The sequence below is a fragment of the Temnothorax longispinosus genome, chromosome 8, assembly GCF_030848805.1.
Source record: "Temnothorax longispinosus isolate EJ_2023e chromosome 8, Tlon_JGU_v1, whole genome shotgun sequence".
In the NCBI taxonomy this organism is placed as follows: Eukaryota; Metazoa; Arthropoda; class Insecta; order Hymenoptera; family Formicidae; genus Temnothorax; species Temnothorax longispinosus.
In genome coordinates this window covers 10,489,607-10,633,785 of record NC_092365.1, presented here as the reverse complement: position 1 = coordinate 10,633,785, position 144,179 = coordinate 10,489,607, and the positions used below count along the sequence as shown (strand labels likewise).

Below are 144,179 nucleotides of genomic sequence, written 5' to 3'. Positions count from 1 at the left end.
CTCCTTGTCATCGTGGATTGCTTCACCAAATGGGTGGAAGCATTTCCTCTGAAAAATATAAGACCTAAGACTGTGGCGGAGGTCTTCGCCAATCAAGTTGTATCAAGATATGGGGTTCCTTTGGAGGTACATACGGATCAAGGGAGAAACGAATCGAAGTTGTTCGCAGAATTAATGAATCTTCTTGGAATCAAGAAAACGAGAACTACTCGCTTGCATCCTCAGTCAGACGGTCAGGTGGAGCGACAACATCAAACGATTATTAATTATCTGGCGAAATTTGTTTCCAAAAGTCAAAAGGATTGGGATCGATGGGTACCTATGTTCTTGTTGGCTTATAGGTCATCGAAACATGAGACGACTGGCGCTACTCCTGCGGAATTATGTTTTGCTCGTGATTTAAGATTACCTTTAGATTTGTTACAGGGAGGTCCTCCAAGGCTTCATGAAGGAGAGGGGCGGACGGAGGAGAGCTTTGTTAGAAATCTGAAAAAGAAGTTTGAGGAGATCCATTCTGGAGTGAAAGAGCGAATAGTTGCTAAATCTTCCCGGGTGAAGGCCTGGTATGATCGTGGAGCTAGGCGTATTCTTTTTCAGGAGGGGCAGAAGGTTTGGTTCTACAATCCTCGTAGAGCTAAAGGAAAAGCTCCAAAATTGCAGAGCAACTGGGAGGGGCCCTATTGCATAATAAAAAAATTGAGCGATGTGGTGTATTGCATCCAGAAGTCACCCAGGCATAGAAAAAAAATTGTTCATTCGGATAGGCTAGCTTTGTATTCTGAAAGAAAGTTAGAGGAGTAAAGGCTAGAGTAGAACGGAGCCCGGATCATTAATAAGTTTTGTGGCGAACAGATTTTGAATAAAATGTTTGTGAAAAAGTCTTAAATGTTTGATTTTTGTAATTTTTAACAGTTATTATGTTCTGTTTCTGTGCGTGACTGTTTGTTTTTAGAGTAGAATGGCGGTACGCAAAGGAAGGTCCTTGGACGTTCGATTATACGGCAGGACGTCGCTTGGACTCCCGATCGAAGAGGACCGTCCGCCCACAGTTTTTGACCCGTGGTTTTCCTGTGGGCCATAGGGCAAATGCCGGGCGGGGACTTGGGGAGCCCTGCGGGGCGTTGGGTCCACGGGAAGTTCCCCCCCCCTTGTCCGAAGACTTCGTGGGAGAGCGTTGGCGGCCGTCAAGAGGAGTACGACAAGTCGGAGAACCGGAGCTCGAGGATGAGACGGGGTGGACGGCCCTTCCTGAAGTCGGCTTAGGAGAGTCTGGCCAGCTTTCCCTGGAGGCCAATCGCGGGGAGGAGAGCGAGGAAGCTTAGTCCCCTTGCTCGTCTGGGCGCTGTCCTCCAGAAGATTGTCGGGACGACAATCTAAGAAGAGGGGGGCAGTGTTGCGCCCGAGCCGAGACGCCCGGTAGAAACCCGGAAAGCAGTCGCAAAGCGCTGCCTGACGACGTGCTTGACGACGGGCCTGTCGTTGTTTGTTGACAGATGTCGGCATTCAGATTCTCCGCCGGGTCTTTGAGCCGAACAGACGTGTTCACGAGCTGACTGTATATTATCTCATTTCCGCATTAAACGAGTTCCTTTCTTACTGAGAGTCTTTATTCCCGGCAACGGGATCGCGCGCCGCGTTCGCGAGTGTGTCTGTGTGTTGTGAGTGCAGCGAACGCGCGGTTGAGCGCAACAATATGTTACATGCACTATAGGTTGAAAATGGCGCCCATCGATAAGAATCCATTCCCTTCAGCGGACTCCCTCTCAATTAGGTGCCACGAATCGGGACCACTTTTGTTTCACGGAGTTCGACCTTCTTCTCTCTTACTTCGTGGTTCGAACTGTCGCCTCTGGAGTCCTGGCGCCACGTTCTCTAGGGAGTTTTCTCTCCACAACTATTTGCCGAACTATGTTAAGGGTCGGCAGGAGACACGGTGGAGACCTCTGTCGGGTTGGCTTAGCTGCGACTCGCTGCGAGTCCGTATTTTATTTATTATAAATTTTTAAGAGTAAAAATGCAAAATCGGGCTCTGTAGCTGACTGCATTATTATATAAAGAGTATATAAAAAAAAATTCACGAATCTATGTAACTTATTTTATGAGAAATCTTGTTATTACGAATCCGTAATTCGTAATAACAAGATTTCTCATAAAATAAATTACATAGATTCGTGAATTTTTTTTTATATATTCTTTATACACTCGTACAAAAAAAATAGGGAACACTTCATAAACCCTAAAAATTAGGCTATTTTCAAACTGCTGTAAATCGGCGAAAAATTATCGTAAAAAAAAATTTAAAAAAGCATTTTGAAGCTTGAAGTTTCAACTTTAACGCACTTTTGGTGAATTTTTAAAATTTTTTTATTTTCTTTGTTGTACGCCTTAAAAAAGAACACATTGTTTTGTTCCTTAAAATTAACTTATGTTTGACTACTTGAAACTCAATTAAAAATTTTTTTTCAAAAAAATTCAATTAACGTTTTATAAACTACATAATTTTACCTACAAAATGCTTTTTTTTAAATTTTCCTACGATTTTTTTTGACCGATTTACACGACTTTGAAGCAAAACCTGTATTTTTTAGAAAAAATGACGTAACTCGATGAAAAATCATCGTAAAACAAACAAAAAAAAAGCATTTTAAAGCTCAAAATGTCAGCTTTAACGTGGTATCGGTGACTAAAAAAAATTTTTTTGTCTTTCTTGTTTGGTGCTAAAATTAAAAATGTTGATTTATTCTTTAAAATTACCTTTTTATAACACTGCAGTTTGATAAAAAATTTTTTTTCACAAAATTCAATACAAATACCACAAACTGTAACATTTTACCTACAAAATGCTTTTTTGAAAATCTTCCTACGATTTTTTTTTACCGATTTACACAATGTTGAAGTTAACCCTTTTTTTCTTGAAAAATGACATTTACCGCCGACATTAGCATTAACCAATGTGCACCACGTGGAGGTTGTCGGTCAGATTTTGCACATCGTATGTGTGTGTGTGTGTGTGTGTGTGTGTCACAGCAGAGATAAGGACTCTGCAGCTCGTCATTTCTGCAGTATTTAAATGACAACCTCCACGTGGTGCACATTGGTTAATGCTAATGTCGGCGATAAATGTCATTTTTCAAGAAAAAAAGGGTTAACTTCAACATTGTGTAAATCGGTAAAAAAAATCGTAGGAAGATTTTCAAAAAAGCATTTTGTAGGTAAAATGTTACAGTTTGTGGTATTTGTATTGAATTTTGTGAAAAAAATTTTTTTATCAAACTGCAGAGTGTTAAAAATGTGCAATTTTAAGGAATAAATCAACATTTTTAATTTTAGCACCAAACAAGGAAGACAGAAAAATTTTTTATAGTCACCGATACCACGTTAAAGCTGACATTTTAAGCTTTAAAATGCTTTTTTTTTGTTTGTTCTACGATGATTTTTCATCGAGTTACGTCATTTTTTCTAAAAAATACAGGGTTTGCTTCAAAGTCGTGTAAATCGGTAAAAAAAAATCGTAGGAAGATTTTCAAAAAAGCATTTTGTAGGTAAAATGTTACAGTTTGTGGTATTTGTATTGAATTTTGTGAAAAAAATTTTTTTATCAAACTGCAGAGTGTTAAAAATGTGCAATTTTAAGGAATAAATCAACATTTTTAATTTTAGCACCAAACAAGGAAGACAGAAAAATTTTTTATAGTCACCGATACCACGTTAAAGCTGACATTTTAAGCTTTAAAATGCTTTTTTTTTTTTGTTTGTTCTACGATGATTTTTCATCGAGTTACGTCATTTTTTCTAAAAAATACAGGTTTTGCTTCAAAGTCGTGTAAATCGGTCAAAAAAAATCATAGGAAAATTTTAAAAAAGCATTTTGTAGGTAAAATTATGTAGTTTATGAAACGTTAATTGAATTTTGTAAAAAAAATTTTTTAATTGAGTTTCAAGTAGTCAAACATAAGTTAATTTTAAGGAACAAAACAATGTGTTTTTTTTTTAAGGCGTACAACAAAGAAAATAAAAAAATTTTAAAAATCCACCAAAAATGCGTTAAAGTTGAAACTTCAAGCTTCAAAATGCTTTTTTAAATTTTTTTTTACGATAATTTTTCGCCGACTTACAGCAGTTTGAAAATAGCCTAATTTTTAGAGTTTATGAAGTGTTCCCTATTTTTTTTGTACGAGTGTATAATAATGCAGTCATCAGCTACAGAGCCCGATTTTGCATTTTTGCTCTTAAAAATTTATAATAAATAAAATACGGAATAAAGTGCAGTTTAACGTGCACTTAGTGCATAAAGTGCACCTGAGTGCACCTGAGTTGGCCTGGGTCTCCTGCCGACCCTTAACTGCACATTCACCGTTCGTTCGGCTCACGCATTCAGTTCACGCTGTACTGAAATATACTTGTCGTACATTTACTCTGTTCTCTTTCCTTCTTCGATAGCCCTCACTGCGTATCCTCGTATCCCGCAATAAAAATTATGAGGAAAAATGTAACGCCTGTTCCATTAATTCATTGCTCACATTCGATTACGGGAAACCACTTCTCGAAGGCGTCCACGGCCCCTGCGAATTGGTTTTTCCTTTGAACGCTTATTCGTGCCATTTTTGGTTGCCCCGATTGCTCGTGTCACGAAATGCCCCGGCGTGATTTTTCCTTATTCATGATCCGTGACTTACAGATAAAAAAGAATACCATAAAATCTACTCATGCATTATGCTCATGCATTATGCTTAGTGAAGTCGAGTGACTGAACCGTACAACTTACCGTTTCGGATTTCTTATTATGTTATTCGGCAAGAAAACAAATTTTTGGGATTTGAAAAAATTTACTTTGAGCACTTGAAATCAAACTTTCTGTCACTGAGAGAGAAAAATGGTTGACACGCAAATGCCATTTCGTTGGTACCTAGAGGACACTAAGAAACATTTGTGATTGATATTACAGGTTTCTAGCAGTAAGCATTTTAAAGTTAGGCCCGCGACAAAATTTCAGCAGTGTCACGAATAGCCCCGGTCTCCCCTATTAATGAGAATTTGTGCAGAAGAGGCAACCTCGTCCAAATCTAATTGTATAATTCGATCTCCTTAATCTGTCTCTTTTTCTACGTGTTAAATAAAATAAAAAATTAATAATTATATTTATATAAATTAATAATTAAGTTAATTGGATGTTTTGGTTGGTCAACCATACTGCCGGCAGGGACCATCAATAAACGATCATCCCGGTTACAAATGTAACAAAAAAAAATTACATTGTACAATGGGGACCATTAATGAGTTCCGTTCTCGGTGTAGATGAGCGCACTATTTCTACCTTCTAGCCAATTGCGAGCCTAGAAATAGTGCACTCATCTACACCGAAAGGGACCCATTATTGCTCCCCATTGTACATTGCGTTGTAAGCGTATACGTCAACGACAGTAAATACATTCACGTGCCATAAAGATCCGACTAGTGCGACGTTAAAATACTTCTTGTGTTTATTTTAATATAAAAGAAACGATTGTACATAATATATTTACCGTCAGGATTGTAACGAGCTATTTTGTTACTTAAGATACAATCAGTCTCTTAATAAAGATTTATTTTGTGCAACAATTATCCGTCCACTTTCGTCACTTTTTCCTTATTTCAACTCGCTTTTTATATTTATATTTATGCCTTTGAATTTGTTTTAACATTGCCGTATTAAAGGCTATGAAAGTATTGATCGTTATTGCTTAACTGTACCTTAATACTCATGTTAAATATAACGCAGTCGATGGTCCAATGAGAGAATTTCTTTTTCGAAAACGTATTTCTCTCATTGGATCATCAGTATTACACACGATACGCGTGCCATATACCTGCTGCTAGTTGTAGTTTCTTAATATTTTTCTAAATATAAAATTAAGTTAGTTTTCTGTTAATTATTTTTTTATTTAAAGTATTGTGGAGTGTAAAATATAATGTATTCACTCTGTTCTGTGTTGCTTTAACTTAACTCCGCTCCGTGTATATTATACGTCCTTTTTACTAATAAATTTTGTATGTAACTTATAAACTATGACTGATTTATTACACACAAATGGTATAAATAATAATGACTCAGCGATGGTACTTCATATCACCGTCAATACTAAACAAATCGAAATTATATGCTGTAAATAAAATATTTTTCAATATTTAATTATTAAAAAATATTTCAGTTATAACATAATTTTGGTTTGTTTAGTATTAACGTTGATATTATGTACCATCGCTGACTCATTATTATTTGCCATTCTTGAGCTCTGGTTATTCTACCTGCCTGCCTGCATTGCGCCAGTATTGTTTGCCGACATTAAGATCCGTTGTTACCCAACGCGACGCTGAGACCAGTACTAAATAAGCCGTTGGTGCTACCAGTAATGCACCAATATCAGAAATCTGGCACCAGTACTGGTGCAGTACTAAGCCGATAATAAATCCTGTACTGGGGCAGGTGGTGCACCGGTATCAGAAATCTGGTAACCAGTATTGGCGCAGTACTAAGCCGATCATAAATCCTGTACTGGGGCAGTACCAGTAGACTGGGCCAGTACTGTCTGCCAGTATTGGGCCCAAGTTATCATCCGACACCGCGCCAGTAGTGTTGCCAGTACTACGCCAGTACCCGAACTGCGACAACCAGTACTGCCGCAGTATTGGGCCGATTGTAAAACCCTATATGGGGAGACTAAAAAAAATCAAAAACATTTATTTTTTTATCAATGTTTCTGTCATCAAAAACTTTTCCGAATTTTCCACAAATGTGTCTCAATGATACCTACAACATATTAAAACTTCATCAAAATCGGTTAAGCCGATCAAAAAATATGAATTATTTTCGAAATTTTTATTTTTATTTTTTACAGCAAAACGGTTCAATATTAACCCTTCGCCCGTAAACTGGGTCATAAATGGCACAAGCCGAAATTCAAAATAGAATACCGCCGAAATGAAAAAGGGGGGGGGCTTGCTTTTCCTCGTAAAAAAAGTAGGTAGTGGGGAGAACTCATGCCCAAAGTTTCGTTAGAATTCGCCAGTGTGTGCTTGACCAGCAGCGAGTCAAAGTGCGTCCAGTGCCACTATTGACCCAGTTTACGGACAGTGCCAGACTTTCGTGCAAGGAAGTAAAATTAATTTAACGTCATTTTCATATTACTACAGTTATTTTTAACTTATATAAGTGATATTTTTTGTGATTGTGTATATTATATATATATATACTAGGTGCGCAACTAAGTTTCCGGGTTTTTTTTATCAATAAAAAATGAAAAATTTCAAGAGAAATACAAAAAATGGCTTATTCAAAGTATCGTCCCTCGCTAACTATACATTTTCGCCATCTCTCTGGCAATACATGAATACCGCGACGATAAAACGACGCGTCTTTGGACCGAAACCATTTATCCAACCAATTTTGCACTTCTTCGAAATTGGTCAAGTGTAGCCCAGCCAAGCCATGCGCCATCGACCGGAACAAGTGATAATCGGAAGGCGCCAGGTCTGGCGAATATGGCGGGTGCGGTAGCAGATCCCATTTCAGCGTTTTGATGGTGTCCTGGACGATGGAACTGCGATGGCACGGAGCGTTGTCGTGCTGCAATATCACTCGTTCGTGTCTCGTGTACCATTCTGGCCGTTTTTCGAGCAATGCATGGTTTAAATTGGTCAGTTGTTGTCGGTAGCGATGCGCATTGACAGTTTCGCCCGGTTTCAGCAGCTCATAGTACACGATTCCTTTCTGGTCCCACCAAACGCAGAGCATTGTCTTCTTTCCAAAACGATTTGGTCGTGCCGTCGATGTTGATTTTTCACCAGGTGAAAGCCACGATTTTTTGCGTTTGGGATTCTCTAAATATATCCATTTCTCATCGCCAGTAACAATTCGATGAAGAAAACTCTTTCTTTCATGCCGCAAAAGCAAAATTTCGGAAGTGGCTCTTCGATTTTCCATCTGTCTCTCAGTCAACTCATGCGGCACCCATTTTCCTTCCTTTTGAATTTTTCCCATGGCATGTAAACGTTTGGAAATACCTTGGTGAGTCATGTTTAATGCCTCCGCAAGTTGATTTTGTGTTTGCGTATCATCTTCATCCAATAACGCTTGCAGATCGGCGTCCTCAATTGTTTTTGGTCTTCCGGAGCGCTCCTTGTCCTCAGTGTCGAAATCGCCACTTCTGAAGCGTTTAAACCAATCTTCACAGGTAGTTTTCGATGGTGCATGTTCGCCGTAGGCCTCCTCAAGCAAACGACGTGCTTCAACTGCATTTTTTTTTTAAGTTAAAACAGAAAAGCAAAGCTTCCCGCAAATGCTGTTTATTTGGCACAAAATTCGACATCTCCATTGTTAGAAAAAATATTTTTGCGTTGCGATATGTATTGGTATAACGACTGGTTATTGTTAACAGATGTCCAAGCTATAACTTCAGACAACTTCAAACATTTAAATCGAGTACATGTGTTATTGGTGCCATCTATGTGTGAAACCCGGAAACTTAGTTGCGCACCTAGTAACCTCAAAATGTGAGTGGATGAAAACACGTGTAAAAAGAAATTACATGTACTTTCAGAGTACAATGGATGATCAAGCGACAAATATCAGATATTATTTACGAGAAAGACGATTTTATATGATTTTTTAATAAAATAATGTAAAAATTACGCTAAAAATCTTATTTTTCTTTAACTCAAAAAACGCCATTTTCAATCCTCAGAATAATTATACTTTTTAAAAATGACCCATATACAGAATTTTTTTCTTGAAAGTACACATATTTAACTATAAAACCTCGTTGGAATTTTTTATTTTGATTTAAAATTCAATGAGATATGATTTTTTTTAATAAAAATGGATTTTTATCAATTTTTTGCATAAAGAATTATTTATAAACAATTTATTTTATAATGAATCGCTAAATAAACTTTGGGATTATAAAATAGGATAGTATACAAGTATTACAGAATTTTTTCAGATTTTTTGAACACTATTTACTAGGTCAAAATAACGACAGGACATTTACGACCCAGATTACGGACGATGCCAGTCAAATTATAGTTTACGGGCGAAGGGTTAAGGGCTAATATTTGAATAAATTATAAGTGACACTGATAGCAATTAAAGCAAAAAAATGAACATAATCCGTGTGGGGGCACATTGACCCTTCTTATCCGGTTACGACCTTTGTTTTAATTTATTAATATTGTTGCGTGCATGCCGCCCGGTATACCTTTCCGACACCGAGCTGAAGCGTGCAACGGAAAGTCGAATGTAGCCTGTCCTTAGTAACGAGCCAGTTATTGATTTTATTGATTTAATGTAACAGCTGATAGATTTGTTCTCGAGCTGCTGGACCGTGCGGACGTGGTCCACGCTCTCCTGTATCGCGACGTTATAATAAACATCGAGATTATTCTTGTTATAACTGCAGTGTTTCTGTTATTTCCGTGAGCGTCGGGAGTGTGAGCGTGTGTGAGTGAACGAACGACTCGGCGAGCGCAACATTTTGGGGGCTCGTCCGGGATAAAAAAAAAAAAAAAAAAACGAGCTGCGCTAATTAAGACGGAAATGGCTTCGACCGCTCCCACGAGAAAACGGCTACGATCAGCGACTCCACAATCGAACGCTCCGGAGACGGCGGAAGTGATTACGCTGCAGGCGGTGATGCAGGAGATCCGTGAGATGCGCGCGGAGCGCATGCAGAGGGAAACCGAGTTCGCGGCGATGATACAGCAGCGCGATGACGAGCTTCATCAAATGCAGGAGAGGATTTCAGAGCTAAGTCCCTCCAATAATTTTCTTTTGGGTGAAAACGCGAGCGGCGCGGTGCGAGTGACGGGCGCGGGTGTAGACGCGTCCGGAGATAGAATTCCTCGCGGCGTTAAACTAAAGCCCGATACGTACGACGGGACGGCGCCGTTACGCGAGTTTCTTTCACAATTCTCGCTAATTGCCGTTGCGAATGGATGGAGTGAAGCGGAAAAAGCGGTTGTCTTGGCGTCGTGTTTACGGGGAAAGGCGCGTTCATTACTTGATGCGTACGCCGATGGGATCGAATCTCTCTCTTACGCAGAGTTAAAGGCGAAATTGGAATTACGTTTCGGAGAAAGTGAACTCGCACAAAACTACTATCTTCAGTTCACAAATCGGAAACAGCGCCCGGGCGAGGATTTCGCAGCGTTGGGCGCGGATCTGGAGAGGCTTTCACAGAAAGCGTATCCAGAATGCTCTCACGAGGTTTGCGATAAAATTGCGAGCTCTCAATTTGTCGCCGCGTTGACCGACGGTTTTGTGAAGCGTACCCTTCAAGTCGAGGGAGTAACGTCGCTTCGAATAGCGATCGAGCGTTCGAAGACGCTCAGATTTATCAATCAAAATTGTTTTTCGGGAAAAAGAGACGCTACGCCGGGAGATTCTCATTCCGTCCAAAAAGAAGTTCCGGAAACAAAGAAATTTTCGAAGGGACAAAAGGGAAATGAGCGCCGAAAAACAAAGGAGTGTTGGGGATGTGGGGCAACCGGGCATTTCCGTTCAGAATGTCCCGCGCAGAAACAGGAAAACTAGCTTCTGTCGGGTTGATCGGGGCTGGCTCGACAGGCGAAGCCCGAGCTCCGGTTTACGCGCGCGGCAGAGCTAATATTGTGCGCCGTCTCGGAGGCGTGGGCGCGGACTCACGCAAACGTTGTTGTGTTAATGGATTTTTAGACAATAAATCTTGTATTTTTAGAATAGATACGGGCTCAGATGTGTCGGTTTTAAATTTAAGATTGGCGAATAATTTGAAGCAAGTTCCTCTTGATTTTTGTAATCTCAGATATCCTACCGGTGAGAGGGTGCCGGTAATTTCTCGCCTATTAGCCACGATTTTTTTGGGCAAATTTAATTTTGAGATGCCTTTTTATGTGGCAGACATTAGTGACGAATGTATTCTCGGGACAGATTTTCTTGAGAAAGCGGAAGTTTTGGATAAATTTTTAGAGAACACTCTCGGTTTGACGAAGAGTGTGGAAGTTGAGCACGGACTAATTTGTTCTCGAATTGAGGACTGTCCTGTTCTTCTTCCGATATTTGAGCAAGGATTCTCACATTTAAATCCTTTACAGAAACTTGTCTTTGCTGATTTCTTAAAAGAATTTTATCATGTCTTTTCCGAAAATATTATTGCCGGGAATTGTGATGTATTATGTCATACCATAGAATTGTGTGATTCTCGCCCTATTAAGCAGGTACCTCGCCGAATTCCCCTTCATCTACAAACGGAAGTAAATAAAATTTTGGAAGAGATGAAAGACCAAAAAGTAATTGAGGAATCAAGCAGCCCTTGGGTTTCTCCGGTTGTTTTAGTAAAAAAGAAGGATGGCTCTATACGGTTTTGTGTGGATTATCGAAAAGTAAATGCCGTAACAAAGAAAGATTCCTTCCCTCTTCCAAGGATTGACAATATTTTGGATTGTTTAGCGGGGAATTCGTGGTTTTGTACTCTTGATTTAAAGAGTGGATATTGGCAGGTAAGATTAGACCTCGAAAAAAAAACAGTGGTAGTATTATACCTTAAAAAAATCTAAGTAACAAGTGGTAGACGAAATCTTTGTATCTTAAAAAATCTCGAAAAAACCTAAACAGTAGTATCTTTACCTCAAAAAAAAAAAAAACAAAGTAGTAGTATTATACCTCGAAAAAACCTAAGTAACAAGTGGTGGACGTAATCTTTGTATCTCCAAAAATCTCGAAAAAACCTAAGCAGTATTATTTTTATTTCCAAAAAATTATTACTCAAGTGATACACATCACAAAATTACGTTACCTTATCAAAAAATGAGTCGCGCTTCAAGTGATCTATTATTACAATTACAAAAAAGAAATGATATCTCTTTTTAAATTACAGCGCCAATTACAGAGAACATATATTTTTCGAGATACAAAGATTACGTCTACCACTTGTTACTTAGGTTTTTTCGAGGTATAATATTACTACTGCTTTTCTTCGATTAGAATAAAAAATTGAATCATGAAGAATTACACAGAGGTAACAGTACAAAATACAAATATTTTATTAAAATATTTAAACCCAACAAGGGAATACAAGGTATTTAAATACAAAGTTTATATATGTATTTTAAAAGATTTAATCGCATCGCAAAGAATTACAGAGGTAACAGTACAAAAAATAAAAATATTTTATTAAAATACATAAATTTTCTTGTCAAAAAACTTGGCGCTGCTAGACCTCAAAATTTGGTCAGCCTGGTGTGTATGTGCGAACGAGTGGGTGTGGGCGATGTGTGTGTGTGTGTGTGTGTGTGTGTGTGTGTGTGTGTGTGTGTGTGTGTGTGTGTGTGACGGTGAATAATGCGGCTTATTACTAAGTATAGGATAAGTTAAGATAAGTTTAGATTTTTAAAGCGATTAGAATTAAGTATAGAATAAGTATAGAATAAGTAATATCTACATTTGTAAAAGGTCTCTCTCTCTCTCTCTCTCTCTCTCTCTCTCTCTCTCTCTCTCTCTCTCTCTCTAGCAGCGCCAAGTTTTTTGACAAGAAAAATTTATGTATTTTAATAAAATATTTTTATTTTTTGTACTGTTACCTCTGTAATTCTTTGCGATGCGATTAAATCTTTTAAAATACATATATAAACTTTGTTTTTAAATACCTTGTATTCCCTTGTTGGGTTTAAATATTTTAATAAAATATTTGTATTTTATACTTACCTCTGTGTAATTCTTCATGATTCAATTTTTTATTCTAATCGAAGAAAAGCAGTAGTAATATTATACCTCGAAAAAACCTAAGTAACAAGTGGTAGACGTAATCTTTATATCTCGAAAAATATATGTTCTCTGTAATTGGCGCTGTAATTTAAAAAGAGATATCATTTCTTTTTTGTAATTGTAATAATAGATCACTTGAAGCGCGACTCATTTTTTGATAAGGTAACGTAATTTTGTTATGTGTATCACTTGAGTAATAATTTTTTGGAAATAAAAATAATACTGCTTAGGTTTTTTCGAGATTTTTGGAGATACAAAGATTACGTCCACCACTTGTTACTTAGGTTTTTTCGAGGTATAATACTACTACTTTGTTTTTTTTTTTTTTTTTTTTTTTTTAGGTAAAGATACTACTGTTTAGGTTTTTTCGAGATTTTTCAAGATACAAAGATTTCGTCTACCACTTGTTACTTAGATTTTTTTAAGGTATAATACTACCACTGTTTTTTTTTCGAGGTAACAACATATACACTACTATGCGTGTACTTGGCGCCTTTCTTTACCTTTTTTTTAAAAAAGGTAATTTTGTACAGATATCACGCCTTTTTGTAGTATTACGCATTGTATAAACAATATGTACAGGGTGTTATTTCGAGGTATAATACTACCACTTTGTTTTTTTCGAGGTAACAACATAATACATATATACTACTATGCGTGTACTTGGCGCATTTTTTTACCTTTTTTTTTAAAAAGGTAATTTTGTACGGATATCACGCCTTTTTGTAGTGTCATATAAGACGTCGGCATTAGAAGTAGATAGAAGAAGAAGTATCTTAATAAAAAATTTTCACATTTGGACTTTGCGTCGCAATATCTCCGCTCGTAGGGCACGGAGCGGGATATTATAAGAGAAACCCCCCCCCCTAATTGGACCCCAAGCTATCGATCAAGCCTACTTACAACTTGATCCGTTCACTCGTTATTGAGATCTCAACATCTCGGGTACTCGCAACCCGTCGCGTCGCGTAAAAGAGTCACGGTCGGTCTCGCTCCGCGTGTACTTGGCGCGAGACACTACCGTGTCTCTTGATTCTGCCGCTAGGGAATTTGTCATTCGATTCTTATGAATCAAGCTTGAATTCGATGTCTAGGTGTCCCAGGTTGCCGATGACGAGGTTCACATATAGTGCGCTTCATAGTTTTCGGTATCCAGGTGTATTAATACCTTGAATTCGATGTCCACGTGTTCCAGGTTGCTGATGTCGGGTTCCAGATAGTGCGCTCTATAGTTTTCGGTGTCCAGGTATAATAATACATTAAATTCGATGTCTAGGTGTCCCACGTTTCCGATGACGAGGTCCACATAGTGCGCTCCGTAGTTTTCGGTGTCTACGTGTATTAATACCTCGAATTTGATATCTACGTTCAAATTTAAAGTTATAAATACACTTAGACACCAAAAACTACAAAGCGCACTATGTGGACCTCGTCATCGGCAACCTGGGACACGTAGACATTGAATTCGAGGTATTATTACATCTAGACACCGAAAACTACGGAGCGCGCTATCTGGACCTCGTCATCAGCAACTTGAGACACCTAGACATCAATTTCAAGATATTAATACACGTAGACACCGAAAACTACGGAGCGCACTATGTGGACCTCGTCATCGGCAACCTGGGACACGTAGACATCGAATTCAACGTATTATTACACCTGGACACCGAAAACTATGAAGCGCACTATCTGGACCTCGTCATCGGCAACCTGGGATACCTAGACATCGAATTCAAGCTTGAGGGTGCCGTCACATGCGGCGTAACTTGCGTAAGCGTAACTGCGGCGTAACTTGTGCCGACCAATCACATCATCTCATTTGAGTATCAACTTTCGTCTAGTTATTTTACGCTCTTTACGCTATTGTCATTACGCCAAATCCAATTTCTAGCGGAAGTAGCGGAACTAGCGATAGATAGTGCAGACTGGTGCAGGCTGGTGCAGGATTGTTACGCACAGGACGGATTGTTACGCACAAGAGAGAAGAATGAATACGGATCAATTAAAGGTAAGTTAATAAATAGTTTTGTATAGAATTTATTATAATTATTTATTATAATTTATTATATGAAAGCTGTGATAGCTGCATTTGGTCATATCCGATCCACTGTTCACGGCATGTCGATACGAGGTTATGATGGTTTTAAGATTTCAATGCCTTCTCTTTGGCTTTTTCATCCTAATGCATCATTATTCACATTGCATGCTTGCCTTTTAGCACAAATGTGGGTATTGCGGGAGACTGTTCAGCTTTACGAATTTTATCGAGCATGAATGCTTTAAGCATTATGTGGAGGATGAAGATCGCATTTGTGTGGATGAAAATTATGTTGTGACAATATGTACGTTTACTATATCCTTTTATTCTTCACGCACATTTTATTGTCTCATAACAAAAGAATTAAATTTATCTATTTGTTAAATAATCAAAGGCACTGCAAAGACTGCCGAAGGTCCTGCATGTAAAGATACTTTGGATGAACTCTTGATTGTAGCCCAGTAAAATGACAAAATTTTGAGGAAATAATACTGACTGGACTGAAACTTTGTAAACAGACTTGTTTTAGGGTACTATTCAACATATTAAAAGTCCCCACGTGTAGGCGCTACGTTGCGGGGAGGGGAGGGTCCAAAAGATTCCAAAAATCAGTTTTTTGCAAATAACTCGGAAAATATCGACTTTACAAAAATTTATGTAAATATAAAAATTGTAGCTTACAAAATTCCACACAATTTCGTTTTTTATTCAAATCTGTATGATCAAATGGAGCAGAGATAGAATTTTTTAAACACCGGTAGTTTTGCCTTGACTCGAGAGTCCATTTTCGAGATATCAGCGAAAAATGCGCGACGCGCGTACGCGTTAGCCTCTATTTGAGAGTCCATTTTCGAGATATTAGTGAAAAATGCGCGACGCGTGTACGGGTTTTTGTTGCGTCGCAAAACTACCGGTGTTTAAAAAATTTTATCTCTGCTCTATTTGGTCGTACAGACTTGAATAAAAAACGAAATTGTGCGGAATTTTGTAAGCTACAATTTTTATATTTACATAAATTTCCGTAAAGTTGATATTTTTTGAGTTATTTGCGAAAAACTGGTTTTTTTTTTATATTTTGGACCTTTTGGACCTTCCTCTGTCCGTAACGTAGCGTCTACACATGGGGACTTTTATATGTTAAATAATACCCTAAAACAAGCCTGTTTACAAAGTTTCAGCCCAGTCAGTATTAATTCCTTCAAATTTTAAAAATAATTTTATCTCTGCTCTACTTGGTCGTACAGACTTGAATAAAAAACGAAATTGTGCGGAATTTTGTAAGCTACAATTTTTATATCTACATAAATTTTCGTAAAGTTGATATTTTCCGAGTTATTTGCGAAAAACTGATTTTTGGGACCTTTTGGACCCTCCCCTCCCCGCAACGTAGCGTCTACACGTGGGGACTTTTAATATGTTAAATAGTACCCTAAAACAAGCCTGTTTACAAAGTTTCAGCCTAGTCAGTATTATTTCCTCGAAATCGACAAATTTCGAGTCATTTTACTGGGCTATTGGGGCTGTGAAGGAAAGGAGAGCACTTTACGACTATACTATACCTGCTTCTCAGAGAACAAATTTGCGTAAAAATGCGTTATGGTTAGAAGTATCCAATCTTTTAGGAGGTACTATATCTAAATTTATTTCTATCTCTATATCTCTATATGTTTTATCTTTTGTGAATACACATATAGATATTTTATACGTTATAAATCAATTATACATTACATGTGTATATGTTTGTTAGGTGCTCTTGGTCCAGAGGAAGCTAAAGCTCGCTGGAAGTATCTGCGAGATAATTATGCAAAAGCTCGCAAAAAGGCAAAAGCCTACATTCCCAGTGGATCGGCAGCTAAAATTAGTGGACTAAAGAAATCTAAATTTAGATTTTATGACCTCATGACATTCTTGAATGACTTTCTTGAAACACGGCAGTAAGTTCTTTCTCTTCAATATGCAAAATTATACCATTTTCTTAATTTGTCAAGTATATTGAGAATACAGCTTGTTTCATGTTCGACATACTCATATAGGATGCTGTATGTAAGTATATATAAATATATATATATATATATATATATTTATTTATTTATTTCAGGACTGTCAGTTCAATGCCAGACGTTATTGAAAGTCAAGTATATGCAACATCTATGCAATACGAGGACGATAGTGTTGCTTCATCTTCACAGTTCACCGATATTCCTTCTCAGACTGCTATCCATACTTCTCCAACGATGCAGACTCCCATTCGTGTTTCTCCAAAAACACCAATCTCGTTGTCAAAATGTCTCGTTTCTCCGCGAATCTCAACAGAAGACAGCGTCTCTCCAGAAATACCGCCAGCCCTCAGTAAAACTTCACCAATACCGGCCACAAATTCGAAAAGTTAGTAGTTTGTTTATATGTTTTTCCTCTCATTTTCTTTGACGATAATAGCTTTATAATAACAATAATAACGTATCGAAATATGTGTATCACAGCAATAACATTGCTGTCTTGTTTTCAGGACCATTGCAAACTGCTGACTACGATTTAGATAAACCCCCCCGGCAAACCGCTGCAAAGAAAGTAAGTTATCGCGATTTAGGGTGCTTTTCAATTAACGATACAAATATTATTCTGTCTTTATTGCTCTTTGGATATTGAACAAAGACAGAATGATACTTGTGTCAATTTGTGTTATCTACTAATAGGAAACATCGTTAATATGTCCAAAAATATCAGTTTAATACCTACGAATGAATTAGCGTACGGTTGTTGTCAATTAAAATTTACTTTATATAAATTCTACATTCTTGTTGAATGTAGAAATGTTTGTATTGCGTGTCTTTACGCGAACATATAACTCAGCTATATTAGTAAGCCCGGTTTATTCGTACGTTTATATTATGTTTTAGAGCAAAAGGGCGAAGATTTGCAAACAGCGTTGATAAAAGCGTTGAAAGAGGATGACTCAACAGTGGAGCCAGCGCAAACTACTGATCCGCTAGATGGATTTTTAATTCGATTGGGAGAAGGTATGCGAAGGTTGCCATATCGTGACAGAGCTCGCCTGGAAATACGATTTCTAACGTTGCTTGCAGAGACGGAAGATTCTTGTGAGAATAAAAAAGAATAATCGATGCGTTAATTGCAATATTAATTAAAAACGTTTCCTTTCATTTATTACAAATTAGTTTTACATACAGAGGCATTCATACATACATTACGTATACACACAGCGCACTCGCTCTTACTTGTAAGTCATCCGCGAAAACGCAATACGTTACAAAAAAATAATCGTTTCAACAGGTGGATGACAAATATAATAATTATAGTTATATAAGTATATAAGTTTTAGTTCAAAATTTTGTACTGGTTTACGCAAACATATGAAATAAAAAGTTTAACAATGGCATTGTATATTCTTAATGGCTGTATAATTTTTTCTTCAGATATTCTTAAAAAGTACGCTGTCTTATTTTATGTAGTTGCACAGTTCAGCACTCATTCGGAAGAAACGAAAACAATCGCCCAAGTCGCATTTCACAAGCTTCCCCTTGTTAATATCAAATTGGAATTATATCAGCATGTTTTACAACTTGAGAAAGTTAAGAAGCTTGGCTTCTGAGCAATACTTACGGAAGTCAACGTGTATATTAACGATAACATCTCTCGTTGGGAAATAGTAAAATCCTGCATAGTAAATGCTAGCATATCACCTGAGCAGCATGAATGTCTATTAATTAGCAATTGTTCTCGCTGTGGAAGTAAAAGCTTCAATGTGCAGAGAAAGCGTTAACAGCGTGAAAAACGTAGAAACTAACAATTTGTCATTTACGATTGGAAACTGTCATCTATGTGGTGCTAATGACTCATACAATTTTGAAAAATCGTTGAGGTATAATTGAAGGTATCAGACACTGGACGTATCCCTAACGTTTCGTCTCAATTTCGTAAAACGTCGATTTGTGCTCTGTTACAATAAAAAAGGAGAAAAAAGAAAGTAACAATGTAGTATAGTAGATAGTAATAGAATAATATACATATATAACTTGGGGGGCATTTGCAGTAAGTCGTGTGTCTTAAGTTCTCCGTACACTGAGCGAATTTTTATTTTCATTGTAGAAACTTTTTAGGAATACGAGTAGCGATGGTGGATGGAAAAGGTATGAAGTGGTTACCACAAAGGCGAGTATGAAGGCAAAATTGCACGTTCATCGTATTTTTATCCACGTTGGACCGCACTTGTACAAAAGAGAAAGCGATTTTTATGGATTTTTTCGATGCACACCAACAGTCGCCGCACTGTCCGTTTCTCCTAGCGTAAAACCGCCCATATTACTATTTGCTCACGGTTCGGTTTTACCATTATTCCGCGTCTGGTGCGGAAATTCTTGGTCGCCGGCATATTTGCCGAATAAAATCCTCGGCGCCAAACTAATTTACCATTAGGTTGTCTAAAATTTTTACGTATTAGACATTTTACGCTCTTATGCTCCTTTATATTTTGAATTGATTTGTATATAATGCAATAGTAGCTTAAAATTGTACACGATACTTTCGATTGAAAAAATCTGCTCGCGCGTTCGGATTGTCACGATATTCAAAATACTATCATCAAAAGACTGTTTAAATCAGCGTAAAAATATGTGAAAAAAGATAGTGAAACATAAAGAAATTGTTACCTGACAATATGCAATAGATTAAATGGCTGTGAAATGTTTTGATCTTCAATTTGAAATAATTATTATTAATCATAAATCTAGTATAATTTAGGAAGGGCAAATAATTTTTATTAATATAATTATAATATCAGATTATTAGAGGATAATGGAAATAATGGTGAAGATTATCAACAAGTAATTATTCATATTTTCGTCCAAAAAGTTACCAAATATACAATGATATATTAATGAATGCCATTAATTAAGAGGGATATTTTAAGGATGATTTCACTCGATTTAATCATTATTTTGTATACTTTTAATTAAATGGAATAATGTGAATAATTAACAAAAAATCAGATTCTACGCTTTGGTCATTAAAATGCTTTATTGTTTCTTATAACGATATTACTATGTGCCACGAGTATGAAACTAATTAGCGTTTTAATATTAGATATAATATAAATAACAGTTACAATTAGTGACTTATATCTAATACCTATCAAAATTTGTTTTATTATTTTTACGAATATATCGGCGATTACGCGTAAAAGGTTTTCACGCTCTAAGTGCAGTCTCATTCTCACGCCGATTTTACTCTACGACGTCGTTTAGCCGTCGATGAAATCTGACGTAACGAGGAAAGTTCGATAGGTTTTAAGTCAACAGCGAAAATAAGTTTACAGCCAAATACCAGGTAGGAAGGACGCATTAACGTTAGAGAGCGATAATAGGAAAAGTCTCTGACATTCGTGGGAAGTGCTTTGAGTTCTTCGGAGGACCTAATGTAGCGTCTTTTAAATTCAGAGTTATGTTTTGCAGTCCTTGTCGGAAAATTCTTGGTAGGTTCCTGATCGCAAGTTGCAAATTCTGATAGAGACTTGATCAAATTCTCGATTTTTCAATTAGAAATCGTCGAGTAGACCTTTTTCCCACTGCCAGGGTACTGCCCCGCTGTTTTCGAAATATGCAGCGAAATCGTCTCGATTTCTAGAGGCAATTCGGGCGTGGGCGTTAGTTCTGCCTGCGTCGTTCACTTCCTGTAATGCACCGTTTATCACGGCTCTCTCTTCGTTGAGCATGCCTATATAATGCCTTTCAGAGAGTGGCAATTTGTTTTCTTTTTGGATAATAAAATTATGCAAGCATATAGTCGCTTGAACAATTTTGACTGCAGTAGAAACAGATGCAATTATCGATCGACGATAAATTCGCCATTTTGCTACCAAAATGCCGAAAGCGCTTTCGATCATTCTTCGTGCTCGACTGAGACGGTAATTGAATATCTTTCTTTGACGGTTCAGATGTCCGCTTCGTGGATACGGTCGCATCATGTAACGAGTCAAAGCGAATGCCTCATCCGCTACTAACACAAACGGTAATGCGGGCCCAGAAGCCTCAATCGGTCTCGGTTCTGGCAAATTCATTTGGTTTCTTTCGAATCGTTGGCCAAAGTTTGAATGCGCGAAGATACCGCCATCGCTCTGTCTGCCTTCCGCACCAATGTCAACTAGTGTGAAACAGTAGTTGGCATCACAAACCGCTAGTAAACTGATGCTGTGATTTCCCTTGTAATTGTAGAACGTTGAGCCGCTGCGAGGAGGTGACTGAAATGGAAAATTACAATTTTTATCTCTTAAAGTAAATATAAAATACATTATCTTAACATCGACTCACCTGTATTACTACGTGCTTCCCATCTATCGCACCAATACAGTGCGGAAAATTCCACTTCGTCTCAAAATCATTCGCGATTTTCAACCAATTCTCTTCATTTATTTCAGGGAAAACTGATTCGTGGAGAGTATTCCATAATACTTCGCATGTCTCAGAAATAATTTTTGAGACAGTGCTTATTCCAATTCGAAAAGCATAAGCAGTTGAAGCCATAGTGTCCCCAGACGCTAAATAACGCAGGCATACTAAAAGCCGGGTACGGGCTGGTATTGGATCTCGGACGACACATTGTTTTTCAATGAATGGCCCAACAATGACCATTAACTCATCAAACATCTCTCTGGACATTCTAGTATAATTGTAGAACATTTCGTGGTCTTGAAATTCCATTTCTCTGACCAAATTTTCACTGGCACCCTGGAATAACCTTTGTCTTTCTCTGAATATCGGGCGCACCCATATTCTGTGACGAGCGTTTTCCTCTTGCAACACCATCAGTTTCCATATTACAAACAGTTTTAGTATACGACGTTTCCCAACTTTCCGTTGTTGACGCGTTTGTTTCATCTTCTTCCACTTTAGCCATCGTTTCCATATAACGATTAATATCAGGTCAGGATCTATTTGATTCAATTCCATCTTGTACATTAAATCAACTGTTTAATCTGGAGATCACACGGTATCCTCACTACTTTCCCACTCACGCAGAATACTGGGATTTGTCGGGGTATATCTAAATCGTAGTCAGCAGTTTGTAATGGTCCTGAAAATTAGACAGCAATGTTATTGCTGCAATACACATATTTCGATACGTTATTGTCGTTATTATAAATCATTCACCATTAAGTCCACATTAACAATAAATTTGTTCAACGTGATTCACGCTGGTTCGCTCTGTGACGGTGATTATCCCATTTTAGCATATCAGGCTGAAAGTATATATTACAATGAAAATATCTTACATGTAGAGTTCTTATTTTCACAAATTTAGAGCACATTCTCTTATATATATAAAATATAATTGTATAAATTATTTGAATAATAACATATTTTATATGTAAATCTTACATCATATGGCAATTTTCTTCATGTCATCTGGTGGAGGTTGAGATGAAAGAACACACATAACCTCCGAGTCTGGCATAACCAATTTCAAGTGCAGATGCAGAGAGAGAAGTTACGTCATTTTCTAGCCTGGGTTTACATGGAGCGTATTTCGCGCAATGCGTAAGTTGCGAGAACCAATCGCAAATCAGTTTTGTATTTCTGTTGAAGGATACAACGGTAACTCTGATCTCCAATTGGTTGTATTAGTTACGCATTGCGCGAAATACGCTCCATGTAAACCCAGGCTAGAAAATGACGTAACCTTGATGCATCATGGACGTAACTTCTCTTAAATCACTAGGATACGCAGGTTACGCTTTACGCAAGTTACGCCGCATGTAACGGCACCCTGATTCATAAGAATCGACTTAAAAATTCCCTAGCGGCACTTTCTGCCAAGCGTAGAGAACCTTCTTTTCCGTTGACTTAATATATATTATATCAAGCTTGATTCATAAGAATCGACTTAAAAATTCCCTAGCGGCACTTTCTGCCAAGCGTAGAGAACCTTCTTTTCCGTTGACTCAATATATATTATATATTACCTAATTTACCTAAATAGAAATCTTCCTCCTGACCGATAAGTCTATCGACCTAATTTCGAAATACGCGCGCGATATCGAAACTGGCGATACCTGCGCCGCCAGTGTCGAAAAAGTGAAAGTGACGTTCTCTGTTTGTTACATGTATGTTATAAAGAGCGGTCGACGTAGACGACGACGACGACGACGACGACGACGTATCTTAATAAAAAATTTTCACATTTGGACTTTGCGTCGCAATATCTCCGCTCGTAGGGCACGTAGCAGAATATTATGAGAGAAACCCCCCCCCTCCCTAATTGGACCCCAAGCTATCGATCAAGCCTACTTAGAACTTGATCCGTTCACTCGTTATAGAGATCTCAACATCTCGGGTACTCGCAACCCGTCGCGTCGCGTAAAAGAGTCACGGTCGGTCTCGCTCCGCGTGTACTTGGCGCGAGACACTACCGTGTCTCTTGATCCTAAGGATCGAGAAAAGACCGCTTTTTCTTGCGGAAACGGTTTGTGGCAATTCACGGTTATGCCTTTCGGTCTTTGCAACGCCCCTGCTACTTTTGAGCGACTTATGGAGAAAGTTTTGAAAGGATTAATTTCTAAGATTTGTTTTGTGTATTTAGATGATGTCATTGTTTTTGGAAAGAATTTTGAAGAAATAATGCGTAATTTAAAAGAAGTTTTTCTTCGCTTACAAAACGCTAATTTAAAAGTCAATCCTAAGAAGTGTGTATTTCTAAAAAGAGAAGTAAAGTACCTTGGACATGTAATATCTGCAAAGGGTGTTGCAACTGACCCAGATAAGATTTCTTCTGTTAAACATTGGCCGCTTCCGAAAACACGGAAGCATGTGCGAAGTTTTCTTGGTTTTTGCTCGTATTATAGGAGATTTGTCAAAGGTTTTTCTATTTTGGCTAAACCTTTGTACAAATTGACGGAAGAAAATAATAAATTTGTCTGGTCTTCCGAATGCCAAGAGGCATTTGAGAATTTAAAATGTGTTTTGACTTTTCCTCCTATTTTAGCTTTTCCTTCAGGTGAAGGACAGTTTATTTTAGACACCGATGCCTCAAATCATGGTATCGGGGCGGTGCTTTCTCAGTTTCAGGGAAAAGAAGAAAAGGTGATCGCTTATTTTAGCCGAGTGTTATATAAACAAATCCGAACGAAATTATTGCGTCACCCGACGTGAGTTATTGGCAGTGATAGACTCGGTGAAATCGTTTCATCACTATTTATATGGAAGGAAGTTTCTAGTGAGAACGGATCATGTTTCTTTACGATGGTTGATGTCTTTCCGGAATCTGGAAGGGCAATTGGCCAGATGGTTGGAGCGTCTGCAGCAGTACGATTTTGACGTCTGTTATCGGAGCGGAAAGGCTCATGGTAATGCGGATGGTTTGTCTAGACGTCCGTGTTTGGAGACGTCTTGTCGTTACTGTACAAAGATAGAGCTCAACGAAGGATCGAAAGAAGAGATTTGTGGACGTATAGTCTTCGCTGAGGAGAATCCTCAGGAATGGCGTTCCGCTCAACTTCAGGATCCGGTTGTTTCAAAAATAATTCAAGCCAAAGAGGCTGGTAGACGATTTGATTGGCAGGAAATTTCTCCTGGAGAGCCTTCTTTAAAAATTTATTGGACTCATTGGGAGATGTTGACAATAATTGATGGTGTTTTATATAAGAAATGGCTCTTCCCAAATTTACAGAAGAACATTCTTCAGATTATCGCGCCTAAACAAAGGATTCAAGAAATTCTGAACGAGGCCCATAATTCACCTTCTGGAGGACATTTTGGCATTAATAAAACGTTACAGAAGATTCGGAAACGTTTTTATTGGGCCACTTGTAAAAAGGATGTAGAAAGATGGTGCGCTACCTGCAAGATTTGCATTGCTAGGAAAGGTCCCATAGATAAGGGAAAATCTTCTTTGCAAATCTACAATGTAGGAGCTCCTTTTGAAAGGATACAAGTGGATATTTTAGGTCCCTTGCCTACTTCTACAGACGGAAATAAATATCTGCTGGTGGTAGTCGATAGCTTTACTAGATGGCCAGAAGCTATGCCTCTTAAAAATAAAAGAGCCAATACAGTGGCAAGATCTTTAGTAGATCAGGTATTTTCTCGACACGGAGTTCCTTTGGAGTTACATACGGACCAAGGGAGAAACTTTGAGTCCCGGCTTTTCCAAGAAATGACCTCTCTGATGGGGATAAGAAAAACTCGTACGACCCCTCTCCATCCACAATCAGATGGGCAGGTCGAGCGTCAGCATCGTACTATTTTAGATTATTTGGCAAAGTTCATTTGTGAAAGTCAAAAAGATTGGGATCGATGGATTCCTTTGTTTCTACTAGTTTTTCGTTCTTCAAAACACGAAACCACTGGAGTAACTCCGGCGGAGATGTATCTACCGCAGGATTTACGTTTACCTTTAGATCTTCTTAGAGGAAGTCCTCCTTCGTTAATAAGGGAGGAAGGCGGAGAGGTAGAATACATATCCAATTTAAGGAACAGATTGGATCTCATCCATCAGTTTGCTAGACATCATCTACAAATTAGATCCAAAAACGTTAAGTCCTGGTATGATCGACGTTCTAGACGAGTACTTTTCGAACCGGGACAAAAAGTCTGATGGTTATATAATCCTCAACAAATTGTATAAAAAGTAGTATAAAATTAAAATAAAGAAATGGAAATAAATATGTTATTAATAATTTCAATACTTGCTTTCTATTTCAGTAATATGGCGTGCTGACCAGCGGACTGCCTGGATTGGAGCGATAGTATCATCGATGGAAAAGACTAATTGAAATCTTCTCTGCATTAAATTTTCTAAATTCTGTGTATAATCCGCACAGATAATTCCACACTTAATGCACGTGGTTCCTTAATGTTTCTTAATTGGCCATTCATTTCGATTTCATTTAAGCCCAAACGTTTTCAATTGGATTTAAATCCGGAGATTTTGCTGGCCAACGAATTTGTTGAATGTCCGGATTTACTTCGAACCACGCTTGCATCAATCTAGAAGTATGAACGACACTATTGTCTTGCTATTTTCACAACCGAATACTGTTCTTCGGGATAGACGCGTCTAATGCCAGCTTTTAATACTTCTTGTAAGATTTCAACATATTCTTCGGCATCCATTCTTGATGATATCTCTACGAGATCTAATAATCCATTGGCCGTCATGCTTCCCCAAAAGCCTAATGTGATTCTCCCGCTATATCCTGATGAGAGAACGTATTTTGGATTTAAACGTTTTCCTTTTGATCGCCAGACACGATAACGTCCTTCTGTGGATGAGAAGACTTTTTCATCCATCCAAACAACAGCGTTCCATTCTTCTTGAGGTGTATTTAAATGTTCTCTTGCAAACTGCATTCTTTGTCTTTGATGTTCCGGCTTTAGTCCTATTTTCTATGCTGCAGGACGAGAGTGAACCTTTGCAGCATTTAATCGACATCTGATTGTTCTCACGGAAATATTTAAGTTCCTGTTCTGTAATACACTTTCAGCTGCACCAAATGGATTTTCATCCATAGCTTTTACAATTTCTTCATTTTCTTTCGGTGTTGTTTTTTGAGGAGCTCTGTTATTTTTTCGATGATCTTGGAGATTGTTCATTCCTCCTTCTTCGTACTTCGTGATCCACAACGCAAATATTCGACGACTGCATCCCACAATGCGGGCAATTTCTGCTTTATTATGGCCCGCTTCATGTAATCCAATTATTCTGACTCTATCTGCTTAATGTAAATATGTATAAAGTGTACAGAATAAAAAAATATAATGTTTAAATATATTAAAATTTTACGAAAGTTGTAACGACTCATTTCTAGAATAACAATAACGATAACAGGTTACTTTTTTAATAGATAACAAGTAACGGTAACGAGTTACTTTTCTCAATGAGAATAACGAGTTACGGTAACGATAAGTTACTTTTTTCAATAAATAATTTAGCTAGATACAGAAAATAATTTTGTTGCAAGATCAAAATAATTATAGTAGGTCCCTGGAGTATAATAATAATTTTCTAAAAAATTTTGAAATTTTAAAAATCAGTTTGAACGTTCTACGTAATTATTTTGATGGTGCAACAAAATATAATCAAATTATTTCCAGATTTGTATCTAGCTAAATTTTAAAATCTTCAGCAAAACCGTTCTTTTGGTGTTTTTGCAATGAGAATAACGAGTTACGGTAACGATAAGTTACTTTTTTGAATGAGTAACGAATAACGGCGAGTTACGGTAACGATGAGTTACTTCTTTCAATGAGTAACGAGTAACGGTAACGAGTTACTTCTTTTAAGAATAACGAGTTGTATACGGTAACGATAAGTTACTTTTTCAATGAGTAACGAATTACAGTAACGAGTTACTTTTCAAACGTAACTTTCCCTGATATTATATTATTAATTAATACACCCTAAGATTATATTATTAATGAATTATTTATTTATTTGAAATATATTATTATAAAATATTCTTAAAATATATGTTGGGACAACTTTTCCGAGTAATTAAGAGCTTCCGCACAAGACTTTCGTATAGTAATGTAGCGTAACGTAACGTAGATCAACGCACAAAAAACGTATAACACCTTAACCGATACGTTTCTCGTGCGCTGATCCACGTTACGTTACGCTGCATTACTATACAAGAATCTTGTGAGGATACCCTTACAGTCATGATGAACGAATATCTAGAGACGGAGCACGCGCTCTGAATATGCCCCGATACGCGTGCAATTTCAAGTGAGAAGGCATTCCTGTCCCCGTGTGTACATTCTTTACATGAAGCATAACAGTATTTGTGCTTAGCATAGATATATTCAATTTCGGGGGAGATGCGGTAGCCCCTCCCTCGCTTACGTGTGTTCTGTTTATACACACACAATTGAAGTATTAATATTTAAAAATTCATATTATATATTTTTAACTTTAACACTGTATATCTCGAAAACCAGAGCAGTTAGCTCTATAAGACCTATATAATTTTTTTGTTCAGCATTAAAAGTACTACTACCAGAAACCATCATCAAATTAAGGCGTCAGAGTTATCGGAATCTAACCTTATACATTCAGCTTTTGATAATTTTAAAAAAGTAGTTGCTTTTTAATATCAGTAAAAATGATATATTGACAGATCTAACAAAAAAGGTAATTAAACTAGTTCAGGAGTGTAGATTTCAGATAATAGTTATTATTAGATAATAATAGAATAAAGCAGAGTTTGTTTAATAATTTATCGGATTCCACAGGATTTCAAATAAATAATTCATTTTTCCAACAACAGCCGATATTTTTCATGTATAATTCAGTACATATTTTTAAAAATGTACGTAATAATTGGTTAAATCAGAAGGACGTAGATAAAATCTTTTTATTCCCTGATTTTAATAATATGAAAACAAATTGTAATAAGAGCGTGTGTGTAGTCAAAGAAGTTTACTTTTCTGATTTAAGAAAATTATATGTTATTGAAGCTAATTTACTCGTAAAAAAAAGCATGTAAATTAAATTATAAGTTACTTTATCCAACAAATTTAAAGAGGCAAAAAGTCATATTAGTAGACAACATTTTTCATGATTCTACTATTTCTGCTTTATTGACTGTTCCTACACAGCTGAATTTCTAATAATAATACATAAATGGTGGAATATTGTAAACAACAAAAGTACTTTAAAAGGTATAATAAAGATAAATGACTTATGTTTACAGACATAAATGATAAAAGATTTGAATTTTTTGATCAATTTCTTCAATGGCTAAATATTTGGAAAAATTTAAATTTAAATGGTGGTCATTTGACAAATGATATTATACATTCCAAGCATTGTATCAAACAACTTTTGTCCTAACTAATGTCATCGCCTTACAAAAATTAAAAGTTCCATATGTTTTGGTCGATATAGACAGATGTCTGTAGTTACAATGTAACAGTTATACAAGTTCTGGAAGCTGAAAAGAAGTTAAGGATTAAGAGTGTCTTGGGGATACACTCTGCTAGATACGGAATGGTAAAATACAATAAAGATATATTTAACTCAGATATTGAATTTGATAAAATTTCAGAACATTGTGAAACTGAAAATAAGCTTAACCATGTCATCTTAACTGAAGATTATTTAAGCATACAAACAGATAATTAATACAGTGCTTATTTACATTGCTGGTTATGCTACACATTTGTTCAAAACAACATGCATAAAATTTGTTCAAAACAACAATGTCAACAATGTAAAACTATTCTTCGCGAAAATAAAAGTTGTGCTATTAATGATGAATATTTTGATTATTTGCAACGAGGAGATCTTTCAGTTCCTACAGACATTATTTTAAATATCTGCAATCATGTAATAGCTTTGATGAGTTGCTTAATTAGTTTCGAAAAAATATGAAACTAAATTTTTACAACAAGCTTCACAAAAAGCTGTTTTAAAAATTTTGACTAGAAAAAGTATCACAGGAGATTCTTTTATAAACAAATTTTTGGAAGAAACATGCGGTTGTGGAAAAAAATACCAAAAATTTGCTGACTATGTTATTAACCCTTAAATGCCACACCTCAAGAATCTCGTAAGTTCACTGAGGGGTCTAAAAAACCCCAGCATGAAAAATGTCTCCTTACTCATTGATTTTTTGATCTTTAGTTATGACAATTTTTTTCAATGTTGTTCAGGGTCTAGAGAAGAGTATAAAATGCTAATATTGTTCAAATTTCAATTTCGACATAGTATAAAAAATTAAGTAAACTGAGTACTGCTAAGTGTACACACGGGTAGGTCAATCACTCAACTATCATCAATGGGAGCATGAGCTCCATTTTGCAAGAAAATTTGAAAACATTTTATTCTAAAGGGTCTGGGGTCCGCTGGACCCCACTCCCAGCGAGAAATGACCCATCGAATCGATGTCTAATCAACGTCGAAATCATGATTTCGACGGTCATTTAAGGGTTAATATAACTTATTGTAATATATTGCTAAACACAATTATTCTAAGCAAAAAAATGACATTATCGCTCAAAAGAAGTCAAATTATGAAGAAGGAAATAAATGTAAAATTGTTCGAAAATACCAAAATTATAAATAAATATAAATATTTATATAAATTTCGCTTTTATTAATCTCTTAATACAACCTAATTTATCAGGTAATTATTAACTTTTAAAAAGTAAATTGGTGTTATATCCCAAAACTGTATTCAAATTATCAGCCTTTGTTTCGGCGTCTGCTTGCGATGTTGTCAAATTTAACGGTACACGGTTTGTAACTAAACCGTTTGTAACTAAAGACGCTATGCAATCAAATATAAAAATTCAAAATACATATTCAATTTCACATATAACCAATAAACCACAACAATAAAAGAACAGTGATTCCGCAATCCCGCGGAATATCTTTCGTTGCAATCGATCGGTATATATATTGCATCGATGTTGAATCTTACTTACGAGTAACGATACCACCTAGCGGTGCTACTCGAAACTACACTTGACAGGAGCGTATGATACATCGGGTCTCGTAATCGCCCGTTAATTTTTCTAAACTTATTAACAATACTACACGATACAGTGATATATCCCGAGAAAAAATGGGTATAATATGGTCAGATGTAAAAATACATTATTATAGATATGAAAAGATATCTAATAACATATGTAATTTTATATGATCATGTGTAATCCATGCAGATCCGGGCGCGATATGATCTGATCTTTATATAAATCATATTTGGCTTGACCTTATTATATAAGAGAGCAGATCTGGTGGTCGAATATGATTATATAAAGATAAGATCATATCACGCGCTGTTTTAGACATTATATTAAGGCCATAAAGCCTTGTGTACACGATGCTAGAAATCGGTCCAAGTCCTCGATCGATTCAAGTTCTCGAATAGAAGTAGTTGTACTTTGATGATTCTAGATAGCGTTATATAGTGGAGGCAAATATTAGACCAAAAAAGTGCGTTATCTCGGAACCGGTTAAAACTACTCGGATTTAAACGTTTTTTTTTTTAATGTAGGTAATTAAAAACACTACAATGTTTATGGGTTAAAAATTGACGCTTTAATTTATTAAATAATTATTAAATAAAAATTTATTAAATAAACAATTAGCGTCAATTTTTAACCCATAAACATATTGTAGTAGTGTTTTTAATTACCTACATTAAAAAAAAAACGCTCAAAACCGAGTAGGTAGTTTTAACCGGTTCCGAGATAAAAACCTAATTTGCCTCCACTAATAGTCGAAAAATGTGGGGTCGAGAGCTGAGCCTAACCATTATCCTCTATTTGCTTCTAGAGCCGATGATAGGGCGCTAATTGTGTCTCATGGAATAGTGTACATATACAAGTAAGATATCACCGCATACTTGTCGCATATTTGATTTTAATACATATAATGCATGACGCTTGTATTTTCTTTTCCAGTGATCTTCTACAAAATCCGTTAATTGTAAAAAGATTGTGTAATCATAGTCATATAATGATTTTAGCATTTTTGACGTCACGTTTCATCACATTGAACCGTGGGTATTTTCCGCTGATGCAGACTTTACTATACGAATGAGCCGTATAAAAGTCAATTTGATTGATAAATAATGTTTATCCATCAAATTTCCCAGCTAATGTCGTGGAGTCATACGACCAAAATGGCGTGAGAGTACGGTTTTTCCTATTTTTTAGGAAAACGATTGACCACCAAACGATTCGGCGTCGAATGAGCCGTATAAAAGTCAATTTGATTGATAAATAATGATTATCCATCAAATTACCCAGCTAATGTCACGGAGTCACGACCAATGGCGTGAGAGTACGGTTTTTCCTATTTTTTAGGAAAACGATTGGCCACTAAACGTTTTAATGACGATATTTGTGACCACCAAACGATTCCGCGTCGAATGAGCCCTATCAAAGTCAATTTTAGTGATAAATATAATTTTTCCGACTATAATAATGGCACAGAGTGCACACGTCCGGCATTATGCGCATACGGTTTTTTCTATTTTCTAGGAAAACGGTTGACCACAAAACGTTTTAGGCTGCGGTCCACTTGACGCCACAAATGCTTCGAAGCATTCCTCTTCTCTTTTCTTTCAATGAAGAAAGAAGGAGAAGAAGGACGCTCCAAAGAATTTGTATCGTCAAGTGGACCGCAGCCTTTAATGACGATATTCGAACCCACCAAACGATTCCGCGTCGAATGAGCTAAAAAAAAGTTAAATTGGTTGAAAAATAAAAATTGTCCGGCTAACTTCACACCGGAAATTTTATTTTTATTTTACAGGAAAACGATTAACCACCAAACGATCGGACTAGACTACCAAAGACCACCAAACGACCACCAATCGATACCAATTAATGAAAGTTCGATACGTTGAAGTTGTCCGGCCAACTTCATAGAGGTCAGAATTTCCAACGTGACGGAAACTCTGGGAGCTTTCCAGCAAGCGACACAAATCGACACAAGTGTCGTTTTTGTTATTCATTGCCAAAAAAGAAAGATAGAATATTCGTATGTATTTGACCGGAAATGAATGTCCGGGAAAGAATCTACCATATGAAATCGCATACCGCATATTCATATCATATCTACCATATGAAACCATACCGCATGCGCATATGGCTTCTGCTTTCTGCTCATGGCTCCTGCAATTTTATGTGCTTCCACCTTTACACAGGCAATAGACACAGAAGGAGCTTTCCAGCAAGCGACACAAGTCGACACAAACGTCATTTTATCTATTCGTATGCATTTGACCGGAAATGAATGTCCGGGAAAGATTCGAATCTACCATATGAAATCGTTTGTATTTCGTATGAAGACTTTTGAAGTGCAATTGAAAAGGTTTGTGAGTTATTCGTTTAATTGTAATTAATTAATTATTTTTACACCATGCATTTAGCCGAAATAGATAAATATTAATATAAGTTTTTATACGGAATCGTTTGTATTTTGTATGAAGAGTTACGAAGTGTGATTAAAAAGGTTTGTGAGTCACCCAGATAATTTTAATTAAATATTTATAAACTCGGTAATTAGCCGAAATATAGATTTTTAGTTATTCATGTTAAAAGAAGAAGGCGCTAGTGTTTCCGAAGGTCCGTCTGCAATCAGAATTAATATGAACGATTTAAAAATTATTTTATACTAAAATAAATAAATATACAGGCTAATAAGCCTGTAGCTATGAGCGATAGTTGCTAATTAAGTTTGTAAAGATGTACCAGCTGTGCAGGGTGAAGAGCAGGTTATCTCAAACGCCCTGCCACAACCCAATTAAAAGAGACTCAAATGTCATTACCGCTGAGAAGTACTTTTTGCCATTTAAGTTAGCATGTCAGAGCAACCGGATTGTCCATTGCGTTCCACCTTGAATTTTTTTTACAGTCGTTTATTAGGATTGCCCTACTTTTAAATTGAGCGCTTTTAAATGTATTATTATTAAACTACCGATATCGACATATTATTAGTAATTTAATATTAAAACTTGACAGAGTGACGTAAACTAATTAGCTCATAGTATTATAACAAAGTATTATGCGTTCAAATTCTCGAAAGCTAATAGCTTCTTTACTATGCTCTCTCTTTATGTCGATCGATTCAGATAAAAATCTCCGAAGTCTTTCTTTCTCTCGCGATATTCCTAGAGTAAAACTGTACAAAAGCTCTACGAAATTGGCGATATTTTTCACGGATCTGGTTCGAGTCTCGGCTCTTGAGGAAGGTGCGCATGTAGAAAGAGTACGCCAACACAGTTTATCCTGCTAAATGGTTATCAATTCTCTATAAGTTCTGTATTGTACATAAATTATAGAATATCTAAACGTTTCTTTTTTTTTTTCGATGTCCTGTGACATTGTACAATAGAGTTACAAATAAAGATAAAGCCACACTTTACGTATAATCTGATTCAGTCTTTGCTAATGTTACATAATAACGTGCGAAAGAACTAACAGTTAGACTATTTAAGAGGCTATTTAAGAATTTTAATTGATACTGGAAGCATAAAACTGTTTAGCTAGCTTTACACAAGATATTGGTCTTCTTCTTTATGAAATCGTCAAATTATGATTATGATACATTTCTACATTATCACCAGCATCGAATCTAATCTTATTTATCGTGATACTCTTGAGAAACTGTTAATCCATTGTTTTAACTCGATCGCGGCGCAGAACTGCGTCCACCAATATTGTTCTTCTCCCTCCAATCGATTCCCGTAAAAGCTGTCTACATATTGAACAGTCGATACAACGACGGCGGATTAGTCTGAAATTAAGCACACGTTAACAATCACTCTTCTTGCTAAAATCACAATTTTCTTTTCAATCGCATACCTTGATTATGACATACCTGTAGACCAGCACGGGAGTCAGATCGTCGGCAGCAGGTATGCCTCTTTCCGATGCCATGGAGAAGAGATTCATGATGGTAGTCGCGCAACAAAATACACACTGCAACTTATCCCTAGGAGTCTTATACGCCGATATCATAGCCAATTCAGCCTGCGCCCATGACCAGGGGCATTCGTAATGATAAACTTTTGAAATGCGTAGGTCCCTGTGATTTGAAGTTACGACTTTTGCCAACTTATTGATATGACCGTGAAAAAGCTGGTCCCTATATACATCTCCATCTTCATTTAGATAGAGCGCATTGTGGTATACCCGTGCCATGACGGTTCTTTCCACCACGACTCTCGCCAAATCTAACTGGTTGGCGCTTGCCGCTGAAAGTAAGAAGTAAGTTCAGACGTCTCTGAGCACTCCGCTAAGATCAATTGCGAGATAAATAATTATATTCATGTACATTGCCAAATCGGATCGTTGTCCATTTCCACGTGGACCTTCCCTAGAAAATTATCCACGAGATCCTGTTTCTCGTCAGCTAGCGTAAGCTTTTTAAACTCTTCGCAGAAACGCAGGAGGAAAGCCTTCTTTTTTTCCAAAAATACCCTCACACAAACGGATACAAGATGATTATTGATAGCATCCCGATCGCACTTAACTCGCACGCATAATCTGAAAAATATTATTATTAAACGGTTAACATCTTACATTTAAACATCTTACATTTACTTATACATTACATACAAAGATGATATTTATATATAAACAGTACCTATCTAAGTGAGCTAATGTCGACAGCAATCCCTGACGACATCTGATTAAATATGCGATATAAGGAGATCGCTTTTGATAATCCTCTCGAAGTGATTTGAAGAGCTTTCTACATCCATCGTCATAAATAGACGCACGCAACGTAAAGTTTCATGAAGATGAGCTAGTTAGACTTAGCTAACTAAGACTTAGCTCAGCTTCAACAAATAAGCTTAACAACAAATAATAAGCTTAACAACAAAATAATAATAATAATAATAATAATAAGCTTATAATAATAATATTATAATAATAATATAATATAATAATATAATAATTATAATAATATATAATAATATTATAATAATATTATTATAATAATAATATTATAATTATAATATTATAATAATAAGCTTAACAACAAATTTTTTTTTCAGTTTTAAATTTTCCTGGTGAGCGTTTTGCCTCATTCTTAGTCGTATATAGTAAACTATTGCATAGGACAGGATTTCAGATGCATGTTCTTTACAGGGAAACGTGAAGGTGTAAGAATCAAGTACTTCATCGAGAGTTACATCGAAGAAAAAAAAAATTATCCAAATTGACTAATGAATAAGGTGCTTACGTAAGCGAAACGTAAGCACCTTATTCATTAGTCAATTATATGACAGTCATATATCGCTACGCAATATTACGTGCTTTGACCCTAACTCAATAATATCCTTCTTACTCAATAATATCATCTTTCTTACTTTGCAATACTTTCTTGCATGCAGCCAAACACTGTCCATTTCAACTTTGGAATACCTGTAAAAAATAAAATAAAATGGCAAAAATTGAAGGATTGATTTATATTTTCTCTCGTATGTACTTGATTTTAAAAACTGAAATACCTGCAAGAATTTTAAAAATAAAATAAAAAAAGATAAAATAAAAGAGTTGATTTTTATTCGTTATACTTACCTTGAATTGACAACCTGGAATACCCACAAAAATAAAAAAAAAGGATAAAAATAAACATATAAAAATATTTTTATTTGTTCTTAATTTTTAGAATAAAAACGTATTTATTTTATATTTATATTTATTTTTATATATTTATTTTTATTTATATTTATATTTATACATATTTTAATAATTTGTAGTCTTTAATTATTTAAAGCATTATTATTTATCACATTATTATTGTGAAAGAATTAAAAAAAAAAATTAAGGGCACGGAGATTCGAACCCATAATGTCGAGACTACGAAGTTGTCACAAAACCACTCCGCCAAATTTCATATGACAGATATCCCCCCCCGGCCTCCGGCGTCCCTTGCCACCGCGCGAACATCGATCGCAACGACTCTAGTGGCTATTAGATGACTTAAAAACAATTTCACTAAGCGACCTACCCCCACCACTGGAATTAGCGGTAGTCTCCAGTACGGGGATTCTCTAACTCCTTAACGACAGTTTCGGTATCGTTGCGCAGCTTTTTTATAATATATAATACCTGCGCAACGATACCGAAACTGTCGTTAAGGAGTTAGAGAATCCCCGCACAGACCTGTATGTAAGACCGTGTTCGGGAACACTAGCGCCTTCTTCTTTTAACATGAATAACTAAAAATCTATATTTCGGCTAATTACCGAGTTTATAAATATTTAATTAAAATTATCTGGGTGACTCACAAACCTTTTTAATCACACTTCATAACTCTTCATAGAAAATACAAACGATTCCGTATAAAAACTTTTATTAATTTATCTATTTCGGCTAAATGCATGGTGTAAAAATAATTAATTAATTACAATTAAACGAATGACTCACAAACCTTTTCAATTGCACTTCAAAAGTCTTCATACGAAATACAAACGATTTCATATGATAGATTCTTTCCCGGACATTTATTTCCGGTCAAATACATACGAATGCATAAGAGATTTGATTGGTCCATATGCATGTGCATAAGGAAATAGACCAATCCGTTTCTTTATGCATATGGTTATGCACTTATGCAAGTTTGTCTGGATAGACCTTAAGCCCATTCTACAATAGCCGTAAAAGTATGTTTTAAGACGTTAAGCAGTAAAAATTGACCAACTACAATCGATCATTCTTGGATTGTAAAAATCCCATTGGTCAATAGCTTACTGCTTACGTCTTAACGCATACTTTACGGCTATTGTAGAATGGGCTTTTAAGCGGGGAGCACACACTTCTGCACAACGCATAATGCGTAAGCATAAGAAAATTGATTGGTCCATACACATGTGCATAAGGAAATAGACCAATCAATTTTCTTATGCTTACGCATTATGCGTTGTGCAGAAGTGTGTGCTCCCCGCTTATTCTGCATTTATACATGATTTCTGATTTCTATTCCTTGTTCCTTTTGCCTGTTGCCTGACATTTGTGCAAGGGGCTTAAGGTTTGTTTGCGTCAAGGGTGCATCTCCATGGAGAAAGAAATAGCAGAACGGAATTAAAACGGAATTCCTTTGATTGGCTAAAGGTGAAATTTCATGGTCAGTGAAAAGCAGCAACAGATCGTACTGATTGGCTACAAAATAAATAAGTTCTAGAAACTCGAGAACTTCTCTATTTTGCAGCCAATCAGTACAATCTGCTGGTGCTTTTCACTGCCCATAAAATTTCACCTTAATATCTCATCTTGAGAGCCCCTACCTGGAGATTAGCCAATCAGAGTAATTCCGTTTTAATTCCGTTCCGCTATTTTTCTCTCCATAGGGATGCAGCCTAGTGCAGCCTAAACAGCACTATGAACAGCACTTCAGCAACCATCAGGTTTTCAGCAACAGTAACGCTTTTTTCTTTTTTTTTTTAAACTTTTAAAAGTAACTTGAATCCTCCGATAAGAAAAAACGTATACGCTGGAGAAGCTGCTTGAGGTAATTATTACACTGACTTAAGGTAATTATTAATGATGATACGCTTGAGACCGATTTATACCAATACAGACCTGTACATACAAGGAACGTTCCAGACATGATTATATTTTTGTTATAAATATCTAATACTTATTTGTGTGTGTAACTGTTATGGAAGATAAATTTTAAAACAGCGACATTTAAGCGCGTTTTCATACTTAAATCGTATTATAATAATATTCAAATTTTCTTCGAATAAGCAAATGTGAATTTTGAAGAGGTTAACTACAGACGAATTCTATCCGTTTATCTCTCAGTTGTATTTCTCTCAGTTGTATATTTCTTGCAGTTTATTTCTTACATATTCTATCTGATCGTTATCAATATACATCTAATTTGAATCTTTTTTAAGTACTTAGGAGAAACCTACAATAGACGAAATAAGCCGAGAGAGTACATAAAGCTATTTTAAGTATAACATTGAAACAATGCCTTCTCGAGATGATCACAGCCATGGACGGATAGCAAATTTTAAATTTAATAATAAACACGAAGTAAGTGTAAATCGAATTATTTTCTAATTTATATGACTTAAATGAAGGATTTACGATAATTAATATTTCTATTTTAATCTTATTTCATATTTGAGATACAATAGTATTTTGCATCTAGATGTCTTTTATGCTTTTTGTGTTGATTTTCCGTGTAACTTATATAAAGATTTTTCAATTATTTGATATAGATTGCTACATGTATATGAAACATTTTACATATTTGATGTATATGTATCTTAGGAGGCACGAATAAGAAGGAACGCATTATCGGTGGAACTACGAAAAGCTAAGAAAGATGATCAGTTGTCAAAACGACGTAATTTAGATACACAAGAACTAACAAATTTAGGAGATAAAGCTGCTCTTTCGCCCACTTCTGCTCTTTCTATAGATGAGATTGTAAATCACATAAACTTGCCAGATGAAACATCACAATTACTGGCGATTCAAACCTGTAGAAAATTATTAAGTCGAGAAAAAAACCCTCCTATAAATGATATGATAAAAGGTGGCATAGTACCACGCTGTATTGAGCTCTTAGATAGTGATCATAAGTACGTTTAAAAACCAATTAAATAATTGATTGATTTACGTTTTTATTTTTTTATTTTTTAACAAGATATAATTTTATTATTTCTATCCAGTATTCCTTTGCAATTTGAAGTAGCATGGGTATTGACTAACATAGCTTCGGGTACGTCTGAACAAACGCAGAACGTTGTGAAACATGGAGCGGTACCAAAATTAGTGAAGATGCTTAAGTCTGCGTCGCCTGTTGTTGCCGAACAAGCAGTATGGGCCTTGGGAAACATAGCCGGAGACGGACCATATGCACGCGATCTTGTTCTTGGACATGATGCTCTACCTCTTCTGCTGGATTTAATTAAACCTGATACCCCAGTAAGTGACATTGTATTTAACCTTTGTATTTAAAAATCTTTTGTTTACAATAATAAGTGAAACTTCATCAGTGTCTGAATACCACAGGTAAATAGAGAAATTTTTTTGCCATTTTTTTGGTCAAACTAAATTTTTTTGCCTAATAATATTTTTGTGTGAATTTATATATATTTTTCCATTCAGCAAACTGTGTGCCAATTATTTGTCGGTCTTGAAACACAGTCTCGTTAGAATAGTAAATTCACATAACTAAATCGATAATTTTTTAACTACATTCGTCTTGCTTGCTTTTACCTTGTCAGTATTGACACTTGGAAATAATAGTTTTGTTCGTTCATCTAAAATGCCTATTGCAAGCCAAATGGCAATTAGACAAAAATATTTTTAAAAGCAACTGCATTTAACAATAGCTGAATTGTTAATATTGGCAATAAATGAGAATTTTACAATATTACGTTATCTTTGTTGCAAGAAGATGAAGATGATATCGAACTATGTCGATATTGGTTTAAAACGCATTGTAATATTCTTAACAGTCTGTTTTCTTAATTAAGTTATAAGTAATTTAAAAAATATCTAAACTAAAAATAGAGTTATATACTGTATTAAAGATATATAACAGCATTGACAAATTGGGCTTATTAGTAAATTAGTAAATGTACAGGAGAGTATTAATAATAATTATTCATAAAGAAATAAAATTATAGAGAAAATGCAGAGTAATTCATTATATATAAAGGATCTTTATTATAAACATCGATGTAACAAAAACCTCAAATACGTTACCTGTTTGAGAGTTGTGATTAAAGTTAAAAAATATTTTCAACAAACTATTTCCTCATATTTCGTTCCTGATGTTTTGTTTCGTTTGATAATAGTTTGAGATCATAACTCTTCTCATTCATTGAATCAGTTATTTGGGATATGTTTATATTGAAATAAAATATTTTTTGGACTTGAATTTCTCTCTTTTTGTTCTTTGTTAGCATCAGAATTTGTGTTCGTCTTATTGTTAGTTGAAAACGCTTACACTTTCATTGCACTACGTCTTTTAAGAAAGCAAACATGAGCGAGTAACAATAATGTATTTGGAAAATTATATCTTTATCTGTAAATTATATCGTCATCTTTTTTCTAATAAGTAGACAATATTCCAATGTTTTCTGATAATAATGAAATACGCAGATAACATTCATGCGCAACATCGTATGGACCTTATCTAATTTATGTCGAAACAAGAATCCACCTCCACCCTTCGAATTGATCAGACCTGTTCTACCAGTATTTAATCGTCTGTTTAGTTATACGGATCAAGATGTGCTTGGTAAGAAACATTCACGTTTTATCGGTTATCGTTATTTTATATATTACATAATTTGTTTTGTATCTGAGATACTTTATGCAGCTATTTGTTCTAGCTGATACCTGCTGGGCACTTTCTTATCTCACCGATGGATCCAACGATAAAATACAAGCGGTATTGGAAATTGGCATTATACCAAAACTTGTACAGTTGCTGACATCACAGGAAGGAACTATTCTTACTCCAGCATTGCGTACAGTTGGAAACATAGTAACGGGTGACGATACTCAAACGGATGCTGTGATTCTCGCGGGAGGATTGACGCATCTTGGTGCCTTGTTGCGGTATCATCGCGCCAACATTGTAAAGGAAGCTGCTTGGGCAACCAGTAACATTATGGCTGGTAACACAGACCAAATCCAAAGTGCGATAAACGCTGGTCTGTTACCACCATTGATAGAAGTACTTCAGTTTGTAAGTTTGTTTATGCATACACGCAAGAATCAAAGATTTTTTTAAACTTTTTGATAGAGAATTTTGTAGATAAATATATCCATTTATTTTAGGGAGACTATAAGGCACAAAAGGAAGCTGCATGGGCTGTAACTAACTTAACAACGGGAGGAACGATTCAACATTTAACTGAATTAGTGGGAGCGGGTGTATTGCCACCTTTTTGTAATTTATTGGAGACAAAAGACTGGGGTGTTATTATTGTTGTCTTAGATGGCCTAACTAATATCTTACATGCTGCAGAAAAAATAGGACAAGTAGAAAGAGTTGCCATTATGATCGAAGAAGCTGGAGGATTAGATAAAATAGAAGCTCTTCAACATCATCAGAATGAACAAGTTTATCAGAAATCTATGGCTATACTTGATACGTACTTTTCTCAAAAGGTTTGTACATTTGTTTTATGTTCATAAAGTTGACTATATAGAAAAACTATTTTTCTCGTAGACAGTTTTATATTTTACCCAGATATAGACAAATGTATAATTTTAATAAAATTATTTTATCTGCACTAAATTGAGCGATGATAATCAAATTATTATTTTAATAAAGATACTTGCGTATTCTTCTTTCAACAAATAAAAAAAGTAATTTTTTTTAGGACGAAGAAGAGGTTCCTACTTCTAAAGTTAACGAGAATGCTGATGAACAGATTGAATTTAATATGACGGAAGATCCGCCGATAAATAAATTTAATTTTTGAATGAGCACGTCTTTGAATTTGGATTGAAGAATTGTGAATGAAAGAATTTATCAATATGAGACTTGATTATCAATTTGTTATAGTTCATAATGATGGCTGCCTACAATAAAAATTCGAGTGTCAGCAATATTTGTGACAAAAAATAATAGAAAAGAAAAAGCAACACGAATCTATTCAACTATAAACAATGATCTTATCTTTTTATATGTATTATAAGAATAAAATTATAATTAAGTGTTGAACACAATAATTTTGTTTTGATAATTGAGTCTCGCATCTTTTAAATGTTTCTAGATATATTTACGTGAAATCTCATTGTTACATTAGGCCTGTTCGTTTTCGCTGCACTTCTGAATTAGTGCAATAAATTAGAATAAAAGAAAATATATTTGTTTCTTTTTAACTTATTGCACTATATTGCACTAGTTCAGAAGTGCAGTGAAAACGAACAGACCTATTAACTGAAGAAAAAAAGCTTTTGATACTAATTATTTGATGTAATTTTTAGAAGTTACTGCAAACATTTTTCAAACTTATATATTTACAGGTTTCTTTGTTAAATCTCGTAACTGATAAGTACATTTTGTAATAGAAATAATTGAGTTTAGCTTTCTTTGTACTTTCGTTGAAAAAAAGATAACGCTACTTGATCATGTTTTATTCTTCCTTTTTTTATGCAGAAAATGATTAATCTATTAAATCTCAAGTTTTCTCTTGTATTTTTACTAATATTCAATCATTTCTTTACAGACTCATTTAAAACCGTTATTTTTAAATATTAGTTTCGATAATTTGTAGAATCGATTGTCACGATTAATAACTGATCTATTACTCTATATATTATGTATTATAAATTATGTATTATAAATTCTGTGTAAAAGGGCTCAGTATTATTTATTCCTTTATAGTTTTCTTTTTTAATAAAACGTACGTTGATATTCTTGCAAACTTTACGATTTTATTGTATTATCGCGAATAATACACCCAAAAAATTATCCGTTAGAAAAACCAATAAAAACTACGTCGAGTTCAAAATTTAATAGTTACTGCAAACATTTTTCGGCAATTATTTAGAAAAACCACGGGTTTCCGATTTTCCGTCATCATTTTGGGCGGACTATCGGCACGGAACAGGCCATGAGAATCTAGTAAAGTCTAGTTAATTTTGTCTTCCACGTTTTATGTACTGTCACCCTCAGTGAAACACAACATTTTCTATGCTGCTAGATTCGAAAGAAAGAAGTTAGGAAGCATTACTTTTGTACTGACTCTCGTATTTTTAATAATATATTTGTACAAAATTCATTACTATGATAGATATTCACTAAATTATACTTATGCAGCTTTCAAAATAATGCTTTAATTGCGGTGAATGAAAAAGCATACGTCCTATCTTTGATATATTATAAAAAAAAGTGATATAATAATTGCAGTGAGATTAATTAATTTAATTATTTTTTCTCTATTTTAAAGCTGTAAATGAAAAATTCGTCGTGTTGCTGATATTCTTTCCAATGTTCAAATCGCTCGTTATCGACCCAATATAAAATCGCTTTGGTCGTTGACCAAGAAATGATAAACAAACGCAGCTTTCTTTTTATCAAAGGTAATTTGAGTCGCGCGACTTCTCTGATGACAATCGTCCCGGCTTCTTGGCGGATCTCTCAGAAATATTGATCCAAACAACGTCGCTGCACAAATAATACAATGTTTTTAAAGTATCTTGGTGGTTTTTAAAGTATATCAATGCCCACATGTGGTAGTAGAACAATAAATTAACCCTTTGAGGACGAGAGCTTTCTAAAAAACTAATTTATGAATTAATTTGATTTTAACCTTCAAATTCTAAAATTTAAAATGTGAATTCAATATATAGTGGGTCAAATTTCAAAACAATTCAATTACCATAAAACTCGATTTACGGTGTTCTTGGAATCGCTAAATGTCAAACAAAATGAAACTGGAAACTTGGTATTAATTATATAGTTAGTAACGTTAAAAATTTCCTAAAATCAAATTTTGCAATAATCAGATTATTGCATAATCCGATTTTGAAATTTTGTTTGGACTCACCATTTTTAATTTTATTTCTTAATCTTAAATTCGAATAAAGCATTAGCGAATTATTCCAATAAGTCAGGTTACATATGAAAATCGAGCGAGCCTTTACACAAAATAAAGGAGAGTAGCAAATATAGCGCTCGCTCCTCAAAGGGTTAAGAATGTGACAAAAATGGGCAAGAGAAATATATGAATAAGAACAACTTTACCAAGCGTCTTAGCATCGAGTTCGTTATCTTGCGTATGACTTAATAACTCTTGCAAAAACGAGCTGATATAAAGAAAGACTGTTCTTCTAGTCTCGGGTAGCTGCATTACAATCTGTAAATGAGAAAAATATATAATCTGAATTTAATTGTACAAAAAAATATTACATATAGTAAAATGTCAGTTTCCGATTTGATTTACTTGTTTGCATTGTAAATAATTGGTTGCCGCAGATAGACAAACATTATGCAGATTATATGGTATCAAGGGTTCAGCGGTAGATTCTAAAAGTAGCAATAATGCCTCTGCTACCGAATGTACACCACCAGCTTGTATGTATAACGAGAATAATTAGTCAAGGACAACGATATGTATGTATATGTGCGTGCATGTATGTATATACACGCTTTCACGGGGTCATTAGGCCTCCTGTTTACAGCAGCTGTAACCGTACCCCATAACATGTGAAACAATAACAGCTACTCTCAGCTACTAAAGTAATTAAAGCACATTATTAAATTATTTATTATAACCTGATAACAATTTCATAAAATTTTATAATAAAAATGTTTATAATAAAAATGTTTAAATGTCAATATCTCTTAAACAAAGCATTTACGGGCATACCTCTAGAGGAAAATTTTTTCTTGTTTTGAGGTCCTAATTGAGGTTCATATTTTAAGTTAAGCGGGGAGCACACACTTCTGCACAACGCATAATGCGTAAGCATAATTAGAAAATTGATTGGTCCATACACATGTGCATAAGGAAATAGACCAATCAATTTTCTTATGCTTACGCATTATGCGTTGTGCAGAAGTGTGTGCTCCCCGCTTTAGGACATTTTTAACCTGAAACACCGTGTATATGTATATAAATATAAATATGATATATATATATATATATATATATATATATATATATATATATATATATATATATATATATATATATATATATATATATATATATATATATATATATATATATATAATTTGCTGTGCGACAGTAGTTTAACTCAAATTAAAGTAAGCAATTCATAATATTATCAATTAATATATAGTTATCAGGTGTGAGAAGCGTCAAATCTTAATTCCGCATTAACTAAAATTGGCAACATGTTAGACTGAAAAACGTGATCGGGGCTATCTGTCCTATTTTTGATAGGGCAATGTGTCCACACTTCAATGACGAATTGTTCTTTTATAAATAGATAATGGTGCGTAACTACAAAAGAAAGACTTTCTTTAAGACGGATAAGGTAAACATATCCAATAAAATTATATTTAGAGCGATTAAAAGAATCAAAATTGAGTGAGAATTTTTTCGTAAAAACAGCGTTAAACTTTGGAATAAATGTTCGGGCTCTCACTCGCTACTGTAAAAAAGTGACCTAAAGCAACTACTTGATCCTGCGATTCAAGAATCGTCACCAAATTTTTATTTTAAAAATACACGTCAAGTTAAATATATGAGTTTGTCTTAAATTATTGAGTATTTTCTATTTCAAACGCTGCCGAGAATAAAGTAAAGGCCCTAAATAAAAAAAGATTAAAGAATTAAGGGGACAAAAGAAACTCATCACATTGATTTTGCAACAGACTCAAAATCAGTTTGATGCCACCGTATATAAAGAAAAATCAGCTCTACGCAGGAAACTTATCAAAAAATCTACACGAAGTGCCTATTACTTCTCTGACTCCAACGACTAAGCAGTTTTTTCAATATCATATGTATATTAATAATAAGTAATATTATAAATAAGTATAAAAATTAATATAAATAATGTGTTTTTTATTATGTGGACAGATAGCCCCTCGAATGTAGACAGATAGCCCCGCATATGGGGCTATCTGTCTACGCTTGACTTGTCCACTTAAAAAATTCGCCTCTTTAAAATGTTAAAAGATCAACGATTTTAATTGTTTTTTTTTTTTTTAATAGCAAGGTTAAAAGGTTATACCATTAAACTTTTAGCCAAATATCTTTATTAGTTTTTTAGTAAACTTGAAAAAAGCGTAAAGTGTGGACACATAGCCCCGATCTCCCCTATATTCTTATTTGAAAGGGCGTAAAATAAGAAAAATTTTGGCGCAAGCTAGAGGTCGATACGTTGACCCATTCAAAAGTTATTTGGGTTCAAAAATGGGTTTTTCCGAACTTTGACCCTAAATAACTCCCGAATGAGTTAACGTATCGATCTCTGGTTTACGTCAAAATTTTTCTTTTTTTATGCCTTTTCAAACAATATACTACAATATGGGGGATTTTAGTTAAAATTTTTTAGTGCCCCAGGAAGCACCAACTCAAAAATTAGGAGTCATTACTCAAGAAAGAAGAAGAGATCCAATACGCGGCCAATTTCATGTGTTGCAACCTCTTTTTTTAGTAGTCGAGTCGACTTGTATGTACATACATACATACAAAATTCATTAAAACAATCACCTATAGCGTAAACTATATGAAATCTGATAAATGCGATGCACGAAAACTTCCTGCGGGAAACGTAGACTTTATTTAAATGATATATTAATAATATAATTTATTTTCCAAAATAATAAAATAGCAATATTTTGAAGCAATTAACGACCATTAATTTTTAAGCTACAGCATATAACTTTAGAGAGGATTTACTTTGAAGATGATAGAATGTTTTTCTAAAGTGGCGTTTGATATATTTACTTACAAAACAAGATTATAAGCTGCGGATGGTTAAAAAATGGTTAAATTCATTAAATCATTTTATATTTGCTATAGACGATCTTATGCTAAAGATTGCATTAATTACTTATATTTACATTTTTGTTTCATGTGTTGTACTTCAAACTTGATGGCCAGGTACTTTAATAAGGTAACTAAAAGAGATTTAGCAGTGAAAATGAGTGAAAGAGATGCAGTTTTTTTAACATTTTTCGAAAAAAATTTCATGTTTAGAGGCTTTGAGCGACCTCTAAATATTAAGTTACAACGCCTGCTCTTCAAGGGTCTTCATTTGAGAGTTCTTAGAACGAATTTAAGGAGTGAGACTTAAAATCAAATTTTTGACCCAAAAATATTGCCACCTAATATACATACATATACATACATATGCATATACATATATATTGTATTTTTTTAAATATCAAAAGGATACGCATTGGATCTTGACTCCATTCATCTAGCCAATCTCGAATAGCTACAATCTCACTATGAAGGCCTGGCGTTTCAAAAAGTCCTGAAGTTTTAAGGCCATGCCGATATAGCCTGTCTACTAAGTGCCATATCTCTTTCGGTACTGGATACGGTTCTTGCGTGAGATTTTTATTATTCTCCTGCAGTTTTTAAATTAAATTTAAAGTATAAATTAGATTACAGAGAAACTTTTGGAATAATAAAATACCTGTCAATTTTTAGATATTTACCAATTCGATTAATCGTCCAATAGGGATTTCTCTAATTGGAACTGAAATATGAACAAGTGCTTCCATAGAAGAGCCAAAACAGCTCCTCTCATAAGTGCCTGAAAAATGTCATTAATTTGCATAATTATTATTTCTAAACTAACATGACTATTAGGGTAATTCAAAAAAATCTTTTTTTTCGCGACGCACACCAAAATATCAAAGCTTACCTAAAAAAAGAATTTTCCTCAAAATTTGAGCAAAATCGAACAGGTTTTAGAGGTCGCTACCAGCGATTTTCAATATTTTTGATTAAAAAATCGGTTTTTTTTTTAAATGTTCAAAATTGCATAACTTTTCGAGTTTTAATGATAAAGGCGTGAAATTTTCAGGAAATCTTCAACCATTCATGTAGTTTATGAATATCAAGTTAGAAAATTTATTATCGGAAAAAATTGTTTTACGTTTTTTTTGTTTATAATAAAAAAATAATCATCTATAACAAATAGGCGCCAGCGATCTGGGACATGGTTTTGACTTTAAATTACATCTAGGTAATCCAAAAATGCATTTTAATAATCAAATGCTTGAACGTCGGTGAATTTGTTGCTGAAAATTTGTTTAAACAACAAATTCAAAAAACCACGTTACCCGTAATGTAGAAATAACGTATGTCATAATCTTTATTTAGGTGTCTGTATTGCATTCCAACTTTTGTTGTCAAATTCAAGTTGAGAAAATAATAAATTATCCAAATGCTACATATTTAATAATTTTTTGTTACAACATCAACTTGAATTTGTTACAACATCAAAGTACATTGTACTTATTATTCTTTGAAAATGAAATAATTATGACAAATTACAAAAAAGTAACATTGTTATTAATCTATCCATTTTACAAATATGAGTCGCAGTAAAAAAAAAATTGCAATTCGTAAAATTGAATGGTGTTATTGTATTAGGCAGAAAAGAAGTTGATGTAACAAAAAATTATTGAATATGTAGCATTTGGATAATTTATTATTCTCTCAACTTGAATTTGACAACAAAAGTTGGAATGCAATAGATACCTAAATAAAGATTATGACATGCGTTATTTCTACATTACGGGTAACGTGGTTTTTTGAATTTGTTGTTTAAACAAATTTTCAGCAACAAATTCACCGACGTTCAAACATTTGATTATTGAAATGTATTTTTGGATTACCTAGATGTAATTTAAAGTCAAAACCATGTCCCAGATCGCTGGCGCCTATTTGTTATAGATAATTATTTTTTTATTATAAACAAAAAAAAACGTAAACAAATTTTTTCCGATAATTTCTAACTCGATATTCATAAACTACATGAATGGACAAAGATTCCCTAAAAATTTCACGCCTTTATCATTAAAACTCGAAAAGTTATGCAATTTTAAACATTTGAAAAAAAACCGATTTTCAATCGAAAATATTGAAAATTGCTGGTAGCGACCTCTAAAACTTGTTCGATTTTGCTCAAATTTTGAGGAAAATTCTTTTTTTAGGTAAGCTTTGATATTTTAGGATGCGTCGCGAAAAAAAATTCTTTTTTTAATCACCCTAATGACTTATGATATAAAAATGTAAAAATGAATAACCTCAGTTCTATTATATATTGTCGTTGCTTATGTGCATGTAATATACCTGTTATAGTAATGAAAATATCTTTGCCTCCCTCAAGATGCAATACTAATATATCATACAACTTGTCTTCACCGGAATTCAATTTACATGCAGTCTTTTTGTCTACATACACTTCTAGTTTAATATCGCATTTTTCACCTTAAAGAGAAGGAAATACATAATAATATAAAAATATATTAACATAGAGAGATACATTTAACAAAGTGTAAGAAAAATTGTAATTATAAATGATAAATTTTACCTGGTTTTATGAAGCCTGTATAAGGTTCTATGTGCAACCAATCCTTGCAGTAACTTGTATCGTCTAACTTTTTTATAAATTCAAATTGTACTGGTACCTAGTTTGTAGAATATAAACATGAAGAATAAAAGTAAAGATTGTGTGTTCCCTCTCTCTCTCTCTCTCTCTCTCTTCCTCCCTCCCTCCCTCTCCCCCCCTCTCTCCCTCTCTCTCTCTCTCTCTCTCTCTCTCTCTCTCTCTCTCTCTCTCTCTCTCTCTCTCTCTCTCTCTTCCTCCCTCCCCCCCTCTCTCTCTTCCTCCCTCCCCCCTCTCTCTCTCTTCCTCCCTCCCTCCCTCTCCCCCCTCTCTCTCTCTCTCCCTCTCTCTCTCTCTCTCTCCCCCTCCCTCCCTCCCTCCCTCTACCCCTCTCTGCGTACGCATGTCATAACATGACAAAAATTAATTATCTATTCAACAAGAAATAATTATTTATTCACTCTACCTGGCCTGTATTAGCGATAATAAGCTCTTTACTGCTAGGCTCAAGAAATCTCAAAATATCAAAGATAATATCCGTGGTGTCGACCATTACTTGAGGTAAAAATTCATTCTCTAATTTATCTAGTTTTTTCATAACTTCCTCATGAATTTTACGATACTTAGCCGTATCTATAATTCGTATCTGTTGGAAAATTATATGACGCAATGTACAATAGTATGCCATCTCTTTCGAGTGATAAATACGTAATTAATAAAAAAAAAAAATATATTTGCATACTTACCTGAGAATCAAAACTTGCACTGACCGGCTTGTGATCAGATATCTTTAGTTCCGGATAACTTTTATAACCGACTGATTTAATCATATCTCCCTTCCATAATATTCGATCACACCAAGCTGGAGCTCTGCATTTCTCGCTATATATTGTCGATGTAAGCATTAAAAAAAGAACAGATTAACAGATTAGATTAAATTTCACATAATAAATAATAGGTTGCATTTTGGAAATTTAATACAATTTTTAGGATACCTTGAATCCCAGTTGTCGGTACCTGGATCATATTTATATGTGGGTTTGAAGTCAATTTCGGCCTCCTGAAATCCTTGAAACACACGTCCTGCCTTGCGTTGATGTCCAAGTTGATCCAATGCTAAGACCGGGCCGTAGTTACCCTCTAAAATGTACTGCTTAGCTGTTGCTGCATCCATATCCGTTATCCGATAATTTAAATCTCCCAGCCAATAAATCTGACTATACATAGAAATGTATGTATATGTATACAGGGTGTCCGAAAAATCGCCTACTCCACTTCAGGAGGTGATTCGGGACCCAAAAACAAGCAAAAAAGTTCATACAAACATAGGTCCGGAAATGAGCCGTTTCCGAGTTATAGCCATTTTTATGTTCAAAAATCGTAATTTAAAATCCGCTTGGCATCCCTCTTTCTTAATTATTTCTTAAATTAAAAATTTTTATTTTTAAATATTTTTAATTTTTTTAATTTTAATTTTTTTATTTTTTTTCAATTTTTCAATATTTGTAAATACGATTACATTATCTTAAAAAAAAATCAGTTGTTTTCACGGCTATTCAAAATCAGTTGTTTTCACGGCTATTCAAAATCAGTTGTTTTCACGGCTACTTGAAATCAGTTGTTTTCACGCCTATTCAAAATCAGTAAGTAAATCACGGCTTTTCAATAAGTTTCAAATTATTATTTAACAACACCTTACTTTTAGGTTATATCTAATCTTTCCGTATTCATCAATGGATCGTTTAAGTTTTAATGAATTAGCTGATATGCATCTATGTATGGTCTTGCTCAAAGTAATGCTCCCGAGGCAAGAAGATTATACATCCAGTCTTTTCCAAATCGAGATGTACCGGGAATAGCGTCTTTTCGAAATGTAGACAGAAACTTGAGAGAATTTGGTAATTGTAATTAAAAAAAATTGAAAATAAAAATTTACGATTTTTGAACATAAAAGTGGCTATAACTTGGAAACGGGTCATTTCCGGACCTATGTTTGTATGAACTTTTTTGCTTGTTTTTGGGTCCCGAATCACCTCCCGAAGTGAAGTAGGCGATTTTTCGGACACCCTGTATATGCTATACATACGTATCATGCTTATACACACACACATAGAGAGTATTTTAGAAATAAATGGCCAAACTTTTTATATATAGCATTTTCTACTCACTGTAAGGGTAAAAGTCATGTAAACATGAGTCTAGAAACGTTCCCTTTTTAGATTACAAACACTTCTTATTTGAGATAGAACTTGACAAGAATATTTTATTAAAGAAATTGTTAGAAATGCACATAATTGGCTTTTCTGTCAATCTACCAATTGGTGTAATTCCCATACAGAACAAAATGTTTTCAAAAAGTATTTCTGAATATTTCTATAAAAATATTGTAAGAAACATTTTAAAATGGTTTAAAATCCTTTGTGCTAACATTTTTAAGAAAATTTTAAGAATTTTAAGGTGATGCTGGAGTCGTCTGTATAACCGACAAAATTACCATTTTATATATTATCGAAACCTATATCTGTCATCGCTGTAACTCGAGACGCCATATTAGGATAAAAGTAGGTAATGAAATCTGTAATTCCGTAATTTTTTCTCGTTTATATAAAATCAGAGTTTCTCTGAATCATTGATGTATATGTGTCGTAGGCAAATGGTTATTTTAAGAAAATAGCTTCTGACTAGGCAAATGCTATCTGCCTGGTCAAATAGTTCTCACCCATTTATTTTTGCTATTTTCCTAGGCAAATACTATTTGACTAAATCGCTGTTAGGCAAATGGTATTCAGCGAAACATGCATTAAGGTAAATCTGAAGAATAGTGGCCTCCTCACCGATTTCGTTGAACTTAGGCTTAATCGATACGTTTTTGCACAAAACGACCGAATGTGGCAGAAAAGTGTCGCTCTGCCCCGCGAAGCGAGATATTAAACGTAAAAGTTGACAAGAATCAGGTTATGATTCCTGTCATACCGACGAACTGTACAGCGACTACGAACATGCCCTGTTAGCCCAGTAGCAGGGGAAAAAAATAGGTTTTGCCCTCCAAAAGGTCGGGTAGTTCCGATTTTTGGATGTTTTATATTTTGGGGTCCTAATAAAGAATCCAAGTTTTCGACCTTGGCGCACTTCCGCTCGCGCCGCCATCTTGAAAAAATGCAGCACAAAACCGGTTTTTCGGAATATCTCCTTACCAGTAGGCAAAAATAGTTAGTATTAATTATATAGAAGATATAATTCCCTACAGCTTTTGTCTGAAACATTTTTTCGTATATGTAATAATAGATAGCGAGCTACAGCACTGTAAAGTGGAACAAATTATTAAAAATTTCACAAAAGGCTTCTTTTTAAGCATATTTTATTATAATTATTGTTTATTAATTTCTATTAATATAAATTAATTATTATTATTAACAATAGAGTAATAGTATTCTATTTACATATTTTTAAATCAATAATCGATTTAATTTTTTATGCTGATACGCATCGTATCTAACATCTCCTCCCCCCAAATATTACTGTAAAGAATTTATTGCAAAAAATATCACCTCAGCCAGGATTCGAACCTCCCTCATACCGTGTAGGCGTCTCACCAATTCGATCACCGAGGCATGTGATATTTTTTCTCGCGAAATAATTTTTCGTGTGAATTTTTAATACTATTTCCAATAAATACTGCGCGCCAACTTGAACATATAAATTATTATTTATTTATAATTAAATAGAATAAATATACGTAAAATATTTTCAGCCTACAAATGTTTCAAGTTTTATTCTAGTCCAAGGCATTAGATCCAGCTCCTCAGGCCTTGCTCAATGTAATATCATGCAATTGCAAAAAAGGATGTAGAGGAACATGTGGCTGCAGAAAAGCTGGATTAAAGTGCTCCATTATTTGTGGATTTTGCAATGGACAATCGTGTGAAAATGTGCCAGGGGCCCTATTCTTGAATCGTTTTCATGAAACTCGCATGCGAAATTCAATGCTTTTCAAATAGAAAGTCGCATACGAAAATTATTAGGGCAGGCTCGAGAATACGGTCCCAGAGCCTGTGATCGACAGTGAAAATAAAGGAGAAACACTTTCCGTTATGCAGATTCACGAGGAGATCGAGAATTATGATTCACAAAACAACACCGAAAACTATATTGTTTGTGAGAACATAGTAACCAACCGGGACCAACAAACCGGGACCATCAAACCGACAAAAAATATAAGAGGTTTCTATTGTTTTTATTGTTTCTATTTAAAATATGTTTGAAACGGAGCCTTTTGTGATATTTTTAATAATTTGCTCCACTTTACAGTGCTGTAGCTTGCTCTCTATTAGATATACGAAAAAATGTTTCAGACAAAAATTGTAGGGAATTATATCTTCTACAAAATTGATAATAACTATTTTTACCCAAATACCTACTGGTGAGGAGATATTCCGAAAAAACCGGTTTTGTGCTCCATTTTTTCAAGATGGTGGCGCAAGCGGAAGTGCGCCAAGGTCGAAAACTTGGATTTTTCATTAGAACCCCAAAGTATAAAACATATCCAAAAATCAAAACTACCCGACCTTTGCAGGGTAAACTTACCTAGCTACTGGGCTATGTGGCCATATGCGCATGCTCAGTGGCCGCATGCGCTTGCAAAAGTGCGCGAATTTGAAACGTATGTATACTTATAATGCATATCACTTACAATTAGCTTTCAATGATGAACATATCTTATATAACATATCAAAGTTGTACATGCGTGGGCGGGGGAGCTTCGCCCCCCTGCACCCCCCCCCATGCACGTGAGCCTCACTTTATAAATTATAAGTTACAAAGCGAGGTTTACGAGCATGGGGGAGGGCAGGGGGGCGAAGCTCCCCTGCTCACGCTTAGCGAAATACATTTCCTACCCGAGCACGCCGAAGACGTGTCCATGAGGGGGTGCGGGGGGAGGGGGGCGAAGCCCCCTGCCCACCCATCAACCCAACACACACCGCCCAGTGCACAGAAGGGGTGCGGAGCCCCCACCCGCCCACACTCCTAGGTTTACTCACACAATGGGGAGGAGGGGTGCAGGGGAGGGCGAAACCCCCCCCCCGCCTACGCATGTACTTTGATGTTATATAAGATATATTCATCATTGAAAGCTAATTGTAAGTGACATGCATTATAAGTATACATACGTTTCAAATTCACGCACTTTTGCATGCGCGTGCGGCCACTGAGCATGCGCATATGGCCACAGCAGTGCGATTCTGTAACTCGTTATGCTGTCGTTATGTGTTTATAACGACAGTTGCGCAGGTATACTATATAAGAAAAAAGCTGCGCAACTGTCGTTATGAGCACATAACGACGCATAACGAGTTACAGAATCGCACTGCAGAGCATGTTCGTAGTCGCTACAGCTCGTCAGTATGACAGGAATCATAACCTGATTCTTGTCAACTTTTACGTTTAATATCTCGCTTCGCGGGACAGAGCGACACTTTTTTCTGCCAGATTCGGTCGTTTTGTGCAAAAACGCGTCAATTAAGCCTAAATTCAACGAAATCGGTGAGGAGGCCACTATTCTTCAGATTTACCAATAAATGGGTGAGAACTTTTTTCTGAAACTATTTCTGAAATTTTGTATATATATATATACGCTGTATGTGTTTATATTGTATTTCTGTAACGGTCGATGCCGCACGACCCGATCACGCGTGGGCCTTGTGCGCTAATTGCCGAACCGGAGGGAGATCGCCGAATCCGCGGCAAGCGAGACCGCGGCGAGACAGTCGTTCCAACGAACCACTCGAGAATAGTCGCTCTAAGAACTGCCAATAAATCGATCGAATCACGCAGAGCTCGCTCAGTCACTTATTTACTTATCGTCTTTTACTGCATATTTATATATTTATTATAAACGAACGTGGAGTGCCTCCGAGAACGTTAGAACATTATAATACAAGCGCTGAAGAATTCTATAATTATCAAAGTGAGACAAGTGCCCGCTATATACCGGTACGCGCGACCGGTGCGCATCGCGCCCAACGTTGTACACCTATCATTCAATAAAAATTTTTTACCAGCATTCGCATTGTACGCTTCTATAGTACGAACATGGTCCTTCGAGCCGGATAGGGTGCACGTTTCGGAGCACGCGGTTGCGGTAGACGAGAAACCGCCGGTCTTGGCGCGCGCCGGAGTAGCAAGGGTGTCTCATAAAAACGAGTGAACATTAGTGTGCGTGCAACAAACAAACATTACAAACTTTCAATAAACTTTTGAGAACATTCGAGTGACAATCGTTAGCGAGAGGCATTCGGCCGACCTCGCTGAGCTCGGAGTGTCAGCCTGTGTTCACGTGATCGAGTCTTCACCTTTTCTTCCTCTCTTCCTGGTTTTCGTCGAGACAAAAGGACAAGTTTCTCATAGTGAGTCGTGCACACACAATGAGGAAAATGAGTGTCGAAAATCTCCGCAAGCAAAGAAGCGCATTAAAGAGGAAATTGACAAACATACGAAACTTCATCGTTAAAGCTGAGAAGGATGTGGAGAGCGTGCTACCGGGTGAGATTACGGCGCGTTTTCAAGCGTTGGAGGACATTCATTTGAGATTCCAAGCTGTGGCGCAGAACCTCTTATCATTGTTGCCTGAGGAGGAATACGGGCAAAGAGATGGAGTGGAGGAAAGCGAGTTTGACGAGCGATACTTTTCGGCAAAGGCAGCTTTACAGCAATTAGCGGAAAGAATCAAACCGCCGTCCACAAGCTCTTCAACGAGCACATCGAGTTCGAGCAGTGATCCAGGCGTGATGCAGGTTCTGGAGCAGCAGACAATATTAATTCAAAAATTGGCCGAGCTGTCGGTTGAGAGCAGCGACGGTGGTGCGTTGGCACGAATTGTAGAACAGCAAAATCAATTGCTAGAAAGATTAAGCGTGCGGTCTAACACGCCCGCACGTGAATCTCATGTAAAATTGCCAATGATCACGTTACCATCATTCGACGGAAGCATGGAAGAGTGGAAGCGATACTCAGACACTTTTAAAACATTGATACATCGATAGCGACCTAACTAATGTACAGAAGCATCAATAATATTTGGTTGATTCGTTGAGCGGACAAGCCGCTAAAATAATCGAGTCGATAGACATTTCTGAAAACAATTACGCCATCGCTTGGGACTTGTTGAAGAAGAGATACGATGACGAGCGAGGCATTCGAAAGCGGCACATACAGTGTTTGTTCGATCTACCACTAGTGAAACGAGAATCAGCCAGTGCAATCCAAGATTTGGTGGATCACATTCAGAAACATTTGCGAGTATTACAAGCAATGGGACTTCCTACCAAGTCATGGGGAGACCTAATTATTTATTTGATCGAGAAAAATTTGGACAACGCGACGAGAAGACGTTGGGAAGAGCACATCGAGCAAAAGGACGATGTGACGACAAGCACAATGATCGAGTTTTTGCAACGGCAATGTCAGCTGTTGCGGCGAGCGACTTCGGACAGCGAAATCGTCAACAAGGCAAAGGACGACATTCGCGCGAAGGACAGAACGAGCAAGCAGCGATCGTTAGATTTGAAATCACAGGGCAGGACGACACTCTGTCAACAACCACACAGAAGCGACGGTGTTACGTGTGCCAAGGACAGCATTCTATTTATTCGTGCAAACAATTTCTGGGCTTGTCCGTGGAGGACAGAATCAAGGAAGCCAAGCGATTGAAATTTTGTCTCAATTGTCTCGGAAATAATCATTTGTCGAGAGATTGCAGGTCCGGTTCATGTCGAGAATGTGGCGAGCGGCATAACACGCTGTGCCACATCGTGAAGCGGGCATCCTGTTTGTCGGCGGATTCGGCACGGGGTTCGGAGGACTGTTCGAGAGGGTCATCCGGGACCACGCTGTGCGCCGTGGCGGACAGCAAGTACTGATGTCAACAGCTATTGTAAATATTGAAGCAAACAATAACAATAATCATTTGCGCGTATTGCTAGATAGTGCGAGCGAAGTCAATTTTATCACGTTAGCGGTGTGTAACAGACTAAACATAAAATTAGAAAGCGTATGCGAATCCATAAACGGTCTAAATAATATGAGTTGCGCGATAGATTACGGTTGTCAAATTTTGATGAAATCGCGAACGTCCAAGTTCGAGTTGAGTCTTTGTTGTTTGGTTGTCCCGAGAATAACTAAAAATTTGCCTTCGTTTTCAATTAATATATCAAAATTGCCTATCCCAGAGAATCTAAAGTTAGCAGACCCGTTGTTTTACAATCCGGATCATGTCGACGCGCTCATAGGCGGAGAATTCTTCCTTCAATTATTGGAAGCCGGCAAGATTGAACTCGGTGAAAGTTTGCCGGTATTGCAAAACATTAAATTCGGTTGGATTGTGTCGGGTCCGGTACCACAACATTTGATCACGCGTCGGACGACCAACCGTCAACTTTCTAATAATCACGTGTGTTTGATCACGCAGCAAATATCAATAGACGATACGTTACGGAAATTCTGGGAATTAGAAGAATACACAGATAATAATACAAGGTTGTCGATGGAAGAACAGTGCTGCGAGAATCATTTCGTAAACACAACAAAGCGAGACGCGTCCGGGCGGTTTGTCGTTCGATTACCTTTCCGTGAAAACAAGACTTAGCTCGGACAATCGAGAGACATGGCGATGAAGCGTTTATTACTTTGTTTAGTATGGAAATTTCAACGGGAACCGGAGTTATACAAATTGTATTCCGAATTTATGCGCGAATATATCGATTTGAAGTATATGTCCAAGGTTACCGGGGACGCTCGAATACCGAATTCAGTCTATCTGACGCATCATGGCGTTCTTCGTGAATCAAGTACAACTAAGCTGCGAGCGGTATTCAATGCGTCCGCGAAAACCACGTCAGGTATTTCGTTAAACGATACATTGATGACGGGACCGAATTTACAGGATAGCATAATCAATATAATGTTGCGATTTCGTTTGTATGCCATTGCGATCACAACCGATTTACAAAAAATGTATCGTCAGGTTTTGGTACACGAGGACGACCGAGATTATCAAAGAATTTTATAGCGTTTTTCCTCGAACGATCCGATGGAGGATTATCGGTTAAATACCGTGACTTATGGTCAGACGAGCGCTCCGTATCTAGCCATTCGCTTCGTGCAACAGCAAGCGAAAGACGGGGCTAGTCGGTTTGAACTGGCATCGCGAGTTCTACTAGAGGATTCTTATGTTGACGATATTATTACAGGAGCTGATAGCGAGCCCGAAGCTGTTAAACTAGTCTCACAATTGGAGAAGTTGTTGCGCGAAGGGGGTTTCGAGGCTCACAAATGGCGCTCAAATCGTGAGGGAATTGTACCTGAGCTGCATGCCGTCGATCGAGTCGAGGAGTCGTCGGTGTTAGAGATTGACGCGAGTGCCGTCAAGATATTGGGCTTGGGTTGGCATCCCAAATCAGACATGTTTCAGCTTTCTATCGAGCATATAACGAGTTCAGTTGAAACCAAGCAGGTTTCGAATACGCGAGTTTTCGCAAGCGTTAGCAATTCGAATGACGTTAGAGAGAGAGCTCTTGTTAAATAACTATTCGTCACTATCAAAGATCGAGCGCACTTTGGCTTGGATTGTTCGATTCGGCTTCAACGTTAAAGTGAATCGCTACAATCGTAAGCCCGGTCTCTGTCAATTGACGAGATTCGCCGCGCGCATCAGTTGTTAATTGTAGCAGTACAGAGGGTTCATTTTTCAGAGGAAACGTCAAGCCTATTGTCAGGGAAACAAATTCGATCTAGCAGCAAATTATTGTCGGTTAATCCGTTCATGGATGAGAAAGGACTTCTCAGGGTGGGCGGCAGAATTCAAAATTCACAAGTTTCCTTTGAGAAAAAACATCCAATCATTTTACCATCCGATAGCAAATTCACGCGGTTGTTGTTTGAAAGAGAACATCATAGACTATTGCATATAGGTCCACAGGCAGTGTTATATTCTATTCAAGAAATATATTGGCTACTCAGAGGCAAATTCATCGCCAGAAAAATCACACATGATTGCATAACTTGTTTCAGCAACAAGCCGAAACCATTATCGCTAATCATGGGTCAATTACCCGCAGATCGAGTCACTCCAACTCGTCCATTTTTCGTAATTGGCGCAGAATTTGCCGGACCTATCATCACATTAGTTAACCGAGGCCGCGGAAGAAAAACTAGCAAATCTTACATGTCTCTATTTCATTTAAAACGCGTTATCCGGGAAGGTCTCCTGACATTTGAGGAATTAGCGACAGTGTTGATACGAGTTGAGACATGTCTGAATTCGCGTCCAATTTGCCAGCTGCCGTCCTCGGCAGCGGATTTGCAACCACTAACACCGGGACATATTTTAACAGGTAATTCATTAATCGCTCTTCCAGATGCTGATGTAACAGATGTTCCTTTAAATCGACTCGATCGCTGGCAAGCAGTTCAGAGAATCGCGCAAGATTTTTGGAATCGATGGAGCCGAGAATATTTGACGTCACTGCAAGGCAGAACGAAATGGACGTCCGAGCGAGATAACTTAGCTATTGACGATGTTGTCTTGATACAAGACAACAATGCGCCACCACTAAGATGGAAATTAGGAAGGGTAATAAAGACTCACGAAGGTACTGACGAAAGGGTGCGTGTCGTGACCCTTAAAACTGCGAGCGGAATTTGTAAGCGAAACATAAATAAATTGTGTAAACTCCCGCCGACCCCCCGATGTGTTGCCTGCGACATTAGCAATTTAGCGTAAGGATTAATAATTGTTATTAATGGTGGGCGGTATATGTATGTGTTTATATTGTATTTCTGTAACGGTCGATGCCGTACGACCCGATCACGCGCGTGGGCCTTGTGCGCTAATTGCCGAACCGAGGGGAGATCGCCGAATCCGCGGCAAGCGAGACCGCGGCAAGACAGTCGTTCCAACGAACCACTCGAGAATAGTCGCTCTAAGAACTGCCAATAAATCGATCGAATCACGCAGAGCTCGCTCAGTCACTTATTTACTTATCGTCTTTTACTGCATATTTATATATTTATTATAAACGAACGTGGAGTGCCTCCGAGAACATTAGAACATTATAATACAAGCGCTGAAGAATTCTATAATTATCAAAGTGAGACAAGTGCCCGCTATATACCGGTACGCGCGACCGGTGCGCATCGCGCCCAACGTTGTACACCTATCATTCAATAAAAATTTGTTACCAGCATTCGCATTGTACGCTTCTATAGTACGAACATACGCGTTTGTATAGATTTAATTCACATTAAATCTATACAATTTATTTCACAAGATTTAATTCACACTTAATTCACAAGATTTAATTTAGTTTTTCCTAAGCGCGCGCGCGATCGCCAATTTAAACATCGAAATACAATATGCTGTCGATAATGAAAAGGAATCGAATTAAATCTCGTCATTCTATATATAAAAGCTATTTAACGTATGCGCACACGTGAGTAATATATATAAATTGATATATCTCAAAATAAATTGAAACAAAGTAAACAAACAATTAAATTGATTAAATAGACATAAGTACTAATGGATAATACACTAGTTAACAAAATTATCGAAACATTCAATTTATATCGAAATTTCGCATATTTTCAAGTAAACGTATTTCCACGAAAAATTGTCGTATTAAAAAATTTTTTTTTATTTCTAAGGCCAAAGTCTCTACTTTAAGAAACTACGGTTAGATTTTGATTTTATTCTCCCTCCTCCCACCATCTTTTCAAAAGTAAAAACGTGTTTTTTATCCAAAAAATTGCATAATTTGCCGCACTCTACGGCGTGGAATAAATTTTTTGCGCAAATGACATGATAAATGACATCGTAAAATATGAACATACGCTTACTTAAAATTATGCAAAATTTTGATATAGGTAAATTGAGTGTTGAGATAATTGCGTTGACTAGTGTATAATGCAATAATTAATATATGTATGATATCATAGAAACTCACTCATGATCCTTGAAACTTTTAGGTGGCACATATTTTGTAAAAGATAATCTCGCACAAATATCAGCATAATCCTGGTTGCGTCGTTCAAATTCCTCACAATGTGCGGCTAAATGAGCGTTAACAAAGCAAACGGATGTATTGTGAATGCAACAACTTACTGCAACACCACCTTTATTGCCCTATAAGAATTTGTAATTAAAATTTAAACTTAATCAGTCTATTAAAATTACGTTAAAAGCCCTCCATTGCCCTTGTTCAGCAAACGAACGTTAGTGTTCTCGTACGAGCGCCGTGCCGCACAGTTCATATACTATTTTACAGCTATGACGTCATGCTGTATAATATATATTGTAACCGAAAATGCAATATGCTGTTTATTAACATTTATAATATGTTCTTTAAACAGTGAAAATTTTATGAATGAATATGAATAAAATTGTCAATATAAAAAGTGCGACGTAGAGTGACGCATTCTTTCTTATATCATAACAAAGATTATAAAGCATAGAAAATAAAAAGATTTAGCTACTCATAGCTGCTCTTTGCAAAATATCAAACCACAATGTGGTGGCGCCTAGTAGTAGAATCAAGAGACATAATAATGTCTCGCGCCAAGTATACGCGAAGCGACACACCGCATATTTTACTAGTTCATGAGATTAGTAATGACAATAGATAATAGCTTTGTCTTCTTTATTTATTGTTATTTGTTTATTTATCGCAGTACCTATGTCAATTGTGTATGTATGGTTTGTCAACAGCTCAATAATGCCTTATAGTTAGTACCACAGTTCTTTGTCTTAAGCCGGTTCTACAATACGTTGCAAACAAAAGCAACTGCTAGTTGAAAAGTGTTATTTCCACGTCGCGCTTGTCAACTGCGGTTGTCAAAAGAGAGTTGGCAAACTTAATTTTTTTGACAACAGTAACTGGTAATCGGCAATTAAAATTAACACTTTTCAACTAGCAGTTGCCATCGTTTGTGACGTATTGTACAACCGGTATTCGAGAAGTATAAGTCGCCGCGAAATTCACGCAATTATTTTCGAAAATAAAGGTAAATAAGAGCATGTGCGGAAGCAACGTGTTTTAAATTATTTCATCGATTTATTTAATTTGAGTGAAGATGAAAATAGAAAAAAACTAGTAATGTACCTATATGAGAAAGGATTTTTTTCATACATATACTTTAAATTAATAAACGCGATGGCCCTCGCGGGTGTTGACGCAATGTGATTTCTGCCCAGTGCTCTGAATGTCAACGTGAAGAAATTCAAGCAAGCGCGGGTAAACGGCGGGAGTAACTATGACTCTCTTAACTATGACTCTAATCCGTTTGCTCCTACACGCAGTAAATTAATGGAAAGTCCACGTATGAATGTAAAACCCCCGGGTTCTCGGATGGCCCGGGTACTGCGTGCAAGATGCGCAAGCGATAGTGCCATTTGTGCGTAGGTACCTGACGGGGTCGTAGCTGGACCGTCGCGTACTAGAAGCAGAGCCATGTCCGATATCACAGAAGGGACAGAAGCATTTAGCTGTGAGTTTTGTCCAAGGGAGTTCCGGACCATGCGTGGTCTAGGTCAGCATGTTACAAAGGCCCACCCAGTGGTGGCCAATAGCGCGGTGGAAGTCGAGCGCGTGAAAGCACGTTGGTCAGTGGAGGAGGTCAGGCTCATGGCTCGCGCTGAGACTGCAGCCACCTTAGCGGGAATTATCTTCATGAATCATCATCTGCATGATAAGTTCCCTCATAGGAGTCTCGAAGCTATCAAGGGTAAGCGTCGACAAGAGGCTTATCGCGAGATGGTTAGAGTCTCCTGCCAAGAGCTGCAATCGCGAAACGCGGTTGGCATCGATGAGGGCGATAGGGGCGGCGCGGCGATGACAAGAGCTGCCGCCGCCCCTGCGACCATAGAGTCTGACATAGTTGATATAAGCGCACATCAGCCTTCCCCTGAGCAAAGATCTCAGAGGCTGCGGGACATCATCAACTCATCAGCTCATAGAGCAGAGCTCAGCGTCCCGTAGCTATCAGGCTGATACTCTTGTGGGCATCGCGAGAGATGCTCTACTGACGGGGGTGGTCGACGTTTAGGCTATCGAGAGATGGCTGGCCCTGATCTTCCCGCCGTCAGCTGTGCGCCCTCCACGGCGCGCCTCGACGAAGCAGCGCAATCCTCCTAACACAAAAGAGAGTAGGAAGCAGAAAAGAAAGAGAGAATATGCACACGTGCAGACTCTCTACAAGAAGAACCCAAAGGCCTGCCTCTCGTACGTCCTCGAAGGCGGCTCGGAACGTGAGCGACCGTCCGCTGTCGAATTCGACGCGTACTGGCGTCCCGTAATGGAGGCGTCTAGTGGCGCGGATGGAGACATGACGGCCTTGCGCGAGTTGTACGGGGAGGCGGGGCAGGTAGCGCGTACTAGCCGGAGCCGTCCACCGACAGCCAGAGGGATTCATCTCGAAGGCCTAGGTGAGGGCGCCGCCACTGGCCCAACTCGGGTGGCGGATAAGGCCTCGCTCTGGGATCCTATAAAGCCTATCGAGGTTCGAAGGATTTCGATCAAGACTGGTACAGCGCCCGGATTGGACCAGATTACGCCGAGGATGTGGAACGCCGTTCCCTTTGTTCTTCGTGCGCTTCTGTTCAATCTGCTGCTCCTGGCAAGAACGGTACCCTCGTCGATCGCCACAACAAGAACTGTATTTCTGGAGAAGGGAGGGATGTCTGACCGGCCATCACCGGCGGAATACCGACCTCTCAGTATAGGATCAGTTGTGGTTAGACACTTCCACAAAATTCTTGCCAAACGTTTAGCGGCCCTGGACGTGTTCGACACTCGCCAAAGGGGTTTTTGGCCGGTGGATGGGGTGTGTGAAAACGTCACAGTCCTGTCCGCCGTGCTCGGTGATGCCCGGAGGCGGTGTCGGACACTGCATCTGGCGTGCGTTGACCTGTCGAAGGCATTTGACACGGTCTCGCACCCAGCAATACATAGGACTCTCGAAGAGCTGGAGCTCCCTTGGGAGTTTAGGGAGTATATCAGGGCCGTCTATTCGGATGCGCAAACGGTGATAGGATCCGTCACCGATAATGTATCGGCCATTAAGATCGGCCGTGGCGTAAGACAGGGTAATCCGTTATCGCCGCTACTGTTCAATCTGGTCGTGGATAGAGCACTAGCAATTCTCTCGGAGGATGTTGGCTATCAGTTGGGAGACGAGCTGATCAGCGCCTTGGGCTACGCAGACGACATTGTGCTCCTTGCCTCTACCAGGTCCGGTCTGCAGGAGAACTTGACACGGCTTCAGGCTGCTTTTGAGCGCAATGGACTAACAATTAACGCAAAAAAAAACAGGCGTGCTGTCCATGGTGGCGTCCGGTAAAGACAAAAAAGTGAAGATTGACACAACACCGTACTTCACCGTGGGGGGAGCGCTGATTCCGCAAAGATCCCCTGTCGATATTTGGGCGTACCTGGGCTGCATGTATGAAGGTGCTAGGGAATTCGCTAATGATCCGCCCCTAGCTCACTCCATCGAGCTACTCACTAAGGCGCCTTTGAAGCCGCAACAGCGACTGAGGCTATTACGTGACTTTCTCCTGCCACGGTATTATCACCGTTGGATAGTGGGAACCGTCACGGCCAAAACGTTGAGGGGCGTTGATATTATGGTACGCAAGGCCATTAGACGATGGTTGCGATTTCCCCATGATGTTCCTGCTGGATATTTTCATGCGCCGATACAGAGTGGCGGGCTTGGTTTGCCTCTACTTAAGACTTTAATCCCTATTCTAAAGTTTGACCGATTGCAGCGGTTGTGTCGCAGCACTCTGCCCGCGGCGCGCGCCGCCGCCGAAACCACATTTGTGGCTAGGCGGCTGGTTTGGTGTGAGAACCAGATGCGCATCCGGGGTAACAGGGTGCTTACGACCGCTGAGCTTAGACAACAGTGTGCAGCCTGGTTGCGCGAGTCGTGCGATGGGAACGGGCTCAGGGAAGCGGAAACGTCGAAGCTGAGTTCGCATTGGGTGTCGGCGGGAGCCGACCTCATCCCCGGAGCCGACTACGTGCACTATCATCACATACGGGCCAACTGTATTCCGTCTAGAGCGAGAGTCTCCCGAGGTCGTGATGGGCGCGAGGTTCGCTGTCGTGCTGGTTGTCCCGATATCGAGACACCGGCGCACTGCGTTCAGCGTTGCTTCAGAACGCACGGAGGGAGAATCCTACGGCATAACGACCTTTGTCGTCGAGTCGGTGGCTTCTTTCAGCAGAAGGGATGGCATGTCGATGCGGAATTAGCCTACTCGACCTCTGCCGGCCTGAGGCGGCCCGACCTGACCATTGCTAAGGATGATGAGGCAGTGGTCGTAGACGCGCAGGTAGTTTCCAGCGAAACTGCGTTAGAGGTGTCACATGAGCGCAAGGTGGAGAAGTACCGATCCTGTAATGATCTAGTGGACCGGGTGGCGGAGCGCACAGGGGTGCCGCGTGATAATGTCCGTTTCACCGCCATTACGATCTCATGGCGAGGTGTCTGGAGCCCTAGGAGCGAGGGTGAGCTGCGTAGTCTGGGCCTAACACCTGCCCAACTGCGTACGCTCACGACTCGTGTCCTCTGGGGCTCATGGCTAAATTGGAAGAGGTTTAACGGTATAACAACCCGTTATGTGCCGGGACGGAACGTAACCGCGATTAGTGGTGCACGTCGGGGTGGCACGTAGAGTTGGGTGCCTCCGCATCAGCGGACAAGTAAGAATGTGAGTGTGCATGAGTAGTAGAGTGAGAGCTGCTAGACAGCTCCTTTCAAGCACTTCCAGGGTGTTAGCTGCGAACACCGACAGTAAATCGCCTTGCAATATCGTTATAGGTTCAGAATGATCGTGCATGATTGCGGTCGTTTTGCCTTAAACAAAACAAATAGCCAAATGCCTCGTCATCTAATTAGTGACGCGCATGAATGGATTAACGAGATTCCCACTGTCCCTATCTACTATCTAGCGAAACCACTGCCAAGGGAACGGGCTTGGAAAAATTAGCGGGGAAAGAAGACCCTGTTGAGCTTGACTCTAGTCTGGCACTGTAAGGAGACATGAGAGGTGTAGCATAAGTGGGAGATGGCAACATTGACTTCAACCATATTTTCCTTATCTATTGTCTCAAATAATAGTCTTTTTGCGGTATGATCTAGTAATTTTTGTAAATTATTTGATGCCGAACTCTCTGTAATATTAATGTCGTCTGGGTAGCAATCCTGTTTTGATTTTTGGATATTTTTATACGATGGAAATATATCGAATCCAATTTTCTTCGTCGCAGCTCTTATTGTTTCATACTGTCGTCTTGATAACTGAGCATCCATTATTAATGCCAGAGCAGTGTTAGCATCAAAACCATTTTTCTGATTTTGTATTTTACTTGAAGCAGCATCGATCATTTGTTGTGATGGATCATCAGGTCAGAGCGAATACAAACAAAGTTTTATGGACAAAGAAATATCTGATAAATATATGTTTATGACTTCATTGGTGCCCTTACGTCTTACTTCATTTTACGATAAAAATATTACTATTTGGAATAATGATCGACCTTCTTCAACGAGATATTGCAGAGCAATACAATTTAAATACACAAAAGAAACTGCTGAAAAAATAAAAAGTGAAAAGCAACGTATGGATGACGAAATTGCTCAATTATACGAAAAAGTTCGGAACCACATTCAAAATAAATCATCAAATGATATTTACGATGATAGACGGTAAGGTAGCTCAAGCTGTAACCCACACGCCTTCATCATCTTCGTGCTTCATTTGCGGTTCCAAATCATCTCAAATGAACAACCTAACAGAAATTAATAAAAGATCTAACAAAGAAGAAGCACTCAAATTAGGAATGTCACCCTTGCACGAATCAAATTCATGGAGTGTATATTACATATTGCCTACAATTTGTCTTTCAAGAAGTGGTCAACAACGTCAGAAACACGCGTTCAAAAAAAAGAAACAAAAAAAAGAATACAAGACGCATTTTATAATAAACTTGGACTGAGAGTAGACATCGTTAAACAAGGTTCCGGATCATCTAATGACGGAAATACTTCTCGACGATTTTTTGCTGATCCAAAAATCACAGCAGAAATAACTGAAGTTGACGAGGAATTGATCAGAAGATAGATTTTCCACAATATTACAAACGATTAATTGTGGTGAAGAAATAAAATCAGAAAAATTCGGTTCTTATGCGTACAAGGCAGCGGAAATATTTATTGAAAAATATTCTTGGTACTTTATGATGCCAATTACCGTTCATAAAATTCTTCTTCACAGTAAGGAAATTATAGAAAATGCAGCGTTACCTGTTGGGACATTATCGGAAGAAGCTCAAGAGGCAAGAAATAAGGACTATAAACGATATATCGACTTAATCATAGTAGAAAATGTAGCCGTCTGTTTACAAATGAAGATGTTATGCATATGATGCTCCGTGTCATCCGATCCGTTAATAACTAGTTTAAGAAGTAAACCACATAAAAAAAATTTAGACTTAAGCGATGAAACGCAAGAATTACTTTGCTCTTATACGTAAATACTAAATTAAATGTAAATTAAATTTTTATTTAATTTCAATCAAATACTTGTTCCTATCATTAATTTTTAATAAATATACACTTTTGCAAATTTTATAAGTCAACATTGAAAGGTTCTCTGATCATCCATTGCATATTTTACAAGTAACATAATTTTTTCTGCGATTCGCGCAAACGGCTCCACTGTGCGCCCGGCCGAGCGCGGCCGCCGCATATCCCCTCTAACTGGCTAGTTCGGACACGAACCATTAGCACGGAACGCAAACCATGTGCGGTTACCGAGCAAAACGACGTAGTTGATGCGCACTTTCTCAGGCGGCGCGTCGGAAAATGCGACACAGAAAAATTGACGAAAAATGCCGGGATGGCCTCTGTCAGGTTTCTCTCTGGCTGGACTTTGGAGGCAAGGAGAAAGGAAGGGAGATGGACGAGGATAAATCGGTGGAGACGAGGGTAAGAGAAAGAGAGGAGAAAGAAAGGAGAAAGGAAAGGAAAGAGAAGGAAAGTAGGAGTTGGAAGAGGACGGAGAAGGACGAGATTATGAAAAGGATGGAGGAGAGTCTGTTTGTTTTCGGAAGAATTAAAGGTAAAGGTAAAGGTGAAAGAGGTAAGCGTGATAGGTCAGAGAGGAGAATGGGTGACGATAATAGTAAAGATGGGGAGTGCAGAGAATAAGTGAAGGGTATTAGATGCAAGGAGAAAGGAAGGGAGCAGATTAAGGGTGAAAATGGATGAGGATAAATCGGTGGAGACGAAGGTATGGATACGGACGAGAACGAGGACCATAGGAAGAAAGGAGAGTAAGAGAGAGGTAGGACGGAAAGAAGAAAGGAAGGGAGATTGAGAAAGAAGTGGCAGGGGAAAAGGAGGGAAGGAGGAGAAGGAAATAAGATGAAGGTATTGGGATTGGCGGTCGTGACGTCACAAGGCAAAATGGCCGGAGAGAGTAGGTCACTTGTCACTCTACAATACGACGTATGTGCTTATTCCCTGAACCGAATTTTTACCAAAAGTATATGAAATAGGGGTAAAATTTTCCGAGGAGTGCCACTATGTGTATAGTTTTTTGTTACCGATTTTCTGGAAACCGGTTTTTCTAATTCTTTTAATTGAAAAATTAATCCAGAAAATCGGTAACAAAAAACTATACACATAGTGGCACTCTCCGGAAAATTCTACCCCTATTTCATATACTTTTGATAAAAATTCGATTCAGGGGTTTGGGCTGGGCGTTGATGAGTCAGTCAGTCAATCAGGACATTTTCCTTTATATACATAGATTTCAGTAATTAAAATGAGACTGCCCATAAGTGAAATATGCAATTTTACCAATTCGACGCCTTCATGCCGCAATTCGATTTATTTATGTGGCAGCCGGCGACCTACTCTTCTATACTATTATATAAAATGCTTACGGGTGGTGTATGTTTGGCCGTTTTTAACTTAAAAACTATTGGACCAAATTTTTATCAAAAGTATATAAAATAGGGGTAGAATTTTCCAGAAAGTGCTATAGAGTGTGTAGTTTTTCGTTACCGATTTCTGGAAACCGATTTTTTTAATTTTTCTAATTTTTACGAGCAAAAAAATTAAAAAAATCGGTTTCCAGAAAAGAGATAACGATAAACTATACACTCTATAGCACTCCCCGGAAAATTGTACCCCTATTTTATATGGTTTTAATACAAGTTCGGTCTAATAGTTTTTAAGTCGATTTATTTATGTGGCAGCCGGCGACCTACTCTTTTTAGTTCTGTTTTCGCCACCAGATAGCGTATCGCAGTTTAGCCATTCCCAATAACACAGTTTCCAGAGCGAAGGTAGAATAAGGAGAGAAGGCGGCGAGCGAGAGGAGAGAGAGAGACGGAGAGAAAGGGGAAGAGCAGTGGCAGAAAGGAGGGAAGCAAAGAGGTGGCTGAAGCAAGGAAGGCGGAAGGAGATGGCCGGATGGAAGACAAAGGGAGGGGAAATGAAATGTAAGGTCGCTATGGCCAGGACGGGATAAGAGGCTTGATTGTTTGTTTCAGAGCGAAGACAGAATAGGAAGGAGAGAAGGCGGCGAGCGGGAGGAGAGAGAGAGAGAGAGAGAGAGAAAAGGAAGGGGAGAGAACAGTAGAAGAGGGAAGGGAAGCGGAGAGGTGGCTGAAGCAAGGAATGCGAAAGGAGATGGCTGGATGAAAGACGAAGGGAGGGGAAATGAATTGTAAGATCGCATATGGCCAGGGCGCGAAGGGGAGTTTTTGTAAAAAGTTTGGGTACGTTCCTCACAAAAACGCCTTGTAAACCCTGCGGTGATATACAATAAACTTATCTATCTAAGTAAATTTATTAAAATTTTTACTGTAATTTTTGTAATTTTTTGTAATAAAGATATTGTTATCAACCAAAGATAGTAAGAATGTGTCAAATATGTAGAATAATGTAGTAAATTATTTATAACCTTTTTCTAACCGTTGTTCGGGGCAGATTAATCGACACACAATTATTATGGAACGCAAAAGATATAAACCTTTTATTACAGTAATATGTAGAGAGCAGTACAGAACAGAATGTGCTAGAATCAGTAGAACAGCAAAGTCGAACAGAAAGACCAATGCAAGAGTACAACTTCAAGAAGTAAAAAGACAGCCAATAGGAAGGCTTAAAACCCTAGAATAGTTCGGATAGTCCCTATACAGTAAGGCAGCAAACTCAAACGGGGTGAATTCTAAATTCCAACACTAACCTATAAACTATCAACAAACTTTTTATTAAAAATTGGTTTCTATGTACCTTGGAACATGAAGATTGATGTACCTTGAAACGCTATTTCAAAAGTATATTAGCTGATTGTTATCTTTATATAACCTTTAGTTATTTGTTTAACCACAATTTTTTCCATTTTTAATAACAGCTCGAATTGGTAGCTATTTGTTTGTATTATAGCTACCATGCCACGTAATAAACGTGGAATAAAAAGGCTATGACTAGATAGATACTGAAGCTCTGATATTTTATCTGCTGCAAATGCAGTTTTAGGAACTGAAACGACAAAAGTATCTCACTGACAAGGGAATAGTCGGAAGTGTCCCTACCCGATTTGGATGCGCTTTGGATATGTTGTTGAGCATAAAAAAATATTAGACACGTATTTTTTTTTTAGCTGCGTATCTCGACGTTTAGGAGTTGAAACAACTCCTTGAAAATAACAACCGATTTGGATGCGCTTTGGATATGTTGTAGAGTATCAAAAAACATTAAACACGTATTTTTTTAGCTGCGTATTTCGACGTTTAGGGGTTGAAACAACCCCTTGAAAATAACGGATTTTATAGTTTTTAGCGAATATCTTCGAAAATCTGATTACGCCATTGTAAAGAGCACAAAAAGCCATAAACATTTCGTACAAATGTTTTGTCGTTACGCCTTATATTTTCAAAGATATTCGGTAAAAACTATAAAATCCGTTATTTTCAAGGGGTTGTTTCAACCCCTAAACGTCAAGATACGCAGCTAAAAAAATACGTGTCTAATGTTTTTCGATGCTCAACAACATATTCAAAGCGCATCCAAATCGGTCGTTATTTTCGAAGGGTTGTTTCAACCCCTAAACGTCGAGATACGCAGCAAAAAAAAATACGTGTCTAATATTTTTTGATGCTCAACAACATATCCAAAGCGCATCCAAATCGGGTAGGGACACTTCCGACCGTTCCCTTGTGAGAGAAGCAACAAAAATATGTAATGTAAAATTTTATTGTTTGTTAAAAGATGCTTAAATAATTTATTCGAATTAAGCGTGACGTTATTTTTCATTTTATTTCTATTTTTACCTTTTTGTTTTATTTTATTAATAAATATTTTATCAAAGAGAAAAAAATAAAAGCAATTAAGAAAAACACGCAAGGTTACTTATCAAATTCATGAAATGAGAGAATAACTGTTTTTATTTATGATAATAATGATTTATCTCGCCAGATGTAATTTTTTTCAGTTTAATAATTTACCAAAATGTAACTAAATTTAATAAAATATTATATTTCTTTAAAAAAATTTACATTTCTTAAAAAAATTAAAATTTTTTAGTGTTTTGACGTACAATGAGAGTGTTCCAAAGTACATTAGGCTGCTGTACCTTTCTCCAGGGGCTAGTTGGCGCCCTTCCGGACCCTTTGGGGCTCGGTGGGAGCCTCTAGTACGGGTTTTGCGAACCCGGAGTGCCCGAGCACATCAGTACCGTAATCTGCGGCATCTCTAAGAGATGTCGTGGACCGGGGAGTCCTTTTCAAGACTCGCGAGGTAGGCGGCCTCTATAAAAAGTCCGCCCGGTCGGACGGGACCGTGAGGGACGAGCTAGCGTGGCTAGCTCCGTTACTCGACCGTCTTATGGGAAGGAAAACCCAGACAGAAAACCGGGGGTCCGGCTGCCCTGCTTAGGAGACTGGCTAGCTTCGGCGAACCAGTCTCCAATACCGGTAGGAGTTGGCGGCCTTGACTTCAATCGCCCGATCGGCCGGGACCGTTGCCCGTATCAGACTACGGATTGGGATTGAGATTGGATTGAAATTTGACCAATCAGAGCAAAGTTTACTAAACTTGAGATCTATTTTCTCTGTTCTGATTGATTAAATTTCAATCCAATCTCAATTCCAATCCGTAGTCTGATGCGGACATTAGGGAGATTGTGATTCTCCCACCGGCCAACAGGATTGGGTGAGCCTATCCTGCATCCATTGCACGCCGGTGCTCCGGCAGGATGGGGGATCAATCCCACGGTCATTGCACGCCGGTGCTCCGGCAGGCCGTGAGATTGCGGGCTCACCGAGGGTCGCTCGGGCCGCTCGGAAATGATCCGAGGTCGGGGCCGGGCGACCCTGAGAGGGAGGACTCACCGGGCCACCCGGACGTACTCCGGGGTTGGAGCCGGTGGTGTCCTGCCGCCGGACGTAAAGGCCGGCGGCGCGTGTAAATAGCCCATCGGTCGGTGACTGTGACAATTTGGGGAACATCCTGTGCCCTGTCCTTTCGCAGGCGGCGGGAGACCGGGATCGAGTTTGCTCGGCCGGATCTCTCGCTTAGCGCGCGGGAGGAGTATGGTGGGGGTTTCCCCTACCCAAAGTCGGCCGATGAGCGGCGGATTTTAGTTTAGGCCGGTCGCTCTGGCGGGTAAGCCGATGAAGGGGTCGCAGCCTCCTTCGTCCCAACCGTCCAGGCGGCCCCCCGAGTGGCGGCGCGCGCCCACCGCAGTGCCCCGAAGGTCGGAGGTCGGGGACCCCCGAAAGCCCATGGGAAGAGGCTAGCCTCGCGGCGGTGAAGTAGGGAGGAATCCGCGTGGGCTGGATAAAAGCCCACGTGGAGGTGTTGCCGCCCCGGCCCTTGAGGTGCTTTAAATGCCTCCGAATAGGACATGTCCGGTTGACATGCACCTCCACGGTGGATTACTCCAACACCTGCTATAGATGCGTCATCGGGGGCCACCGTGCCAGACTCTGTTCTGCGGCGTCCCCGAGATGTCCGCCTTGCGCAGACTCGGAGATGCCGGCTGAGCACCGGCTAATCGACGGGATGCGACAGCACGAGTTGGGTGGGGGGACGGAGGCCACCAATACTCGGAGGAGGTACTCGAGTGGTGGCTCCCCCTCCCTCTAAATAGGTGGCAATTGCCATTGAGATTGCGGGTCGAAGAGGGCTTGGGTGAATTCCCCTTCGGGGTTTTCATCGCGGGTGCCCCCGGCCCGCTGGGGGTCGGGACTCGGGACCCCTTTGGGGGTTTCGGGGCCCCCTGCCTTCTCTAGAAGGCACGGCAGGAGGAGGGCGTTTCATTGTGATCCGTCCTCCTCCCGGCCGTCCGGGGGGCGCATGGGCGGGGTCACCATGCGTCCTCAGCTGACTCGTCAGCACCCCCGAAGAGAAGTAGGTGGCGGGTTGGGGTTAATTCCCCCCAATCCGCCACGAGTTTAGATCCGCCCCGAAGAACAGGGCATGGAGAGGAGGCTTCTCCTCCTCTCCACGAGATGGTATCCTCTTTGGATAGGCGTGGGGGGATTCCGGAAGTCATGACTAGTTCATTCCCTTGAGGTGTTCCTCCCTCAAGCGCAGAGTTGGGAATCGTGGGGGTTTTAACTGGTAGGCCATGCATGCAGGATCGACAGCGATGTGCATGCATGGAATGCTTTCCCTTCGGGGACTACTGGCTGAAACCAAGGCTCTTTACGGGTCCTGGTATTCCAGTAGTGGAAGATTTCCTCTTAAAAAAAAGCTGCTGTACCTTGAAACAAAAATTCCATTTGTAAAAAAAGTACTGTATTCTCTTACCACATGGTAATAAAAATTTGGGTTTTTTGTATACTAAAATACATAGGTATTTTACTTCAATAATATATTTTTTAAAATTTTTTAGATTAAAACTGTGGCTCAGAAAAATCAAAAACTTAAGTGTTCCGAGGTACAACATCTTCCCCTATATGTTGGATCCGCCATTTTGTTTTTCGTAATTTTGACTTTTGATTCGTAATCAGCGACCTCGAAAATCTTAGTATATCAATTTTTATTTAAACTGAAAAACGCCTTCATATTTTGGACAGGTTTTTGAGATTTGGGATTACTGTGCGTCGCACCTATACATGTGTCACTGTATTAGTACAGTGTTGCCACAGTTTTCTTAGATCAACAGTCTTATAAGATAAATAGGACGAGACATTTATCAACCGATTTATCGAACTGCCATAGTAAAGTTTGGGTTTGACAACAGTACGAGTCGCGTCAACTGTATGCACGTATTTACTGAATTTGCTCTCCTCAGATATATTGTGCGTTAAAACTTTTGAAGTCTATAATCTAAAAATTGTACTAACGAAATTTTGGAAAACAACCATATAAATATAATCTAGATATTTAGGAGATTGTGTGGCGGTTGTGCGCGTCTCTACAAAACGGCTGCCCGACCACAGAGCAAGACGCACACAGAGAAAGCGGGCTCTTCCGCAAGTCGCGGAAAAGAAGCAACAAACATAACTCGTAAGAGAAAAACAATCCGAGGAATATAAAAGAGGACCAAAGTCACTTTTCATCTCTCGGAGTGAGACGAGAAAACTCAGAGCTATCGAGAACCTCAGAGCCGGAGCACGATAGGAATTTTTGATAACCGAAGTCATAAAATGCATGGAGCAACGCTCACCGACGGGCATAGCCCTGGTGAGCTTGTCGCCTCCCCAGCTGGGATCGTAACTGACGCCTCCGCCGTAGTAGTCGACACTAGAACGCCAGCCTCCGGACGAGAACGAGAACGTACCAGCACACAGTACGCCGATTGGCGTTGATACCAATAGAGATCTCCCCTCTGAGGAGGACGAGACTCCCATGGATTTACCTCACGCCGTGAAATATAAGAGTGCGGCGCTACACCAGCCCTTGGTACAATCTGAGTTGACTCCCCTCGCCGGTCTCAACGTTACCGCCTTCACCGCCGAGGAAATTATATGAGAGAGCAACACAGACCTCCAGGTTCACACCCAAAGCACACCCAAACAGAATTTAAGCAACTCTGTTAATATTGTACATAGTATACTATAAATAATGACGAATAAATTTTGTGTTATACCATAACCAGTTGTATTCCGTTCGAGAACCTCTCTGTGAAACAAACGCTCCTACAATTGTAAGTAAAAAGTCAGAAAGTTTTAGAATCAATTTTTATGTCACATCTACACAATTAAAAAAATAAAATATGAACTGAGTGTTCGCTTCATACGAGGGCAATAGAGAGTTAGGTTGAATGTATTATACTGTTATAGTATCATACGTGTTATGTTTAAGGATGTAATCAAGTCCAATACACTTAAACATCCGGTCAAATAATTAAATTTAATTTTTTAGGATTCGAGTAATATTTGTAAAAAATAACATTTCATGCATTGTACTTACGAAGTAATCAATCCCGACTAGTTAATTTTGAATTTTAGAATAAGTATCTGCATGATTCAAGATGTACATACTTATAAGTAATTTCTATCATAAAAATCAAATCTTTTACAAATAGTAATCGACCTATAGGAATAAAGCTTAGTTTAAAAAATATATAAATGTGCTTTTTCCGTGCCTTACACAAATGGGTGCCGTGTATATGTACAGCACACATGTACGCAATTGGGATCTGACATTCGTCGCCATGATATCTTTTTGTTACCAATTTTCTGGAAACCGGTTTTTCTAATTTTTCTAATTTTTCGGGAAATAATTGACCAAATTTCAAAGAAGTGTATATAAAGTAGGGGTATAATTTTTCGGGGAGTGCTATAAAGTATATAATTTTTTGTTACCGATGTTTTGGAAACCGGTACTGAAATTTTTCCAATTTTTCGGGATTTAATTGACCAAATCTTAAAGAATTATATATGAAATAGGGGTAGAAAGAACTAAAGAATGTAATAGAAATAGAAAAATTGCTAATAATAAAAGGGTTTCCGATTTTTGTTTAAAAAAATGTACGTGATTGCTCTAATTTCCGCAAATTTTGAGATATCAAGCTGAATTCTTTTTTTAGGAATAATTTTTATGGATAACTTTTCGTTACCGATTTTTTTGGAAACCTGTTTATATATCATACTATAATATAAAATCCGACTGTTTGTCTGTCTGTCGACGAACTACTCATTCGTTAATGGACCGAATCTTTTACCGAAAGAATTATATATGAAGTAGGAGTAGAATTTTCCGGGGATTGCCATAAAGTATAATTTTTCGTTGCCGATCTTTTTGGAAACCGGTTACAAAATTTTTCCTATTTTTCGGGAAATAATTGACTGAATCTTAAAGAATTATATATAAAATAGGAATAGAAAGAACTAAAGAGAATGTAATAAAATTAGAAAAATTGCTAATAGTAAAGAGGTTTCCGATTTCTGTTTAAAAAAAATGTACGTGATTGCTCCAATTTCCGCAAACTTTGAGATATCAAGCTGAATTTTTTTTATGGATAATTTTTTGTTACCGATTTTTTAAAAACCGGTTTGAAAATTATTAAAATTTTGAGAAATAATAAGTACTCTAATTGACCGATTTTCTTGAAACCAGTGCCAAAATTTTTTTAATTTTTGGAGGATAAGTTTAATTTTTCATTAATGGATCGATTTTCTTGAAACCGGTGCCAAAATTTTTCTAATTTTTTGTTGATGATTTTGATAAAACTGGTACTAAAAGATTACTTATTTTATGGGGATGGCTACTATGGGGTTGAAAATTGGGTTTCATGGGGTTCTATCGGTGCTTCTAATTAATGGGTGAGTTTGGGGAGAGGGGAATAGATTTTGAGCCCGCGTTTCTTTATTCTTTTATGCTTTAACATAGATGTTGAATTTTTTCTCCGCATTGTAAATCTACGAGCAGAATATTCAATTCGCGGTTGTGAAAGTAAGGCTCAAAAAACTTTAAATGTTCGATTTTATTGCTTTCCTAACCCCAAAATAAATGTTTCATGTCAAACATTTATTTGGCAATTTAGAGAAAATTGATCGTTTTAAAGTCTGAAAAAATGCATTAAAAATAGGGAAAGTGACCCTTTATATGAGAAAGTGTTAGCTATTCTGCGCCATATTTGGTTAAGCCCCGCCTCCATGTCAGATCCCAATAGAGCGCACGATGGCGGAAAAACTACGTGATTCACACTGATCAATCAAAAACAGGTATGTCTATGGCGTATCTCTGATTATAGGTCTCTTTGGAGCGTTCTTCTTCTCTTTCTTTCTTCATTGAAAGAAAAGAGAAGAGGAATGCTTCGAAGCATTTGTAGCGTCACGTTGACCGTAGCCATAGTCGAATCTTATATTTAAGCCCATCTTAAGTACAATCTTAAGATGTTATGAACCAATCACAGAGCCATATTAGCATCTTAAGACAATACTTAAGACGATCTTAAAATAAATACCAACTATGAATACCGGCCTTAGTCCTAATTGCTAAAGACCTGGGCACATAGAAAAACTTAAGGGAGAATTATAGTGTAAACAAACAAAAAAAATCCATTTTTTCTTGCATAATGGCGACGCAGATTTCGCGAGCGCTCCTGGTGGCAAAATATAAAACTGGCGTAAAGCAGATAGACTGGTCGTAGGTAGGTTAGCCGTGGTTTAACAGCATTTTCTTATATTTCTTGTACTTTTTAAAATGCTGTCCGTAATAGATGACGTAATGAAAGCCACAGAGGGATCAAGAGACACGGTAGTGTCTCGCGCCAAGTACACGCGGAGCGAGACGCACCGTGACTCATTTACGCGAACGCACGAGTTGCGAATACTCGAGATGTTGAAATCTCAATAACGAGTGAACGGATCAAGTTCTAAGTAGGCTTGATCGATAGCTTGGGGGGTCGATTTATAAAATAAGTGTTTTTATTTTTCCGCTACGTGCTCTACGAGCGGAGATATTACGATGCAAAGTCCGAAATGTTAAATTTTACATTAAGATACGTCGTCGTCGCCGTACGGTTGAAACCTACGGTTGCTTTTTGTCTCGATAGATGGCATTTGAGAACATGTCGAGCGTCCCCGCGGGTCCCCTGATCTGTATCTATATGCACGTGTGACAGGCACTAATTTTCTGAAAAATCTATCGTATTTTTTATATGCACGTGTAACAGGCATTATTGCGTAATAAAAATTTCTCCGAAATATGTTTATATTTGTGAGACGTGAAGACAAAGAGACTAAAAAGTGGATTGGTCATCTTTGTTGGCAAGAAAAATAAAAAAGATCCCACAGTACTTTTGCAAGCGCTTGTCCTCAGAACTTCTGGCTTGAGCGATCATCCTTATTTAGTTGACCTTTAGATTGAGCTGTCTAAGGATTTTGGCTCAAGGCTTATAAGTGAGCAAGGCTTATAAGTGAGCAGTCTCTAGAATGTAGATGTCCAGCTGGTCAATCACAAAAGTGTAAACACATTGTTGCAGTGATGCTATATCTGTCCAGATATGTTACTTTATTTAATTGCACTCGTTGCAAAGCTGTATGTCATACAAAGAAGTTTGTTTTAATAATACCAAATTTGTTCTCTTGTTTTCAGAGTTGAAGAGTCAGAACTAGATGACCTTGGTTGCACTGACATTGAGCAGCAATGGGGACTATTTAAATCTGCCACTTTGAGGGAGTACCAAGCAAAACGTCTTTCTGAGTTGTGCCATGTAAAGTCTCAGAAAGATGTATATGTGTCAATAATACCAGAGGTTACAAAGGAGCAAAGATGGTGTAATCGACTAACATGTCGTAAGCGCACTGCATAGTGTTGTATCGATAAATAATTGTATCAATAAATTCCTGATTTTTTTAATTGATTTATTTACATTTCTATTAATTGCATCACTAATCATAATAATAAATAAATTTGATTAGACGTTTGCCATAATTATGTGCTTAATTGTTATGATTTTATACTACAAATTTATTTACTTTTAATGAAAAAAAAAATGAAATTGAAATTTCAATGGAATTAAATAAAATCAAATCAAATTGTGCGAATAGTTTTGTTAGAAAATTTAGTAAATGTGTAGGTAATTATAATATTTAAGAAATTTTTTATTGCTAATTAGGGTTGCCGCTGACCTAAAAATTATGACAATATTTAGTCATATAATTTAAAATTTGTAAGTTTTGTACAATAAAACATTTTCAAAACAAAATATCTTTTATGTTTATTGCTCACTACTAGTTAAGCTGTTCCTTTGAAAGTTTGGTTTGTATCATCCTTATTTACAACTTTCTATTATAACTCTCTTTACTAAAGAAACTATTCTTAATTTGTCTTTATTCATATCTTAAAATAATATGATGTGGGAAAAATACGATTTTGCTCCAAAAAGTGAGACGCGCTTTGGATCGATACAGCACAAATATGCGTCTGTACCGACTTTGCAGTTTCCTCATTCTATCGTTGCGGGAATAAAATGTTGTTTATACCTGCCTAGATTCTCAACTATAGTGCTCTATCTGGTATAAACGTGTGTTTGTATTTATGTGTATTTTTGTGTGTATGTGTCTGCAAACCGTGATAAAAACCGCCGAACAAGAATTCTTCGAGGAAAAGGAAGGCATTTTATGGGCCCGGAATAGCGGACTAATTTAACTGTAAATATCGTAAAAATATCAAAAACTTCATTTCTTTATTTAAGTAGCTGTGTTTCTTTTGATTCGCCATAATAATCCACCATTTTAAATATTAGGGGTATTCAAATAAGTTAAAGTCTAACGGTTTGACAGGTTATGTCGGGTTAAAGTCCAGTAAAAAGTTAATTAATTAACTTTGGGCGCGCTACTCTTTAAGGTTATGCAAAATACATAAGTGACTCATTAACTTATCACATTAATCTTTGGGTTAAAAGTGTAAAAATTAACTTTTTACCCGACTTTAACCCGACATAACCTGTCAAACCGTTAAACTTTAACTTATTTGAATACCCCTATTGAAAATCTGATATCAGATTCTGATTCAGCGACCTTAAAAACCTTTTATACTGAAATCTTCATGCATCTTTATGTGCTTTTTTGCCTGACAGCAAAGAAGTAAACTTTAAACGCATTTTTCTCAAAACTAATTTTTCCAACTTGACGTGCAGGATAACTCAAAAAGTGATTAACCAATAACTTTTGCAAAGTACAATTTGATTCCTTATAATTTTCTCCAGAAATTGAACCTACTGTTATAACTTTATTGTTTATTTAGAGCATTTTAATTAATAAAAAAATTAATTTTTTGATTGAAAAAATGTCACTTTTCTTGCGATTGCTGTGACTCCGTCAATTTTTCATATTTTTATTTGCAAGTAGGTTCAATCTCCGCGAAATTGACTAATAGCAAATTCGGTTGGACGCAGCAGTGCACATTAAAGCCGTTGTACACTGATTTAATCTCTAAAATTTAAAATAAAATGCAAATATTTCGACTGATAAAATGCCCAATACACATTTTACCAAATAGTACAGTAAAGAATATTAAAGATTTCGTGACTCAACCCGTTTATATTAAACATACACTTTACGTTTATTTGTGCGACGGCTTTAATGTGCACTGATTGTGAGTGCGCACTGGTGTGTCCAACCGAATTCGCTATAAGCTTTAACAAAAATTATGGTTTTTTGCTTTCAGATGAATCAGCTCGTTGCTATACTGTATGCCGAAAACCGATGCGCTACCGACATTAGGGGTATTCAAATAAGTTAGAGTTTAACGGTTTGACAGGTTATGTCGGGTTAAAGTTGGGTAAAAAGTTAATTTTTACACTTTTAACCCAAAGATTAATGTGATAGGTTAATGAGTCACTTATGTATTTTGCATAACCTTAAAGAGTAGCGCGCCCAAAGTTAATTAATTAACTTTTTACTCGACTTTAACCTGACATAACCTGTCAAACCGTTAAACTTTAACTTATTTGAATACCCCTATTGTGTCACAAAGTTGTACGCCAACACGATAAAAATTAAAAAAATTGAAAAACCGACATATCTCTTTTTCTTCTTTAAGAATGCCTTTTTATATTATAAAAAATTATCTAATATCACTTATAATTTCCTTTAAAAAAAATTCTTAAAAATCGTAATTTTTTGCCCGGTTACACTAGAATTCCCCCTTAAGGATGTATTGGCTATCTTCCAAATGATGCAAAGTCGATAATTTGTGAGATTGTTCTTTTAGTCTTCCTGATGTGCTGCAAGAAAGTTTAAACGAATCCACTAAATGGGGTTTCTGAGTTATAACGATTTTAAGGATGTATTGGAAGTAGGAGAGACCGGCGGGGAGTCGTCACTAAGGCGGAGTCGTCAACAATTATCTCGAAATCTGTATGTTGTGTAAACTCGCCATTAATATTTTAAACACTACTTATGGTGCCCATGTGACTAACGGAGTTTAGTGAGATTATAAGCCATGTTGTGATTATCATTAAGGCGTGTTTTCGAAAATAAAAAGTAAAATTTTTTGCGCGTCGAAAATTTTAAATATTTTAAATATTTTCTCTCCGAATCTCGAGATAAGTGATTCTAAAGAGTAATGCATGCTGAACACAAATCCAGTGAAAATTTTTATTTTTGTTGATTTCTAATATTTCATGAGAGATCAAACTTAAAATCTATGTCCAGGGCAAAGTCGTCACCAAGCCATATCATGGAGGCTTCGGGCGAAAATCAAAATCGAAGAAGCAGCAGTGGTCGGATTCCGGCGAGGACTTAGATATATGTGCTGCGTGTGCTCAGAGATGACAGAATAGAGCTGAGACGAGAAACAGTGTACTTCGTGCAAGCGTAGGGCACATAAGTGTGTGCACTTTTCTTGTAATTATTTTCGCCATCGTGTTTTTAATTAATGTTTCCATTTTTCTATTAAAAAATAATTAATAAAATGTATCCTATCATTTTTCATGATCGGAATTATAAATTTTCATTTAAAATTTAGTCCAAGAATGGAGTGACGACTCCGCCCCGGCAATTTTGACATTTCAATTTTTGCACTTTCGTCGTTTTCACTCTATACCAGTTGAACAAAGCGACGTAAACCAAAAATGTCGTTATAAATTTTGTAGCCAAGGGTTTACTCTTTACAACGGTATATCACATTTTACTAAAATTATTTGTTTTGTTGTTAAAAATCGGCACCGAAAAAATAGCGACGACTTCGCCCCGGTTTTCCCTACTTCAAATATATTCAGAAATAGCTGAAATTTTGAGATGTTTCTTTTAAATTAAATTAAAAATGCTCTGTAACTGATTTATTAAACGATTTGAAAGTTATTTAAGTTTAAGGTTGATAAAATTAACATTATCCCTTATGGAGAATCGACATTTTTGCTGTAAATTTAGAAGAGGATATAAAGGGTCTGGCCAGTTTTCCTATGGCGGAATGCCCCCAGCGATATCGAGCTGATTTTCACACATAAAGTAACCTTATGACCCAACACTAAATTACCGTTTATAACAGCTTCTAGAACAACATGGTTCCGGAGTTATGGCGTCAAATTAAAAAATCAAAGTTTTTTTTCTCCGGAACGAAAAAAGCTAGGACCTTGAAAAAAATATGGGTAGTAGAGGATACCTTAGGAGGGTTCAAACAAATATGGTTTAATTTGATTCCGACATTTATAGTGTCCAAAAAAATATTTTAATTTTCAAAACGATATTTTTTTAGCCCTTTTCGGTCACACTTCCCGAGAATCCCGTACCGGTCACACTGGGTGAAATACACCCCAGCGTGTTTGCACGTGTATAGTTATTTGTGTAACAAGTGAGGTAAGATAAAAATTCCCGGGTGCGGAGTTACCGCACTCGCCTTCGGCTCGTGCGTAAACTCCGCACTCGGGAATTTTCATCTTTACACACGGCTTACACTCCCTATTTTATGTTGCAAGTGCCTGGAAAATGGTCTATCACGCACGCGTAGCGTGCGTAATGGGGCACTTTCCATGCACGTGTTGCATAATAAAAAATTGTAGGTGACCTTAAAAACAAAAATATCCTGTTGTAGTTTAAGTCTTCCTTAAAAAGACTGTATAGATCTGATTTGCAAAAAAATTAATTTAACATATGTAAAAAAATTGTTGAAAAAAAGTCGAAAAAGTGACTTCACAAAAACTCTCTAATGTAACTTTTTCAATTTTTAAGATATTTTAATTTTTCAAACGGTTTTTTCATTCTCAGATGATGCACTTTTCACTGATTATTGCAGTTTATGCGGCCGTTCCAAAAAGTATATTTATTTTGAGGTATGAAGGTGCGATTTTTTGCGGAAAAATGAAAAATACATTTTTATGGAAAAAATAGCAATATATTTATGAAAAATGGTTTAAAAAATATGAAAAAAATATATTTACGTTGCAAATTACATACTTTAAGTAAATGAAAAGATTACAATTTTTTATTCGATGCCATAGGCACATTCAACGCATAAATATGCGTGATGCTTGTCGCACATCGGTCGAAGGCAAGTGGGACACATGGAGCCCGTCTTCGGCTCCATCAGTGTCATCGCCGCCAAGAATTGGCTGTTCTTCGGACTCCTCAAGCAATTCCTCGCGAATTGTACGGGAACGCAAGTTATAAGCCATCTACTTTTCATGAATAATTACACAGTAAAATTTTTTTAAAAATTCTAATCAACAAAAAACAACTGTGTACTTGCCTCTTCACTTTGAAACGAGAAACGAAAAAAAAATACTTCAAAAACTCAAATTATTACGTATGAGTCACACTGGGTGAAATACACCCCACAACTCCGAGACGCCCACTTTGAACGGCTGCCGAGAGAGAACTAACGGGCCGAAAAATATATTACCGACGGGGATCGATACTTGAAGGTCCCAACTACCTGTAGATGGCGGCACAAGGCCCATTTCCATTGGTTTATTGGGTCGTTTTCGAAGTCAAAAAAACGCTGGGGTGTATTTTACCCAGTTGGACCGAAAAGGGTTAATACCCGGTAGAGATACCATTATCATATTTTACATGCAACATCACTACTTACCCATATATAATATATTTTACTCGAGATGATCGTAGCGGTACAACATAGTTAAAGACACAAAAAATCAAAAATATCCCTTCTTTTACACTTGAGTTACAATAAGTCCTTTGATTTTTCTTTTTGATTTAATTTTACTATTTTTTGATTTAATTTAGATTTTACAGTAATTTTAAAATTGTAAATGGCACTCACTTTTAAAAAAAAAAGGATATTTTTGGTTTTCTTTTATGTGTTTAACCATGTACCGCCATGATCATCTCGAGTAAAATATAAATTCAAAAATCCAACCTAAGTGGTATCTATATAGTAGCTTTATTTCTTTTTAACAAAATTATTATATCAGAAAATTGCGTCACGTAGCTCAACCCAAGTGATATGTATTTTTTAAAAAATATATAAAATCTTTAAATTGCGCCAATTACATCTATGTATTACCTCAAAAATAACTTTTGTGCTTTTAAAAAATTAAACCCAAGTGGTACGTATCTTTGTATTCCCATTCAAGGATCTTCTTATTCTAATTCAAGTGATAGTAGCTTATTTAATTCTCCTTAAAAGAATAATATCATAAAATTGTGTTACCTTACTCAACCTAAGTGATATATAAAAATTAGTACAAAATTAAACATTTATTTAAAAGAAGTAAGAAGTAAGAATAAATAATTGTTTCATAAAAGTTTCAAAAGTTTTAATTTAAAAAACTTGGCGCTGCTAAACAAAATATAGTATATTAATAAAACAATTTCTATAAATGAAAAAAATACTTTACTTTAAACTCTAAACTTTAAACTTTACTTACTTAGTACATGGTTAAAAACATAAAAGAAAACCAAAAATATCCTTTTTTTTTTTTAAGAAAGTGAGTGCCATTTACAATTATCAAAGTACCGTAAAATCTAAATTAAATAAAAAAAATAGTAAAATTAAATCAAAAAGAAAAATCAAAGGACCTAACTCATTGTAACTCAAGTGTAAAAGAAGGGTGGGTTTTGATTTTTTGTGTTTTTAACCATGTTGTACCGTTACGATCATCTCGAGTAAAATATATTATATTATACATGAGTAAGTAGTGATGTTGCATATAAAATATGATAGCGGCATCTCTACCAGATGTTAAAAAAATATCGTTTTAAAAATTATTTTTTTGTGGACACCCTATAGATGTCGGAATCAAATTAAACCATACTTGTTTGAACCTTCCTAAGATATCCTACTAGCCTTATTTTTTTCAAAGTCCTAGCTTTTCCCGTTCCAGAGAAAAAAAAATTTTGATTTTTTAATTTAACGTCATAATTCCGGAACCACGTTGTTCTAGAAGCTGATATGAACGGTAATTTAGTGTTGGGTCATGAGGTTACTTTATGTGTGAAAATCAGCCTGATATCGCTGGGGGCATCCCGCCATAGGAAAACTGGCCAGATCCTTTAAAAAATCAGATATTTCTAAAACTTTTTTTTATATGTACAACATACATCATTGATATTGTATTTTAAGTTGAAAAACTTTTTACTAAAATTTTCTTATTTTTTAATTGTTTAAACAATACTAATTATTTAAATAACAAAAAACTATACTCAAACTGTTAACGGTAATCCTCTCTAACATATAAAAAATATTGAGTTGTTTGACATACATGCAAAGTCTTCATTTTAGTAATTTTTTATTGAAACGCTAACTTTTAGCAGAGATTGTACGGCCAATACATCCTTAAGCAGTAAGACGTAAGCTGTAAGGAAATCAACAATTTGGATTCGCTATCGCTTACGTTATGTCTTAAGTTCTTGACTGTTTGGCTGATAAAAGGCCGGTCTACAATGGGTGTCGTAAGTCGTGAGTCGTAAGAATTGACCAATCACAGTCTGTTATTCTTCTTGCGGTCGAAGAATAATAGACTGTGATTGGTCAATTCTTACGACTCACGACTTACAACAGCCAATTGTAGACTCACTGCTTAAGTTTTTCTATGTGCCCGAGCTTTAATATCTAAAATTCCTCGTTCCTTATATTTTTGATTATGCGGGGGCCCTTACGATAATATGGCTCTGTGATTCATAACATTTTAAGATCGTACTTAAGACGGTCTTAGGCTGGGTCTACAATGAATCGCAGTCATAAGAGTCATAAGAGACTTTCGCACACGAATCGCCAATAATATATCATTTATCCTTGTTGTTCACCTTATTATTAACCTTGTTGTTACGAATCTTAAACAAGGATAAATAATGCATTGTGTGGATTATGCATGAAACGGAATGCATCCAGAGTTCAAAACTATGCCAACAGATATAAACCTACTTTGTAAGATACTTAATTCCATCGCTAACTTTATGACAATTCATAAATTTTTCAAATCAAATACTCATCAGAAACGATTAAATTCAACGAGTTTAATTTAGCATTGTTATCTCAAATACATTGCGTACATTATACAGGGTGTTTCAAAAGATTACTGCCAAACTTAAGTAGCGTATAGAAAGGTCAAAATGAAACAACTTTCAATTAAGAGAGCCTATATGTTCTCCGAAGTAATCCTGAGTCAGTACAGGCCTTTGAATGTATGGAACTCGGATAATATACCAATTAAGGTTTTGTTTTATTAAGGGTATCGTAAGATACCTGGGATATTGAGAATGCGCCAGAGTTCTGTTAGAAGATGCAATGCTTACATTAAATGTAGAGGTCGCTAATTTGAACATCTTTTGTAAATTCTGTTTATAAATTAATGTAATCCTTAACAAAACCTTAATAAAAACAAACTATAGCTAGTAAAAGAGCAAATAACGAGTATTTCATTGGTATATCATCCGAGTTCCATACATTCAAAGGCCTGTACTGACTCAGGATTACTTCAAAGAATATAGGTTCCTAATCGAAAGTTATTCTATTTTAACTCCTCTATACGCTCCTTAAGTTTGGCAGTAACCTTTTGGAATACCCTATATACTGAAGATGTAAATTGACAAGTACTTTGACATGTATGATTTTAAATTAAATTTATAAAATTGTGAATATTAGAAACTCACCAACTTCCCCATAATTCCCGTTCCTACTGTGTCAGTACACACATTCTCAATGAATGGCACATGAGCCTCAAGTGCATATACCAACAACATTATGCCCACTAATCTGACAAGAGCAACTTGCGTATAAATTCCTCCAGGATGAAGTGAATTGACTATAATTTGCCTATGGATAAATTTTTTAAGTTAAACAATTGCTGTGTGCTAACACATTACTTTTTCAGGTTCAACACAAATGACGTACCTCCATTCTTCTTCTCTGGGAGTTTCGTGAAATAGAAACGCCTCTTTGCTTAAATCTAATTCTTGGAATCCAATAGCGTATATATCTGGTGGCATTTTGTCTACGCTCAACCATTGATCTAACTTAATGCCATTTGGGGGTTGTCCATTTACGTTCCACGTGCAAGTAAGTATACTATAATTATAAGTAATCATGTTACATATGAATAATCGTGATATGCACGAACACATTTTTTTAATTTAATTAAAAAAAAAAAAGATTTGGAATGCAAAGTCGTAATAACGTGGGATAACGAACCGAAATGTTTTACTATACGTATAATCATCTTCTTTACAGGCCATCTGATATCGTACCACCGATTCTCTTGCAGCTACTGGAGATCTACCAGAGGCGATGCTTTGTCTTGGTATTGCTAAATCATGATTCTCAAGATTGAGCAACTGTAAAAGATAAACTTTTACTCTACAACAGATTCCATCACTCTTATTTATTTCTATAACATTTGTTATTATTATTATACATTAACTCACAGAATCGACAGCATCTTGCATATCTTTACCACCAGTAGTTAAATTTCTTGTACTTCTCGTTAGCTTTTCGATCCACGAAAATTCTGCCGCTGGGCTCTTAGCTGTCTGATACACTAAAATCACAATTATTTTATTTGAATATCTTCTATAAATGCCTTCTGCTAAAAATTACATCAGATGCATACGCGCATGTACATACTTTCTATCGCTCGAAATATCTCTGATACTAAGGAACTGGTTGCTTCTCCAAGTTTCATTTCAAATATCAGACGAAGTTTTCTCGATGTGATATTCATGTATATATCAAGACCATCCTGTGCTTCACCATTAGTATCTTTAGTTAAAAAAACAAAGAAAGGAAGAAGTTTTAATTAGGGAATTTTTAATTAATTACAGATATTTATTTAAATAATAAAAAAATCAAATTAAAACAGGCAAAATTTTTAGTTACACGATTCAGTTACTTTAATTATATTTTTATGACAAAAAATCAAAAGAAACACAAACTACAATAACTTGTTTCAAATTTAAAAACTAAATAATGTAAGTATTTTTAAAAGCTTTAACACAAAGCCCTAAATCTACAATTATTGCAAAATTGTTTTAAGTATGTATGATTAGTTTATTACCTTTCCCCGTAGGGCTTACAAGGCGTTTTGTGAGGAACGTACCCAAACCTCTTACAACACATCCCCGTATTACCTGGCCATTTGCGACCTCACAATCTTTATTTTCCCGGTCCCTCCCCGTACCCCTCTTCGCCCCTCTTCTTCTTCCTCTGCTTCCTCCGCGTTGTGTTCTTCTGTTTCCCTCCTTCCTGTCACGGCTCCTCCCTACTTAACCCCCTCTCTTTTCCTCTTATCCTCCTTTTCCTCATCCGAGTCCATGAGGAGCTTCTCCTCCATCCCTTTGAAGATCTCATCTTCCTCGGATCTTCCTGCGCTCCTGCAATCTTCACTCTTCCTTTCTAGTCTTCTTTCTTTCTCTTCTCTCTCCCTATCCCTCCTCTCCACCGACTTGTCCTCATCTATCTTCATCCCTATTCTATTCCCCGCTCTCCTCCTTGCCTCCAGCACACGCCATTTCTCCTCCTCTTCCCCCAGCCTCACTAATATCGTCAACCAGGCCCCTCTCTGGCCAATCACTTTCACCTCTCTTATCTTCACCTTCACCTTCAAACCTTCTGTGAATAGTTCCTTTACCTTTTCCCAATTTGATTCCTTCCCTTCCCATTTCTCCTTCTCGATCCTTATTATCACATTTTTCTTTCTCATTTCTTCATCGTTCCTTCCTTTGTTTTAAGTAAATAATTTGATTAATTTTTTCCCTCACATACAAAGCATAAAAAAAGATATGTACATATGTATGTATATATTATACATATATGTAGGGTAGACCGGGGCACGTTGTCACACATTTTGTTCAATATTTTTTGTATTTTTTACATTCAATATTTAAGAGTACTTTGATATGCCAAAATTTCGAGTAAACCCTCAGCTTCAATTGGACAGTATCGAATTTTGTGTGATTGTTACTCTACAGTTGTTACATAACAATAAATAACGACAGGTCGCTTTTGACAACGTGCCCCGTGACCCCCCGGTCACGGGGCACGTTGTCACATCAAATGTAATTGCATGCAAAATGTTATCGAAACTGTATTCAACGTAAATATCAATATATTATAGTGCTCTGCAATGTAAAAAAGTAAAATCCTTCACAGAAACATTTATTTCAAAAAAGTACAAAAAGCACGAAATTTTCGTCTTAATCTAAATACAAGAATTCCACTCGAATGCGCAACTTATTGATACTCGACTACTCTCGCAGTTTTCCGTTTGTAGGAGCGCACCATATCCCAATTGCACCTATGACATTAAAATTTTTGAATTAACGTATTATTTTTGTAGTGACAACGTGCCCCGAAGGCATTTTTTTACTTCAAACAGCCTCATGGCCGACACGTTTGAGATATTCATAAGGTTAAGTATTGCACGCGGTAGGTAAAAGTACATACTTTAAGATAATATAAAGGTCTATTCTAAAAAAATATAAGCTTCATGTCCAGTACGTTGAATATTAGACAATAAAATTTTACTTACGGTCGCAAAAAACTTTCAAGTTGATTTTACGTCAACACGGCTGGAGCAATCTCAACACTGTAAACACACCAAAGATGGGCATACACTAACACGTTTTGGGAATGACGGGTGCTGCCCTCTGGTTATTTGTTTTTTAAATAAAGCCGATGTGACAACGTGCCCCGGTCTACCCTACATATAAAAGAATTTTTTCTATTTTAATTTACATCAGAAACGTACTCTTTTAATTTGTATGTCATGTAACACCCTATATAAAGTTAATTGTATACAGTAGTAATTATAGTAATTATTGAATAAAGTCAATCCAACCAGCACTGTCTTTTAAGGCCGGTGTCCACGATGCTAGAACTTGATCCAAGTTCTAGCATTGTGGACACAGGCCTTTAGCCGAGCGTACATCAGTGAACCGCGCGCCTAGTACTTATAGTATGCGCTCACTCATACTACCAGGCGCGCGGCTCACTGACATACGGTCGGATAAAGGACGGCGCATCGTTAAAAACGGAGCCAAAATTCATTTTTTACGACTTTTTAAATACGTATTTTTAATTACTAACAATAAGTCTTATTATATGACACTTCAAAAATATTATTTCACTATAACATTTAATCTAAGTTATTTGTTTATAGAAAATATACGGTTGTTAATAAAAGTAAGGAATTTGTACTTTAAAATTCTATTTCTATAAGTTTGCAGCTAATATAATCCATAAAATAATTATAGTACATTTTAAAATCTTTATTTTTTCCCTTTATTTTTCAAGCAAATCCAACATATAGTAATAACTTTTGTAAAGTATTATAATTATAAAGAGGCCTTTCTTTGCCCGAATTATACATATAAACGTTATTATTAATAAAAATGTAAGCAAGTGTAAGCTAAGTCTCTTGGAAAAAAATGGTCTGTATAGTATCCAGTTTAAGTATATTTTTCATTTAAGTGCGGATAAAGAAGTTATTTGATCATTTAGTGTGATTGCGGTCTCTTTCATTACATACCTAAATCACTAAAGATAGAAAAATTGTTATAGTACTATTATAATACATTAATAAAAATATGCAAACAAGTAAAAAAAATGTACTATAAGAAAACGAATAGCATATTATATAAATATAATCTTTTATCTTTTAATCAAATGTATGTAATCTTTTTATAATTAATTTGCTATCTATTACTATTTGTTCGGAGGGTAACTTTACCTTTTGTATCTTTTCCAAACTGTAATTGTGTATAATTTATTTATAATTAACATGACAGTGTAATGACCAATAAAGCAAAAGTTAAAATTGTTTATTTTGCCATTTTTTCCTCAAAATGCGATGACACTATATATGTTTTCAAAATCGCTTGTTCTTGACGCGATTACCGTATCTCTTGAAACACAAGATGCTCGTCTAAGTCATATGACAATCAAAACTAATGAGAGTATAACATTATTATATAATAATTCCTATTTTGTAGTTGTTACAGAGAAATTTATTACGAAAGACCCTCCTGGCCGTCCATTAGTTGCTTTCGACAATGCTAGTGCAAGATTAAAAAGGAGAAAAGCGGCTGAAATGATAAAGCAATATAATGTTAATTAATTATACAGTGCTACTACTTCAAATCTTAGAAAAGCGGAAATAATAAAGCCGTTAGCATTATAACAAAAAGTACTAATGTAGTTAAAAATACACAAACAGTAATTACTCGTTTAACATCCGAAAAAGCCCTTAATATAATAATTACAGCAAAACTATTAAAGGAAAGTTATAAAATAAGAAAAAATAACATTAAGATCTTTTATTTAAATGTTGATGTAACAATTTTTTTTATTTTTACTGAAGTTATAGAATTTTGGCCGCGTTTTCCACAACTCTGCCTACTGTACGGCACTGAGTGGATTGACTTTACTCAATAATTACTATTTTACTAAGCATTATAGAAAAAAATGGCTCAGGACTTTTCAACTCAATTTTTTGTAAGGAATATCATTGTGTAAATAGTGGGCGCGAATTTGGTGATACCCTGTATATTAAAAAAAGTATGTTTATTAAAAGAGCACATTTCTGATGTAAATTGAAATCTTTGAAGTAGAAAATAAACTTAAATCCAATTCAAAATAGTTATCTATTTAGAAGTGTAGATATAAATAAATATGGAGCATTCCATGCCAAATCACCGAGGATTTTCCTCGACCATTTTTGATTTGGCAGAAATTTCTTTGTTTTTGTACTAAATAAAAGTAGCTTCCATGATTTTTTTTAGATTTTTATCTTTACCCATACTAAAGGTATGGGTTTTTTCAAAAATATGCGGTTTAAAATTTCAAATGCCTGTAACTTTAAGAAAAAAGATATTGTAAAAAATGAGGTAATTCTTTTTTTTCGTTTTTCACTGTACTTTTCGAAGAAAATATTGATAAAATTTTTAATATAACTGTTTTTTTTTTAGGATTTAAATAAAAAATATTTTTTTCTCAATGCGACTGTTTTGATTTTTTTCAAAAAAATTTCAAATCCAAGACTTAGTTTCGAAATTTTTAAGCCATTGGTGAAGATAAGATTTTAATAATTTCGATTTTTTAAGGAACTATTTTTTTTTCGAAAATAATTTATTTTAAATAAGATAGACTCTACCGTAATTCAAAAATTTTTTATTTTTTAATTGCATTTTTACTTATTTTTATTATTAAATTAATTTTTTTTTATGAAATATTATAAATTGGGGAACTTAAGGGAACTTATCCTGCAGTGACTGGCGAACTTCCTCGATGTCGATAATGTCAACCTTTCTAATTTTGTTTTCCCTATATCTGTCTCTGTCTAACGAAATGACATCTGTCCTTTTTTCGATTGCTCGCCATCTTACGCAAGATCCGGCAATACTGTTGCTGCTCTTCTTATCATCCTGCATCCGTATTTACATTACTAAAATAATTATTAGATGGATCTTTTTTTGTACGCATTGAATCTTACTTCTACTTACACGATATTATTCCTACATGTTTTCCCAAGGGCAGATGATAAAAATTATGTATGTATAAACTGTAGAATTTTTGTTTTAAGCAAATATTGTCGTCAGGTGACAGCTGCGTATGTGCCCAAATAAGTAATATTTTTAATTTTTTGGTGCTTTTGATATAAAATCGCGTTTTCCACCCTAGATTTTTGTGCGGACCTTAAAGGGGATCCTGCAGCCGTATGATTTACCGACATTATCGTTAATCAATGGATCTTTTAATTGGCTTTACAGAATTGCAAGTTTTTAGTCTAGAATTAAAGTCCGCACAAAAATCTAGGATGGAAAACGCGATTTTATATCAAAAGCACCAAAAAATTAAAAATATTACTTATTTGGGCACATACGCAGCTGTCACCTGACGACAATATTTGCTTAAAACAAAAATTCTACAGTTTATACATACATAATTTTTATCATCTGCCCTTGGGAAAACATGTAGGAATAATATCGTGTAAGTAGAAGTAAGATTCAATGCGTACAAAAAAAGATCCATCTAATAATTATTTTAGTAATGTAAATACGGATGCAGGATGATAAGAAGAGCAGCAACAGTATTGCCGGATCTTGCGTAAGATGGCGAGCAATCGAAAAAAGGACAGATGTCATTTCGTTAGACAAAGACAGATATAGGGAAAACAAAATTAGAAAGGTTGACATTATCGACATCGAGGAAGTTCGCCAGTCACTGCAGGATCCCCTTAACTTAATTGGGGATAGCATGTGACACATACGCATGAATCGTCATACAACTGATGTACTCTTATATTAGATTTTTAATCTCGATTTGGAGAATTCATCGATGTTTTTCTTGTTGTGCAATTCAGGGAAACTCATTTTCACGTTCGTATCAATGGTATATCTTTTACATGAAGCACATCTTGTGATGAGTTGACAGCGATCGCTATAACTCGAGACGCCATATTAGGATAAAAGTAGGTAAGGAAATCTGTAATTCCGTAATTTTTTCTCGTTTTCTATATAAAATCGGAGTTTCCCTGAATCAGTGACGTATGTACTGCTATTATGGAGAAGCATTTTTAACTCTGTCAAATTAATACGACACTACATGAGTAGAAAGAAAATGGTAATTTTATCGATAAAACAGACGACTCCAGCATCACCTTAACATCAAACAATGAATCGGTAATATTATCTTGAAGTGCTGAAATATCTGCGAGAAAATGTCAGGAGAAAAAGGCTGGAACTGTGGAGAAACAAATCCTGGTTCCTCTATCACGACAACGTGTCCACACACGCATCAATGCCTATTTGTGAGTTTTGTGCCAAAACGGAGACAACTGTGCTTCCCTGACAATTTTCTCGCAGATGTTTCAGCACTTCAAAATAATACTACTAATGATTCACTGCTTGTTTGATGTTAATATCTTGGTTGTGAAACGTATTGTCATTCATCTTGAAAATCGCAGAACACTTACAATGCTCTCATAAACAAAGCGATACAGCACGATAACTAATCACAATAGAAAGACATGATAAACAGGAAGTTACTTGCTAAGATCGCTGCTGGTAGCACTGCTTACTGCACATTGCAATGTGCTTACTGCACATTGGTATAACATTAGACAATTTTTGGCGATCATTTGGTATGGTTTGATACATATACCAAAGTTGCTATCGGTGGTTGCTATTGGTTCTGGTGCAATTTGGTACCCTTTGGTTGCTTATACCAGTCACGCCAAAAATCGCCTATTGTATTAAAACACTGTTATAAACGCTCAGAAAAAATTTTTAACAGACCACGTATAGTTTTTCAATTAATGTTCATAATTATATCAATAACAAAGTATCAGGTAATAAGCTAACCACTTCTCGTGGACAGGTAGAGTAAATTAAACTGAAGCAAAAAGTCTTTGTTTTGTAAGTTTCAAAATAATTAATGAGAAATGTACAAAATGGGAAAGAACTTTTTGACCTGCCTACAAAGAGTGGGCCACTTATTACCTAATATCCTATATAGAATTAATATACAACATATAGAAAAGCTTGAAAGATACCTATACCACATTTGAAATCCTGATCAATAGGCAATATTCCTTCCAGAGTAAGATCGCTATACACCTGTGGTGGTGTTCTTGAAGTTAGAAAGATTGCTAAAGCATGGGTTGTACTTTTGTAAATAAGAGCTATATATCTTGAAGATTGTATCCAGCCTTGTATTAATGACGCTTCTGTAGCCTTAGATTAATATAGTTAAGGCATTGCAAAATGTATGTTATTCAGTAATATCAAAATGTGATAATAAAATGATTTATAATTCAACATAGTATTTTTAAACAATAGTAAATTGCTATCGATCAATGACAGTGAGAGGTTTCCATCAAGCGACACAAGTCGACAAAAACGTCTTTCTATCTTTATTTTTTTGGCAATGAGTAACAAAGACAGAACGACACTTGTATCGACTTGTGTCGCTTGCTGAAAAGCTCTCAGTATATATCTGCTATTCATTAAGTTCAGAAAAGGATACAGTTACAACGGTCTCGCCCGACACAAATTTTGATTGCACTATCGCTAATGGCTCGGATGTCGACATCTCACTTGTTCACCGTATATAAGTAATCAATTAAAACTTATATAATTATCTGAAATATACAATTTATGTATATCTGCTTTATTTTGTATGTTATAATGTATAATAATGAAAATAAACAGTCACTTTTGACAACTCACTTCTGGAACTTTGTAAAGCGAGCAAATAAGAACTGTGTATATATATATATATATATATTATATTTCACGGTCGATATGCACACACATGGGATATCACAGGGATGCGTTCAGAAATTCAACCTGGGTAACTCTAAAGGTGCTTTTACATGGGAGCGTCGAGCGCATGAAATTAAGGCCATCGCACACAAAATTAGGAATGAGCGCGTTCAGCAGACCAAGCCGCTCAGTAGCAGTCGAACATGATTGGTTCTTACTTTTAGAACCAACCAATCAACGTAGAGTGTTGATAAGACGAACTCAACAGTTGTATCTGCTGAACGCGACCAATGTTTGGTGTAAAGCGGGGAGCACACACTTCTGCACAACGCATAATGCGTAAGCATAAGAAAATTGATTGGTCCATACACATGTGCATAAGGAAATAGACCAATCAATTTTCTTATGCTTACGCATTATGCGTTGTGCAGAAGTGTGTGCTCCCCGCTTAGGCTGAGTTTCCACTGAGCGCGTCACGCGTCGCGTCGTCACAAGTTAACCAATCAAAACATCCCATTTCATTACATTCTTGTGACGGGATCGAAATGGGATGTTTTGATTGGTTCAACTCGGACGACGCGACGCGTGACGCGCTCAGTGGAAACTCAGCCTTAAAGCTATCCACACTTTGAAGGTCAATCCAGACAAACTTGCATAGGTGCATAACCATATGCATAAAGAAACGGATTGGTCTATTTCCTTATGCACATGCATATGGACCAATCAAATCTCTTATGCTTATGTTTATGCAATATGCAAGTTTGTCTGGTTAAGGCCTTCACACATAAAATCGCGTAAGAACGTAAAACGTAAGCGTAAGAAAATCGACCAATCCCAATAAAGTATTGCGCTGTCCGTAACTCCAGTAGGGGAAAATACTTGATTGGGATTGATCGATTTTCTTACGCTTACGTTTTACGTTCTTACGGCATTTTATGTGTAAAGGCCTTTACGCGGTTACGCGTTAAGGCTGATTTATAGAGGCCGTAACCGTTGATTTAAGCCGCAATATTTAAGAAATTGACCAATCACAGTCGAATGTGAGAAGAAAAATCGACTGTGATTGGTCAATTTCTTAAAGATTACGGCTTAAATCCACGATTACGGCCTCTATAAATCAGCCTTTACGCGGAAAATACATGCCATGTGACCGCAGCCTAAATGTGTTTCATGGGCAGTGAAAAGCAGCAGCAGATCGTACTGATTGGCTACAAAATAGAGAAGTTCTCGAGTTTCTAGATCTTTTTTGGAACCGGTATCTGAAATTTTTTCAATTTTTCGGGAAATAATTGACCAAATCTTAAAGAATTGTATATAAAACAGGAGTAGAATTTCCCGGGAAGTGCCATAAAGTGTATAATTTTTTGTTACCGATTTTTTTGGAAACCGGTATTAGAAATTTTTTCACTTTTTCGGGAAATAATTGACCAAATCTTAAAGAATTGTAAATAAAACAAGAGTAGAATTTCCCGGGGAGTGTAATTTTTCGTTACCGATCTTTTTGGAAACCGGTATCAGACATTTTTCCAATTTTTCGGGAAATAATTGACTGAATCTTAAAGAATTGTATATGCTTTTACATTAATCTACCGTATCGATTTAGTTAAAACCGGTTCAAAAATTTTATTAATTTTTTGAGGATGGGTGTTTGAAATGCACACGTAAATAGATAATATATACAGAGAAAGATAGAGAGTTTAGTATCTAAAGTCAATTACTAAAGGTTCCATGAACACACACAAGAGGGCGGATCATGCCTGTTTTGTCTACTCTAGTTTTGTCTAGAGTTCCTCTAGTAAGGGCCTAAACAGAATGGCTGTCTTATAACCTTAAGGCAGTGTTTTATGCCTTAAGTTTTTGTCTTATGTAAAGGCCTTCACACATAAAATCGCGTAAGAACGTAAAACGTAAGCGTAAGAAAATCGACCAATCCCAATCAAATATTGTGCTGTCCGTAACCACAGTAGGGGGAAATACTTGATTGGGATTGATCGATTTTCTTACGCCTACGTTTTACGTCCTTACGACATTTTATGTGTGAAGGCCTTAACACACAATACTGTGTTAATGTTTCCTGTCTTGTGTAGTATACGCGACGTATACTACACAAGACAGGAAACATTAACACAGTATTGTGCGTTACATAAGACAAAGACTTAAGTCATAAAACACTGCCTAAGGTTATAAGACAGCCATTCTGTTTAGGCCCGTACAGTATTGTGCGTTACATAAGACAAAGACTTAAGGCATAAAACACTGCCAAGACAGCCATTCTGCTTAGGCCCTTAGGACACCGTCCGCCATTAAGAGGGAATTATGCGAACGATCGAGAGAGACAGCCTGAGACAGCCTCTCCACTCGTACTTTTCATGGGTCTTTGTCTCACTCCCACTTATAGCTTTGTCTCACTCCCACTAACGTCTTCCCCATTAATGACGGAACCAATCAGGAGTCAGACCGGGGTGTCTTAACTCTTACTAGAGTCCTAGATAATAGAGAAGCGACATTGAAATCGATAGGTGCGATATATCGATAAAGCCGCCATTTTGTTTCTCCATATGGAATAGGAAAGTACGTATAAGAAACTGTCCATTTTAGAAACGGTGTGCTTGTCGTAAATATATTACAGCGTAATGAAACCTATATCCCATATCTCTTCTAAAGTATTCTGAACATTATTTACACAACACAATAAACCTATGTATGATTTTAATAATCGTAAATATATGTATAATTATATTATGCTATTTTAGAAATTCTTTTGTATCCATAATTTTACAAAATATAAGATTTATTTTTATAGGAATGAAAATGGCTATGGGGAAAGTTGCAACTAAATGAACATATATAGAAAAATTACATCTCTGTTATTTTCAGTCTATTTGATTATTAATTACTGAAAATTTTGTAAGCGTAGCAAATTCAATAATAACGAAAACGAATTATTTATACAAATTAATCGGGCTGAAATTGTAAAAACATGTATTTATATCTTTTTATCTTTTGAAAAGTTGTATCATATATCAAAAAGAGCGTTATTTTTAATTTTAGTTACGCAATTTTATCTTCTATGTATATAGATATAAAAGTTATTTACTTTGAAACATGTCGACAATATACAAGGAAAGTTGTTAGAGAGTCAGAATGCTTGTAAAACATTATATTAATACACAACACACCTGATTGCATATGAATATAGCTTCTTGTTGCCTTAATCAATGTAACATGTACAATCAAGAAAAACGAAAGATATATTAATTCATAAGATTATACTTGCAGATACATATAATAAAGTAAATGAAAACGTACTGTGTATTTTATTGTAAATTATTAATAGTTCTTTGAGGAATAGTGTAAAAAAATTTATATATAACTTTACTACGTTTTTTATAGATACATATATCTACGAGACAATAATATTCGATTTATTTGACATCTATAAGAGAAAATTCATTTTAAATTAAATAAAATATGATTTATTTTATATTTGTACTTGGTTTAACTCTCAATTACAATTCGAATAATTGTGCTCTTCAGATTTCAAAATTTTCCTCGGCAGCTGGCAATATTACGATTGTTGCAACCAAAGGTTTTGGATTTGCTTTCTTGCAGAGTAATATTTTAACTTTCCCTGATATTTGACCCTTTAAGTTTGCGCTAACAGGTAATGGCATTGAATATGTATGTTCATTAAATGGCTTCGATGGGAGACTATCGTTAAAAACTGAAGGAATTGCTCCGATTTTCAGTTTCCTCTTACCATCTTCTCTAACACGCTCCCAAGAAAACCTGTCAAAATGCTCCTGAAAAAATATGTATGCTATCAGTAAATGACTTCGCTATATATGTATATATATATATTTGCTACACTGCAGCTTACAGAGCACACAAACAATGGATCCTTAGGCTCCCAAGTAGATCCATTAATATTCCTGATACTGTTAATCCATCTAGCTTTCTGTCCTTCATTTCTAGGAAAACGATGAAACATAAGAGTTTACTCCACAGTACCGGATTGAGCTCCGGTTGCAGAGCGGTGAACACCGTCGTACGATGAATTCCAAAAGACAGGGTGCCGATCACCGCGCACACGATTAGATCGTTCTTCAGTCTGGCGTTCACTGTCGAGCGTAACTTCTCCGGCAAAGGATCCACCAGCTCAGTATCTGACATTTGCTCGCCCACCTTGATCTTTACGTCTTTCTTCCTGCCGGACGTCTTGCTCTTGGTCTCCTTGTAACTCGCGGCCACGTTATCAGGCTGCGACGACGACGTGTTTTCTATGATTTTGGCTTCCTTCTCTTCCGTGTACCTGTCTCCTGTCTCTGGTGGCCACAAATTTGTCTTGAGGATGTCCTATATCACGGTAGGATCCGAAGAATCACGGCCTTTTACAGAACCGTAACAGTAATGTCTCGCGTTGTCTCACGTGCAGCAGGCCTCTAACGTGCATTAACCTCACTTATTTAACCATAAGGGAGAAACAAAATGGCTCTGGATCACGTGATTTAGTTAGCCAATCAGACCATTCCCTTCAATGTCGCTTCTCTATTATCTAGGACTCTAACTCTTACTAGAGGAACTCTAGTTTTGTCACTACATTGAAAGCGTAAGAGATGGTAACACTGCGCACCGATTCCCGCGTCACGCGTGCATCACGTGATGAGGGAAGAGGTGGGGAAATGCGAGACCGCGCGTTCGGTCCGGCGATCCGGGCATTCGAGAATAGTCCGTCGGCCGCAGGGGGAAGTGATCCGCGCAGTTCCTTGGGCCCATGAGGTTAGAAGACAACACCATGCTTGGGCCTAACAAACCCACGGCATTAACCCGAGTTCCCGACACCGCGGACATACACACACAACTACACATACTCGCGTCAGTGCAATTGAAAAAAGACACGCCTCACGGCTCATACTTGCGTCAGTGCAATTGAAAATAGACACGCCTCACGGCTCATACTTGCGTCAATGCAATTGGAAAAAGACACGCCTCACGACCCACAAGCTCCCAGCCAGCGACCTCTACAGTAATAAAACTTACGATACATGAAAAAAATCTGCTTAATTTGCTCCTTCATAATATGCATGTTTCATAATTTGCTCTATTTTACTTTTTTATAAATAAATGATAAAGTTAGTAACAATGTAAACGTTAATATAAGCGAAAATCATTAGAATTTGTAGATTCGCAAGGTACAGAAAAATTGCTCCCTTTTCGTTTGAATTTGCTCCACCTTTACAACCTAATTATCTACAGTATTTATTAAGAAAAACGTAAATAATTGCTTTATGCAGTTTGGAGGTTATCAAGAAATTGTGCGCATGCGCAGTACTTAGCGCCTGCGCAACAGAAATCGAGCGCGCCATTTTGTAAATTATTCATTTTTCTTTAATTTGCTTTATACAGTTTGCGAGATATCAATCATTAGAATTTGTACATTCTCAAGGCACAGACAAATTGCTCCATTCTTGTTTCAATTTGCTCCACCTTTAAAAACTAATTATCTACAGTATTTCTTAAGAAAAAAATAAAAATTATCGTTTTATGTATTTTGCAGGATATCAATCATTGGAATTTGTACATTCTCAAGGCACAGACAATTTGCTCCATTCTTGTTTCAATTTGCTCCACCTTTAAAAACTAATTATCTACAGTATTTATTAAGAAAAACGTAAATAATTGCTTTATGCAGTTTTGAGGTTATCAAGCAATTGTGCGCATGCGCAAAAGTATTTAGCGACTGCGCAACAGAAATCGAGAGCGCCATTTTTAAAATTGTATTTTTCTTTAATTTGCTTTATGCATTTTGCGGGATATCAATCATTAGAATTTGTACATTCTCAGTGCACAGACAAATTGCTCCATTTTTGTTTCAATTTGCTCCACCTTTAAAAACTAATTATCTACAGTATTTATTAAGAAAAAAATAAAAATTATCGTTTTATGCATTTTGCGGGATATCAATCATTGGAATTTGTACATTCTCAAGGCACAGACAATTTGCTCCATTCTTGTTTCAATTTGCTCCACCTTTAAAAACTAATTATCTACAGTATTTATTAAAAAAAAAATAAAAATTATTGTTTTATGCATTTTGCGGGATACCAATCATTAGAATTTGTACATTCTCAAGGCACAGACAAATTGCTCCGTTCTTGTTTCAATTTGCTCCACCTTTAAAAACTAATTATCTACAGTATTTATTAAGGAAAACGTAAATAATTGCTTTATGCAGTTTGGAGGTTATCAAGCAATTGTGCGCAAAAGTATTTAGCGACTGCGCAACAGAAATCGAGAGCGCCATTTTTAAAATTGTCATTTTTCTTTAATTTGCTTTATGCATTTTGCGGGATATCAATCATTAGAATTTGTACATTCTCAGTGCACAGACGAATTGCTCCATTCTTGTTTCAATTTGCTCCACCTTTAAAAACTAATTATCTACTGATTATCTTATTTATTAAGAAATAAATAAAAATTATTGCTTTATGTATTTTGCGGGATATCAAGAAATTGTGCCCATGCGCAAAAGTATTGGCTGCGTTCAGCAGAAGTCAGCGCTTTTAGTAAGCGCTTTGGGCTGATTGGATTAAATTTGTAGATCCAGATGAATAGTCCTATCTCAATGAGAATGTACATACAAATTCCAATGATTGATATCCCGCAAAATGCATAAAACGATAATTTTTATTTTTTTCTTAATAAATACTGTAGATAATTAGTTTTTAAAGGTGGAGCAAATTGAAACAAGAATGGAGCAATTTGTCTGTGCACTGAGAATGTACAAATTCTAATGATTGATATCCCGCAAAATGCATAAAGCAAATTAAAGAAAAATGACAATTTTAAAAATGGCGCTCTCGATTTCTGTTACGCAGTCGCTAAATACTTTTGCGCATGCGCACAATTGCTTGATAACCTCCAAACTGCATAAAGCAATTATTTACGTTTTTCTTAATAAATACTGTAGATAATTAGTTTTTAAAGGTGGAGCAAATTGAAACAAGAACGGAGCAATTTGTCTGTGCCTTGAGAATGTACAAATTCTAATGATTGGTATCCCGCAAAATGCATAAAACGATAATTTTTATTTTTTTTTTTTAATAAATACTGTAGATAATTAGTTTTTAAAGGTGGAGCAAATTGAAACAAGAATGGAGCAAATTGTCTGTGCCTTGAGAATGTACAAATTCCAATGATTGATATCCCGCAAAATGCATAAAACGATAATTTTTATTTTTTTCTTAATAAATACTGTAGATAATTAGTTTTTAAAGGTGGAGCAAATTGAAACAAGAATGGAGCAATTTGTCTGTGCACTGAGAATGTACAAATTCCAATGATTGATATCCCGCAAAATGCATAAAGCAAATTAAAGAAAAATACAATTTTAAAAATGGCGCTCTCGATTTCTGTTGCGCAGTCGCTAAATACTTTTGCGCATGCGCACAATTGCTTGATAACCTCAAAACTGCATAAAGCAATTATTTACGTTTTTCTTAATAAATACTGTAGATAATTAGTTTTTAAAGGTGGAGCAAATTGAAACAAGAATGGAGCAATTTGTCTGTGCACTGAGAATGTACAAATTCCAATGATTGATATCCCGCAAAATGCATAAAGCAAATTAAAGAAAAATACAATTTTAAAAATGGCGCTCTCGATTTCTGTTGCGCAGTCGCTAAATACTTTTGCGCATGCGCACAATTGCTTGATAACCTCAAAACTGCATAAAGCAATTATTTACGTTTTTCTTAATAAATACTGTAGATAATTAGTTTTTAAAGGTGGAGCAAATTGAAACAAGAATGGAGCAAATTGTCTGTGCCTTGAGAATGTACAAATTCCAATGATTGATATCCTGCAAAATGCATAAAACGATAATTTTTATTTTTTTCTTAATAAATACTGTAGATATAATTAGTTTTTAAAGGTGGAGCAAATTGAAACAAGAATGGAGCAATTTGTCTGTGCCTTGAGAATGTACAAATTCTAATGATTGATATCTCGCAAACTGTATAAAGCAAATTAAAGAAAAATAAATAATTTAAAAAATGGCGCGGTCGATTTCTGTTGCGCAGGCGCTAAGTACTGCGCATGCGCACAATTTCTTGATAACCTCCGAGCTGCATAAAGCAATTATTTACGTTTTTCTTAATAAATACTGTAGATAATTAATTTGTAAAGGTGGAGCAAATTCAAACGAAAAGGGAGCAATTTTTCTGTACCTTGCGAATCTACAAATTCTAATGATTTTCGCTTATATTAACGTTTACATTGTTACTAACTTTATCATTTATTTATAAAAAAAGTAAAATGGAGCAAATTATGAAACATGCATATTATGAAGGAGCAAATTAAGCAGATTTTTTTCATGTATCGTAAGTTTCATTACTGTAGAGGTCGCTGGCTGGGAGCTTGTGGGTCGCCTCACGGCTCATAAGATTATTGGTTCGCCCTGGCCGTTTTCGGGGCAGTATTGCCTGAAGGCCATTAAACATACGAAGAAGAAGAAGAAGAAGAAGAGAATAGTCCGTTGTTGCGTTAACATCTTTCTGAGTCACTTCGTGGGCCTTCTGCCGTAGAATTCTCTCGAAGCGAGAGATGTTATCGAGACGAGTGTATAATAAGTAACAGACAAGATATCTGTTTGATATAAGAATTCGTATCATCGGTACGACACAACGTTCAGAGAGACGATTGAAGGAAGGTATCCACGGCTATTATCTCAAGTCGCGCCATTATTACGCAAGGACTCGGCGACAAAGGGCGGCTATTTCAGGAGAGAACGATCTCACGTTCACGAGGCAGGGCAACCGCCCTGTGTCCTCACACTAAGTATATGGCAATTTGAGGCCATTTCCTGGTATTTGACGGACGAGTTCCTGCATAAGGAGGATCTCAACAGAAAGGTAACTTGATGATTTCCCTGTTGAGCCATTGATCATTTCTGGTGGTCATAATCGTCTGACCAAAGACAGCGGATATCGCTATTCGCTTACAGTCGATCGAACTAAGAGGATCTTTGGTTACAGGAGATCTCGAGATCTTATTGCTCTGGTCTTTGTATGGCCATGGAGGTATTCATTATTTATTCGTCTACTGTGGGACGTATGCTCTGGTCTTATTAGACAAGGCCATGGAAGTATTCAGTATTTGTTCCGTCCATTTTTTGGGACACAGACGTCTATAAATAAAGTCAAGGAAACGGTTGCAACGACATTTAAGCACATTATTTCTTTTGTTATCTTGCATATCGTTATACTAGTCACTGACAAATAGTACTTTTTCATTGTGAAATTATTTAATATTTTATCCGTTTACTTATCCTAGTTTTCGAGAAAAAGACTAACTAAGACTGTATATATTACTTCGAAATATCTTTTTTTGCGTTATAATTCCATATATAGTGCGTGCGACGTAGATTCAAGTAAAGAATCTTTATTACACTCTCTTTCTAACAATTAGTACAACATTTGTAAAACATTTTTTATAAAATAAGTTTTGTCGTTAATAGAAATAAGTTGTTTATGTTAAAAGAATGTTCAAAAATATATAATTTTATGTTAAAATAATAATATGTTTAAGAAATATTTGTTTCTTTGTGGGGGGGGAGGGGAGAGGCTTACAAAATACACAATTTGAATACTTTAATAAGATTATAAGATTTTATAATAGAAATAAAACCAAAGATTAAATATAAACGAATGTCTATTTATTAACCTAAATGTTAATTCATTACAAAATACAATACAAACTTGTTCGCGAAATCGCTGATTTTCCCGGCGATGGAAGCGGGATGAGAAGGACGCGCGTGGAAGGTGTTCACTAATTACTCTTTAATTTATGTGTAACTCAGACCCCAGTCTGAGCCGTCTTTAATTCGTCAAAAAATGTACATCTGACCTGAGAAATGATGAGCTGTCTTTTAATGAGAAGTATTTAATGTCCGTGAGGGGGCGAGACAATTATATTAATTGCCCTCCTCGTGATGATTAGCCCGTGAGCTGGTGAGACATATGTGGCGGTCGGCACTCGCGCACGTGTGAGCCTGAGTCGTCGTGTTGATGTACCAGAGCTGGCTGAGCGGTCTTGTTCACTGGTTAAGAGTCTGTCTCAGCAGCTTGATTCACTGTGTTAGGCACGTCGATGCGGAGTCACTATTCGAATCGAACAGAGCACATGAGACACGTCTGGTCACAGAGCGGCCATTTGTACGACTCCGTGTGTCGCAAGGAAGAAGACGGCAATAAGCGCGCCCGTGCTTGCGCAAGTTGCCGCGTCGATCCGGCCCGTCGATATCCGATCGATGCTGCCATCTGATCGGACGGCGCAACGTGAACGGAATCTCGAACATTCCGCCCGCCATCAGCAACCTTGTTGATGATTCCTTACTCTTGATCCTTTATCCTGTTGAAATGGGTAATATGGCAAGCTTGGCAATTGGCCGGGTGAGTGTCGTGGTGGCCCTTGAGGGTAACCACCCTGGTGAGTCCATCCTTGCCGAGGTGCAAAGCTGTTACTCTGGCGAGTGGCCATTTGCACAGTGGTGAGCGTTCGTCGGTGAGCAGCACGATAAAACCCACCGTGATGTTGTTGTTAGGATGATGCCACTTGGATCTCGCCTGCTGGCGTTGTAGATAATGAGCCGACCATTGTGCCCAAAAATGTTGAACACGCTGCTGGATGAGCTGCCACCGAGATAGTCGCGAGGTGGCCAGGTCACTCAGAGATGGCTCGGGTATGGTAGTGAGTGGACCTCCAATGAGGAAATGACCTGGTGTGAGCGCTGAGACGTCTTCAGGGTCGTCACTCAGCGGTTCTAAAGGCCGCGAGTTGAGAATGGCCTCGATTTGCGTAAGCAACGTTGTGAGTTCTTCCGTCGTGAGTAGAGTTTCCCCAATAGTTCGTCTCAGATGAAACTTCACGGATTTCACCACCGCCTCCCACTTGCCCCCTATGTGTGGAACGCCTGGTGGGTTGAACTCCCATCTGGTGCAATCCAGTTGTAGACTTTGAGCGATTCGTTGATGTTCCTGGCAACCCTGGATGAACATTTTCTTGAGCGCGGCGTCTGCTCCAATGAAGGTTGTCCTGCAGTCCGAATACATGGTCTGAGCAATTCCCCTTCTCGCTGAGAATCTTCGGAGGGCTGCTATGAATCCTTCTGATGAGTAGTCACTGACTACTTCGAGGTGAATTGCGGAGGTGGAGAAGCAGACGAACACACAGATCCATCCTTTGTATGTTTTCGCATCTCGTCCTTTCCATGTTTTGATGGTGAGCGGTCCGGCATAGTCGACTCCTGTATGAGCAAACGGACGTGACGGCGTAACCCGAGAGAGAGGTAGTTGGCCCATTAGTTGATGAGCACGGATCCCCCTCTGCCGAGCACACACGACACACCGTAAGATATGAGACTTCACCGGAGCCCGTCCGCCGATGATCCAGTATTGTTGCCTGACATGAGCCAATGTCAGCTTCCTCCATGCAGGGTGCGCAGATGGGCGTGAGCGATGATTAAGGTTGAGAACCGTGAGTGGCGAGGTAAAATCGCCTGATGTGTTGTCTTGAGCTAATGTTGATTGGTTGAGGCGGCCGCCAACTCAGACAATCCCTTGAGCGTCTATGTGTCCCTTGACTGAATGCGTGAGTAGTTGGTAGTCTCGAGTTGGCCGTGAGCATCTTGATCTCGTACGTTAAGTATGCCGCTTGAGTAGCCTTGATCCAGAAAAGTCTGGCCTTCTCCAACGCAGAGTGCGAGTCCGATGATTTGGCTCGGTGCTTTTTCAGCAGAGAGGTGAACCTGAAACAGAGAGCTGTTATTCTCAGTAATTTATTGAGGGTTGAGTACCTATATATGAGGTTCCAGTGATAGTCCAACTGAGATGCGGCCGCATGTAGCGCAATGCCAGGACGAGCCTCATGCGCGCTCAGCTCGTCCGAAAGCGCGGATTGTGATGGCCATGCTTCAGGGGTGAGTATCCACGGTGGTCCAGTCCACCATAATGAGTGGCTTTGGAGTTGAGCAGTAGTTAGTCCTCGTGATGCGCAGTCGGCTGGGTTAGATGTACCAGGTACGTATTTCCAATGTGCGTTTGCAGTGAGCTCTTGAATTTGAGAAACTCGGTTTCTCACAAAATCCTTCCAGCGCGATGCATGAGATTTGATCCACGTGAGTGTCACAACAGAGTCCGTCCACAGGTGAGTTGCTGTAACGTTCAACTTCAAGGTGGCTTGAACGTATTGCATGAGTCTTGAGAGCAGCAGTGCTGCGGTGAGTTCAAGTCTCGGGATGGTGAGCCGTTTGAGCGGTGCTACTTTAGTTTTGGAGCACACCAATGAAATCGTGGCGCCATTAAAGCCGTGGACGGTGATATATACGACTGCAGCCATTGCCAGTTGAGAAGCATCAGAAAAGCCGTAAAATTCCACTGACGAGGTGCTCAATGTGTTGTACCACCGAGGTATTGAGATCTTGCGCAAGCTGGTGAGTCTTTTTCTGATGATGAGCCACCGTGATGAGAGTTGGGATGGCAGTGGTTCATCCCATTGGAGCTTATGAAGCCAAAGCTCCTGCAAGAGCATCTTCGCCTTGATCACGACTGGTGATGCAAAGCCTAGTGGATCGAATATCTGAGCCACTTCAGACAAAACGAGGCGTTTGGTGAGATGATCGGTGTGCGACGAGATCCTTGTTGAAAATGCGAATGAATCTTCTTGAGGAAGCCATCGTAATCCGAGTATTTTGGTTACGCACTCGTCAAAGGTAATTTGTGAGCCCTGGTCTTTTTCTGCTTGAACCGCAGTGAGCACATCTTGATGAGTTGCGTGCCACTTGGCTAATGGAAAGCCGCCCGCCATGCACAAGTTCTGTAGCTGCAATGAAATTTCTATTACCTGCTGAACGGTGTCGGCGCCTCCAAAAATGTCGTCAACGTATCGACCTTGAATGATTGGCGGCACTGCGAGGGGAAAATTGTGACCTTCATCCTCCACCAGTTGCAGCAGTGTTTGTATAGCTAAGAACGGGGCAGCCTTGGTACCATACGTGACCGTTGTTAGATGATATGGCACTTCATTAAGCTGATCGTCGATCCATAGAATCCGTTGCAAGTTCCAGTCATCTTCATGTACGTTGATTTGCCTGTACATCTTGGTGATGTCCGTGGCAACTAACTGCCGAAATTGTCGAATCCAGAGCAAAACATCTGTGATGTCTAAGTGCAGTTTGGCTCCTGTGTGCATGAGATCATTAAGTGAGCGGCCGGATGTGGATGCACTCGAGCCATTAAATACCACACGTAATTTAGTGGTTGCACTGTCTGGTTTGAGCACTCCATGATGTGGCAAGTAATATTGTGTGTGCTGACTGGAAGCGGAAGAAGCCTTCTTCATGTGATTGAGATCTCGATATTCTGTCATAAATTGATGATACAGACGTCGATAGTTGTCATCTCGGGAGAGTCTTCTTAGTAAACTTTGCAAACATCAATGCGCAGTGAGATACGAATCGCCAAGAGTATCAGGTGATGATCTTAATGGAATTCGAACCGTGTATCGACCTGTTGAATCCCGCGAAACAGTGGTCTTGAAGTATTCTTCACATCTTTGCTCGTCAGGAGTAAGATGATGATTGTTGCTCGCAGGCACTTCTTCTTGTGTCCAAAATCTCGACAACAACTCGTCGAGAGCATCTTCTCTCTCCTGAATCAATGCATGATGCACTGCAGCAGATGCCGATGATGATGTGTCGATAGGTCTGAGAACGAGCCATCCGAAAATTGAGAGCTGCGCAATTGGCATCAATGTATCTCGTTTGATGTTGTTGGGCTTGATGATCTGCCCATATGAGTCAGCTCCAATGATGATATCCACTGGCCGTGGTGTTAGAAAATCAGGATCAGCCAAGGTTAACTTGGTGAGATGCGGCCATTCCTGGGGTGCAGCGTTGAATGATGGCAGGATGTTCGTTAACGTCTGCAGAATGTGAGCTTGAATAACGACGTCTGATCTTGAGCGAAGTGAGCGGAGCTTGAGAAATGCAACTCCTCGAGTTTGCGTGGACCTTCCGCCACCAATTCCCGTAATGAGAATGACAGAATGATGACGAGAAATGTTGAGCTGACGAATGAGTGATTCAGAGACGAAAGTAAGTTCTGAACCTGTATCGATGAGAAGCCGTACGCGCTGAGTATTAACAGGTGAGCTGATCTGAGCCAGGGCCGTAGCTAACAATGTTGAGTGAGATGAGCGGACCGAAAGTGAGTGGTTGACAATTGCACCATCTTCCTATTGAGATGACAAGGCTGAGCTGGTGGTAAGGCTAAGCTGATGAGTCCGCCTGATGAGCCTCATGCAGTATGGTGTGGTGTCGGTTGGTGCATTTCTTACACCCCCGTGAGCTCTTGCATGAGCGGACATTGTGGCGGCCGAGGCAATTGAAACAGAGCCTCCGTGAGATGACTAGCTTTTGTCGATCGCCCGGTGAGAGGTCTCTGAATTTTGGGCACGTCACCACGAAGTGCGTGCCGTTGCAGCAGTCACACGGGAAAACCGTTGAGCCGTCAGCGGTTGTCGTGCGGGCCGGTTGAGCTGCCGCATGATGAGCCGTCGCGGTGCGCCTTGCTGTTGATGATGCCGAGCCTCCAGAGCTGGCTGTTGATTCGATTCTCTCGAGCGCTCGAGCTCGAGATGTGAGAAATTGCTCGAGTTTTTCGAATCGCGGGTACTCGCGCGCGGCGCCCAATGACGTCTCCCACTGCTCCTTGGTCTGGCGATCCAGCTGCCTAGACAACTGGTACACCAGAATGCAGTCACCCAGATCCTGTGAGACGCCTAGGGATTGGAGGCCTTTGATTCCCTCCTTGAATGTGTTGAGCAGCTTGTCCAGTGCTGCGGCGTTCTTCTGCACCGGTGTTGAGCTGGCGAAGAGCTGGTCAAAGTAAGATTGTATGAGTAGGCGGCAGGCGCTTGTTTTCGTATCGATCGACGAGCATTTCCCAGGATGGTTTGAGCGAGTCGGCGGTGAGAGGCAATCCGGAAATGAGCTGAGCAGGTGGCCCTTCTAATGAGAGCCGCAGATAGTGGAGTTTCTCCACGTCGGTGAGCCGTTGGCTGTCATAAATGACAGCCTTGAACAGGTCACGATATGTGGGCCATGCCTCGTACTCGCCCTTGAACGACGGGATGTTTATGTCCGGCAGTCTCGGTTGAGACCGTGGGGGCTGCGCCGTTTCAGACGCAGCCTTCGGAGCGATCTTCTCCGCTAATGCGCCCTTGAGCTTTGCCAGAGAGCGACGAGCCATCATGCACTCTTGCGCCTCCACGGCAAAGGCGTTTTTGGAGAAGTACTCATGAGCGATGAGCGCCGCCGGCCACGAGACCACGAAATAGGCGTGTTCCTTAAGGAACGCCTTGTGCACTTCCTCGAGCTGGATCGAGATCTAGAGGATTTCATCCACCGTTGTGTCATCCGCGGTAGATGGCAACGTCTCGCTAATGGCCCGCACCGTCGCGATGCGGTTCATCTGCGTCTGCACCTTCAAAGTGTGCTCTGCGGACAAACGCACCGGTGAGGCCTGGCGGTCTGACGTGCGCTTGTCTTCCGGCAGCTGGAGCAATAGCGGGGTCTTGCCGCCCGTCCCGGTGTTGGCGGGATCCGTCATGATGAGCCGTCACTGAGCAGCGCACGATGAGAGACCTGAGAAATGTCGAGACACGTATAAGAAATACTGCACGAGACGAGAACGTTCGAGAACCGCGTTAGAACAACACTACGCGCAGCCGGCAGCGAGAGTCGTTGGAGTCATGTATTGAGCACGTGAAAATATCTATTTACACTCGCGGGAGCGCGTGAACATGTTTGTGTAACACTTGTGCGCGTGAGAATGTCTGTACTCCACTCGCGAAGGCGCGCGATAATGTCCACGTGGCATGCCCTGTTCACATGATCTGTGTCTGAGTTACACTATAAGTTCCACGCATCCGGCTCGAAGGACCAAATGTTCGCGAAATCGCTGATTTTCCCGGCGATGGAAGCGGGATGAGAAGGACGCGCGTGGAAGGTGTTCACTAATTACTCTTTAATTTATGTGTAACTCAGACCACAGACTGAGCCGTCTTTAATTCGTCAAAAAATGTACATCTGACCTGAGAAATGATGAGCTGTCTTTTAATAAAAAGTATTTAATGTCCGTGAGTGGGCGAGACAATTATATTAATTGCCCTCCTCGTGATGATTAGCCCGTGAGCCGGTGAGACACGTGGCGTGAAGTGAATGTGCACCACAGTTTGATCAAACTTTTTTTTTAAAAGTGCACTATTTCGCGAAAAATCAATATATCGAAAAAATCCTACGTACGTCTCTTGCTGTTGCTCTATAGAAAAAACTTTGGTTTTTTGTTCCAGGTCAAAAATTGCGGGAGTTAGGTTTCCAGCCGTGGAAAAAAAGGCACCGACGGAGAAATGCTGCGCAACCGCTCATTTGGTTATGAACGAAGTTGAAAAAAATATTTTTTGTACTTCATTACTAGAATTATAAATCCCATTTTACAGAATTTCGATTGATCTCTTTATTGCGCAAAAAAAATTCCCGAAATATGCCTATTTTTTTCGTGCTCTACAGTGGGATACCCCCTTAAATGTAATATTGGAGTAATTGGGAATTACGCGATCAACATAATCTGTAATTTTTTCGGTTGCAATCATTTTTCCACGTACTTTACTCCCCAATATTATAGTATACAATACAATGTTTGCATATCCCTTAAGGAAATGTCTTCATCTTCAAATTCACTCTCGCTCGATTGCGAGCTATGACTTTCATCATTTTTGTTTGAAAATATCAATGAAGTGACTGATACTGTTAATAGTCTCTTGACGTTTCGTTCGGCGTCCATTTTAGTATTCAGCTCACTTAGTAGAGGCAAATTAGACCAAAAAAGTGCGTTATCTCGGAACCGGTTAAAACTACTCGGATTTAAATGTTTTTTTTGTTAATGTAGGTAATTAAAAACACTACAATGTTTATGGGTTAAAAATTGACGCTAATTGTTTATTTAATAAATTTTTATTTAATAATTATTTAAGGATGTATCACTGGTACAATCTTAGACAAAAGTGCATGAAATTTGAAATACTTGAATATCTACGCCTAACGCATAGTAAATCTAAATGTAAGATACTCAAATGATAGTAGGAGTCTTATTTTTACTCCTACAAAGGTATTTTTTACTTTACAAATGTTTTTTCTAGTATTATTTGCAATTTTTGTAATTTATGAGCCTAAACTTTTGGCAGTAAAAATGCCCTGATTTCAACTTTATAACGTCAAATTATTAATAAAATTAATAATTAATTATTAATTATTAATTAATTATTAATTATCATTAATTATTAATTTATTTCTTTAAAACGGTGTAGTGAAGACAATTGAAACTTGACAGATAGTTTCATCTATTCGTATACTAGATGTACAAAAAAATTCAAAATATTGGTAGCGCTCCTTCAACATTTTTTTAGCTGTTTTATCCGTCAAAATCGTCTCTTCCCATAAAAATACGTGTAAAATCAGTGAAAATTAAAATCGTTATATCTCAGCAACCGTTTAGTGGATTCGTTTCTACTTTTTTTGTAGCACATCAGGAAGACTAAAAGAACATTCTCACAAATTTTTATCTACTTGGTAGCGCTTTGAAAATAGGTGCAATACATCCTTAATAAATTAAAGAATTTGTTGCACGGCTCTTTTTGGTCTTAAAATATTCTTAAGGTGCGTTTGGTTTGGACGCTCACGCGCTGTAAGCGCTTATGAGCGTTACTCACGTCGTTCGCTTTGGCGTTGTAACCCTGCTGAAAATGACCGATTAAATCCGATTGGTTCCGTATTAAATTTGGTGAAATTGAATCGGAATGAATGCGTTTTCAATCCGGTTAATCGGATGCCCGATTGAAAGTGAATCGGTTCTAATAACAAATCAATCGGAATCGTTTTTAATTCCGTCGTTATCAGTTTCAATCGTATTAATGCACATCCATTTTAATCGGGTGAATAAAGTGAGCACATGAATCGTGTTGAATCCGCATCAATCGTAAAATTTTAATACAACACCGAAATCGGATTTAATGCGATATTTCCGGATCATCTGAATCCGACTGAATCGGTTTCAATTGTATTAATGCCAATCCATTTTAATCAGGTGAATAAAGTGACCACATGAATCGTATTGAATCCGCATCAATCGTAAAATTTTAATACAACACCGAAATCGGATTTAATGCGATATTTCCGGATTCATCTGAATCCGACTGAATCGGTTTCAATCGTATTAATCCTAATCCATTTTAATCGGGTAAATAAAATGACCACATGAATCGTATTGAATCCGCATCAATCGTGAAATTTTAATACAACACCGGAATTGGATTTAATGCGATATTTCCGGATTCATCTAAATTCTACTCAATCGGTTTCAATCGTATCTGCGCTTAATCCATTTAAATTGGGTAGTGAAAGTAGCTATGTGAATCGGATTAAATCCGCTTTAATCATTAAAATTGTATATAACACATAATTTTTACGTAATAGAGTTCTTACTACAGGATTTCCTTTTGGTAAAGTCATGAATTCTATATTTGCAAAACTGTAAAATGTTTTTATTTAATTTTTTTTGTAAAAAACATTTTTTTTTTCAAAAAAACACACTGGGTCAATCTGACCCTACACACACTTTGATCGTCCACCATTTTAAATTAACGAGTGCGATCAGCTTGAAAAAATTCCCAGATGTACTTGGAACATTGTTAAATTAATTGATATAAATAAAAAGTGCCGTTGGAATTATTTACATATTTTATAAAATTTAAAAAGAAAAAAATGTTTTTTGAATTCTTTTTGAATTTTTTACCACGTTTTACCGGTTGACCACGTTTTCCTAAAACGTTTTACTGATGATATTCGTGACCACTAAACGATTCCGCGTCGATTGAGCCCTATCAAAGTCAATTTGGGTGATAAATACAATTTTTTCGACAAGTGGCACAGAGGTGATATGTCTGGCATTATGCGCATACGGTTTTTTCTATTTTTTGGGAAAACGGTTGACCACCAAACGTTTTACTGATAATATTTGTGACCACCAAACGATTCCGCGTCGATTGAGCCGTATGAAAGTCAATTTGATTGATAAATAATGTTTATCCATCAAATTACCAAGCTAACGTCACGGAGTCATGCGACCAATGGCGTGAGAGTACGGTTTTATCTATTTCTTAGGAAAACGATTGACTACCAAACGTTTTAATGATGATATTCGTGACCACCAAACGATTCCGCGTCGATTGAGCCCTATCAAAGTCAATTTGGGTGATAAATACAATTTTTCCGACTAATGGCACAGAGGTGATATGTCCGGCCTTATGCGCATACGGTTTTTTCTATTTTCTGGGAAAACGGTTGACCACCAAACGTTTTACTGATGATATTCGCGACCACCAAACGATTCCGCGTCGATTGAGCCGTATGAAAGTCAATTTGATTGATAAATAATGTTTATCCATCAAATTACCGAGCTAACGTCACGGAGTCCCTGGCGGAAATATTTCTACAAAATTTAAAAAACTATAAAATATAATTGCTAGAATCTACTAAATTTTATATGAATTTAAGAAGTACTACAAAATCCTACATAAAAATGCTAGAATTGGAACACTTTTGTAAATTTTTGTAGTATTCTACAAGTAAGCAGGTTTTAATTTTTTAAGATTTTGTTTTTTCTTAAATTTTTAAAATTTGTAGATTTTTGTACTATTTTTTATAAATTGTAGTTTTTCATAAAATACTACTTGCAATAATTTCTTGATTTGAGAACATTGTAATTTGTGGTACTATTTCGTAGATATTTCTACAAAAATATAACCATTTCTACAAAAAATTAAATATTTCAACAAAAATGTACAAATTTCTATTTCTAGTTAAATTTTGTAGTTATTCATAGAAATTTTTTCCGCCAGGGGTCATGCGACCAATGGCGTAAGAGTACGGTTATATCTATTTCTTAGGAAAACGATTGACTATTAAACGTTTTAATGATGATATTCGTGACCACCAACGATTCCGCGTCGATTGAGCGGATTGAGCCCTATCAAAGTCAATTTGGGTGATAAATACAATTTTTCCGACTAGTGGCACAGAGGTGATATGTCCGGCATTATGCGCATACGGTTTTTTCTATTTTCTGGGAAAACGGTTGACCACCAAACGTTTTACTGGTGATATTTGTGACTACCAAACGATTCCGCGTCGAATAAACTACAAAAAAGTTAAATTGGTTGAAAAAAAATTGTCCGGCTAACTTCACACCGGAAATTTCATTTTTATTTTACAGGAAAACGGCTAACCACCAAACGATCGGACTAGACTACCAAAGACCACCAAACGATCTGCAATCGATTCCAATTAATTAAAGTTCGATACGTTGAAGTTGTCCGGCCAACTTCACAGAGGTGGGTGCGTTCGGGGAGCTCGCTACCGCGCTACCAACGCTAACGCTAATTAACTCCGTTCATGGAGCCATGATAGCGCTAGCGAATGCGAGCTCCATGAACAGCAGTAGCGTACTAGCGTAGCTAGCGTTTCGTAGACCCCTCCCTGCTAAAAATGACCGATTGAATCCGATTAAAAATTTTGAATCCGCATGAATCTGGATTCTTGATCCGGAAATCACGGATTTATAACGATTACACCGACTGAAAACGATTGAAACGGATTGGTATTCAAGGATGTAATTTCAATCGGATTCTATCGATTTGAATTGTTATGATTTTATAACGATTACACTGATTGAAAACGATTGAAACGGATTGGTATTCAAAGATGTAATTTCAATCGGATTCTATCGATTTGAATTGTTATGATTTTATAACGATTACACTGATTGAAAACGATTGAAACGGATTGGTATTCAAAGATGTAATTTCAATCAGTTTCTATCGGTTTGAATCGTTACACGCAGAAAATTTTTCTCGAAAATACAAGTATACACGAACAAAGTAAATACCATACTAATCTTGCACGGCTAGAATATAGTCATAATATGCAAAAGATTTCAAGAAAGTATAGGAAATTTAGAGAGCAAAGAATAAAAATATGGCTGATGGACAAAAAACGAGACGTCTGTTGCAGTCATGGCAAAAACATAAGTTGCTGTTTGCTGTTATAGGCTGTGGCGGTCAGCTGTCCGCCACGAGCGAACTTGAGAACGCTGTAGAAACCCTGCCGAGTTGCCCTAGATATAGGGGTCGATGTTGAATCTGAATCACGCGAGAATATACCGGCGATGCGCCGCGTAGCGGGCGCGAACCGAACCCTTTCGCCGCGCGAGCCCGCGTTGCCGCTCGCGCCGCGCGCCTTCCGTCGTCTATATACATATTAGTATAGGACTTTTTTTACTTTTCTCATATTTTCTTGTTATAGTCCGAGAGGTAGCGACACAAAAGTGTCAGCGATTTGATTAGTCTTGGAACAAAGTAATTTCTCTTGTTCTAATAGTGTTGTTGATGAAATACAGAGTCTGGCTGCGCTGTCTCGCTGGAATGGGCGTTGCGGCGCCTTTGATCTTGTCGAAAAAACACTTATGTTGGAAGAATTTGATTAGTGCTGAGCTTTTATATATTTATTGTTTTTTGTATAAAGAAATGTTTTAGAAAGAGTCTGGCATGCAACTGACACTGGAAAATGAGTCTGACATCCTCCCAAAGTCGTTATAAAAGTCGATTTGTAGAATTATTTGATTAGAGCTGTAACTTGTCAAGATGGTAGTTTAAATATATAAAATTATTAAAAAATAAGTCTGGCTACTTGTACTGGCTGGAAAATTGGTCTGGCACCCCCTTTAAAGTCGTCTGCACGAGCGCACCGGTAGCTCGTTGCCCGCCGTATTTGTAATATTATTAACGCATTACTCATTGAAAAAGATTTTACTTGTCCAAAAGGAGAAACGTAAACGATTTCGTGCTTATTAATAGTGGAATAATGTGTAATTAATTATGTAATAATCAGAAATAAAGTAATTTAAAAATAAAACTATATTTTAAAGTAGTCAACATTATGAAAGTATACGCTTATAAAAATCAATTAACTTTATTTATTAAAATTATTAATTTATTAATCTGGATAATCTGTAATCAAACTTTCAATTTCTGATGAACTTTCATTTTCATCATCGGTGAGCTCGGTATTGTCGGTATCGTCATCGGATTCTTCTTCGATTTCCTTTGATTGAGTACGTTCATGATCTGAAAATGATTCAAAGTTGAATTTATTATTAAAATTACACGATTTTAATAAGCTGCGATAAAAACAAAACTTTTACAAACTAAACTAATTAACTCGTTTTATTTGCAAAAAAATAATTATTATTTAATTAAAATCATATTTCTAAAGTCATGATTAAAGAATTATTAACAGTATTTAAACCAAAATTCTTTATATTTTTATAAACTAAAATATTATAATATTATACAATAAATAAATAATTAGTTATTATAATAATAAGTATCTTTATTAATTTCAAATCATTTGTTGCATCATTATTATAACTTTATTACTAGTTTATTTATTCAAAATTATTTTGCATTCATTTAAAATAAAATTAATTTATGAAATATACCTTCATTTGCTTCCTCATTCGATTCAAGTAATATACTATATCGCTCACGAACGGGCAGTTGCACTCCTTCGAACCAAATAAACTTGTACTTTTCGTCAACTTCTTTCCAGCCATTCTCAATCGGAGACAAATTTGTCATATGCTGCAAATAAGCATTTCTCCAAATGGTTGCGATGTGTGACGCTCTCAAAAGTTGTACTTGATGCGTCATCTATACCTCCATGTCAATCCGAATTAAAGCAACAACTTTTGAGAGCGTCATGCATCGCAACCATTTGGAGAAACGTTTATTTGCAGCATATGACAAAGTCTCCGATTGAGAATGGCTGAAAAGAAGTTGACGAAAAGTACGAGTTTACTTGGTTCGAAGGAGTGCAACTGCCCCCGTTCGTGAGCGATATATATTACTTAAATCGAATGAGGAAGAAAATGAAGGTATATTTCATAAATTAATTTTATTTTAAATGAATGCAAAATTAATTTTGAATAAATAAACTAGTAATAAAGTTATAATAATGATGCAACAAATAATTTGAAATTAATAAAGATACTTATTATTATAATAACTAATTATTTATTTATTGTATAATATTATAATATTTTAGTTTATAAAAATATAAAGAATTTTGGTTTAAATACTGTTAATAAATCTTTAATCATGACTTTAGAAATATGATTTTAAGATAATAATTATTTTTTTGCAAATAAAACGAGTTAATTAGTTTAGTTCGTAAAAGTTTTATTTTTATCGCAGCTTATTAAAATCGTGTAATTTTAATAATAAATTCAACTTTGAAATCATTTTCAGGATACCGACAATACCGAGCTCACCGATGATGAAAATAAAAGTTCATCAGAAATTGAAAGTTTGATTACAGATTATCCAGATACCAATTTTCCAGCCAGTACAAGTAGCCAGACTTATTTTTTTATAATTTTATATATTTAAACTACCATCTTGACAAGTTACAGCTCTAACAAATGACTCATTTTCCAGTGTCAGTTGCATGCCAGACTCTTCTAAAACATTTCTTTATACAAAAAACAATAAATATATAAAAGCTCAGCACTAATCAAATTCTTCCAACATAAGTGTTTTTTCGACAAGATCAAAGGCGCCGCAACGCCCATTCCAGCGAGACAGCGCAGCCAGACTCTGCATTTCATCAACAACACTATTAAAACAAGAGAAATTACTTTGTTCCAAGACTAATCAAATTGCTGACACTTTTGTGTCGCTATTAGTATGGCTCCCGGACTATTAGTATGGCAAACTTATTTACCTTTAGGTCACAAGATGTATCTGATTAAACTATTACTTTTCTATTGTCATATATTAATTTCCGGTTGAATACGCGTATATCCTACCGGTGCGATGCAAATCTAGTAAATTTTATTATGAGTATTCTACATTTTTCGAGAAAAATTTTCTGCGTGTATGATTTCATAACGATTATACCGATTGGAAACGATTGAAACGGATTCGTACTCAAAGATGTAATTTCACTCGTTTTCTATCGGTTTGAATCAGTCTAAATTGTTATGATTTCGTGAACCCCGAAATCACGAAATTATAATGATTTAAACGGATTGACTGACCGATTCAAACTGATAGAATCCGTGAATTTCGGATATATAACAGGATTATTCACTACTTTATTATAATTCCTTTCTTTTTACTACAAATTTATTACAATGTGCAGTATTTATTTAACCCTTCGAAAACACACCTTTTTTTTCATTCATGGAGAACACTGGGTCAATCTGACCCTATATACACACACTTTGATCGTCTACCATTTTAAATTGACGAGTGCGATTAGCTTTAAAAAATTCCCAGATGTACTTGGAACATTGTTAAATCAATTGATATAAATAAAAAGTGCCATTGGAATTATTTACATATTTTAAAAAATTCAAAAAAATTAAAAAAAAAATTTTTTTTTTAATTTTTTAAATTATGTAAATAATTTTAACGGCATTTTTTATTTATATCAATTAATTTAACAATATTCCAAGTACATCTGGGAATTTTTTCAAGCTGATCGCACTTGTCAATTTAAAATAGTGGACGATCAAGTGTGTGTAGGGTCAAATTGTAAAAAAAAAAAAAAATGTTTTTTACGAAAAAAATTTAATTTTTTTGTTTAATTTTTGGCTAAAAATTTTTCTGGCAAAAAAAGGGTCAAATTAACCCTGTGTGTTCTCGAAGGGTTAAATAAAAACATTTTACAGTTTTGCAAATATAGAATTCATGACTTTACCAAAAGGAAATCCTGTATATAGTAAGAACTCTATTACGTAAAAATTATGTGTTATATACAATTTTAATGATTAAAGCGGATTTAATCCGAGTCACATAGCTACTTTCACTACCCAATTTAAATGGATTAAGCGCAGATACGATTGAAATCGATTGAGTAGAATTTAGATGAATCCGGAAATATCGCATTAAATCCGATTCCGGTGTTGTATTCAAATTTCACGATTGATGCGGATTCAATACGATTCATGTGGTCATCAAGAGACACGGTAGTGTCTCGCGCCAAGTACACGCGGAGCGAGACCGACCGTGACTCTTTTACGCGACGCGACGGGTTGCGAGTACCCGAGATGTTGAGATCTCGATAACGAGTGAACGGATCAAGTTCTAAGTAGGCTTGATCGATAGCTTGGGGTCCAATTAGGGGGGGGTTTCTCTCATAATATTTCGCTACGTGCCCTACGAGCGGAGATATTGCGACGCAAAGTCCAAATGGGAAAATTTATTTTTAACCCTTCGCCCGTAATCTGGGTCGTAAATGGCACAAGCCGAAATTCAAAATAGAATACCGCCGAAATGAAAAGGGGGGGGAGGCTTGCTTTTCCTCGTAAAAAAAGTAGGTAGTGGGGAGAACTCATGCCCAAAGTTTCGTTGGAATTCGCCAGTGTGTGCTTGACCAGCAGCGAGTCAAAGTGCGTCCAGTGCCAATATTGACCCTGATTACGGACAGTGCCAGACTTTCGTGCAAGGAAGTAAAATTAATTTAACGTCATTTTCATATTACTACAGTTATTTTTAACTTATATAAGTGATATTTTTTTATGATTGTGTATATTATATATATATAACCTCAAAATGTGAGTGGATGAAAACACGTGTAAAAAGAAATTACATGTACTTTCAGAGTACAATGGATGATCAAGCGACAAATATCAGATATTATTTACGAGAAAGACGATTTTATATGATTTTTTAATAAAATAATGTAAAAATTACGCTAAAAATCTTATTTTTCTTTAACTCGAAAAACGCCATTTTCAATCCTCAGAATAATTATACTTTTTAAAAATGACCCATATACAGAATTTTTTTCTTGAAAGTACACATATTTAACTATAAAACCTCGTTGGAATTTTTCATTTTGATTTAAAATTTAATGAGATATGATTTTTTTTTAATAAAAGTGGATTTTTATCAATTTTTGCATAAAGAATTATTTATAAACAATTTATTTTATAACAAATCGCTAAATAAACTTTGGGATTATAAAATAGGATAGTATACAAGTATTACAGAATTTTTTCAGATTTTTTGAACACTATTTACTAGGTCAAAATAACGACAGGACATTTACGACCCAGATTACGGACGATGCCAGTCAAATTATAGTTTACGGGCGAAGGGTTAAGATACTCCTCCTCCTAACGCCGACGTTCTTGTATGATGACGTCATAATCAGAAACGTCACTTTCACTTTTTCGACGCTGGCGGCGCAGGTATCGCCAGTTTCGATATCGCGCGCGTATTTCAAAATTAGGTCGATAGACTTATCGGTCAGGAGGAAGATTTTTATTTAGGTAAATTAGGTAATATATAATATATATTGAGTCAACGGAAAAGAAGGTTCTCTACGCTCTACGCTTGGCAGAAAGTGCCGCTAGGGAATTTTTAAGTCGATTCTTATGAATCAAGCTTGATATAATATATATTTATTAAGTCAACGGAAAAGAAGGTTCTCTACGCTTGGCAGAAAGTGCCGCTAGGGAATTTTTAAGTCGATTCTTATGAATCAAGCTTGAATTCGATGTCTAGGTATCCCAGGTTGCCGATGACGAGGTCCAGATAGTGCGCTTCATAGTTTTCGGTGTCCAGGTGTAATAATACGTTGAATTCGATGTCTACGTGTCCCAGGTTGCCGATGACGAGGTCCACATAGTGCGCTCCGTAGTTTTCGGTGTCTACGTGTATTAATACCTTGAATTCGATGTCCACGTGTCCCAGGTTGCCGATGACGGGATCCAGATAGTGCGCTTCATAGTTTTCGGTGTCCATGTGTAATCGTACGTTGAATTCGATGTCTAGGTGTCCCAGGTTGCCGATGACAAGGTCCACATAGTGCGCTTTGTAGTTTTTGGTGTCTACGTGTATTAATAACTTTAAATCTGAATGTAGGACACGTAGATATCGAATTCGAGGTATTAATACACGTAGACACCGAAAACTACAAAGCGCACTATGTGGACCTTGTCATCGAAAACGTGGGACACCTAGACATCGAATTCAACGTATTATTATACCTGGACACCGAAAACTATAGAGCGCACTATCTGGAACCCGACATCAGCAACCTGGAACACGTGGACATCGAATTCAAGGTATTAATACACCTGAATACCGAAAACTATGAAGCGCACTATGTGAACCTCGTCATCGGCAACCTGGGACACCTAGACATCGAATTCAAGCTTGATTCATAAGAATCGACTTAAAAATTCCCTAGCGGCAAAATCAAGAGACACGGTAGTGTACACGCGGAGCGAGACCGACCGTGACTCTTTTACGCGATGCGACGGGTTGCGAATACCCGATATGTTGAGATCAAGAGACACGGTAGTGTCTCGCGCCAAGTACACGCGGAGCGAGACCGACCGTGACTCTTTTACGCGACGCGACGGGTTGCGAGTACCCGCGATGTTGAGATCTCGATAACGAGTGAACGGATCAAGTTCTAAGTAGGCTTGATCGATAGCTTGGGGTCCAATTAGGGGGGGGTTTCTCTCATAATATTCCGCTACGTGCCCTACGAGCGGAGATATTGCGACGCAAAGTCCAAATGTGAAAATTTATTTTTAAGATACGTATATACTTCTAACGCCGACGTTCTTGTATGATGACGTCATAATCAGAAACGTCACTTTCACTTTTTCGACGCTGGCGGCGCAGGTATCGCCAGTTTCGATATCGCGCGCGTATTTCGAAATTAGGTCGATAGACTTATCGGTCAGGAGGAAGATTTCTATTTAGGTAAATTAGGTATATACTTATATAATATATATTGAGTCAATTGCTTCATGTTTATCTGGAGAGATTTCGTATCCTTACATCGTATTACCACCGCTGCCGGAAAAGAAGGTTCTCTACGCTTGGCAGAAAGTGCCGCTAGGGAATTTTTAAGTCGATTCTTATGAATCAAGCTTGAGCCTTGAATTCGATGTCTCCTGTCAGTCAGTTCATCATCTGCAGTTAACCTATCTCGATCGATCGAGAGACACGGTAGTACGCGCGGAGCGAGACCGACCGTGTGACTCTTTATTACGCGTCGCGAGGTAAGGTGCGACAACGCGCGCATACGCGCGTACGCGAAACGGAGCTCCGGTAACTTAGCCGGTCAACTTCGACTTTATTAATTTTCATATTTTTTTATCGTTTGTTGGTCGTTTGTTGGTGATTGTTGGCCTAATTACAACGTTTGTTGGTTCTTAATTTTTTTTTTAATTTGAAAAAAAAAATTAGCATTAAGTTAGCCGGAAAAATTTTATTTTTAATTTCAAAAAAGCCTAATCGATGCGTAATCGTTTGCTGATGATTGTTGGTTTAATTTTAGCGTTTGTTGGTTTATTATTAGTCTTAAAAACAAAAAAAAACGAAAAATTATCTCACATATTAAAGTAATCGAAGATTGGCAGATAATTTGTAAGAATAGTTCTTGCTAAGAAGTGGAATATATAGACCTGAGATACATATAGTACTTATTTATTGTAAAAGACATGAACATTAGGATCTATATGAAAATTGTATGAAATAATAAGGTTCTTAAAAAAAAATGACGTTTTGTTACTTCAAACAAATCTATAATTTTTACAGTAAAACACTTTTCACAAGTGAGAAACGGAAGCATACATTGGAGAAGTAGGTTTTTTTTTCAAGAAAATTCTACTAGGAAACGTATATTCACGTATGAATACGAGAATTCTCTTCAATTTTATGTAAATTCAATCAGGTTGAAGCTTATATTCTTATAAAATAATATATATTCTTAATGATCACATAAATAATCTTTATTTATAAAAATACAACTTATTTAAATTTCAGTTCTTTAAACGCAAACATAATGCGCATATCATGAAACACTGTATCATGTTTTTAAGTGATCACATTTAGGTATGTATGATATACTTTATTCTATCATTTTTTTTAGCACATATGGTAAGTTTGACATTTATTTTATACGTACTTTGACAATTAGGCGTCTTGAATGAAGAGTTCATGGGAAGAAAATGATAAATTCATAATTAATCCATTTTAAGCACAATTTTATGTTTAAAAGTAGAACTTATAAACTTATACACCATGTTTCTTGATCTTTTCGCGATTTTCTGCCGATGTTAAGGCCCGTATTCATATGGCAGTTTTATAGATGTTAGCCTTAAATTGATAGAAATAAAGCTTAAGTCGTAGGCAAATAAACCAATCTTCGATTACTTTAATATGTGAGATAATTTTTCGTTTTTTTTCGTTTTTAAGACTAATAATAAACCAACAAACGCTAAAATTAGACCAACAATCATCAGCATACGATTACGCATCGATTAGGCTTTTTTGAAATTAAAAATAAAATTTTTCCGGCTAACTTAATGCTAATTTTTCTTTTTAAATTTAAAAAAAAATTAAGAACCAACAAACGTTGTAATTAAGCCAACAATCACCAACAAACGACCAACAAACGATAAAAAAATATGAAAATTAATAAAGTCGAAGTTGACCGGCTAAGTTACCGGAGCTGCGAAACGGCAGTAACACCGTAATCGTGCCGGCGATATACTGAATTGAATTGCTTCGTGCTTATCTGGAGATTTCGTATCCCTACATTGGGTGCGTTCAGCCGATACTCCGCTAGCCTAGCAATCGTGAGCAGTCGCTCGTTTTCGCTCGTTTCCTCTCTTTTGACCCAATGGATTAAAAGGAGAGGAAACGAGCGACTGCTCACGATTGCTAGGCTAGCGGAGTATTCGGCTGAATGCACCCATCGTGTTACCATCGCTGCCGGAAAAGAAGGTTCTCTACGCTTGGCAGAAAGTGACGACTGACACGTTCGATCCCGACTTCGTTGATCGCAGAAGAGCTGAACTCGAGGTACGTTTCCGATTTGCAATTATAAAAGTATCGTGCGATGAATGTTGTACCCAATTATAACCTCAAATGAAGTTGTGCACGTTGCTGAAAGATATATATATATCTTGATATATAGGCTACGGTCAACGTGATACAAATGCTCTAGAGCGTTCTTCTTCTCCTTCTTTCTTCATTGAAAGAAAAGAGAAGAGGAATGCTTCGAAGCATTTGTAGTGTCACGTTGACCGTAGCCATAATATTATATTAATACATTATTTTATTTTTATATAGGTCAAGGATTGCCATTTAAAGCTGGTACGTTTGATGGGGCTGTCAGTATTTCTGCGCTTGTGGTTGTGCTATGCAAACAAAACTTTGCACAATCCTACAAAACGTTTATATCGTTTCTTATCAACGTTGTATGCATGTCTGTCAAGAAGCGCAAGAGCAGTGTTACAATTCTATCCAGAGAACGGTGAACAGGTTGTTGATATATATATATATCTTGATATATAGGCTACGGTCAACGTGATACAAATGCTCTGGAGCGTTCTTCTTCTCCTTCTTTCTTCATTGAAAGAAAAGAGAAGAGGAATGCTTCGAAGCATTTGTAGTGTCACATTGACCGTAGCCATAATATCATATTAATACATTATTTTATTTTTAGACGTAGCTGTTGATGAAAGAGAATTAGATGGTGACTTAATTTTGGGAGATATAGGTCAAGGATTGCCATTTAGGGCCAATTTCACCAACCACAGTTAGCTTAACCGACGGTTAAAGTTAGCAGGATTGACCAATAGAAATGAATCCACCCTGCTTTCTATTGGTCAATCCTGCTAACTTTAACCGTCGGTTAAGCTAACTGTGGTTGGTGAAATTGGCCCTTAAAGCTGGTATTATTGGAACCACGAGAGTCGCGTGGCAAACGGGAAAAGAAAACCGAGGACAGTAAACCAAGCAGCGGAAAAATATCCCTATTCGACTTTCTCGAGGATAAATTACCTGTACAACCTGAGAGCGTCGAAACAACTAATTTGTCTCAAAACAGCTACATACAAATTAATAAAAGTAATCAAGATCGTTTTGAATAAAGAGAATTTTATAATATATATATATATATATATATATATATATATATATATATATAGATTATATAGAGACATTATTATATATAGAGATTATATAGAGACATTATATAGAGATTATATAGAGACAAAGATTATAAGAGATACAAATTTTTTATTAATTATATAGAGACATTATTATATATAGATATTATACAGAGACATTATATAGAGACATTATTATATATTGATATTATACAGAGACATTATATAGAGACATTATATAGAGATTATATAGAGACAAAGATTAAATCCTGTTGCTCTCAACGTCTGCCTCTGCCTCGTCTACCCCAATGGTAATTGGGTGATGACAATTTATATAAGAAGGCCATGAACCTTTCTTCTTGGCGTCGTATCCCCGCGGCTCTGCCTCTTGGTCTGCGAACTGTAAAATAATAAAATTGTATAAGAAATTTTATGAATTAAATACATATAATATGAATTAAATTTTTTATATATTGTAATTATGTGAAATTATGTGAAATATATATTGAAAAGACAGTACTTACCATTTGTACTTTCGCGATTTCTCTCACAATCAGTATGAAACGGTGGTTTCGTTGGCTCCTGCCTCTTTTCAGAGGACAATACGGCCAGTATTTGCCACTGTTTGTTATACAAAGTCTGGAATGAAATCGGCGACGATGGCGGGTAAAGTGTTTAAAAGCGTGGAATACCCTTATAGGGTAGAGAGCCTTTCAGACTATATTCGAAAACTTCACTCTGGCCTAGTTTATATTGATCACTTGATACGCGTATTAAATGGTAAATAACTAGTAAATTAGTTTGATTATTGGTTTGATACGCGTATCAAGAGATCGGTGTAAACTAGGTCATTCGAATACACACCAGCGTCGTTCTGGAGCCTTAGGCTGAGTTTCCACTGAGCGCGTCACGCGTCGCGTCATCCAATCAAAACATCCCATTTCGATTCCGTCACAAGAATGTAATGAAATGGGATGTTTGGATTGGTTAACTTGTGACGACGCGACGCGTGACGCGCTCAGTGGAAACTCAGCCTTATTCTCGAATCGTTTTCATGAAACTCGCATGCGAAATTCAATGTTTTTCAAATAGAAAGTCGCACACGAAAATCATTAGGGCAGGCTCGAGAATACGGTCCCTGTCCTTGTTCAATCAAGAGACACGGTAGTGTCTCGCGCCAAGTACACGCGGAGCGAGACCGACCGTGATGATGATGTGATGTGATGATGATGACTCTTTTACGCGACGCGACGGGTTGCGAGTACCCGAGATGTTGAGATCTCGATAACGAGTGAACGGATCAAGTTCTAAGTAGGCTTGATCGATAGCTTGGGGTCCAATTAGGGGGGGGTTTCTCTCATAATATTCCGCTACGTGCCCTACGAGCGGAGATATTGCGACGCAAAGTCCAAATGTGAAAATTTTTTATTAAGATACTTCTTCTTCTATCTACTTCTAACGCCGACGTCTTATATGACACTACAAAAAGGCGTGATATCCGTACAAAATTACCTTTTTCAAAAAAAAGGTAAAAAAATGCGCCAAGTACACGCATAGTAGTATATATGTATTATGTTGTTACCTCGAAAAAAACAAAGTGGTAGTATTATACCTCGAAATAACACCCTGTACATATTGTTTATACAATGCGTAATACTGCAAAAAGGCGTGATATCTGTACAAAATTACCTTTTTTAAAAAAAAGGTAAAGAAAGGCGCCAAGTACACGCATAGTAGTGTATATGTTGTTACCTCGAAAAAAAAACAGTGGTAGTATTATACCTTAAAAAAATCTAAGTAACAAGTGGTAGACGAAATTTTTGTATCTTGAAAAATCTCGAAAAAACCTAAACAGTAGTATCTTCACCTCGAAAAAAAAAAACAAAGTAGTAGTATTATACCTCGAAAAAACCTAAGTAACTGGTGGTGGACGTAATCTTTGTATCTCCAAAAATCTCGAAAAAACCTAAGCAGTATTATTTTTATTTCCAAAAAATTATTATTCAAGTGATACACATCACAAAAATTACGTTACCTTATCAAAAAAAGAGTCGCGCTTCAAGTGATCTATTATTACAATTACAAAAAAGAAATGATATCTTTTTTTAAATTACAGCGCCAATTACAGAGAACATATATTTTTCGAGATACAAAGATTACGTCTACCACTTGTTACTTAGGTTTTTTCGAGGTATAATATTACTACTGCTTTTCTTCGATTAGAATAAAAAATTGAATCATGAAGAATTACACAGAGAATAACAGTACAAAATACAAATATTTTATTAAAATATTTAAACCCAATAAGGGAATACAAGGTATTTAAATACAAAGTTTATATATGTATTTTAAAAGATTTAATCGCATCGCAAAGAATTACAGAGGTAACAGTACAAAAAATAAAATATTTTATTAAAATACATAAATTTTCTTGTCAAAAAACTTGGCGCTGCTAGACATATCGCCCACACCCACTCGCTCGCACATACACACCAGGCTGACCTAATTTTGAGGTCTAGCAGCGCCAAGTTTTTTGACAAGAAAAATTTATGTATTTTAATAAAATATTTTTATTTTTTGTACTGTTACCTCTGTAATTCTTTGCGATGCGATTAAATCTTTTAAAATACATATATAAACTTTGTATTTAAATACCTTGTATTCCCTTATTGGGTTTAAATATTTTAATAAAATATTTGTATTTTGTACTGTTATTCTCTGTGTAATTCTTCATGATTCAATTTTTTATTCTAATCGAAGAAAAGCAGTAGTAATATTATACCTCGAAAAAACCTAAGTAACAAGTGGTAGACGTAATCTTTGTATCTCGAAAAATATATGTTCTCTGTAATTGGCGCTGTAATTTAAAAAAAGATATCATTTCTTTTTTGTAATTTTATTTACCCGATTAAAATGGATTAGGATTAATACGATTGAAACCGATTCAGTCGGATTCAGATGAATCCGGAAATATCGCATTAAATCCGATTTCGGTGTTGTATTAAAATTTTACGATTGATGCGGATTCAACACGATTCATGTGCTCACTTTATTCACCCGATTAAAATGGATGTGCATTAATACGATTGAAACTGATAACGACGGATTCAGATCAATCCGGAAATGCCGAATTAAAAACGATTCCGATTGATTTGTTATTAGAACCGATTCACTTCCAATCGGGCATCCGATTAACCGGATTGAAAACGCATTCATTCCGATTCAATTTCATCAAATTTAATACGGAACCAATCGGATTTAATCGGTCATTTTCAGCAGGGCTGTGCCGCCAAATTTAAAAAGCTGAGTTAATAGATGCTGTTGTATCAATTACTTCTTTAATATTTTTAGGGCGGAAGTTGAGAGTAATATGTGTGTAAATGAATACGATTTATTCGTAGTAAAACAACTTAAAGAAACTATTTTACAAAATATAAAAAAGCGATTTTAAATTCATGAAACTCATGTTTGCGGAGCACTTCTGGATCCGACTCTTCAAAGTGTTAGAGGTGTTGCTGAATATCTCGCAGACAAGCAGCATTCTCCTAAGGAATTTTTAATATATATGATCCACAAAATGGTTTCCCTGAATATTAGAAATAAGCAGGTTAGATTATTTTTATATTTTATTTATTAACATTAAGCGTTTTAGATTAGATCATATTTTAACAAATATTTTTGTTCTAGTAAAACTTATTGTCCAATTGAATGACATTGTTTTTATATATAAAATAAGAAATATAATTAAATATATTTTTTAATACTATATCCATATTTGATTCCATTTGATTATATGCTATATAAAATTAATTTATACTTTTAATACAATGAAAAAATTAGTGTATATGAATTTTGTCCATTAAGCTATATATAACTTTTATATATTACAGTTTTTATAAACTATATATCTAATAAGTAATACCTAGTCTAGGTAATTTACAGTATCTAGATTTACAAAATCTAGGCTTAATATTGTAATTAAGCCTAGTATAAGTAGTTATATATAAGTCTTACATGGTTTATATTTGCAACAGCTTCTATATTAATCACCAAATATAACATTATTATTTTTATGATATATATAAGTTAAATTCTCATGTTTAGAGTTTTACTTTTTCATAATAGCAGATTATCCTAATAAGTCATGTGAGCTTCTTGGAGTTAAAAAATTACGATTGGAGTTGACTGCGAAACATACAATAAGCATTATTCCTCCTGAAGATCCTATTCTTGTCCTATTCGAAGTTAAAAAGTATTTACATATGTCAGAATCTATTATCGAAGATCCTCTACAATGGTGGAATAAATTAAATAAAGTTGTCACTGCCGAATTTGTACAAATTGGTATGTTGCATTTATGCCATACCGCGATTACAAGTTCAACATCTGAATGAGCGTAAAACCATCAGAATCTAATAAAATATTATTTATTTACGGTAATTTCAAATTAATAAAAGGTATGTATATTTAAAGTCAGCAAAATAAGTTTTACATTAAGGTAGCTGTCTCGTCAGGGCATGTATTAGATAAAGTTTTCGATTTCGGTTTTTATATCAAATTATATGATCAGCTTTGCAGTCGATTTTTTCTGTGGCTCCTTACCGACTATTTACTCTAGAAAATCGATCTCGAAAATCACAAATTTTGCATTACTTCATACAGAAAAGAAGGCTCTATCACGGTTTCAATCACATATTTTCGTATTTTTCGATTAGATAAAGTGAGAAAAAAACATTGATTTTGTACATTAGATTTCAAAGAATCCGATGCAACCATAAAATATATAGGTTACCGAAGATTTCGCTACTAATTTTTTAGTTTATTTTAGTGAAAATGCGGTAATCGAGCAGACATTTTTTGGTCGAGGTGAGGTTGGGAAGACTTGGCAACGCCGCTGGCTAATCACTGTAGTTGCAGGTTATGGGGCTCGTCTTTCTTAGCCGAATTGGATAGTGTATGTATGAAAGTACTTTATTTGCCCCTAAGGGGCCTTAAAGGGCGTTTTTAAGAAACGTATCCAAACCTTTACAGCCTCCTACTCTTCTTCCTTTTCTCACAAACCATTGGCGTTTTTCAGGAACGTACCCAAACCTTTACAATTTTTTGCGCTTCCTATCCCTGCCTGTCCTCTCTCTCTCGCTCTCCCGCTCTCTCGCTCGCTCTCCTGCGCCTCAATCGCTTCTCGCTTAATCGCTCTTATATCTATATCTTATATCTAACTTAATTCTAACTTATTTCTAAAGTTGGACTTCCGTTTTCTTTGCTTCCTTCCTTTCATATTTTTCTTTCATACGTCTCAATCACACTGCTCTCTCATCCATCACTTCCTTTCCCCTCCCTCCCTCTTGTTGCATTTTCTCTATCGCTTTCATCCATTCCTCTCCCTCTCCCCCCTCTCCTAGTAAATTCTCCACCACATCCTGCCACCCCTCTCCATCCCATCTCTCCCATCTCGAACATTCCTCCCATATGTGTTCCCATGTTTCCTCCTCCCTCTCGCATATCCTGCACCTTCTATTCTCTTCTTTTTCCCAATACAGTCCTTCCCTAATTTCATTACCTAGTCTGAACCTCGCGACCCTACTCCACCTTTCTTCTTCCCAGTTTTTCTCTAAGTATCCTGGAATCCCGTCCTTCCTTATAAATTTATACCACCTGTTGTATTTCGAGTCTACGATCTTTTCCATCCTTTCTTGTTTTTGCTTCGCCTTCTCTCTGCTCTCCAGATTTTCCACTTCTAACTCTTCCTTCTCTTCAACTCTCACCCCCAGCTCTTCCAGATAACTTTTTCTTTCTTGTTCCCACTTTCCTATTATCTTCCCTTTCTTCCATCTCTCTTTCATTTCCTCTAGGCATTTCCTCGCTATTCCCCCTCCGTTACCTTCCTCCTAATTTCTTTTCAAACTTCCAAGCTCTCTTGCTCGCCCTGCCTCTCATCTTCTCTCTCTCCACTTCATCTCTCACCATATATCCGGGTGTCCTCCAATTTAGCCCAAATATCCATCTGATATATCTTTCGTGTATACTTTCTACCTCCACCCTTTCCTTCCACCCCCACACTTCTGCCCCGTATCCCATCACTGTCCATATCAGAGTATCATACAGCCAGATCCTTCTTCTCCAGTCCTTTTTCCACATTCTTTTCCCTATCCCCCACACTTCCCTCATTACTCTCGCCGCCTTCCTTCTTCTCTCTCTGATATGTGCCTCTTGTCCCCCATTTTCCTTCAGTATATCCAAGATATTTAAATTCCTTAACTTCTTCTAGTTTCTTTCCTTTCCATCTCCAATCATACTTCCTCTTCCTTCCTCCTCCCTTTCTGAATCTCATTATTTTTTATTTCTCTATGCTCAATATTAGTCCCTTCTTGTCCAGGTATCCTTCTAGCCTGCTTATCATCGATCTCATATCCTGTTCCTCTTCCGCCATCAGTGCTATATCATCCGCATACATTAACGTGTAAATCTTTCCCCCTCTCAGCTTCACACCTTCCCATCCTCCTTTCTTCATGTAATCTTCTAAGTCCGCGATCAATATGTTAAAAAGTATCGGGCTCAATGGGCACCCTTGTCTCACGCCCTTCGCCATCCAGAATGCACCTCCACACTCTCTTCCTATTCTTACCCTACTCTTCGTTTCTCTCAATACCTCTTTAACCCTGTCTATTAAACCCTGCCTCACTCCCCTCTCTGTCATTGCCCTAATTAGTACTTCCTTGTCCACTGAGTCGAAGGCCGCCTTCAAATCTATGAAAAATACTGTCATCTTTCCTTTCTCCTTACCCAATTGTTTATTTATCAGATAATTCAGCGCGAATATCTGGTCCATCGTCCCCATCCCTTTTCTGAATCCTGCCTGGTTATCTGGAATCAAATTCTTTGTCTCGACCTCCTTCCTTAACCTTTCTGCCAGTATCGCTGTGTATATCTTGTACATTGATGACATTGTTATTCCTCTATAATCCTTCACCCCTCGTCCTTCTCCTTTTTTAATTATTGGGACTATTTCTCCTTCCTTCCATTGTTCCGGCCAGCCTTCCCCTCTCCAAACTTTTTTACAGATTTCCCATATCCATTTCTCCATTTCTTCTCCTCCAAATTTCCACGCCTCGTTCGGTATCCCGTCATTTCCTATTGCCTTTCCTGCTTTTAACTTCTTTATTACATTTCTTACCTCCTCCAACTCTATCTCCTCTTCTTTTTGTCTGTTCCCTCCTCCTTCTCCTTTCACTACCCTATTCTCCATCCCACCCATTAGTTCCATGAAGTACTCCTTCCATTCTTCCATCTTTATCTCTTCATTTATCCTCTTCCTTCTTTTTCTTACTCTGCCTATCAACTCCCATACCTTTCCTTCCGTTTTCGCTTCCCCTATTTCTCTTATCATCCTTTCCTTCTCCTCTTTCTTCTTTCTTTTACACATTTCTCTGTACTCCTTTCTCTCCTCTCTGTACCTTTCCACTTCTCCTCTTCCTTTCCTCCATTTTCTCAGCTCTTTCCTCACCTCTCTTTTCTTCTCCTTACATTCTTCGTCCCACCATCCTCTTTCATTCTTCTTATCCCTTCTCCCTCCCTCATTTTCGTTCTTCTCTATTACTTTTCTTATCCTTGAGCTTCCTACTTCTATCTCCTCTTGTATTTCTCCTTTTCCTCCCTTTATCGTTCCTAATCTCTCTTTAAATTGCGTTCTTCCCCCTTCGCTCCATATTCCTTTTCTTCTTATTCTTTCTCCTTCTCTTTTTCTCTGATCTTTCTCAAGTTTACCCCTCATCCATATTGTTACTGGGTGGTGATCTGAATCCACTCTTTCTCCTACCTCCAATCTTTCCACCCTTTCTCTAGCCTCCTCCTCCCCTATCACGTAGTCTATAACTGTCTCGCCTCTCCCTCCTGTGTATGTAAATTCACCCTCCTCATCTCCTTTCACGCCTCCATTTAGTATCATCCAACCTCTTTCCTCTATGAATTCCAATAGCTTTCTTCCGTCCCTATTTATTTTCTTGTCTTTTGATCTTCTCCCTCCACCTTCCACTCTTTCCTCGTTCTCCTCTTCCCAACCTCCTTCCTCCCCCGTTCTCGCATTGAAATCCCCACCTATTATAGTCCTTACTCCCTTTTCTCCCTCCTCCGTCTTATCCTTCAGGCCTTCTAGCTTCCTGTCTATATCATTATTTACATAAAGCCCTATTATTCTCCATATTTCCTCTCCTATCCTTATCTTACATTCGATCTTACCTTCCTCTTCCTCCAACTTTCTTTCTTCCTTTATCTCTTCTATTCTCTTCCGTATTCCTAACAGCATGTACCCCCACTCGCTCTTCCTTTCTTGTTCTTCCTGGTCGCTATCTGTACTCTCCATTTGTATTCTCTTGGGATCTTCTCTTTCATCTTTTCCCACCCCCTCTCATCTAACCATGTCTCCATCATTATCACTACATCCCATTCCTTTATTGCTTCCCAGAATTCCTTATCCTTGTTTGCTATGCCCGCCACATTCCAGAAAGCCACCTTCCACATTTCCTCCTCCCTCCTGATTTTCCTTTTCTCTCTCTCTCCATTTTCGGTATCCTCCTCTCCATCTCTTCCTCCTAAGTTCTCTTCCTCATTCTCCTTTTCACCTTCTTTGTCCTTCTCATCTCCCTCTTCCATATTACCTCCACCTTTTTCCTCTCTTAGTTTTCCCCTTTTTCCTTCCACACATTTCCTTCGTTATCTCTTAATATCTCTTCATCCTCTTCCCATTTCCACCATTTTCCTTCTAATTGTATCTTTCCATATCCTACCTTTACTCTCTTACCATTTCCTCTCTCCTGCCTTGCAATGTCTTCTATATTCCATCTCATCTTTCTCTCCTTCCATGTCAGGTCATCATCTATTCCTATCCCTTTCTCTCTTAGTCTTCTTCTCTCCATCATGACCTTTCTTTTTTGTTCCAGTCCCTGCAGGCCTATTATTGCCATTCTTATACCTCCCTCTCTGTTGTCCTCTATGACCTTTTTGCAACTCACTTCCGTCTCTATTCCAGTCCCCATTAAAATTTCTTTCACCTCTCTTTCTATATCGTTCCTCTTTCCTTTTGTTCCTCTTATAACTATGTTTTTTCTTCTTTCTTCTCTCTCTCTCATCTCTAATTTCTTATCTATTTCTTTTAGTTTTCTCTCTAATCCCTTCTCCCCTGCGTCTTCTTCTTTCCCTATTCCCTTCTCTTTCATTACCGTTATCGTCTTCTCCATTTCCATTATTCTCTTCTCCATCTTCTCTCTCTCTTTCATCCATTTTTCTTCTCTCTCTTCCATGGTTCTTTTTAAATCTTCCATCTCTTGTCTTATCTCTCTCTTTTGCTCCCTCATTATCTCCAGCATCTCCTTTATCCCTTCTCTCATCTCGGTTTTTACTTCCTTTTTTATCTCCTCTATTCAGCTTCTTTCATCTCCTGTAGTTTCCTTATCATCTATTTTCTTCGGTGATCTCTGCACCTTCTTACTCCTGTTAAAGGCCCATTTTTCGGATTCCCCGCCTTCTGTTTCCCCTCTCTTTCTCTTTGGTTCTACCTGTACTTCCTCTTACTACCTGTACTTCTTCTTCTCTTCCTTTTTCCCTTCTCCTGATCTTCCCCAATTAATTCTATCAATCTTGCCGCTTTTCCTTCATCCTCCGCCATTTTCCTTCAGCTATACCTATCTACCCTGCTCTTCTATTTCTCTATGAGTTTCCCTTCTATGTTCGCACCTGCCTATGCCCCCACGCGTGTCGCCGCGACAGCGCGACTTCGTGACGTCCCCGTCTATACGCTCTGCCCCTCTCCTCTGTTTTATTCTATGCCTACCTATCTGCCCGTTGTTCTACCGTCACTTTTCCTTCCCCGTATCTAACCCTATCCTTTCCCTTTGACCTGCGCCCACTCCCACACTCTCTCTCACTCCTCTGCTTCTCTCTCTCACCCACTCACTGCCCTCTCACACACCCTCTCACACTCCTCTTTCTCCGATTTTCTTTCAGTCACTCACACACGTGTCACTCACGAAAGCGCCGGAAACGGAAGTCGCCGAATTGGATAGTGATTATTGACACCCCTGTCATGCGTTTTGAAACCCTTTCTCAGTAATTGTCAAAATTCAATCGAAAAGGAGATGTAACCTCACTTGTAACCTTTCTCAACGACTCGCATGATCAGCTGATCAAAACGGAGCCAAATGAGAAAAATCACATAATTTGGAAAAAGTAACATACTTTGTCACGTATGAAATTTTACACCATAATTCATAAAATTATTTTTTCCTTAGCAAAAATTGCCTGAAATATATTTCTGAACGTGAAAACCTACAAACAGTCACATGACTAGCACGTAGCGAGACAGCTACCTTAAGTATATATTATTCATATTATTTATATAACTTAATATGTGAAGAAATTAATATTTAATAAGTAAGAGAGAAAGAAGTCTGATATCTGATGCATGGTTATACAGTGAATTACATTTTATTTTTGTTACGTATGATGGTCAGGAATAACATTTTAAGATAAATTTTATTTTCTTTTGTGAAAGAAAAGACATTAGTAATGCTAATGAAATGATCGTATTTTGAAAACAAGTGCTGAGTATTTATTGTTTGCTATTTTTGTTCATTCCGATAAATTATCACTTGGAACGTTTTTCAGAATCGACACTCTCAATGTGGAAAGTTCATCATATTCGAGTCTTTACTCGATACATATACGCACGAAATCTATCGATTGTGGTTACCTATTTGGAACGCCTTTTGAGCGAATTGCTTCGCGACTCGCGTCAGACCCACGCACTCGCGAAGACGCCTAGACGCCCGCCGTTCCGAGATCGCGATGACGCCTCAAGCTTAAGCCTGGATCGCGACAACGTCTTCGGAACGACCTGGTTTGCGATAATGTTTCGTTTAGAAGTTCGTAATGTATATCGTTCTCTTCGGCTGACTAACTCGACTGCGAATTCGATCGCTTGAACAAGACCGTGTTCTACTACTGATCCCGAAAACCTTCTTCGACTCACTGCCCGAAGCGTCGCGGCAGCCGTCAGCCGTGACCCCCGCTACCGCTTTTGCGAAACTACAAATAATTCTATTGGTGGATCCTGGATCCGCCCACCGATTCGCTCGTGTTCGGCCGCGACTGCTACTGTTGGTCGAAAGGAGAAGACGATAGCGGAAGCCACGATTCGAAGATCACAGGCGCCGAAGACGCCTGAAGTTATGCCACCTGGCGGCTAGGCAGATGTATATGTAATTGCGTGTACGTGTGCATGTGTGGGTCTGCGCCGCTGATCGTTTATGGTGTATTTATTTTTCGTATGGCTTGCGTCGTGCACGACATTCGCTTCGCTAGTTGCTACGCAACATGCTCCCCCCGTTGAGGGTATAACGCTCAACTACTGTATAGTTATAATGTTCGCGACGAATCAATATGAATCGCGTTGGAATTATTACGTATTCCGCGTGACAGTACAATGTTTCATATAATAACGCTTTGCGATTTCGTGATGAGATTCGCATGACTAGTGGTCGATCGGTAATGGGCATAGGAGCTTGACCGCCCGTTTTAATTTTCCGGTCGCGGTTTTGACCGTGGCAGTTCGTGCTACTCCGTCTTCACCTGGGTGTAGTGCGGTGATTTTGCCTAGTGCCCATTGTAAACACGGCTGATTTTTCTCTTTCAGAAGCACGACTGTCCCTGTATTTAGCTCCGGTCCATCTTTGGTCCACTTATAACGTTTTTGAAGCTCGTTCAAATACTCAAGATTCCAACGAGTCCAGAAATCTTGCCGGACCTTCGTAATATGTTGCCATGTAGATAGTCGATTAGCTGGAACATAAGATAAATCTCCCTCCGGGAAGGTGGTTAGCGGCTGGCTAATTAAATAATGAGCGGGTGTCAGTGCTAACGTGTCGTTCGGATCGGATGAAAGGGAGGTAATGGGTCGGGAATTTAGAATTCCTTCGATTTCAATTGTAAATGTATTTAATTCCTCGAACGTGAAGAGGGAATCGCCAACAACGCGTCGGAAATGATGTTTAAATAGCTTCACTGTAGACTCCCATAAACCGCCGAAATGTGGCGCTATCGGTGGTATTATGCCACTTAATGCGGCGTTTGCTAGAGAATCTTTCTATGCGATTCTTATATTCATCTGAGTTGAATAGAACATATAGCTCTTTCAATTTATTGTTTGCACCTACGAAGTTAGTCCCGTTGTCAGAGTAAATATGGTTCGGTACTCCTCGTCTAGCAACGAATCGACGTAACGCCGCTAAGAAACTGTCGGACGATAGATCGCTCACTAATTCGAGGTGTATTGCCTTTATTGACATGCATACAAATACACAGATATACACCTTGATTCGCGTTTTGTTTCGATATTTTTTTTCCTTTATAAAAAAGGGACCACAAAAATCAATCCCCGTATTTGCAAAAGGTATGGCTTCGCGTACACGGACCGACGGAAGATTGCCCATTCTGTATTCTATTGCTTTAGCGTCGAAACGAAAGCAACGCGTGCACGCGCGTATCACTTTTCGAACCTGATTTCGACCGTCGAGTATCCAAAATTTTTGTCGGAGAATATATAAGGTGGTCTGAATTCCCGTGTGATAATGGGTTTCGTGAATTTCACGTATGATCTGATCGGTCAAGCGATGCCGATTCGGTAGTAATATTGGATGTTTCCGTGCGAATGTCAGTTGCGATTTTTGTAGACGCCCTCCTACGCGAATTAAATCGTTTTCGTCTAAAAACGGGTTTAAACTAGCGAGTTTACCTTGGTTTATTACGCGCTTAATTTTAAGGATTTTAATTTCTTCTGAAAATCGCGTAGCTTGTAGAAGCTTTAAAATACGTATCTCCGCTTCGTTGATTTCCTCCGCGCACAATGACTCGATGTATTTGTTGTCAGGTCGAAAACGACGACAATACGCAATGATTCTAAGCAATTTAGAGTAAGAAGAATATTTTTCAAATACTTCTAAACTACCGGATATCGTCGTTAAACACGTGTTTGTTCTTATTTCGGATATTTCGGTTAATCGTATCCCTTCGTTGGGCCACTTGCCCTTATTTTCCACCAGCCACGGAGGTCCTGTAAACTTAGGTTCGGTTTTTTAAAAAGACGTGGGGTAATTGACCCCTTGATATCGCATCCGCCGGATTGTCTTCCGACCTAACGTGTCGCCATTTGATTCCGCTGGTGAGTTCTTGTATTTCCGCGACTCGGTTCGCCACATAGGTTTTAAGCATGTGAGGTGACATTTTCAACCATTGCAGTACGGTGGTCATGATGTAAATATAAAGGTGTACCAGTCCCGTGGATGCGCAGTCGTCCTAAATAATAGCCAATGAGAAATGACCAGAAATGTTCAAATCCAATATGGCTACTGTCATAAAGAAGACGAGTAATAAACACGCGTAAGGAAGAGCAAAACGTTTAAAACATAGTGTAAGTATAATTTTTATAAAGACAACACAATAAAGGCCGCCGCACAATCAAAAACATAAGGAATAGGGAACAGATATTAGAGATAAGGAATAAGGATTATATTTTTTGACTGTTGAAAGTAACTTTTTTTTTTCAATTTTCCAGTTTAGGTTACGTAATATGTACAGGCTATGAAATCTATCGTTTATATATTTTATATTTTATTTTGCGTTGATCTGTTCCTTATTGATCATTCCTTCTTTCTAATTACTAATATATGTTCCCTGTTTCTTATATTTTCGATTTTACGGCGGCCTTAAGAATCAAAAGCTTCTCTGTCAGACGATGCTGCATGCTTATATTGTCTGTCAGTATAAGCTCTGTCTCATTCTCTGTCTTTATAATTATATATATTTTCTTTTTTTTAGCACAATGCCAACCTGTTATATTCAAAATTGCACCAATCGTACGGTGACAAAAAATATAAAATTTTTCCAATTTCCAAAAGAACCTGTTATTCTCCAGCAATGGCTAAAAGCTTGCGGAAAAAATGAGGGAGAAATAAAAACTAATTCCGGTAAATTAATATAATTTATATTTATATTTACATTTTATAATAACATTATAACATAAATTCCAAAGAGTTTATTATAGTTGACAACTTATCAACTAAGAGTTTTACTGTAACATAACATAATAATATTAATAACCAAACTTAACTTTATAACATTATATATATTATTTTATATTATTATTTTTCTTATTTATATTATTTTTTAATTTTACTATTATTTTTAAATTTATTTCTTATTTCATATTATTATAAAATATAATTTTAGCAACGGTATGTAGTGCCCATTTTGATGAAAGCTGCTTTGAAATGGTTTGGACAAAGCCGCGACAAAAAAATATACCTGCTAAGCAGATATTGCGACTGAAGAAAGGTTCTATCCCTAGAAAATTTTTGAATTTGGGAAAGAAACGAAAAAGAACACGTGAAGATGATAATGAAAGAATAAAAACTTTGTAAGTGTTTTCTTTATAGGATTCACAGACATTCACAGGGTGTCTGCATAACCATATCACCTCGTGTGCAGGTAGAGCAAGTGAAAAGTTTTTTATCATTTTGCGATTGTTGTAATAATTATTGAGAAATTAATTTAAAAAGATCGACCAATTCTTCTCGGTTTCACTTGCTGTACCTGCATACGAGAGGTGATACAATTATTATTGGACACTCTGTAGAAAGAAATATACAATATGAATAAATAAATAAAAAAGAAGATAAAGAAAGTACTTTATGTTTTTTAGAGTATGTACAGGAATACCAACCTATGGCGAACTTGTGCAATATGTGCAAGAAAAGCAGCATATATGTCCAGAGCAAATAATTAATATAAATAAGAATATTCATGAAGATGAACATATTTTGCTTTCAGATGTTGTAGCAAAAGAAACCAAGTATGTAGTACAATTTAATTTACATTCGTCTCTTATCGTTCATTACTATCCATATTATATTAATAGATTTGTCTTTTATAATCAATTTGAAAATAATCTGCATTTTTTAATTATATTTTAAATATACAAATATAATTAGTATTAAATAATGTGTTATTAGTATTATTATTAAGATATAATTGTATTTTTTACAGAAAAGATGAAGAAATTGGTCATGAGCAAAATGTTTCAGTACAAACGTTATTGGAACAACTGAAGAAATCTGAAGAGGAAAAAAATAAGTTATTAGTAGAAAACGCTCAGCTAGTAGAACAAAACAAGAAATTAAATATACACTTTGAATCATTAAAAAAGAATATGCAACAAGAATCTAATATTGCAAAAATGGAAATAGATAAGCTAAAAGAATCTCTAAAAACAACTACAGATGCTTTACATAAATTCTTTACTCCCGGGCAAATCAAAATTTTAATGTCACCGAATGCGAATCCTCGAATAAGATGGTCATCTGAAGATATTACTTCTGCAATTGCATTACGATCACTAAGCCCCAAAGCCTACCGATTTTTAAGAAATGTTAAGAAATTACCATTACCATCTATATCAACCTTGCAGAATTGGTGTGCAACATTTAATGTGCAGCCCGGTATTTTAAAAGATGTATTTAAAATCATGGAGGATAAAGGACAAAACCTTAGTATAACGGAAAAATTAACAATATTGTCATTCGACGAATTATATATTTCTAATAAAGTGGATTTGGAAAGAAAGGAACAAAAGATTTACGGACCTTATAAAACTTGCCAATTCATTATGGCTAGAGGGTTATTTAATAAATGGAAACAACCCATTTATTTCAATTTTGATCAGGCAATGACTCCGAACATTTTACTTACAGTGCTGCAGATGTTGCATCAAATTGAGTACATTGTTGTAGCTGTCACGTGTGACATGGGTTCCAGTAACGTAAGATTATGGAATGAATTAAATGTTGGAATAAACGTTCCTAATAATTCTAAAAAGAAAAAGATTGAGGACACCAACAAGGAGTGTTTTATTACTCATCCTGCGGACAATTCACTAAAAGTCTTTTTTTTGCGGATGTCCCGCATTTAATAAAATTAGCAAGAAACAATTTCTTTCACTCCGGATTTCATGTAAAAGGACATATTCTCAATAAGGATTGCTTAGAAAAATTATTAATGCTCAACTCAAAAGAATTGAAATTAGCACATAAAATAAGTAGAGCGCATCTAGATGTTAAGGGAACACAGAGACAAAATGTTAGAATGGCGGCTCAAGTTTTTTCTAATTTGAATGCAATGGCCATACAGTGGTGTGGAGAAAACGGTTTATTAAAGTCTAAACAATGGAAAGAGACAGCTGATATACTAAAATTGTTTAACAATTGGTTCGATATTTTTAATAGTCAAAATAAATATGGACACCACAATGGTTTAAATGCGTACGGAATAAATTTAGATGAACAAAATAGAACAATCAATAGTATGACAGAGTTTATTAAAGAAATGAGAGTGGGACAAAGATCTGCATTACTACAATTCCAAAAAGGCATTTTATTATCCAATAAATCTTAAATAGAGATGTTCTTATATATCCAAAAGCAGTATTCATCCGAGACGTTTCCAATAGAATATATAATTACACGCAGACTGAATCAGGACATATTAGAAAATTTATTTGCGTATTTAAGAATGATGGGCGGAGGACATGACCATCCAACACCAGTGGAATTGCAAAACCGGCTCAAGTGGTATATTCTAGGAAAACATTCTGCATCCGCAATTACCCGAAAAGAAAATACTGAAGGAGATAGCAGTTGTACAAATTTAATAGATGTTGAGGATACACACTGCAATAATTTGAATACTCCAACATGCTCACAATTTTTAATAGATGAAGATGAAGTTATGATCGAGGAAGAAGAAGAAGAAATATTTATGGACACTTCAGAAGTAGCTAAGATTTTCACACATGAAATAGAAAAATCAGTTAATAATAGTAAAGAAATAGTTGATAGTGAAGGTATAAATTAATATTCTTTTATCTGTGTAATTATTGTGTATTATAATTAT

General features: G+C 37.1%; 10 protein-coding genes and 2 long non-coding RNA genes across 20 annotated transcripts in view; 4 read left to right on the top strand and 8 right to left on the bottom strand.

Annotated features, from left to right (window-relative positions):
* Window positions 1-16,335: 16,335 nt before the first annotated feature.
* LOC139817550 (uncharacterized) lies at window positions 16,336-18,218 on the top strand. Its single transcript, XM_071785747.1, has 4 exons — window positions 16,336-16,441; window positions 16,564-16,750; window positions 16,915-17,201; window positions 17,323-18,218. Exons 2-4 carry the CDS (start codon window positions 16,716-16,718, stop codon window positions 17,460-17,462), a joined length of 462 nt encoding a protein of 153 aa, XP_071641848.1. The 5' UTR covers window positions 16,336-16,441; window positions 16,564-16,715; the 3' UTR covers window positions 17,463-18,218.
* A 1,463-nt stretch (window positions 18,219-19,681) lies between these two features.
* Window positions 19,682-22,348, bottom strand: LOC139817549 (uncharacterized). The gene is made up of 4 exons (XM_071785746.1): window positions 22,208-22,348; window positions 21,980-22,068; window positions 21,140-21,902; window positions 19,682-21,069 (listed from the first exon to the last, which is right to left on the bottom strand). Exons 3-4 carry the CDS (start codon window positions 21,785-21,787, stop codon window positions 20,368-20,370), a joined length of 1,350 nt encoding a protein of 449 aa, XP_071641847.1. The 5' UTR covers window positions 21,788-21,902; window positions 21,980-22,068; window positions 22,208-22,348; the 3' UTR covers window positions 19,682-20,367.
* An 11,220-nt stretch (window positions 22,349-33,568) lies between these two features.
* On the bottom strand, window positions 33,569-35,080 carry LOC139817803 (GTPase-activating protein and VPS9 domain-containing protein 1-like). The gene is made up of 4 exons (XM_071786098.1): window positions 34,935-35,080; window positions 34,623-34,834; window positions 34,151-34,542; window positions 33,569-34,082 (listed from the first exon to the last, which is right to left on the bottom strand). The coding sequence occupies exons 2-4, from the start codon at window positions 34,645-34,647 to the stop codon at window positions 34,044-34,046; spliced, it is 456 nt and encodes a 151-aa protein (XP_071642199.1). The 5' UTR covers window positions 34,648-34,834; window positions 34,935-35,080; the 3' UTR covers window positions 33,569-34,043.
* A 2,570-nt stretch (window positions 35,081-37,650) lies between these two features.
* On the top strand, window positions 37,651-42,642 carry Pen (karyopherin subunit alpha). 3 transcript variants are annotated; one of them, XM_071787066.1, is made up of 8 exons: window positions 37,651-37,808; window positions 38,200-38,341; window positions 38,582-38,895; window positions 38,986-39,241; window positions 40,427-40,565; window positions 40,660-41,018; window positions 41,111-41,443; window positions 41,659-42,642. In XM_071787066.1, exons 2-8 carry the CDS (start codon window positions 38,276-38,278, stop codon window positions 41,758-41,760), a joined length of 1,569 nt encoding a protein of 522 aa, XP_071643167.1. In that variant the 5' UTR covers window positions 37,651-37,808; window positions 38,200-38,275; the 3' UTR covers window positions 41,761-42,642. The 3 variants fall into 3 exon arrangements, with proteins under 3 accessions (XP_071643167.1, XP_071643169.1, XP_071643168.1); XM_071787068.1 differs by having other exon boundaries at window positions 37,670-37,808; window positions 38,207-38,341; XM_071787067.1 differs by having other exon boundaries at window positions 37,693-37,830.
* Window positions 42,643-42,698: 56 nt separating this feature from the next.
* On the bottom strand, window positions 42,699-96,111 carry Ocrl (Oculocerebrorenal syndrome of Lowe). Of its 7 annotated transcripts, none has more exons than XM_071787061.1 (20): window positions 95,789-95,900; window positions 95,316-95,489; window positions 90,294-90,464; window positions 88,821-89,482; window positions 88,391-88,525; window positions 88,192-88,304; window positions 87,959-88,101; window positions 87,662-87,835; window positions 87,421-87,583; window positions 61,330-61,508; window positions 50,326-50,547; window positions 50,077-50,212; window positions 49,797-49,976; window positions 49,316-49,412; window positions 49,075-49,212; window positions 47,430-47,527; window positions 47,162-47,339; window positions 44,230-44,357; window positions 44,031-44,142; window positions 42,699-43,451 (listed from the first exon to the last, which is right to left on the bottom strand). In XM_071787061.1, exons 5-20 carry the CDS (start codon window positions 88,485-88,487, stop codon window positions 43,291-43,293), a joined length of 2,319 nt encoding a protein of 772 aa, XP_071643162.1. In that variant the 5' UTR covers window positions 88,488-88,525; window positions 88,821-89,482; window positions 90,294-90,464; window positions 95,316-95,489; window positions 95,789-95,900; the 3' UTR covers window positions 42,699-43,290. The 7 variants fall into 7 exon arrangements, with proteins under 7 accessions (XP_071643162.1, XP_071643163.1, XP_071643158.1 ...); XM_071787062.1 differs by having other exon boundaries at window positions 90,294-90,350; XM_071787057.1 differs by lacking the exons at window positions 88,821-89,482; window positions 90,294-90,464 and adding an exon at window positions 95,992-96,100 and having other exon boundaries at window positions 95,316-95,496; window positions 95,789-95,903.
* Window positions 96,112-99,376: 3,265 nt separating this feature from the next.
* LOC139817910 (uncharacterized) lies at window positions 99,377-101,021 on the bottom strand. The gene is made up of 2 exons (XR_011733334.1): window positions 99,908-101,021; window positions 99,377-99,830 (listed from the first exon to the last, which is right to left on the bottom strand). It is a non-coding gene; the product is annotated as an uncharacterized lncRNA (long non-coding RNA).
* Window positions 101,022-106,418: 5,397 nt separating this feature from the next.
* LOC139818265 (uncharacterized) lies at window positions 106,419-107,387 on the bottom strand. The gene has a single exon (XM_071786884.1). The coding sequence runs from the start codon at window positions 107,385-107,387 to the stop codon at window positions 106,419-106,421; it is 969 nt and encodes a 322-aa protein (XP_071642985.1).
* Window positions 107,388-107,547: 160 nt separating this feature from the next.
* On the bottom strand, window positions 107,548-109,425 carry LOC139818264 (uncharacterized). The gene has a single exon (XM_071786882.1). The coding sequence runs from the start codon at window positions 109,423-109,425 to the stop codon at window positions 107,548-107,550; it is 1,878 nt and encodes a 625-aa protein (XP_071642983.1).
* Window positions 109,426-109,518: 93 nt separating this feature from the next.
* LOC139818263 (uncharacterized) lies at window positions 109,519-111,695 on the bottom strand. The gene is made up of 4 exons (XM_071786881.1): window positions 111,540-111,695; window positions 111,021-111,461; window positions 110,422-110,962; window positions 109,519-110,258 (listed from the first exon to the last, which is right to left on the bottom strand). The coding sequence occupies exons 1-4, from the start codon at window positions 111,693-111,695 to the stop codon at window positions 109,519-109,521; spliced, it is 1,878 nt and encodes a 625-aa protein (XP_071642982.1).
* Window positions 111,696-125,833: 14,138 nt separating this feature from the next.
* On the top strand, window positions 125,834-127,703 carry LOC139817798 (uncharacterized). Its single transcript, XR_011733310.1, has 3 exons — window positions 125,834-126,093; window positions 126,364-126,555; window positions 126,740-127,703. It is a non-coding gene; the product is annotated as an uncharacterized lncRNA (long non-coding RNA).
* Window positions 127,704-133,521: 5,818 nt separating this feature from the next.
* On the bottom strand, window positions 133,522-135,833 carry LOC139818262 (uncharacterized). Its single transcript, XM_071786880.1, has 2 exons — window positions 135,491-135,833; window positions 133,522-135,344 (listed from the first exon to the last, which is right to left on the bottom strand). The coding sequence occupies exons 1-2, from the start codon at window positions 135,831-135,833 to the stop codon at window positions 133,522-133,524; spliced, it is 2,166 nt and encodes a 721-aa protein (XP_071642981.1).
* Window positions 135,834-139,619: 3,786 nt separating this feature from the next.
* LOC139817504 (uncharacterized) overlaps window positions 139,620-144,179 on the top strand; it is a 4,607-nt gene continuing 47 nt past the window's right edge. The window contains exons 1-6 of the mRNA XM_071785656.1: window positions 139,620-140,394; window positions 140,472-140,643; window positions 141,051-141,199; window positions 141,462-141,648; window positions 141,934-142,083; window positions 142,278-144,179. The exon at window positions 142,278-144,179 is cut by the window's right edge and continues 47 nt beyond it. Of these exons, the coding sequence (XP_071641757.1) occupies window positions 141,055-141,199; window positions 141,462-141,648; window positions 141,934-142,083; window positions 142,278-143,199 (1,404 nt within the window). The 5' untranslated portion in view covers window positions 139,620-140,394; window positions 140,472-140,643; window positions 141,051-141,054 and the 3' untranslated portion in view covers window positions 143,200-144,179. The remainder of the gene's footprint in view (window positions 140,395-140,471; window positions 140,644-141,050; window positions 141,200-141,461; window positions 141,649-141,933; window positions 142,084-142,277) is intronic.

Coding starts and splice junctions, on each gene's coding strand:
- LOC139817550 (XM_071785747.1), top strand. CDS start 16,716: ATGACATTCTTGAATGACTTTCTTGAAACACGGCA. Junction 16,751..16,914: donor GACTTTCTTGAAACACGGCA/GTAAGTTCTTTC, acceptor TATTTATTTCAG/GACTGTCAGTTCAATGCCAG. Junction 17,202..17,322: donor ACCGGCCACAAATTCGAAAA/GTTAGTAGTTTG, acceptor TCTTGTTTTCAG/GACCATTGCAAACTGCTGAC.
- LOC139817549 (XM_071785746.1), bottom strand. CDS start 21,787: ATGTACAAGATGGAATTGAATCAAATAGATCCTGACCTGATATTAATC. Junction 21,070..21,139: donor GGAAGCACGTAGTAATACAG/GTGAGTCGATGT, acceptor TTTCCATTTCAG/TCACCTCCTCGCAGCGGCTC.
- LOC139817803 (XM_071786098.1), bottom strand. CDS start 34,647: ATGGACAACGATCCGATTTGGCAAT. Junction 34,543..34,622: donor CAACGATCCGATTTGGCAAT/GTACATGAATAT, acceptor TCTTACTTTCAG/CGGCAAGCGCCAACCAGTTA. Junction 34,083..34,150: donor ACAGGTATGTCATAATCAAG/GTATGCGATTGA, acceptor GCTTAATTTCAG/ACTAATCCGCCGTCGTTGTA.
- Pen (XM_071787066.1), top strand. CDS start 38,276: ATGCCTTCTCGAGATGATCACAGCCATGGACGGATAGCAAATTTTAAA. Junction 38,896..38,985: donor CTCTTAGATAGTGATCATAA/GTACGTTTAAAA, acceptor ATTTCTATCCAG/TATTCCTTTGCAATTTGAAG. Junction 41,444..41,658: donor ATACGTACTTTTCTCAAAAG/GTTTGTACATTT, acceptor AATTTTTTTTAG/GACGAAGAAGAGGTTCCTAC.
- Ocrl (XM_071787057.1), bottom strand. CDS start 95,854: ATGTCGACATCCGAGCCATTAGCGATAGTGCAATCAAAATTTGTGTCG. Junction 49,977..50,076: donor GTGCAAGTTTTGATTCTCAG/GTAAGTATGCAA, acceptor ATTTTCCAACAG/ATACGAATTATAGATACGGC. Junction 49,213..49,315: donor TACAGGCTTCATAAAACCAG/GTAAAATTTATC, acceptor CTTCTCTTTAAG/GTGAAAAATGCGATATTAAA.
- LOC139818265 (XM_071786884.1), bottom strand. CDS start 107,387: ATGGGCCAACTACCTCTCTCTCGGGTTACGCCGTCACGTCCGTTTGCT.
- LOC139818264 (XM_071786882.1), bottom strand. CDS start 109,425: ATGAAGAAGGCTTCTTCCGCTTCCAGTCAGCACACACAATATTACTTG.
- LOC139818263 (XM_071786881.1), bottom strand. CDS start 111,695: ATGACGGATCCCGCCAACACCGGGACGGGCGGCAAGACCCCGCTATTG. Junction 111,462..111,539: donor AGATGAACCGCATCGCGACG/GTGCGGGCCATT, acceptor ATCTCGATCCAG/CTCGAGGAAGTGCACAAGGC. Junction 110,963..111,020: donor AACCATCCTGGGAAATGCTC/GTCGATCGATAC, acceptor TACTTTGACCAG/CTCTTCGCCAGCTCAACACC.
- LOC139818262 (XM_071786880.1), bottom strand. CDS start 135,833: ATGGAAGAGGGAGATGAGAAGGACAAAGAAGGTGAAAAGGAGAATGAG. Junction 135,345..135,490: donor GAAAGGAAGAGCGAGTGGGG/GTACATGCTGTT, acceptor ATAATGATATAG/ACAGGAAGCTAGAAGGCCTG.